This window comes from Paramisgurnus dabryanus, chromosome 24 (genome assembly GCF_030506205.2).
Source record: "Paramisgurnus dabryanus chromosome 24, PD_genome_1.1, whole genome shotgun sequence".
In the NCBI taxonomy this organism is placed as follows: domain Eukaryota; kingdom Metazoa; phylum Chordata; class Actinopteri; order Cypriniformes; family Cobitidae; genus Paramisgurnus; species Paramisgurnus dabryanus.
This window is the reverse complement of record NC_133360.1, coordinates 23,728,091-23,867,785: the sequence shown is the minus strand read 5'-3', so window position 1 is coordinate 23,867,785 and position 139,695 is coordinate 23,728,091. Positions and strand designations below refer to the sequence as shown.

The 139,695-nt window shown below is 37.1% G+C and overlaps 4 protein-coding genes across 11 annotated transcripts; 2 read left to right on the top strand and 2 right to left on the bottom strand.

Annotated features, from left to right (window-relative positions):
- Window positions 1–38,932: 38,932 nt before the first annotated feature.
- wdr47b (WD repeat domain 47b) lies at window positions 38,933–53,798 on the bottom strand. Of its 3 annotated transcripts, none has more exons than XM_065259549.1 (14): window positions 53,676–53,798; window positions 52,944–53,119; window positions 51,967–52,050; window positions 51,783–51,867; window positions 50,126–50,901; window positions 49,369–49,480; window positions 46,813–46,982; window positions 46,078–46,299; window positions 44,635–44,802; window positions 43,801–43,970; window positions 43,485–43,655; window positions 43,256–43,387; window positions 40,896–41,114; window positions 38,933–40,822 (listed from the first exon to the last, which is right to left on the bottom strand). In XM_065259549.1, the coding sequence occupies exons 2-14, from the start codon at window positions 53,099–53,101 to the stop codon at window positions 40,680–40,682; spliced, it is 2,610 nt and encodes an 869-aa protein (XP_065115621.1). In that variant the 5' UTR covers window positions 53,102–53,119; window positions 53,676–53,798; the 3' UTR covers window positions 38,933–40,679. The 3 variants fall into 3 exon arrangements, with proteins under 3 accessions (XP_065115621.1, XP_065115622.1, XP_065115623.1); XM_065259550.1 differs by having other exon boundaries at window positions 52,944–53,117; window positions 53,669–53,791; XM_065259551.1 differs by lacking the exons at window positions 52,944–53,119; window positions 53,676–53,798 and having other exon boundaries at window positions 51,958–52,050.
- Window positions 53,799–55,950: 2,152 nt separating this feature from the next.
- camsap2a (calmodulin regulated spectrin-associated protein family, member 2a) lies at window positions 55,951–101,940 on the bottom strand. 6 transcript variants are annotated; one of them, XM_065259543.1, is made up of 18 exons: window positions 101,335–101,940; window positions 91,709–91,968; window positions 81,775–81,936; window positions 79,358–79,441; window positions 74,074–74,106; window positions 72,621–72,762; window positions 72,039–72,178; window positions 68,405–68,495; window positions 68,221–68,317; window positions 67,978–68,015; window positions 67,814–67,883; window positions 65,759–67,721; window positions 63,201–63,337; window positions 62,900–63,120; window positions 62,240–62,336; window positions 59,825–59,943; window positions 59,426–59,544; window positions 55,951–59,308 (listed from the first exon to the last, which is right to left on the bottom strand). In XM_065259543.1, the coding sequence occupies exons 1-18, from the start codon at window positions 101,471–101,473 to the stop codon at window positions 59,003–59,005; spliced, it is 4,218 nt and encodes a 1,405-aa protein (XP_065115615.1). In that variant the 5' UTR covers window positions 101,474–101,940; the 3' UTR covers window positions 55,951–59,002. The 6 variants fall into 6 exon arrangements, with proteins under 6 accessions (XP_065115615.1, XP_065115616.1, XP_065115617.1 ...); XM_065259544.1 differs by having other exon boundaries at window positions 59,825–59,940; XM_065259545.1 differs by having other exon boundaries at window positions 62,240–62,312.
- A 620-nt stretch (window positions 101,941–102,560) lies between these two features.
- ddx59 (DEAD (Asp-Glu-Ala-Asp) box polypeptide 59) lies at window positions 102,561–108,770 on the top strand. The gene is made up of 7 exons (XM_065259542.2): window positions 102,561–103,648; window positions 106,488–106,670; window positions 106,764–106,853; window positions 106,946–107,197; window positions 107,803–107,955; window positions 108,209–108,337; window positions 108,431–108,770. Exons 1-7 carry the CDS (start codon window positions 102,734–102,736, stop codon window positions 108,692–108,694), a joined length of 1,986 nt encoding a protein of 661 aa, XP_065115614.1. The 5' UTR covers window positions 102,561–102,733; the 3' UTR covers window positions 108,695–108,770.
- Window positions 108,771–110,468: 1,698 nt separating this feature from the next.
- Window positions 110,469–139,416, top strand: kif14 (kinesin family member 14). Its single transcript, XM_065259541.1, has 29 exons — window positions 110,469–111,593; window positions 111,673–111,927; window positions 113,025–113,109; window positions 113,217–113,315; window positions 113,418–113,470; window positions 114,047–114,077; window positions 114,156–114,263; window positions 114,818–114,934; window positions 115,619–115,737; window positions 118,188–118,360; window positions 118,732–118,879; window positions 119,419–119,482; window positions 119,602–119,786; window positions 123,648–123,750; window positions 124,006–124,160; window positions 124,605–124,752; window positions 124,838–124,990; window positions 125,078–125,210; window positions 125,615–125,708; window positions 126,014–126,158; window positions 129,048–129,154; window positions 132,204–132,304; window positions 133,050–133,286; window positions 133,406–133,593; window positions 135,247–135,399; window positions 136,118–136,240; window positions 137,398–137,472; window positions 138,176–138,317; window positions 138,399–139,416. The coding sequence occupies exons 1-29, from the start codon at window positions 110,791–110,793 to the stop codon at window positions 138,761–138,763; spliced, it is 4,662 nt and encodes a 1,553-aa protein (XP_065115613.1). The 5' UTR covers window positions 110,469–110,790; the 3' UTR covers window positions 138,764–139,416.
- The last annotated feature ends 279 nt before the right edge of the window (window positions 139,417–139,695 follow it).

Here is a 139,695-nt window from a genome sequence, read left to right as displayed (position 1 = left end):
CTGGTGTGCGACCCCCTGGTCATAATCAGAATTATTTTCAAGCCTCCACCGACAGAATTTTGCCACCAACAAGAAGACGGGTTGCATGGTTTTTCGGTGCCCAGTGGATTAAAAAAATCACTAGGCCTATTCTACAAAAGGCATGGCAGGTGTGGTAAATTTTTTAGCAGTCAATGAGCTTCCATAAGTGAGGATCGGAAGCAAGTGACAATAGCTGCAAGGCTTTTCGGGTCAAAACTCCAAAATGAAAAATATATAAAATACATCAACAAAACTTAAAATGACATCAATTCATAATGTTAGCTTTATGGGTAGACATGTGAGATTCATACTTTTCAGTGTTTTTCAGAGAAGTAAATGAATATATAATAAAACAATATAAATAAATAAGACAAAATTAAACAAAATGTCAACATCATCAGTTGTCAAAGGCCAATGGAAAAAAGATAGGTTTAATGGGCAAAGGCAGATCATACCACAGTTTAGGAGCTACCACAGCAAAAGCACAGTCCCCTGTTGAACTACATTGCTTGGCCCACCTTACATCTCATAGCTGGAGCCGGTCCTGTAACCAGCATAAATGTTTCACATTTGTTTTACAATCATCAGACAGCCTCTGGTATATACATCGCCCCAAAACATTGACTATACATCATTTTTGAGGTATTGATGTCATTCACAGGGGTGCAAACTTATGTCATTCTTGTGATTCGTCTAGATTCGATGAAATAATGAAAATCATGTCCAGCTATTGTGGTAACGAAATCAAATCACTAGTTTGGTGGGTTATGTTTTACAATTTATAGTCTGCTTATTTGTTGCCGAAGTTTAAGCAATCTGTGGAGATCAAGGGGGCGCACACTCAACTCACCGCAGTTTTGAATTGAGTGATTTTAAGCCATTGAAACACAAACAACAGTGCTAAATGCGCGCACTGTTTCTGTGAGAGGAGCACACAAGTCGCAAATCTGCTGCCCATTCTTGTGAGCATTTTTGCCACTGCATTGGCCTAAATACACATATGTGTCAAAATTCCCATCTTTGCAAATATCCTCATAAATGCGACCATTCAGGGCTTAAGAGAAAGTAAACAGCAAGAAAAAAAACATGTGTTAGTATCCACCTTATTTTCAAATGCGGAAGTTAGTGATGTGACGTATTTCCCTTTTTTGTCAGAGACGTCGGTTTCAATAGCCAGCCGATAGAAAAGTGTAGTGGGATTATGCAAAACAAATGATTAAAAACAGTTATGGTAAATATTTACTACACCTGCCATGTATGAACCGCTGTGAGGAAGAAAGAAGTGGCCTGATATATCACATATTATTACACGGCTCTCTGGAATGCTTGATTCTGATTGGTCAGTTGAGACATTTGCAGGTTCGTTCTTTTCGAATAATAACCGCTCCAAAATAATAACGCATAGCCGGACTACTTGAACAAGTAAAATCGTTCCGCGCCAATAAAGATCAATAAAGATTACTGTCTGTTTGGCGCCATCTTGTGACAAACACTCGACAACCACGACAAGACACAGAGAGCTTACTGAGACTGAACTTGACAAAATAGAGCATGACAGCTACGAAGCCAACACACAAAAAATACAGAATGGGCATTAAAACTTCTCAAAGACTGGCTAAAAGAGAAAAAATGGAGACAAGTATGAAGCAGAGGATCTTAATAAGGTATTACGATCATTTTATGCATCTGTGCAAAGTTTCGCGGAAGGATAAAAATGTTAATTTAAAACAAATATGCCAATAAAATGTTTCAAATTCATATTCATGTCCAGTTTTTTTTCTTATGTGGCAAGTAGCCGTGTAATAAGCGGGATAATGTAGAGGCAGCCGGTAGTTATTGGGAAATAAGCCCCTTCAGTGTGATACAAGACCCTCCGCTTCGCGTCGGGTCCTGATCACACTGTCGGGGCTTATTTCCCAATAACTACCGGCTGCCTCTACATTATCCCTTACTTAAATAATTTCATGTTGTTGATCGGGGGTGACGGGCCTTAAATGCGCAAATATAAAAGCACAGAGACATACCATATACATTTACAATAGGAAAGTCAGTCGAGTGTTTGTACATGGAATAGATCAAGACTTCGTGTATTTAACCTTTTCAGGCGATTGTTTTTTTAAACGGCAATTTTTAATCGACTAATTTGGGTTTTTATGACGACACATCGAGCTTCACGCGATCCGACAGTCAGCAGTATCTTTCTCATTCAACACATTGTAAGCTATTTGAACAAACCATAATAAACATATTCAACTATTACATGTATTCAGTATTGTTTTCGTTTTATGAAAACATTTTTATGCAGTAGATAAGACATGAGCTTATTAAATGTTTTGCTTATTTAAAAAAATATTTTCTTTATTTAAAACATAACAAAAGTATGCGCAAACACATTAAGAACTATTATAAACATGAACTAATAAGCAGATTATATCGTATATATTCTGTACTGTAATCTCATTTTTGTAATAATATATATTAGCAGAATAAATAAACTAGCATATTTTTATCAGCATAATATTAGTTGTTTTTGAACAGTTATTGTATTTATTGTTCACTGGTAGATCCTATGAAAGGTTTTACTTGATGAATGTGTGGATACAGATACACATTCAGTTCTTGTGCATGTATTATGGTTAAAACAAATGTTTTGTAGAGATTACCTGTGTTTGTTTCATCTATTATGGCAACCCCTAACTGGCCACATTATGCTGGTCTTCCTGGATTTCATAATTAACATTAAAAAGCCAGTCAAAACGGCACACTCATGTCACTCGCAATATGACTACCATTTGTTATAGTGGTGCACCGGAAGTCTTACACAAAGGAGCTCAAAGATAGCGGCGCCCACATTTACGTCAAAAATAAGGTGGAGATTCAAACTTTGGTCTTAAAGGGGAAGTTACCTAATTTTGCTCTTGTGGCTGTCCCTGATGTTAATTTAACAGCATTTAGAAAAATCTATCACTACTCTTATCTAAATCACTTTTCTGCCGTTAATAAGATATATATAAAAAGTAGCTGTAATTATGCAGCTGGTTGCCAGTAACTTACTGTAGAAGATAAAGACTAAAGGTTTCGTTCATTTAACTTTGAACAAACTGTTGTCAGTAAATAACATAAATGTAAAATCTATAGTAAGTTACTAGCAACCAGCTGCCAGTAATACTGTAATTTCTACAGATTTTTTTACAGTGTACATTATAATTTATTCTCCTTATTTCATCACTGACTGTTAATCTTCAGTGAGCTTGAGTTTTGTATACACATCTGAGTGTTACATTTGTTTTAATTGCATAACATTGCACATAAAATAACACCTCAGCGCTGCCTCCATTGTAAAATAATACTTTGTTGATAAATGTATAGTCATTAAATTACGGCTGTCACAGGCATCCTGTGCGAATTGTACACGAGTTTAACAGTTGCTCATTCATATTTATATATATACTGTATTAGAGCTGTGACTGTAAGCTGTTGTGTGAACAGAACAGACCCTGGATTATTTATTTATGTGCACTGAATTATATGAAATACAAATTTAAGTAATACTTACAAAAAGGTGTATTTGTTCACATTAATAAATGCATTATGAACAAACACCTGTGTGTGCGTGCATGCATATATATATATATATATATATATATATATATATATATATATATATATATACAGCGCCTGTGTCTTTGGCCCTTTCTCACCCCTGATGAGTTTGCATCCTTTCATTATTTCATATCGCAAGGTCATATCGCAATGACATGTTATTTCATGTCATTGCGATATGACCTGCATTGTGAAAGATATGCTTGCATTGAAACTGCATTGTGAAATAACTCGTTCTCAAAAATAAAAGAAACATAAGCTGTCACAGGGAGGGTACTTTTTATTCAAAACGTACAACTTTGACAATGATTTTTTTTAAAATAGTTATTTACAATAACTTTGGCAACATGGCAGCAAGAGCTGACATTGACAAATGTAGTAAACAATGAGATTTGTGTATAAACTGAAAAAATTGAATGAGATTATTTATTTATTGCATAAATGAGAGACTGAGAGACTACTAGGCGATGATGTCATAAAGAGTTGTGACATCACTCCAACAGTTCAGCTGATCTACACACAGACCAGATGTGCACCACTTGAGTCTAACAATGACAAACACAAAGAGATGATGTTATAAAATCTGAGCATTAGTTTATTGTATTACAGAAGATTCTCTATATACAGAATTTCTCACCTTTTCATGTTTGTCATCAGTTCTGTTTTTAGATTTTAATTTGTTCATGCTGATGAAAAACCTGTAGGATCAGAATTCACAGTCTTCAAATCTGAATTCATATCAAAATATCTACAGTGTTGTGCAGTTTTGAATTTTACTTGATATTTTGGTAACGCTTTAGATTACAGCCCGGAAAGTACTGGGTAAGTACAGGGAATTTACAGCGTATGTTTCTATAATTATAATTTACTTATGAAGTACGTACGTGTAATTATAAGGGAACAATTTATAATATTTGGGGAATAAAAGGGTAACAACCAGGAAAAATACAAATAATATATGCAGTAAAGTACTGCGTAAGTACAGCGAATTTACAGCATACATTTCTGTAATTATAGTGTACTTATAAAGTACATACGTGTAATTTTAAGGGAACAATTTATAATATTTTCGGAACAAAGGGGTAACAAGTGCCACTTTAATTTACAGCCCGCAGATGTTGTATTTACTCTGTAACTACGTGAAACAAGGGGGTAACAAGTGCCACTTTAATTTACAGCCCGTAGATGTTGTATTTACTCTGTAACTATGTGAAACAAGGGGGTAACAAGTGCCACTTTAATTTACAGCCCGCAGATGTTGTATTTACTCTGTAACTACGTGAAACAAGGGGGTAACAAGTGCCACTTTAATTTACAGCCCGCAGATGTTGTATTTACTCTGTAACTACGTGAAACAAGGGGGTAACAAGTGCCACTTTAATTTACAGCCCGCAGATTCTGTACTTACTCCTACTACGTGAAACAAGGGGGTAAACATTTTTGACTTAGACTGTAACAACACAAAACTATTTACACAGTAACTACAGAAAATACACTCTTAGGAAGGATGTATTAATTTTTTACAAAATATCTACAGTGATTACCCAACAAATTCCTGTACTCTTTTTCTTTCTTAAGGTAAGTAACCTTTATTGAAAATTCTAAATAAATTGTATTGTATAGCATAAACACATTAACTGAATTTCAAGTTTTGTTGTTTAGTAATCTAAAATACTTACTGCATATATTATTTGTATTTTTCCTGGTTGTTACCCCTTTGTTCCCCAAATATTGTAAATTGTTCCCTTATAATTACACGTACGTACTTCATAAGTTTACTATAATTACAGAAACATACGCTGTAAATTCGCTGTACTAACGCAGTACTTTCCGGGCTGTAATCTAAAGCGTTACCGATATTTTTTCTTACCAAATCCACAGAGCTCCTAAAATGAGAAACTGAGGCAGAAACACCAGCAGATAGACTGTGTGGTCATTTGTTTCTTCTGAACAAAACAAAAAAACAAAATCAGCACATGAAATGTTATTGCTTTAAAATAAAATATTAATATTGCTGTCACAATTTTAATGATGACCTCTGAATGCATTTTGTACTAAAGTCAGATGTATGATGAGATGTTGTGTTACCTCTTACAGTACATGAATACTCTTGTATCTCCTCACTGTTGATTGAGTCCAGGTACAGCTTGTTTAATAATCTCAATCCATCTGTTACCTGTTTTCCATTCTTATACCAGATGTAAGTATGTTTGTTATCCAGAGTGCATTCAGTTGAACAGCTTAATATCACTTTTTCTCCTTTTATCACAGGGTTCGGGCTGCTTTTCACCTGTGTACCTGAGAAGTTCACATAAACGACTTTTCACAGTTTGGCCTGATGTTTCTGTTTTTCTCATGGTCATGCAATCAAACACAGAAGAACTGATAAAATAAAACTCTAAAAACACTTAATTAAAGGGTCTGTGAAGTGCATGAATGGTAATCAAAGACTTCTTAAGCTTGAAAACACAAATAAAGAGTCTTGTTTATCTCAACCGATTTGAGCAACTTTGTCACAAACCACCCACTTAGACAGGATTGACTGGCGCTGATCATGTTTTTGAATAAAATAAACAAGCAACATACAGCGTAGAGTTTATAGACAATTGGAAGCATTTCTGGGGGAGACCTGACCTGCTAAAAAGAGATGGCCTCCATCCGTCCCTGGAAGGAAGTGCTATACTCTCTAGAAATCTGACCAATAGTCTTACCTGTGATATTGTCTGACTATCCAGGGCCCAGGTCAGGAAACAAACAGATCGGCTTAACCGTCCGTCTGTTAGCTGCCTTGACATATCAAGAACACATATATCCCAGCACATAGAGCCTTTTTTACCAGAGTATCAACACATTTCGACTGTGTCTGTTCCTCGAACAAATAAATACAGAGCACCGTCTACCTCGTCTCGTATTAACATAAAATTAGAACACAATACATTAACAGATGAAACTCAAATGTTAAAATTCGGCCTTCTTAACATTAGATCACTTACCAATAAAGAACCTATTATCAATGAAATAATTACAGACCAAAACTTAGATGCACTCTGTTTAACAGAGACCTGGCTTAAAGCAGACGATTACATCAAACGAATCCACCCCAGAAGACTATTATTATAAACACGAACCTTGATTAAAGGGGAGAGGGGGTGGTGTAGTAACAATATACAAGAAGATATTTAAAGTAAAACATAAATCTACTAAAATTGTATTCATTTGAAATAATGCTGTTAAATATGGAAATAAATGATCGTAACAACAAACAGCTTTCTTTCGTTCTAGCTACCATCTACCAGTGGGGAACCTTCAGGGCCTTCTACGCCTTCAGAGAAGGCCTAAAAAAATTAATAAAAAGATTTTTTATTATAATAATACAAATAAATAATATTCAATAAAAATATGTTTTTACATTTTTAAATTTCTATTTAATTCAATTTAATACAATACATGTAATATATTTTCTCTCATCTATGTTCTAACGTTAAGCTTACTGTCAGGTTCATGTCATGAAAACATCTAATCCAATCAGAATCGTCTGTCTCTATTAAGGCCCGGTTATCTAGCTCATTCATTGGTTAGGACTTCATGAATCCCAGGGAAGGCCAAGCTATGTGTTTTGGTGTGGAGAGTGACGGGCAAATCGACCAATCACGTTTTGATTTCAAGTGGGCGGGCAAAAAACATTGTAAGCCTTCATGAAGTCCTAATCATGCAACAAACTGGATGCGAGCTGCCGTAAAACACCAAAGACGAAGATCATAGACCGTTAATATTAATACAGTCTAATGGCCTGAATCTCTGCGGTGAGAGTGGTTGAGGTAAATGGCGGAAAACGTGATTGACGTTGTGGCTAGCTTGATAGGGCTGAGGTAAAAACGAATTTACTTAAGCGCGTACTCGTGAAGGGCACAGATGGGAGAAGCGCGTGCAGAGGAGACTGTGCATATGACGCGAACACGAGAAAAATAATGGGTTTAATTATACTTTTACTTCCTGACAGTTTCACTTGTTACGTGAGGATAGTTATGACTGACAGACGACGCCGAATTACATACAATATAATTTCCTAACTAAATCTGAGAGAATGCGAAAACATTCAAATATTTTTTACCTCGCTATACCCGATGGGCATACATTTTGGTAGCCCGACAAGAATTCCCAATAGCCCCGGGACCTCGGGGCTCGGGCTAGAGATTTTGCGAGCCCTGGATATCTTATGACAACAGTTATAAGCCACAAGGAGGTGCACTGAGAACGCAGGGTGCTATGTTTACCCTTATGAAAAAGATTAACAAGGTATCCTACAGCTAAATATATATTTCCAAAAAATAAAAAATAAATTAAAGACATAATTTAAGCTTGTTAAATGCAAATTTACAGAGCCCCTGTCATTACAGAGCAGCAGAATCTCGATTTGTGTTTATCAGTTAGATTAAAGTAATTTTAAACTTTAAAACTGCATTTAAAGGCAGACAATGCCCATTCTGTAATTTAACTTTGCGTGCTCAGAATTTTTACACGTTCACTGTATGATTTAACAAAATACGAATAGCCTAGTATTATGGATGGAGAGGCATTTGCACTTCATTGCATATTTTGAAGGCCCAGCTGAAGTACCCACGGTTCGCCACTGCCATCTACAGACCTCCGGGCCACCCTGTGAGGGTTGAGGAACAGATGAACCCAAACGCAACGATGTCGGGGAAAAACAGAAAACACTTTATTTTAAATACACACAAAACAAAAACCCACGAGGGGGTACAAAACATGAAACACCAAACACTGACATAAAACACTAAACTCTGACTGGATAACTAGACTTCACTCGAACACGAACACGGGAAACAGAACAAAATGAACCTGCACAGAACTAAAGATACACTGACATTAAATAGAATGAACCAAACAAGATAACGAGCGGGGAACAGGTGATGGGAGAAAACCAATGATTACTAATAAGCAGGAGAACGAGGGGGCGGGGTCACAGGACAAGACACCGGAGGCACATGCCAAACACAAAAACAAGGCATGAACCTCCACACATGGCCAGGGACTGCCAGAACTCTGCCACCATGACAAAATACAAATATAACAAGACTTCAAGGCAGAGTCCTGACAGTAGCCCTCCCTCAAAGGACGCCACCTGGCATCCAAAAAGGGAACACACAAGACAAGGACATATGACCTAATTAACATGACAAGACTATGAACACATCAGACTATAAAATAACAAAAGGTGCCAAACAAAACTTATCAAACACACATAAGTCCACAAGATACTAAAACAGGACAGTCCACGGGGGTTTGGGGCGAGGACGCAGCTGGTACTGCGCAGACTGTAACTGCGCGGGCTGGGTGGACCGCGCGGGATGCGCGGGACGGGTGGGCAGCGCGGACTCTGTCGGCAGCGCGGGCTGCGCGGAATGCGCGGCCTCCGGCTCTGGCTCTGGCTGCGCGGACTGCGCGGGCTCCGGCTCTGGCTGCGCGGAATGCGCGGGCTCCGGCTCTGGCTGCGCGGAATGCGCGGGCTCCGGCTCCGGCTGCGCGGAATGCGCGGGCTCCGGCTCCGGCTGCGCGGAATGCGCGGGCTCCGGCTCCGGCTGCGCGGAATGCGCGGGCTCCGGCTCTGGCTGCGCGGAATGCGCGGGCTCCGGCTGCGCGGAATGCACGGGCTCCGGCTCTGGCTGCGTGGAATGCGCGGGCTCCGGCTCTGGCTGCGCGGAATGCGCGGGCTCCGGCTCTGGCTGCGCGGAATGCGCGGGCTCTGGCTGCGCGGGCTCCGGCTCTGGCTGCGCGGAATGCGCGGGCTCCGGCTCTGGCTGCGCGGACTCGGCCATCCCAACAGCAACCCGAACAGCGGCCAAGCCGAGGATCGGACCGACCAAGACCGCCCGCTCCTCCAGACAAGGATCAGAGTTAACGGCGGCCCTCCACAGTTCGGAAAATAGCAGGTCATGAAACTCACTGGAAAGCCAGTCCGGCACAGGGCGCACTGCAATGGGCAGTAGAATCGTGACTGGAGGCGATGCAACGGACCCCGACACCGTCGCTGGGTTCAATCTTGGCAGGTTCATTCTGTGAGGGTTGAGGAACAGATGAACCCAAACGCAACGATGTCGGGGAAAAACAGAAAACACTTTATTTTAAATACACACAAAACAAAAACCCACGAGGGGGTACAAAACATGAAACACCAAACTCTGACATAAAACACTAAACTCTGACTGGATAACTAGACTTCACTCGAACACGAACACGGGAAACAGAACAAAATGAACCTGCACAGAACTAAAGATACACTGACATTAAATAGAATGAACCAAACAAGATAACGAGCGGGGAACAGGTGATGGGAGAAAACCAATGATTACTAATAAGCAGGAGAACGAGGGGTCGGGGTCACAGGACAAGACACCGGAGGCACATGCCAAACACAAAAACAAGGCATGAACCTCCACACACGGCCAGGGACTGCCAGAACTCTGCCACCATGACAAAATACAAATATAACAGGACTTCAAGGCAGAGTCCTGACACACCCCAGAGATTTCCATAAAGAAATTGCAGATTTCCTGTCTGAGCTTACAGTCAGTGTAGATAAAGCTCTTATCGTTGGTGACTTTAATATCCACGTTGATAACCCAAAAGATGCATGAATGTTCTAAATTCTCTCTGTATTAGACCCGTAAGCACACATTAGACTTAATTCTGTCACTCTGGCTCAATATTAATGACATTGAAATATCACCTCAGAGTGATGCAGTTTCAGACCATTGCCTTGTGTCATACACGGTACATCTAGATAGGATTACTCGGTCTACGACATGCTACAGATTGGCCAGAACAATCATTTCCACCACTAAAGATAGCTTTATTAGCACTCTTATAGACATGTCCCAAATGAAACATGTAGCAGATAACTGTGAAGATCTGGATATTGTAATAGAAAACCTGAACAACGTTTGTTCTAGCACGTTGGATGTCTTTGCTCCCATTCAAAAAAAGAGAATCAAAGAAAAAATGCCAGCTCCGTGGTATGACTGTCATACTGCAGCCCTTAAAAAAGTAGCTAGAAAAATGGAAGGAAACTGCCGAAGCACAGTCCTACATCTAAGGCTGCTTTGAAACAGTTAACAATTGTGAAAGGCGTTATATAAATAAAATTGAATTGAATTGAAATTGAGCAGTTACCTGTAACAGTAAGAAAGACTCCAGGATAACCAGAACATTCATCTGATGTGTTACTGATGATCCTGAATAGATATTGACCAGAGTCACTCGTGTTGACGCCTTTGATACTCAGTGTGTTTCCCACAAACTCCACACGACCAGCAAACCGATGATCCTCAAGCAGGTCCTGAATGTTCCCTAAATACCAGGATGTTTTCACTACTGTATCTCCAGTGGGATGTGAGTATGAAGAGTGAATATCTACTGTTGATCCCACTAAAGCACAAACTCTTGTAGAGGTGTAAGTCACATCCCAACAGCCACTGTTAGAAAGACCTGAAAGAGTCACAAATCACTGCTGTTAAATTTACAATCGAATTTACAAATTTCCATTTGAATTTTTTGTACTGCAAATGCCAGACTCACACACAGAAGAGGACTGATTGTTATAAACATAGCAGGAATAGCTGCCAGTGTTTCCACTAGATGACACAAATAAAGATTTTGATTTCTTATTGCTTAAACATTCTCCATTCTTGTACCAGTAGTAATTTGTAGATGTCAGATTGCAGGAAGAATCACAGATCAGTTTTACTTGTCCACCTGTAGATTCAGGATTCATCTTTACCTGTAAAGCTAAATAATCAAAACCTTACATGACATGAGAAATGAAAAGAGTTTAAGGGGACTGATGAGAATGTAAATGTACCTGTGACTGTTAGATTGACTGTGACTGAGCTGAGATGTTTAACTCCATCCTTCATAATGATCATGAGCTGATATTCTCCACTGTCTCTCTCTCTCACATCATCTATTGTGAGTCCTGATATGTAGCTTTTGATCCACTGTTTCACTCGTCCTGAGTAATCTGAATCTAAAGTCAAATCTTCAGGTTCATCTTTGTTTCTCCAGTTTATTCTCTGTTTCTGACTGAACCAGAATCCAGTTTTGATGTTGATGTCTGAGTAAGAGCACCACAGTGTCACCTGTGTCCCTCTCACAGCACAAATATTCTGTTCATCACAGGTCACAGGGATGCTGTCCAATGTTAGCGACCCTGGAAAACATTTGAAATATGTAGCCTATTGTAAGTGTGAAACTACCATGGACACTGAGAAGAGATTAAGACAGTCCAATAGACCAGCCAGACAATGATCAAAAAATTCACATCACTCCAATTTATTTGACCAAAATCTGACATCTGACATAAAAAGTCCAAAAGTCCTGTCACAACTATGCATTGACAATCAGACATGCATGCAATTCTCTTTTTTAAGAATAACTAAAAAACAAAAGCAATAACAACTATAACTAGTGCACTCAATAGTGTTCATACCTTGAATGTGTAACAGCAGGATCAGAGATGAGAGTCTGGAGTTCATCATTTCACTTTCTAGAATCTCACGTCTACAATACAAGACAAGAAGGAAGAACTTTTCTGATTCCTGTTTTAGTGGCTGATCAAAAATCGCTGATCTCAGTTCCTTCCTTTTCATAGTGCTGGTCTTATAATTAGAATATCATCAAAAAGTTGATTTATTTCACTAATTCCATTCAAAAAGTGAAACTTGTATTATATTATAGTCATTCATTACACACAAGACTCATATATTTCAAATGTTTGTTCAAATTTTGATGATGGTTATGATTAGAAAATCCCAAATTCAAGGTTCAATATTGAAGACACATGTCTACACAATCATGGGGAAGACTGCTGACTTGACAGTTGTCCAAAAGATGTTTATGACACCTTGCACACGGAGGGCAAGACACAAAAGGTCATTGCAAAAGAGGCTAGCTGTTCACAGAGCTCTGTGTCCAAGCACATTAATATGGAGGCGAAGGGAAGAAAAAGATGTGGTAGAAAAAAGTATAGCAGTAGGGATAACCACACCCTGGAGAGGATTGTCAAACAAAACCCATTCAAAAATATTGTGGAGATTCAGAAAGAGTGGACTGCAGCTGGAGTCAGTGCTTCAAGAACCATTACGCACAGAAGTTTGCAAGACCTGGGTTTCAGTTATCGCATTCCTTGTGTCAAGCCACTCTTGAACAACAGACAGTGTCAGAAGCATCTCCCTTCTGGACTGCTGCTGAATGGTCCAAAGTTATGTTTCTGGTGAAAGTCAATTTTGCATTTCCTTTGGAAATCAGGGTCCCAAAATCTGCAGGAAGAGAGTAGATGCACACAATCCACGTTGTTTGAGGTCCAGTGTAAAGTTTCCACAGTCAGTGATTGTTTGGGGTGCCGTGTCATCTGCTGGTGTTGGTCCACTGTGTTTTCTGAGGTCCAAGGTCAACGCAGCCGTATACCAGGAAGTTTTAGAGCACTTCATGCTTCCTGCTACTGACCAACTTTATGGAGATGCAGATTTCATTTTCTAACAGGACTTGGCACCTGCACACAGTGCCAAAGCTACCAGTACCTGGTTTAAGGACCATGGTATCCCTGTTCTTAATTGGCCAGCAAACTTGCCTGACCTTAAACCCATAGAAAATCTATGGGGTATTGTGAAGCGGAAGATGGAATATGCCAGACCCAGCAATGCAGAAGAGCTGAACGCCACTATCAGAGCAACCTGGGCTTTCATAACACCTGAGCAGTGCCACAGACTGATCGACTCCATGCCACGCCGCATTGCTACAATATTCAGACAAAAGGAGCCCCAACTTGAGTGCTGTACTTTTCAGTTGGTCCAGATTTCTAAAAATCCTTTCTTTGTATTGGTCTTAAATAATATTCTAATTTTCTGAGATACTGAATTTTGGATTTTCCTTAGTTGTCAGTTATAATATAATATACAAGTTTCACTTTTTGAATGGAATTAGTGAAATAAATCAACTTTTTGATGATATAATAATTATATGACCAGCACCTGTGTGTGTGTGTGTGTGTGTGTGTGTGTGTGTGTGTGCGTGCGTGCGTGCGTGCGTGCGTGCGTGCGTGCGTGTGTGTGTGTGTGTGCAACCTTGTGTCTTTGGCCCTTTTTAACCCCTGATGAGTTTGCATCCCTCCATTAGTTATTTCACACCATTGCGATATAGCTTGTATTGTGAAAGATATGCTTCCATTGAAACTGCATTGTGAAATAACTCATACTCAAAAATAAAGAAACATAAGCTGCCCCAGGGACGTACTCTTTATTTAAAAATATACAACTTTGACAATGAAATTTGTGTAAAAACTGAAAGAAATAGAATGAGATTATTTATTTGTTGCATAAATTAGAAACTGAGAGACTACTAGGTGATGATGTCATAGAGTTGTGACATCACTCCAGCAGTTCAGCTGATCTACACACAGACATGTGCACCACTTGAGTCTAACAATGACAAACACATAGAAAGAGATGATGTTATCAAATCTAAGCATTAGTTTATTACAGAAGATTCTCTATATACAGAATTTCTCACCTCTTCATGTTCCACATCCACAGAGCTCCTAAAATGAGAAACTGAGGCAGAAACACCAGCAGACAGACTGTGAGATGACCAAACACTGAGATATGCTTTGCTACTTGTGAACAAAAAGACACAAAATCTTAATATATTAATATTGCTATGTCACAATTGTAATGATGAGCTCTGAGTGATTGTGTACTAAAGTGAGATGTATGATGAGATGTTGTGTTACCTCTTACAGTACATGAATACTCTTGTAGCTCCTCACTGTTGATTGAGTTCAGGTACAGCTTGTTTAATAATCTCAATCCATCTGTTACCTGTTGTCCATTCTTATACCAGATGTAAGTATGTTTGTTATCCAGAGTGCATTCAGTTGAACAACTCAATATCACTTTTTCTCAAAAGGTGCAATTTGTAAGATATTTGCAGTAAAATGTCCAAAAAACACTAGGCCAGTGTTATATATTTTCTCCAGCTGATTACTATCAATATCTGTAATGTTTTCAACTACTTGTAAATCATGAGAAAATTTCCATTCAAAACATTGACACGGGGCAGTGCAGTCTCTTGTCAATGGCGTTAATATCCATGTGACCCTTTGTCACCGCCTTTACTGACGTAAACGACATGACAACAGTGGTCGAGTTCGAAAAAATAAAATGGCGGCCAAGGAAGCGACTGGAGCACAAATTTAGTGTAAATAAACGTATATTTTCACTTTTTATACATTTTAATTGCATTTCTAGCAAGAAATTAGTATTGTAGTTTTCAAATATGTGATTAGTTATCACAAAGGCGCTCTCTGTTTATATTTCAAACACGCTGCCTTTGAAGTGCGTCAGAAAGCCTTTCTTTGAGCTGCCTTCAGGCCTCCGAGGCCGAGTCATGGCCTCATGAGGCAGCGAGGCAACAAGTCCTCACTGCTTTGAGTTTTCGGACGTAGCGAGCCAGTGTCGTGGACAAATGCGGAACTATGCGATAGCGCCTGTCGGACTACGCACTTGCTACTTATGGATAACTCTTTACCGTCTGCCGCTTGTTATGTCAGCTCCTGTAAGCGTACGGGCCAACCAAACGACCCAAGAAGAGTTTGGAACTAAACGAGAGAGGATCAATTTGTTGTTGCATTATCTGGATGGAGAGAGCTTCACGACATCATTTAACTAGACCGAGATTCTGATCCTGCTTGTGTTTTACGCGATGGGTGAGTTGTTTTGATTCGTAACCCTTCAAAAAACGTATGCTATTATATTGATCACAACATTAGTGTGTAGATTGTAATCAGCGCGTCTTCCCGCGGACGATATGCACATCAAAAGGTATTGTACAGCAATATAAATGGTCATTTTAAGACACTTCACAATAAGATTTGTAATGTCAATACATTATGTGAAAAATCATTGTAGATTGTAAGTTGAAAACTTAATTCTGTGCTGTGTTTACCATCGAATTTGGACTAATACTGTAATAATGACTAACAATTTCGTTTGGAACATCACATATAAACTTACATAATGAAATAAACGATGTCATCAAAGGCAACATTTATAAGTCTTGATTACCTCATCCATCAACGTGATTTCTCGTTCGCGTCTGATTGATGGCCATCAGCGGTTGAGTTAAAGACTACAAATCCCATAATTCCACGCTGCTTCAGAGCGTCAGTAAACAACATCGTTGTTATTGTTTGATCTGGCGCCAACTAGTGGCCGGATAATTACAAATTGTATCTTTAAGTATATAAGTTGAGTCATAATAAATAAAGTGAAATGACACAGGGAATAAGTATTGACCAGAAGTTCAACAGATTTTAAAGAACTTGTTTAAATGATTTTCAATATCTTTTAATTATTTATATAATTGCTCATATATAATTAATGTAATTGTGATTTTAATGATACAAACAATGATCATATAGTTTCATAAGTAATTGTCACCAGGTGACTATGGTAGGGCGGGAACCAAAAGTGGCAGAGAAGAGTTCCGCTTGGACATGGTTTCCGCCCGGACCCGATTTTTAATCATTTGTACTTCCTGATCTCCCTAGCAACACAATCGGGGTTTTATTGGAAACAGGTGCGCGGGATTAAGGGAGCGATCCATGATTGGAAGAGGACACGAGGACGGGCCAAATAAATAGGGCTGTAGCAACGCACAGAGGGAGTTCATTTTCGGGCACGAGCTGCTTTACTGCCTAGGGCAGATCCGAATACACGCTCCGTCCTTAGAGGAGCCGGAGGGCGCCGTTGATCCACGGAAGCGCTTATAGCGCATGGAAAGAGTGCGGCAGCCAAGCAAGGCGAAGAGGACGGAGCGGTGAGAATTAAAGGAACACTGCACCGGAGGTGTGCTTGTTGGTGTACTTTGTACACGCTGCGTTTGCTTCTGTGTGAGCTGCCGTATTGAACTACGTCGAACCCTTGGGGAGAAAAAGAGGCAAAAGGTGACTAGGTGAAGAGGTTTGGACACGGATGTAGTTGTGAATGTGATGATTCAGAAACCAACGAGTGCAGTTGAATCCCAGATTTTGAGTACAAACAACGAGTGAGTAACCGCTGGTGTATATGTATGCTGCACTGATATAAGGCTGCCACTGTGTATTCTGAGTTTGTTAAAGGTACTGGGCCCCACTGTGAAGGGAAGCGTGGGTGAGCCGCGTGACAACCGGAAGTACAAACAGGTTGCGAGATTCAACAACGAGTGAGTAACCGCTGGTGTATATGTATGCTGCACTGATATAAGGCTGTCATTGTGCATTCTGAGTGTGTTAAAGGTACCTGGCCCCACTGTGAAGGGAAGTGTGGGAGAGCCGGGAGACAACCGGAAGTGCGAACAGGAAGACGACGTAGGAGCTGTTGCTGTAGGTTATCTGGCCCTGCGGATACAAGAAGTGTGGGTGAGCCAAACGGGTACCAAATAACATACAGGGGTTGTACTGATTCTTTCATTATATCACCATACTGTTTCTCCTGTGGTGGGAGCGAAGCTCAACGGGCCTCCCTGACCGGTCGAGGCCAGGTGGTCCAGCCTAGAAATTCACGTGAGAGTGTGCCGAGTGCTGTGGGGTGAGTGAACTTATCTTTTGGTGTTTACACAAAGCTTGCTGTGTGTGTGCAGTGTCTGTAGTGACTAGAACCGCCCCCGCCTCGGACGGCTCGTGAGGAAGGAACAACACGTTGTGGCTCGCGCCCCGTGCGAAGAGGAGCCTAGACCTATCGGTCCCCCCTGTGTGTTAGTATTAACCATTCTATTTTTGGAGCAGACAGTGGCGAAGCCCAGCGCTACGTGCAAGTGAGTAGCAAATTAAGTGTATCGTACGGAGTTCAGGTCACGGCATTCTCTTTGGGATCTATTCCACAGAAACCTTTGGTGTGTGCGGAGCCTCATCGAGAGTTCGCCCCGATTCGTGGCCCCAAGTGTCCAAGCAAGGAGGGAGAGCCAGGGAAGCGTTCGGCTCCGCCACACTTGACCCCTTTAGTCCCCACGACACCCCGAAGGCATAAGCAGACGGGTGGAGGTATACGGTACACGAACGCTGCCGGGAGGGCCCACTGTCTGCAGTACACGAGACGTTCGTACCTTTTGGAGTAACCTATTTGGGTGATGTATTAACCTACCTGTACTTACAGCAACGCCACAGCCGGAAACCGAACAGCGAAGAGAGAAACACTTACCTTTGTCATAGTGCACCGCCTCGAAGCGAACAGGATAGTCCAGCCCCGTGAGTAACTTACCCGTGTGACGCAATAATTCTGTCTGTGCTTAAAGCCACATCCTGTGGAGGAAAAGGACGGAGAAGGAAGAGAGGAATACTTACCTTCGTCCTAGTGTACCGCCTCGAGGGGAACGAGACGGCCGAGCCCCGTGAGTAACTTGTCTGTGTGACGTGTCTAATCGTCTGTGTGTACAGCAACACCCGGGGGAAGAAACGAACTGTGGAGAAAGAGCGAAATACTTACCTTTGCCCTCGTACACCGTCCCGAGGAGAGCGAGGGGCCCCAACCGGAAGAACCTAAGGGCGTAGGAGATACGGGTGAAAAAGCCGGCAAGTTGAAGTCCCGTGTGGAATATTTAGTTCACTTACAGTGTTTTACTTGTTTGCCTCCAGGAAGAAGCGGAGGGCGCCACGGATTGTAGGACCAAGCCAGAAAGGAGCCCCTGTCCCCATCTCCTGGTCCAAACCGCCCCTGGAGACAAGAAGAGAGTCATTAGTTTTAACTGCCCTTTCCCCTTTCCCTTTCCTCTTTTTAACTATTTAAATAAAGTAATACTTTTAACCGTAGTATACTCGTCTGTCTGGTCATTGGAGTGGTCTTGGGAACCTCCTCGAGGTGGAAGTTAGAGAGGGGCGTGGCCTTTTAGTTACCTTTGGGTCCGCCCCCGGCCGTGACATAATTTTGACACAGGCCATTTCTCAATTGGAAGGTTTCAGCCTTACATCTTATTTCAGAATATTAACAAGTATAAAGTTGACTATTATTCTTAGTTAATCCTGAATTGTTGTTGTATGTTTATGACTTGCGATAGTAATGCTCAGTTAACTTAATATACCAGGCTTGATGACGTATGCGACCTCCAAAAGCTGCAGCCTTCAGATTGAGAAACGGCCCCTGTAGTCTGCCTGCTTGTCCCTCCGTTTTCTGTTCATCTCAACTTTTAACTGATTTACACGTTCCTAAATGTGGATTGGACTTAATAATCAGTGACTTCACTTAAAAAAGGGTTACTTTGAATTACTGTTCATGTGAAATCTGTCATTTATTATTCAAGGTTTCAAGTGAATTCCCTGTGTAATGTTGTGTTATTTTTGAAGGTTTGAATTAAGCTTACTGTGTATATAGTATTCAGTGAGATAAGAATTCATTCAGATCAAAGGGTTGCACAGATTTATATTTCAATCTGATTGGTCTTACACATACATTGAAACAAATCTGTTGATTTAAGTTTATTTATTTATTTTTATTTGTTATTTTACTTTGCTATTCCTTGAATGGGTGAAGTTTAATACTGATTCTTTGCTCCTGTGAAAGAAACAAAAGAGAACACTAAACAAACAAACAATACAATTCATTTAGTTTAAATAAAAGATTTGTTAGTTAAGTTTTAATATTGTTCTGTTCATTCTAATTTCTTATATTCCCTTATACTAAGGAGTGAGGGCGTCTTACCTGTTCTGTTGGATCCAGGAAGGGTGGAGTTTCTTTGTAGCCTACTATACTTACCAATAGTACTGCACATAAACACTTCAGGAAGCTGCCGTGTAAAATAAAGACCCTGAAGCCGCCTTACTGAATTCTAGAGCATTTTATATTGCAACACAACAGGCGCTACATACAATTTATGGTAAATTGTACAAAGACTAAAAAGTATTGGGTGGGGGTACTCAGATATCGTTGCTCACTCAGTCTTCCTTAGTTAAGTGGTTTAATTTCCCCCTCACAAGGCGGTGGCATATTCCCCCCCGCCACATAAATATGAAGTATCTTTGTCGATACCCTAGGAAATCACCCATAAGTTTTGAATTTACAAAATTAAATTTTTGTAAAATTCTAGTTAACAAATATTAGACCTTAATGACAGTATCTAGGCCATAGACTGTAAAAAAAGATGGAGGACGCGACGTCGCCTCCCACTATTGTAATGAATTGAAGCCAAAAATGTCTGGCCACGGTCGCCGCCATGTTACGTAAAAACGTCAGTTTGGAGCCAAGGCATGCGCAGAAGGAACTGTCCGTGGAGCCAGAGGCAGAGCCGCGGTATCAATCTTCCGCCCAAACGCTCACGCGACCAATTCAACAACGCCAATCATAAAGACACGCCCCCTTTCAATAGCATTAAATTACAAGTGTAACCATATGCTTCTGTGGTCTGCGTTGTGTTGAATATGCCGAAGAATGACAGGAGAATGCCAGATTTGGTCTGCATAGAAAATGTATTTTTATATAAACAGGTTGTCATAACAGCTTCAGCTCACACATCAGTAACACTCTTCCATTCAGGAGATAGAAGGAAAAGAAAGAGGGAAAAATTTGAAAAATAAATAAATAAAAAAATTTTGAAAAAAAGAGGCCAAAGTAAAACAAATAGCAAAAGCAGTAAATCCATACACACATTTATACAAAGGAGTATATGAATCTCAACAATATTGATTTCATAACAACTTAAACACACACATATGGTTTGTCAATGCATACCTGCATAGAGAATGTATTTTTATATAAACAGGTTGTCATAACAGCTTCAGCTCACACATCAGTAACACTGTCAACAAAAATAACATTCCAAAATGCATCAATTCACATCGATGAAACATTCATGTTAGTATATATATGATCTTACATCTGCAAACAACAATAAAATATTAAATAAAAACCATTTAAACCATGTATTTCTGTGTGGGAGTTATTTTCAACCAATTAATATGTAGCATGTAGCATAGCATACCTCTTCCATTCAGGAGATAGAAGGAAAAGACAGCTAAGGAAGTGAGCAGCTAATATGGCTGCCTGGACTGAACCACTTTGTTGTTTTAGGAAGGGGGGAAAGGGGAGAATCCATCACCTCCTTACAGACCATTTTTAATGTATTATAAACACTGGTTTCAACAATTATAGAACTACATTAAATGCATAAACAAGAAAATCTAGTGAAATAAACCTATTTTAACCTTGTTACACTCACCCCCACTAATTTCACTAGATTTTGCATAACATCATATAAAGTATACAAAAGAGTAATTTATAATCAAGGAAAGAGAATAAAATAAAAATTAATAAAATAAAGACAATTATACACAAAATACTCAACTCCACAGTTAAAGTACTTAGCAACCAGGTGTAACCCCCAACCATACAGACTGAAGAAAGTCTACCAACATTACTGCCGTCCACTGAAGGACTAGGAAGGGCAAAGGTTAGCTACTCCTTTACCCAACCACAGAAAGACATGCCATATACACATCTTATCGAAAGATCACATCCAAGATTGCATAATTGTCTATCTTAATAGATCACACAGCATTGTATATTATTCCTTTTTAAAGAAATTACAGCAACAAATAAATTGAGATAAAAAAAATTAAATTTATCTTCATTTTCTCCAAAGAGATTCATAACAAATGGGTTAGACACAGTCTGAATTAGCCTATTAAACAGCTTTCCCAGTCTTAACAGACTATACACAATTACATAATATTCCTCTATAAGAATACAAAAAAAAACATCAATAGATACAGTAACAACAGAACAATAAGTAGTACAAAAGTAACAATGTACCAAAAACTCATAGTATCATTTTGTTTTCCCCAAAAAGATTCTTAACAAATTGATTAGACATAGTTTGGATGAGCCTATTTAACGGCTTTACAAGTCTGCCATGTCTAGTACGGAAACCCTCACTCTGATCAGGTATTTTCACTGACAACTCAGTTTTCTCAATGGCAGACGGTTGTACAGTAGAAGAAGGTTCATCAACAGAGTTTTCTTTGTGCATTGCCACAACCTCCGTGTCCGTAATCAAAATGACACCTGATGCAGAATCATCCTGATTCCCACTCCTGTATTCAGGAGGGCCATAATCATGTTTATCACAGTCTACATGTGAGTCGACACCAGCAACAATAGCATCACACTCAGTGGTAACAGTTGTTTCCAAGTCAACATTATTCGCCTGAGTAGTTTCTTCACATAGCACATTCTGCTCATTCGACTCATCATCATTTGCTACGAGTCGGCCAGTGCTGTTAGAGAGGTCAGCAACCCATCGAGTAGTCCTGTCATCTGTAAGATGCTCAAAACTAGAGCTCTCAGGTTCATCATCACTTAAACTGGATAAGTGCTCCTCAACAGGGTCTGTATCAGGCAATGGCAGAAAGTCTACTGGCATAATCAGATTCCTATGAACAGTTTTAACAACACCAGAAGGGCTTCTGATTTTGAAAGTGTTTAACAAGGAATTTTTCCCGATCACTATGTAAACTGTACTCTCCCAACGATCCGCCAGCTTCTTTTTCCCCCTTTCACCTTTGTTGGCTAATAAAACTCTCTGACCAATATCAACTGGTTGTCCCTTACACCTTTTGTTATACATTTCTGCCTGTCTGTGTTGTTGTTTACCTGAATGTGACTGTGCAAGTTTCATAGCCTCACAGAGATCACGCTTGAGCGACTGCACATACTTGTCAATGTCAACTGTTTCACCATTCAAAAGTACACTTTCAAACATAAGGTCAACAGGTAGTCTCGGAGTACGGCCATACATGAGAAAGAAAGGTGAAAAACCTGTTGTCTCATGAACTGTACAATTATATGCAAAAGTCAAGGTGTTCAGCATTTGCGGCCATCTAACTTTTGATCTGGGGGGCAGAGCACGAATCATTTTACCAAGAGTGCGGTTCATTCTTTCCACCTGACCATTGCCCATTGGATGGTATGGTGTAGTGTGAGTTTTATCAATGCCAGCCAACTGACACAACTCCGCAATCAACAGGCTCTCAAAATTGGCGCCCTGGTCAGAGTGAATGCTAACAGGAAAACCATACACACAAAAGAAATTGTTCCAAAGAACCCGTGCCACTGTCTTTGCAGATTGGTTAGAGCAAGGATATGCACACGCCAACTTCGTGAAGTGGTCAGTGACTACTAAAACATCAATAGACTTATTGTTGTGGTCTTCAGCTGACCAAAAATCTATACAGACCAATTCAAGTGGAGACGAAGTGGTAATGGAAACTAATGGAGCTCTAGCCTCTGGTTCAGGAGCCTTGCTCACAATGCATCTCTTACAGTTGTGTACGTAGTCCTTGACATCTTTCTCCATTGTATCCCAATAAAACCTCTGTCTGGCCAACCCTAATGAACGCTGTTGACCCTGATGGCCCGCATCATCATGAATGCCTTTCAACACTGCCATACGAAGAGATTCAGGTACAACATATTGGTAAGTTTTCTGTTTAGTTACTGGGTGCTTGGACACACGATACACTATGCCCAGGCGCGTGTTCAATTTACCCCACTGTCTCAATATCCTTAACGTCCCACGTGATTCATGAACTTTTTCACGTCTTGAGGGACGACGACCGCGGTCAATAAAAAACTTGACCCGACCAACCACAGTATCATTGACTTGTTCTGCAAGAAGCAAATTATGGTCAAAAACAGGAACAGGGTTCTGCCCCACTGCAACGAGAGACTCTAGGTATTGCACATGCGAAATAGCTCTTACAGTTCCTGCATCTTCCCAATGTTGATGTGTTTGCATGACAGCAGAAATCTCATCACTGCTCACCTGTACACTTCCTGCATTATACACAGCTTCAAAGGTAGCATCTCGAGTCTCAAACTGAGCATTCACATCCCTCATCTCAGGTAGTACTGCGGACAGCCGAAACATATTCTGAACATCATCATTTTTGAAATTGGCTGCCTGTCTAAGAAGGGTGTTATATGGAGCCCTAGTCAATCTGTGTAAAATTTTAGACTGCACAAAAGGCTCTCTACTGAGGGCGTCAGCCACCACATTTTTAGTGCCTGGAATATACTGGATGTCAAAGTCAAATGGCGCCAGCTGCGCCACCCAGCGCTGCTCACATGCATCCAACCTGGGCTTGGTCAGTATGTACTTCAAGGGATTGTTGTCGGTCCACACAGTGAACCTGTGACCACGTAACCAATGGCTAAATTTATTACAAATTGCCCACTTCATTGCAAAAAATTCAAGGCGATGTGCAGGATATTTTGCCTGAGCATGATTTAGTGATTTGCTGGCAAAAGCTATTGGTTGTGCTTTGTCACTGTTGTGATGAATTTGAGACAACACTGCACCAAGTCCGGCGGTTGATGCGTCAACAGACAAAATGAACGGCTTGCTAAAGTCAGGGTGAGCCAAAAGCACTTCTTCAACGAGAGCTGCCTTCAGATCCCGAAAAGCCTGTTTACACTCCTGAGTCCAATCATCTGGGCCAAGCTTCCGGGACAATGAAGACCTTTTATTGCTTTTAGATTTCCGAGGCTTTTTCTGACCACCAGTCAAGGCAAACAAAGGTTTGGCCAATACAGAACAGTTTTCAATAAAATGCTGGTAGTAGACTACCATCCCTAAAAAGGAGCGTATTTTTGAAGGCGATGGAGTGACACCATCCGACTCCATCAAATCTGCCTCTGTCACCTTGACAATGGCTTCCACTTTATCTGGATCCCTTGAAATGCCATTCTGGGAAATCACATGCCCTAGGAATTTAACTGAACGCCTCAAAAACTGACATTTTGAAGGTGACAGTTTCAAGTTATGTTCTTTCAGACGTCGGAACACCATTTCCAATCGAGTCAAGCTCTCTTCTTCGGTCTTGGCAAACACCAACAAATCGTCGAGATAACACAGGAGACTTAAAAAGTTCTGGTCACCAAATATAGTAAGCATCATGCGCATAAATGTGGCTGGACTATTGCAAAGCCCTTGCGGAAGACGATTGTATTAGTGTAGTCCAAGCGGTGAAGAAAATGCTGTATACTTCTTGTCAAGCTCATGGAGGGGTATGTTGTAATAGCCAGCTGTCAAGTCCATGGTGCTAAAAAACATGTTACCCCCCAACGCAGCTAGGACGTCACTCTGGTGTGGAAGCGGATGAGCGTCTTTAACAGTTCTGGCATTCAGCCATCTGAAATCCGTGCAGATTCGCAGATCGCCGTTTTTCTTCCACACCAGAACCAAGGGGGAGGCAAATTCACTACAGGATTTGCGAATAATGTCTTTTGCCTCCATCTCATCCAAAGTCTCTTTCAGTTTGTGATAATGAGCAGGTGATATTCTGCGGTAAGGTAACCTGAATGGACGCTCATCTGTCAATCTTATACGATGGCAGAAATCCTGTACCTCACCACAATCCAGATGGTGTCTCGAGAAGACAGACTCGTATGTCTCAATCAAATCAACAAGTTTCTCTTTACACTGCAATGACACTTCGCAATTACCAATCGGAATGGAGCTAAGCCCTAGCTTTTCCAGCTTATCATTCACATCGATGGTGCTGCTGCATAAGCTTCTGGCAGTAAGACTACCGCAGGAACTATTACTGTGCATTTTTCCTACATTTTGATGAACAGTCAAAGTGTCTGAAAACTGATCAAAGTCCTCTAAAGCAATGCAGGGGAAAACATCTGCAATTTTTGAGTTCCTGCGTAGAGTGATTTCTGCTGAAGTGGGGTTAATAATCTTCATGGGTAGCCACCCATCTCCCCACAGTGGAGACACAATCCGGCCAATCATTATCTGTTTGTTCACACATGGGGATGCACATGGCTCAACGAGTACTGTGCTGCCAGCTGATAATACAGTACCCGTGGGCAATCGACCCCACACCAAATGTTCAGTCATAGGCTGAAGAGTTACTGAACTTTTCAACTTCAGAGTTCCAACCTTATCTGGGATCGACTCCCCTCGCCATCTCTCTAGATTAGACAGAAGACGAAGGAACTGGCTACTGTCATTCAGGTAAGGTGAATCAGGTTTACTCATAACACGCCAAAATCCTTCATTTGACTTGAAGTGTCTGATAAGTGGCTTAAGTACATTTGTGCCTAAAACAATGGGATCAATCTGTCCTTTTACAAACAAAACTGGGACTAAAAACTTGTACCCATAAACCTCAATTTTCAAATCACATAGCCCTAAAGGACTGGTTTGTTTCCCCCCACAACCCACTAAAACGATATCAGCAGGGGCCAGCATGTCCTCGGACATCACACCCGCTTGTTTTAACATGGGTATTATGTCCGCACTGATGGTAGTTGCCATCGACCCAGTATCCAACATGCCTTTTAACTCAACCTTATCCTGAACTAATACATTAGTGTAGAACAAACTTTCACTTTGAGATGTTCTTGTGGTATTTTGCAAGATCACTTTGCTAGATTTTGGGACATTTTCACATACAAAAGCATATACAGATTCAATATCATCACTATCAAAGGAGGTTGAACTCATGTGCCTACCATCGCCCTCCTCCAGATGGAGGCTCAAAAGTTTTCCTGAGAGGACCTGTGACTTTGACCGTCTACAGCAGCAGTCGAACTGTTTGGCATAACCTGTGACGTAGTCATCTCACAGATGTCATGGGTATGTCCAGGACGATAGCAAGTGAAACACAATTTGTGTAATCTACAGTGAGCAACTGTGTTGTGGTCAATACTCTGACAGACTTTACACACTTGTGATATCTTAACATTTGATTTGCGATGCACAACTGCCCTAGAGGACTGTGTGTTACATGTCAGTGCTTTCTCCAGCATATTTAGTATCCTATCCATTGTGTAACTTTCACATGTTGCACGATCAGGCTCAACTTCACTCCCAGGAGCCCTAACAACTTGAGTTTTACAAGGTGGTGTACCACACATATCATTACTGACAGCACTAGCTGTTTGTTGTGAGAACTGACACTCATACACTTTGCGGTTCCTCACAAATTCATCCAAACGATCCTGTACCTCTGCAGCGGTCCACTCACGCTGTGGTTTGCTTAAAAACATCATTGAGAGATCTTTATCAGGACAATTACGTATGAACATAACCGCAATCTCCATGTCCCGATTTTGCAATGTTCTGCCCTCACTTTTAAGATGCTGTTCAGCTAGGTCAGCAGCTTTGTTTAATCTAATCCAGTAATCAAAAGGGCCTTCATTTTGATATGGCTTGGTAGCGTAAAAGTCAGCCAGGGGAAGACCTGTGGATATAACACCCCCGAAGTGCTGTTTGAGGATACGGAATACCATATCTACATCAACAGTCCTAGAAACTGAGACACTGTTGCGCAACCATATCTGTATAACATCCCTTGCCCGCCCCATCAATTTATTTATGATCTCATCAATGCATTCTTGTTTGGAATAATTGCCTTTTTCTAGGTAGGTCCTCATCAAATCTTCCCACTCAAAGATTGAACACTTATCTGAACTGTCACCACGAAAGTATGGTGGTTCTTTACCACTTTTCAGCACAAGATTCATCTTTGAAGCGTCAATGATGGTGGTACCACATGGATCCACACGTGAGCACCTCTGACAGTCATAACACAATGTGGATGTAGGTAGCTGATTGTTAGGAAACAAGTTGGACTTAATTGACTGACTGATATCAGAGCTCAGTTGCTTTACCTGCTCATTAGATAATGCTACAGTAGGTTCTAAGCTCATTTCAAGTGGTGGTATGTCATAGGACACTGGAGTAGAAAACCGTACTCTATTAGCATCAGAATCAATGTCATTCAGCTTTCCAGGAGTACATGAACCACTAAATGGCAAAACCCCTCTGCCCCTCCCAAAATGGTAGCCACCAAAATCACTGGTATCTTTGTTAGAATGCATCATTAATTAACATACCAAAAAAAAATTGCACTTTGACTTTACAACTCTAAAAAAATAAAAAATAAAAAATAAAAATAAAACAATTGCTTATAACATTTGATGCACTCAAATCAAATCAATGTTAGCTTAGAATGTCTTAATCCTGAGGATGTAAGAGTACCGTAACCTTAGTCCAAGCCTCCCCTCCGTGAAGCGAAACAGCAGCGAAAAATGACGTCTCCTTAATGAAGCAAAAATACAGGGAAGTCTGACGTTTTCTAATCTGTGCAGCAACCTCGGGAGTTCGGCAGCCGCTGAACAATCGCACGGGTCACGGCGCCAGTGTAACCGTATGCTTCTGTGGTCTGCGTTGTGTTGAATATGCCGAAGAATGACAGGAGAATGCCAGATTTGGTCTGCATAGAAAATGTATTTTTATATAAACAGGTTGTCATAACAGCTTCAGCTCACACATCAGTAACACTCTTCCATTCAGGAGATAGAAGGAAAAGAAAGAGGGAAAAATTTGAAAAATAAATAAATAAAAAAATTTTGAAAAAAAGAGGCCAAAGTAAAACAAATAGCAAAAGCAGTAAATCCATACACACATTTATACAAAGGAGTATATGAATCTCAACAATATTGATTTCATAACAACTTAAACACACACATATGGTTTGTCAATGCATACCTGCATAGAGAATGTATTTTTATATAAACAGGTTGTCATAACAGCTTCAGCTCACACATCAGTAACACTGTCAACAAAAATAACATTCCAAAATGCATCAATTCACATCGATGAAACATTCATGTTAGTATATATATGATCTTACATCTGCAAACAACAATAAAATATTAAATAAAAACCATTTAAACCATGTATTTCTGTGTGGGAGTTATTTTCAACCAATTAATATGTAGCATGTAGCATAGCATACCTCTTCCATTCAGGAGATAGAAGGAAAAGACAGCTAAGGAAGTGAGCAGCTAATATGGCTGCCTGGACTGAACCACTTTGTTGTTTTAGGAAGGGGGGAAAGGGGAGAATCCATCACCTCCTTACAGACCATTTTTAATGTATTATAAACACTGGTTTCAACAATTATAGAACTACATTAAATGCATAAACAAGAAAATCTAGTGAAATAAACCTATTTTAACCTTGTTACACAAGCTAAAATGAAACTTACCGCAATAATGAACACTTGAACATATACAGTATCAGAGTGATAACAACTACTTGAAAGTACCAAAACCATCTTTCGGAAACTTTTATTGGAAGTGTAAATTATTTTTTACTTAGAGCAGAGTCCCATTCGTTTGAATGGAGAGGGCGGGGTTTATGACTTGTACTGCAGCCAGCCACCAGGGGGCGATCAAAGAGCCAGAGGCTTCACTTTTCAAGGCTTATGAGGCACACCCGATCTAGGCTCACATGAAAAGTGTCTTCAAATCGCCACTTCCAGGCTTCATAGGCATGGAGTTTGAAGTTGACCAGAATCTGACTGAGAGCTTCATCCATGGCTCCATTGGTCCAGTCATTGTCTTCTTGCAGAAGCTTCTGGAAGTCTGACACGGTTTGGTTGGAAAGTTTCACCTCAGCGTCATAGTGCACAACTATTTGTGTATAGGCTAAACAGGATAAAACAAGGGTTATGAAACCTGTGTAGTGCTGAACAACTTTATCTCAATCCCTCAGAGAAAATAAATGAACATACCAAAGCAAGTTCTGCAGTTTTTCTAAGGAGCTTGTGAATGAAACGCTTGAAAACTGGAACACATTTTGGCTGTTGAACATTGGTATTTGTATTCTTTTTGTGTTTATAAAAAGAAATATAAAAAAAACTGTAAATGTAAAATGTCAGAATTTCTTTTTACTGAAATGTGATATGAAAAAGACAAAATCAATAGCTTGCCACAAAACAATTACCATACTTAATTATTTACAAAATATACCCCTAGACATTTCAAAAATACTTGTAATACTGGTAATTCTGTGTACTATGTTTTTTTGGGGGGGCATTTTTAACCCATTGTTGGGTCAAATAAGGACACACCCAGCCATTGGGTTAAATTTAGCCCTTTTTTTATTTGAACCAACCCTATAGGATAAATTAGAACCCAGGGGATTGGGTTTGTTTCATTTTGACCATAAAAAGTGTTTCTGTGCCTTAGTAGATTTAACAAAAATAAATTGAGTAAACTGTATTAAAAAAAAAATTATTCTTGTTTTTTAAATCAAAATATGAGTTAAAATAACATTAAAATTTGAATAATTTGAGTAATTCTAAATGAACACATTATTGAGTAAATTCAACTTCATTTTATTATGTATAATCCATTAAAAATTGTGAGAAAGAAATGAACTTAATAATTTTGTGTTAAACTACATGAATTATTTTAGTAAACATAACTTACTAGGCAGTGGACTTGCAGTTCCCAGCATGCTTTGCATAAGACTGCATTTGGAGAGTAAAATTTTAATTCAATCTCTATTTTATGTGTTTTTAACTAAAAAGAAAGACTTGTTAGTGTTTAAAGGGGCCATGGCGTGAAAATGTTAGCATTGCCACTTTGTAGGTGTGAGCAAAAATAGGTCATTGAAATTTGACTTTCCTTATGATGTCATAAGGATATCTTATTAGAATAATACCGCCCCCTTAATGTACACTATCAAAACAACGGCACTGCCATTTAGTGCAGAGAGAAAGAAAGAGATAAAAAATAATTCACAGCACAATTGAGTTTGAATTGCATCAAACCACCATCATTGTGATCAGTGTTTGCACTTTATCAGCTCATTTGCATTTTAAAAGACACACCCAACGACACATTTTTGGTCAAACCTACAAAGTGGCAATGCTAACATTTTCATGCTATGACCCCTTTAAAGTTCTTTATCTTCGAGATTAGGAAGAGTTTTCTTCGAGTTTTGTAGTTACCATTGTTCAGAAGACTGGTGCTTGTGAATAGACTGCATACTCAAGTATGTTACGCTTTACAGTTGCCCAAAACGAAACTGAGTGGGTGTGTTGATTGAATAAACGTTTCGTGCCATCATCTCACGGAATAAAAAACAAACATAAATATGTTACATGTACCAAGAAAAGTAGGTTTATCTAAATGAGTAATAGGCTACTAGTACAATTAGTTGACTCAACTCGATTTTCTTGCATTCATATTAAGTAATGTTAGTGTTTTGTTTTTTTTTGGCTTATTAGCTGTACATCTTGTCACACAGCAGCTTTTATGCTTTATTCTGTTTTTTGTTATAAGCCAAAAATGACAAGGAGGCAGCCTCTCGCAATAAAAAGTAAATGGAGACGGATGGATTGTTCCCCCCCGGTGGGCGTGGTTTCCAGGTTATGACGCGCTGCGCTCTGTCTCTATATGGTATAGGTGAAAAATAAAAAAATAGAAATATAGGTGAAAACACAAACCCAATTCAGTAGTTTTTGAACCAGTTTAATTGAATAATTGCTTTTGCACTGAATTGGAAATTATATATTTGAAAAATACATTGAATTGCAAGGCTGTAGAGCAGTGGTTCTCAAACGTTCTCGGCATGCGGCCCCCCTTGTGTGCCGTGCATCCCTTCGTGGCCCCCTTAAAGAAAATGTATGACACAAAACATTCTAAAGCTTAAAATTAGAATTAAACAAAACATATTAAATGATACAATGTAGTACTGTTGGTTAGTAGCCTTTACAAAGAATTTATGATAAATTGATGTATTTTATAAAATGTCATAAAACTGTGGCCCCACTGGCACAATTTTACGGACCCCAGTTTGAGAATCACTGCTGTAGAGAACAGTGCACTATTGCAGACTTGGCTACTATTATTTTAATATAATCAATCGTGAACTAAAGTGGGCCGGTCTGAAACTCCAGGGCAGAAAATGAGTCCTACTCCGGCCCGGGCACTGGCATCTTCTGACCTAAAGTCCTGTTTACTGCATGATTAATCCTGTTGTCCTCTTAGTCTCCATTCTTTTCTAGATGGCAGGTGGTGGATCCCCATACGGAAATGTAATGTATGCCATATATGTCCCTATATCGAAACCGATCTTGGCATATATGCTACATATTTATGCAATATATATAAATATCACATATATAGATCCTCTCTAGATATATGAATATATAGGTTTAAAACATAGATGAAATAACCTTACTAAAATGTCTATAAATACATATATTAATATCACATATCCTCTGGATATATGAATGTATGAGCTCTATCATAACCCGGCGCAATGCAGCACAATGCACGACGCAAGTGTCTTTTGCTAGTTCCAACCCGGCGCAATGATCATTTTCACGTTTAGCGCCACGTTGTTTAAAGGTGACATAGAATGATTGAACGGGGTATTTATCCTTGTTCTGTGATGTGACATGTAGACAAACATTTTTTGTTTGGGTCTGTAATGCCTTAGAAGCTTCCTAAAAACCTCTCTCAGATAGCTCTATTAGGGTGGGGGATTTTAAACAAGTGGTTTTGCACCTATTTGGCTCCCCCTACTGGCTTAAATTGCAATCTCATTACTGATTGGCTGACTTTGCTGCCACTCAAAAAATGTAGCCAATTATTTTAAAGTGGAGGGGCTGTGAGATGCCTGTGATGTCATAAGCATCAGTTTTTCAGATTGGGCCGTTTTCTGGCTGACATTTCTAAAAGAGGAATTTCTATGAGACTGAGATGTTTAGCATGTCTAGCACTTTTTGTATCTTCGTGAATGCGTGTAGACTACCATTATTCAACAAAGACAAGGTAAAAATGGTTTTTCATTCTCTGTCTCCTTTAAATTTTTGCGCCCATGGGCGTTCTGATCTAGAATCGAGGGGTGTTCAAATGTAAAAGATTATTATTGAGTCTCTTGGACATAAATGAGGATCGATTATGAGACGTTAGAAGGCATAAAGAGCTGCTTCACCTGCAGCATGCTAAGTAAATAAATGCTTTGCTTTAAACAAATGCAAAAATTGCATTTATTTTTAAATGCTACCTCTTGGATTTATTGTATATGATGACTGTGGATATGGTGTTGTTCATATCGCGTCTTTTGCACGCTCAAGTTCGTCATATTTCAAATGTAAATGAACTGCGCGGAGTGGGCAGTCGTGCGCGTTGGGTGTGCCAGACCCCATTTCGCGTGGAGGTGTGCACTAGTTTTTTCCAGGCGCGTCCGCACCGCATCGAGGTTCAAACACTTGTGAACGAGACGTGTGAACAACCCCAATGGTATACACTTTTTAGGTGTACTTTTTTTAAAACCACCTCAGTGGCAATGTTTTGTGTCTGTTCTAATTATTATCACCTGGACATTCATTAATTAATTACCCGATTCATCCCACCTGTTTGTTATCACTTGTGTATTTATACCTCTGTTTGTGCAACACTCACTGCCGGATCATTGTTGTTACTACCACGTCTGTACCTGTTCCTTGTTTTACGTTTCTGTATCCTCACCTACATGTTATTTATGCTCCTCGGGTTTTATTTATTATTAAATGTTACCATGTCTTGTTAACTGCGCAATTGTGTCCTTACTCCTTTTACCAGTCATGATAACCTTCTGTTAAAATGAAATTAGATATATGTATGCAACATATATTACACATATATGTGTGTTTTATGCATACATACATATACAGTTGTACATATATGTTTTTACTTTATATTACCATATATTTGTAATATCGATACTTGATATATACACATATATTACATTTCCGTATGGGTCATGATGCCAACCAAGCAACAGCTTAGGTAATATATGTCTTATAACATACACAATAACCTGAGGAGAGACCAAGTACAACCTGAGTATGTTACTTACAAAAATGTGAGACATCTTAAACTAAGTTTGCTTTTTACAGCTCTTACTATGAAGACAATCGCAGACATAAAAAGCGCCGTTGTTTGCAGAATGATTGGCAGATCTTTTAACAAAGCTCTGAGGAACAGGTTGATGCCCTGACCAATCTGCTCCAGAGGCTCTGTAATCAAGCGAGTTAAGGTGAACATGAAAACCTGCGAAAACATGAAGAACCAATGTGTGCACTACATTACACTCCGAAATTCCAGATTGAAGATACATTGAGAAGTACAAACCTTCATTGGAGACACACGGAAAATGGGGTCCACACGCAGGATCTCATAGTATTTTTTGCAAGGATCATCTTGGAGAGTACATGATTTTCTAAACCGCTCTGTAATCGGGAATAAAATCATATTTAAGAGCCTGTGATCACTATGAAATATTGTGTGAAAAAGATCTAAGTGAAGATTTCTCAAAAGTCTCCTTTTGTTACAAAGGATAAAATAGCATCAAACTGGTTTGAAATTACATAATGCTGGGTTAATCATAACACAATTATTATTTGGGGGTAAATAACTCACCTGAAAAATCCATCCAGGTCATTTCTTTTACCCCAGTACATTTTGCATTGAAACTCTCCATCTGCATAATGTTTTTCTGGTGTTCGGCAACCTCAAGCTAGCCAAGAAGAAACATTTTGGATAAAGCATTTATGCTGATTTTTTAATTATATTGAATGCACCAAAGTACGTTTTACCCTTTCATTGTAATCTGGTGTACACATGTTTATTAATAATGCAATATATCAGTTTGATAGGACCTCTCTCAACCTCTAGTATAGAGAAAAATGATTACCGTGTATAGATAGTACCAGTTCCAGAAGAAGCTAATAAAAAAGCAAATATAAAACATCCTTTTGATCTGGATGAACCAGGCCACCACAGAGTACTTTTCAATGCAGACTGCAGTGATGACAATAAGAACACACATTAAAATCTGTAAAAAAAAAAAAATTCAGAGTGAAAGTGTGTCATGAAATCGTATTATTAAAAAGATCAATAACTGTGATGTGTTGTGTGTTTTTTTCACTCTCATGTTGTTACAAACCTGTGTGAATTTCTTTGTTCTGATGAACACAAAGGAAGACATTTTGAGAAATGAGCCCCATTCACTTCCATAGTATCCTTTTTCCTACCATAGAAGTAAATGGGGTCCACATACGGTTTGGTTACAAACATTTCTCAAAATATCATCCTTTGTGTTTATCACAACAAAGAAATTCATACAGGTTTGTAACAACATGAGAGTGAGTAAATGATGACAGAATTTTCATTTTTGGGGGAAATATCCCTTTATTAGTCTCGTACACAACATATTTCTGACCAACAATTAAACCTGACATCAACTGTATCATAACCTTTCCACTGTACCATAGTGTTTCTTAAAGGGATAGTTCGGCCAAAAACGATATTAAACCGATGATTTACTCACCCCCAAGCTGTCCGAGTTGCATATGTCCATCGTTTTTCAGACAAACACATTTTCGGATATTTTAGAAAATGTTTTAGATCTTTCAGTTGATTAAATGTAATGTTACGGGGTCCACGACCTTCAAGTCCAAAAAAAGTGCGTCCATCCTTCACAAATTAAATCCAAACGGCTCCAGGATGATAAACAAAGGTCTTCTGAAGGTAATCCGCGCGGTGTTGTTGTAGAAATATCCATATTTAAAATTTTATTAACGTAATTAACTACCTTCCGCAGCGCCGCCATCTTAGTCGCGTCCGCATTCAGGATGAGAGCTTACGCAGCGTACGGAGGTTTCTCTGCTGCTGCTCTGTGCCCCTGCCCTCCGAATTTGTCATACGTCACTAAGAAAAGTGCGTACACTACGCTAATACTCTCTCCTGAATACAGAGGAGTCTAAGATGGCGGCGCTACCGGAAGGAAGTTAATTACGTTAATAAAATTTTAAATATGGATATTTCTACAACAACACCGAGCGGATTACCCTCAGAAGACCTTTGTTTATCATCCTGGAGCCGTTTGGATTTAATTTGTGAAGGATGGACGCACTTTTTCGACTTGAAGGTCGTGGACCCCGTAACATTACATTTAATCAACTGAAAGATCTAAAACATTTTCTAAAATATATCCGAAAATGTGTTTGTCTGAAAAACGATGGACATATGCAACTTGGACAGCTTGGGGGTGAGTAACTCATGGGTTTAATATCGTTTTTGGCCGAACTATCCCTTTAAGCTCATATTGCGCTAAAAACACCTTTTATTGAGGTTGTTTCAGCTACTGCTCATGCGCACAGGTTGGTAAGCGCCTCACACTACTCTATGCAAAGCCACTCCCCAGAGAATCGACTGTCTTTATTGATTAATGATTGGTTCTTTTAACTAGAAGGCGGGACTTCAGTCACCAGAGCAGCCAAATTGAGCGTTACATTGTCCCCGTTACACTGTGCGCCCATATTTTTGCATATTTGCAACGCTTCCAGGTATTGTTAGGACAGGACCTGCCGATTCTGCACATGTGTATAGTCCCATCCCCAGAGAATTTTATTCTTTAATAGTTGACAATTGGCTATTTTTGCAGGATGGCGGGACTAAAGCAGCCATACTGACTGTTGCAATCTCCCCCATTTATATCAATACTAGTGACTTATCTTGTTAATATGAAGTATCTCTAAGAAATCACCTGTGGGTTTTGCATTGACAAAACTACATTTTTGTAAAAATCTAGTAAACACATATTAGACCTTAATGACAGCATCTAGCTCCACATGAAAAGTGTCTTTAAATCGCCACTTCCAGGGTTCGTGGTGAGAAGCTTCATCCATGGCTTCAGTGGTCCAGTCATTGTCTTCTTGCAGAAGCTTCTGGAAGTCTGACATGGTTTGTTTGAGTTTCACCTCATCATCCTGCTAAACAGGAAAAAAACAAGGGTTATGAAACCTGTGTAGTGCTGAACAACTTTACCTCAATTCCTCAGAAACCAAGTTCTGCAGTTTTTCTATGTAGCTTGTGAAGAAAACGCTTGAAAACTGGAAAACATGTTGGCTGTTGAACATTGACATTTGTCTTTTTTTTTGTGTTTATAAAGAGAGATAGAATAAAAATATACATAAAGATGTATATCAACCTGGGTTTGAGATATTCATCTTTGTTCAAAAGTAATAAATGCGTAAACTTAATGATTCGGTTCATGCATAAATGGTTCTGAAGCTGTATGATCAATCGAAATGAAAGTTGGTACCCCTCATGGAGACAATGAACTTGGGGCCCATGCCAAATTTGAAGACAGTGCCACATATGGGTCATGAGATGGCTCTTTTTGCCTATAACTACTAAAATGTTCGTCAAAAAAAAGATGATCTTTGTGTCTACGGATTCCTTAGCTCATGCCCAATCTGTCGACGTGTAATATGAAATTTGTCCTTAATTGCGTTATCTTTTTATCTATTCGACATATCTGCGCAAAAATCGGTAGAAATGATGTCCTGAAGGCACCTGAAGTCTGAAGACAGCGCCACTTAGGGGTTATAAACTATAACAGTTATTATTAAACCGCTTATACCTTCTAAATACTTTAATTGATATTCATTTTCTTTGTGAAATTGTATTCCCTGGTTAATGTTAATTGCAACGATGTCTCATTGGTCATTTTCCAACATTCTGATCATGTGTTATTTTAAAGCATATCACATCCTGTTTTCTCGCTACTCCTTTAAAATTTTTATTTTATTAATTCTCACTTAAGCTATCTGATGGTCATATCAATGTATTTTTGTTATTTCTACTCTGCGGTTTCACTTCTACACTTTCGGTGATCGGATATTTCAATGCTTGCAGCTCTGAATCTGCTTTCCGCAGACTGGTTTAACCATGTCAACTGAGTGGCGCATCTGATAGTTCATGTGCATTGATAATCTGAGGTTGTGTGTTCAAATCCAGGGTGGTTAACATTGCTTCTGTTCCAGATTGAATTTTCAGTGCTTCCTCTCATTTAATCAAAAGCGTGTATTTGGTCATTCTCATCTGAACTACTATTGAATTTTGAACTTCTCTAATTCTGAACCGATCTGTTTTCCTAATGTACAATGAATTTCTGCCAGATCAGCTCAGGGGTACAGTTCTTTCGGACTTGGCCCCGTAATTGCTGCTTGCAGCTATATTTGTTTTCGTATCTGTCCTTGTTTACCTGCCTACCTGTTTGTTTCATTCGTTTAGTGTTTTTATAACTAACATACGTCATTGTTAACTTGCGTCAGCATCCTCCTACATGTTTTACTTATTGTGACACCAGTGGGTTGGGTTTCTTCCTTTTTGACCCAACACTGGATTGAAAATAACCCAGCATTTTTTACATAAAAAAAAAAATGCTGGATTCTTTTAAACCTACATTTAAAAAGAGACAGACTCAACGATTTGGTTATAAATTATATACCTACTGTATTGTAACTCATGGTTGGGTCAAATATAGACATTATTTGGGTTAATTTAACAGTTAACAGTTGGGTTTGTCCCTTTTTTACCCCAAAAACAATCCAGCATTTGTAATTTGTCATTGTGTGCTTAAAACAAGCAAAAATATCTGCCAATAGGTTGAATTTTTTTATCTTAAAATAATTTTTTTTTTCTTAAACAATTAATTCAAGCAAAATTGTCTGACCCCATTGGCAGATAACTTTTTTTAAGCACAAATTCGCTTAAATTGTATATTTTTTTGTCTAAAAACTAGACTAATTTTCTACGGTAATTTTGCTCATTAAGAAAAAAACATTTTAATTTAAGAATTTTTAGATATTTCTACTGAAAACAAGACAAAAATACTAAGTAAGAAAGTCATTTTTAGAGGTCTATAATATTATGTTTGACCAAATTAGGACATATGACACCTAAGGGTGAATTTCTTTTCAAGGTAAAGTTTAAATAATGTTTGTCTGTATTCCTGAAAATATTAAGAATAATGAGAAAATTTAACAAATAATAATTCAATAGTTTCAAACATCATGAATAAACCTCTTACTTCTGTGGGTCTTCTCGTGCACTTTCCTGCCGAGTCATAGTTGATCATGTCATATGGATTTACCCTTTCATCATCGTTGTCTTCATTCATGTTTGCATAAGCAATCACAAAAAGTCCACAAAAAACAAACAGACTCCAAAATCTAAATGACAAACATCTCCGCACCTCCATGATAAATTAAAAACATATATATATATATATGTATATGATTTTTAGATCAACAAGTGCCCAAAGTTGAACCGACACCACCTCTTTAGAAAACTTTTGCATAATAGACACAGGTGAATTAACCTGTTAGTTTGGTTTAGCCAGAGCCCTTTAGAAAGAGATATTTTGACAATGTAAGTCCAAAAGCTAGTCCCTCACGTGATTCATGGAGACTTTAGTTCGTTCCTGGAAGCCATTGAAAAACATTGAGTTAGAAGAAAAGAGCTGTGATTTTTCTTTATTAATAGTAAAAAAAGCATTGATTTACAATATTTACATATCACACCAATAGGTGTAGGTCAGTGGCGAGGCTACATAAGGGCCAGGGTGGCACTTTGTAGAGTTAATTTGATTGGGCGGTGAATTATATCAGGCAGGCACATTTTCCAATAACTTATTTTATTATTTACAAATCAACCACCTATGACTTGACAATTTCATTTCCTCCAGCCAATCACGGGCCCCCCTAACCCCGTGGGCCCTGGGGCTTCAGTTAGGGCTGTAACGATTAATCGTGTGACCCATTAAAAATGTCTGAATTCGATTCTGAAACGCAAGGCTGCGATTCTGTGTTTCATGCACAGCTTGTGCGTGTATTACGGCATTTGGTCAGTAGGAAGTCCTTATCAATCTAAAATCATTATGAGTCGGAGTTATTTATAATGTGCATTTAAAATAGTAACACTCGTTAAACAAAATATTCTTTATTATCATGAAAATAACTGAAACAATTTGAAGAACCATGATATTAATATTCCTATAGACATTTCCTGGAATAGCATTTGTAATGCTACTTCTTCTGTGGCACAAAGGGAGTTTCTGCACGAGAGCGCCCCCTGGCTTTGGGATGTGCCGGGATTTCACCGTAATTCGTAAAAATTCATTCATTGAGAAAACGCGAATTTGCACGATTAATCGTTACAGTCCTACAATCAGTGCATATGTACAGGGGTGCCACTAGCAATTGTGGGCTCTATGAAAGTACATGAGGTTGGGTCCAATAGAAATGATCTTTAGGGGCCCCAATGGTGCGTGGGACCTTAGAATTAAATAATTCATAATATTGTGCATATAAAACAGATTAAAAGTCAAATAACAGATTAATGGACGCTTCTTAAATTTTGAGGTTGCATGCAAAATCCATTTGGGTTAAAAAAAAACAAGGGGCCCTTCAATTTGAATGGGCATGACGAATGATACCTCTGGTAGGATTCACAGACTTAAAGCAGTCATTGCATGCAGAGGATAGGCAACAATGCTTGACTACCTTAACTTGGAAATAATGACTGTCCAAAACATTACATGGTTGAAAGTGCCTTTGTCATGTTTACATCATTTACTTAAAATAAGACTTTATGCTTTTCACAATGTTTTATTAATTTTCTGTAAACTTTTAACATTAGTTTTTTAAGTATACTACCACATAGTTGTAAAGCTGTTCATTTTCATGTTTTAAATAAGGTAAACATGTGATTAAGCATGTATCATTACTTTCCTCTACGTCAATAGAAAGGTGCTGAATTTGCTGTGTGCAAAATCGATGCATTTAAATAAATGCATCACGGAAATGACAATCAAAAATAAGATATTTCTAAAAATGTACTACTGTTGGTATTTACAGCATGTTGGTTTATTTACATTTGTATCAATGAAGAGATGAAAGTTCATGCTGCTTAAAACAGTATTTTTGTAAGTGTGAAATGTCCATAGTGCAATGTGCTAAACAACTCTAACTATAATTTATGCATATACAAAAAGCCCATATTTACAAGACATTCAGTGTAACTACAGAGAACAATACCTCAAGGCACAATTTCGCTCACATATTCGGGACCGTTTCGTTTACCTAAAATAGCCTACACATACATACCTACGTGTGGCTTTTTTGTTTTTGTAAAAAAGTCACAACTTCGACATGCATTTCAATTGAATAGTCAGTCGATTTTTCACTATAGTTCAATATGTAATACAAACACATCAACATACTCGAACTCTCTTACTAAATGACTTCTGGTGAATGAATGTTTCTGTGCTATTTCTTGTGGCCTCATCCAGCACAATGGTGTATATTAAGGCTGATATGCCCATAATGTGACCGTCTTATCGGCTGAAGAGGACAAAAAAGAGAGATCTCTGGTGTGCCATCGACACTGGATCACTTTATCAGCATGTTCTGCAGCCACAGTTACTGGCAGGGTTTTGGTGAGATCCCCTAAAGAAAAGCATATACAATGAATTTCCGCTATCAGATGACATCAGTGATCCCATTCCCATGCACCACCTACCTTGAAGATCAGAGATCATGACTTTGTTATCATATGATCCTGTGAGTAGATAATGCGCACCAGGAGAAAATCGGACAGAACGGACATCGCTGGTGTGTGGACGGTATGACTGGACCGTTCGGCCGCCTCTGATGTCATAAAGCATGCAACGACTGTCCTCCAATCCGGTGGCCATGAGCCGACCGCTGGGATCTACTGCAACCGAGGCGACTGCACTTCCTGTCACCAAAGTCATAGCACACAAACATTTATAAGAGATCCATACCTATGTATATGCATAGATATATTTGATATCTAATTGAGATAAGAGGCAGCCTTTCACCTGTATATGTAAATCTTAACATTAGTTAAAGTGGACATATCTTGAAAATCTGACTTTTTTCACGTTTAAGCGCTATAATTGGGTCCCCAGTGCTTTTATCAACTTAGAAAATGTGAAAAAGATCAACCCAGTAACTTAGGTTACTCTACAAGCATGTGAAAAAATAGGTCATTGAAATTTGGCTCCCCTTGTGATGTCAGAAGGGGATAACACCGCCCCTTAATCTGCACTTTCCATGTCATTTAGTGCAGTGATCAGCCCATTTGCATTTTAAAGGACACACCCAAAAACGCCACATTATTGCTTACACCTACAAAGTGGCAATTTTAACATGTTATCATAAATTATCTATATGATATTTTGAGCTAAAACTTCACATATGTACACTGGGGACACCAAAGATTTATTTGACATCTTAAATGAGTCTTGTTAAATGTCCCCTTTAATGCACCATTAACTAACATGAACAATTGTATTGGCATTGACTAAAATCAAGCCTATTACTTATAGTATTTCTATTTTTTTTACATAAATATTCACGTAAGTATAGTTCAATTAAAATGTAAAAGGGTTCAAATTTTAAAATAAATGTGCATATTACTAGCATACATTCTCTTATTTGAGGACCAAGTCTAAAATTTCTGGTTTTATTTCATTTTGAAAGAATATTTGGGGGATAATAATTGCAAAAATGTCAATGTGGTGTAACCAGTCTGTGTCAATTGGTGTAACTAGTTTTTTTTTATGAAAATATAAATATATATAAAAAAATGTGGAATAAAATATAATCATCTAGTTTAGTTTAATATGATTTTTTTACAGATTTTTACAGATTAGTGATAACTAATAAAATGTATTTTTGTGTGATATTTTAAAATGATTTTTTTTATGATTATGCTTACATGCCATCAAGGTGGATAAAATATTTAATATTTCTCATTCACTAATAAAATGTATTTTTGTGTGATATTTTAAAATGATTTTTTTTTATGATTACGCTTACATGCCATCAAGGTGGATAAAATATTTAATATTTCTCATTCACTAATAAAATGTATTTTTGTGTGATATTTTAAAATGATTTTTTTTATGATTACGCTTACATGCCATCAAGGTGGATAAAATATTTAATATTTCTCATTCACTAATAAAATGTATTTTTGTGTGATATTTTAAAATGATTTTTTTTTTATGATTACGCTTACATGCCATCAAGGTGGATAAAATATTTAATATTTCTCATTCACTAATAAAATGTATTTTTGTGTGATATTTTAAAATGATTTTTTTTTTATGATTACGCTTACATGCCATCAAGGTGGATAAAATATTTAATATTTCTCATTCATTGGCACAATTGTCGGTTACACCATTTGACATTTTCAGGTCCATTCAGTTTTAACTTTCATAAAAATGGTGCAAATGTAATTTTTTATTGCATAAAATCTACATTAATACACTATGTGCATTGAAATATACCTGATGCATGCTTTTAAAACTATTTTTTTTTATTTCTCATTTTGCCAAACCATTTTTGTCACTGACCCGTAAACACACTGCTAAATTTCTCACTATTTTTGTCTTGTTTTCAGTAAAAATATATAAAAAAATCTTAAATTAAGATGCTTTTTCTTGATAAGCAAAAAAACGACCCAAGAAAATAAGTCTAGTTTTTTGACTAAAAATATCAAATTTAATAGATTTTTTGCATAAAACAATGCCAATGGGATAAGCATATTTTTCCTGAATTTAGTGTTTAAGAAAAATGTTCAAGATTTTTTTGCTTACCCCATTGGCAGATTTTTTTTGCTTGTTTTATTCACAAAAAAAATCACTTAAATTTGATATTTTTGGTCTAAAAACTAGACTTATTTTCTTGGGTTGTTTTGCACATCAAGAAAAAGCATCTTAGTTTTTAGATATTTTTACTGAAAACAAGACAAAAATACTAAGAATTTTTTTTCTTGAAAATAATTTATTGTAGAACATTTTTCTCTTTCTTTTCGATATGTTAATAAAATGCCATAAATGATCAGACCTGTTCCATGCAGAGCCGTCCCCACAACCTTCACACAGCTGGGTACACGCAAGTCCCAAAACCTCACCGTCTTATCCTGAGAGCCAGAGGCGATCATCCATCCACCCCATGTGTACAGGGACAATATGTGACCTGCAGACATTGCCACAGGAAAGCATGCAAGATGAGATATGATGTTGTAGAGGAACCCAATTCATGTTAACTATTCAAACAGCGTGGCTTTAGGGACCTGTGTGTCCACTAAGAGCGTGTAGTCCTTGTCCTCTCTGGCAGTCAGTGGTGTAGATGTTGCAGTCTCCAGCACCAGCACTAATAAGTATCGCCCCTCCACTTTCAGGGCCCTCCATGAACGCCAGGTCTCTGATGGTACCGTCATGCATGCTAAACTCTAGATCGGGCCCTGGAGTCCAAAAATATTTATCATTTTCTTTATCTACAAAAAATATTGATTACTCAGTCATGAATTTATCAATATATCTAGGTTATATTTTCCCAAAATGATCTTTATGTTATGTAGGATGGTTTTTTGATGTTTTTCACATTACCTGTGGCGTTGCAGGTGTCTGCGTTGAAAGGCAGAACTTTGACGTATTTGTCATTGGAGCCGGTGGCAAGCAGCTGCCCACAGGGACTCCAGGCGACGCAGTAGATGGAGCCTTTGTGGTGCTTAATACGTTTGAAACAGATGTCGGGCTGCTTTGCTGGACTTTGTGCGCTACATAAGACAATAGAGAGTGTAAAACGCACAATTGTAGTAAAACGCATTCCCGTATCTGCTAGCTACAATAGTAGTAGCTTGCAATGGCAAAGTAAGGAGTTCGAACCCAAGGAACATGTGGATTTAGGGCTGTCACGGTTATGAAAATAAAATTGTGTCTAATAAATTGTGACCGTTATGACGATTAATTGCCTGTTTTATTGTTTTGACATTTAATTCTCATAAATGTTTTGTTTGTTCATGAAATATTTTCACATATTATTGTGATTATTTAAATTAAATCTTCTGGCAGTAAATATTAATAGACATAACACATAAGTAATTATTTAATGAATATATCTTTAAAAAACTAAATGTCTGCGTTACACTGTCATTTAAGGAGCGCCATCTTATATGGTCTCATTTATACACGTGCTGCAGCTCCCCCTTGTGTTTTTTAAAGAGATGTGCAATCATTGCGGTGATCTGAAATCATTTCGATGAGGTCAAACAATCGCGATGAGATGATTATTTAATCATTGTGACAGCCCTATGTGAATTGATTAAATATACACTGAGACGTAACACTGAACGCTGCTTTGGAAAAAATCATCTGGTGACAAATATACAGGCTAACAGATTCAGTTTAGCTATAGCTTTTTTGGGATAGAGAAAAGTCTACCTAGTTTTAAGAGATCGTGGGTAGGTGCAGACACGCAGGGTTTTCGAGTTCGAGCCCACAGCATAGAGGGTCCCAGACGGGTGGAAAGCAACGGCCCGCACAGCTTGTGTATCCTCCAGCGTCTCAACCACAACAAATGGGGATTTGGGTTTCTCATCCTGAAACACACTGTGATCATATATTAGCATTAGAAAAGGTCACATAGACTTCAATTAATTATGTTTTGGTTTCATATATCATCTTGCATAAAAAAATCTTTGATAATTCCTAATTATTATGAAATTTCACAGACAGGGTCACATAGTAAAAATAATCTGTGCTCCCAGTTGTAAATGATTTTATGAACAATATGCTCCCTGGATCATTGAATCTGAACATATAGGGGCGCTTTCCCGGACAGGACTTAATTTAAAAAAATTAAAAACACCTTGTCTTGACATATCTTAACATGTATAAGTGCCAATGTTTTGTCTCAGGATACACCTCAATAGTTTTTGTAGGGTATGTTTGTAAAAAAGACTTCTTATAAAATATCCTAATATAACTAAGGCCTAGTTCTGGTTTAACTCATTCCCCACCAGCCTTTTTTTGAAAAGTTTTTTTTACAAAAGTTTCACAAAATGCCTTCCAGAAAAAAACTTAAACATATAAATATATTACATTAAAATAAATTTTTGAAACAAATAAACACAACAGGAAAAAAGTTTCATCCTATCTTTATATTTTTCTCTGTTCATAAACTCTTAAATATGGGTATTTTTCTTCAAAAATACAAAATCTTTAGCAAAAAGCTGAAATAATTGCCTTTGTGTGAAGGAATTTTGTGAGAGATCAGATTCAGAATGATTATCAAAACATACACTGAGTCTTTTATAAATTGGGTGGCCATCTAGTGGATAATCACGGTATTACAGATTACCATAAAATCATCAGGAACACGTTTTTTTATCATGCAAATGTTTTCTCTTAACTCTTTCGCCGCCAGCATTTTTCATGATTTTCACAAAAGTGTAATGCCTTCCAGAAAATGCTCCTTTTTAAATATATAAACATACAAATAAAAGAACAGACGCTCTGCTTTCAAACAAAAAAATCTGTTTCATCCTACCTTCATGTGTTCTGTTTTTAGCACCTCTTAAATATGTGTAGGTTTCATCAAAAACACCAAATTTTGAGATAATTCCATTTTTGTGAAGGACTTTTGATAGAGATCAGATGCAGAGCGATCTTTAAAACATACACAGACATACAGCTGTTTGCCCTAGGGCAATACTTCCGGTTTTTATAAGTTGCACCTGGTGGATAATAGCGGTATTGCAGATTGACGAGATAACTCGTCAATGGTGGGGAATGAGTTAAACTAAACCCTGTCCGGGAAAGCGTCTTATCAAGATCTAACAAACAAAACTCCAGTAGAAAGGAGCTTTAAAAAATATCTCTCACCTCTGGTTGACCAGGACAGGGGACTCATCCAGCGACGGCACCCCTCGACCTCCTCCCTTTTGAGGGGTGCTGCTGATCGCCGAAGCCTTAATCCCACCTGATCCAGTTTCAGGGGTCTGTTTACCAGCCGCCGTCACACCGTTACACTGCTGAGCCAAAGCCTGAACGTCTTCTCCCAGATCTTCCATGCCCACATTCAGTTCCTCCAGTTTTTGAATGGACCTACACAAATGACCATCAAAACTTAAATACTAAATTTACTAAATGGATAAATTCTCTTATTTAAAGGAACAGTATGTAGGATTGTGTCCAAAACTGGTACTGCAATCACACAACTGGTGGCCAATACACAAAATGACAACATAAACATCAGTTGAGGGCTGCAACTCCACTTTTTAAATGACAATATCCTGGCCAGACCACTGTTGTCAGTGATATAAGTATTTGAAATGAAAATGATTTCTTAACGTCTAGTGACATATCAGGGCCATTTTCTGATTCATTGATATACATTTCTTGCATACTGTTCCTTTAAGTTAATAACGTCAAAGAAAGTGTCAAAATAAATTGCTTTGATTTCACTTATTGTACATAATTCATACATAAAACCATGATTTCACAGAGAGATTCACAAATGTCTGGATGTTACAGCATAAGTACTGATATACATTAGCAACCAGCAACATTGCGGTTCACACATTTAAATAAGATGTATCAGAGGGACAAGGGTCTGACCTGTTCAGGAACGTCTGGGTAAGGTTGTGTCGGGCCGTGTCTGTGGGTTGATCCGGAGGGTGAACTCCACCCTCCAGCAGCATCTGATGGTACAGCTGCCTCTGCTGCTGCTTCTGTTCAAGATGCTGTTGAACTCGTAACCGCTGACGCTGAAACTCCTGAAGTTGCTCCTATGCAAATGACACCAGCGATGGCAGATTAATACATTACAGTATCTAATCTTACAGTTGTTGGTTTAAACCACAGAATAGGCAACTCGTGTGAGCAAGTACTAGGGTTCTTGCAGGTTTCAGCAAGTTAAATTTAAGACCTTTTAAACCCATAATGAGTAAAATTCAACACGACACATTACTAGAAGCATTCGAATTATCTCAGAAATTCTCAAAACGTTCTATTTTTATTGAATCAGTTATAGAAAAATATAAAATAAACACAGTATTAAAACAGATAACCAAAATACATGGAAATACAATATGCGTAACACTATTAGACCGCGAGTGTTGGCACTGACAAATGCTTCCCATAGCCCTTTAGAAAGAGACTTCTGACAATGGAAGCCCAAAAAGCTCGGCCGTTGACTAGTTCTAAGAGCTGTCTAAACGGAAAACAACTTGCACTGACCTATCTTAAAATACATCAAAATGCACACAAGTAATGTTTTAAGTCCTCTCTTAAACGAATCCCTGTCCGGTAAACCACCCCATAATGTTTAATTCATAATTATTATTCTTAGCCTGTTTGATGTTTATAATGTACAACTGACTGTGTTCTGATCTCGTGCCTGTTTGATTAATAAATATACAAAGAACAAAAGATCACTTTCAATTATTCTTAATCCTTAAAAGCATTAATATATGCATTTTATTGATGCAAGTTATTAATAAATTAATTTATCACATTTAACTGAATAAACCAGCAGAATCACAGAGCCAAAAACACCCACCCAAACGTTTTATGCATAAATATGCACTATTATACCGCCATCGCGTTTAATAGCCTTTATAATAACGGATGAAACTGCATTAAGAAAACTAAATTTACCATTTAAAGGCTGTTCGGGGTTTGTTATGTAAGGGATAATGTAGAGGCAGCCGGTAGTTATCGGGAAATAAGCCCCGACAGTGTGATCAGGACCCGACGCGAAGCGGAGGGTCTTGTATCACACTGAAGGGGCTTATTTCCCGATAACTACCGGCTGACTCTACATTATCCCGCTTATTACACGGCTACTTGTCACATAAGAAAAAAAACTGGACATGAATATGAATTTGAAACATTTTATTGGCATATTTGTTTTAAATTAACATTTTTATCCTTCCGCGAAACTTTGCACAGATGCATAAAATGATCGTAATACCTTATTAAGATCCTCTGCTTCATACTTGTCCGTCTCCATTTTTTCTCTTTAACCAGTCTTTGAGAAGTTTTAATGCCCATTCTATATTTTTTTGTGTGTTGGCTTCGTAGCTGTCATGCTCTATTTTGCCAAGTTCAGTCTCAGTAAGCTGTCTGTGTCTTGTCGTGGTTGTCCAGTGTTTGTCACAAGATGGCGCCAAACAAACAGTAATCTTTATTGGCGCGGAGCGATCTTACTCGTAAAAGTAGTACCGGCTATGCGTTATTATTTTGGAGCGGTTATTATTTGAAAAGAACAAACCTGCAAATGTCTCAACTGACCAATCAGAATCAAGCATTCCAGAGAGCCGTGTAATAAGTGTTGCTAACGTTATCCACCAACTGTTTCTCAATCCGAAGGCTGTACCCTCCAAATTGTCGCATTTCTAGGCTGCATACGTAAAAAAACCTGGCTTTTTCAGAATATTAACATTGAAATTAACTTTCAAATATTAATTATTATTCTTAGTTAATCGTAAATTGTTCTAATATGCTTATGACTTGCGAATGTAATGCTCAGTCAATTCACTTAAATAAACCAGGCTTGATGAAGTATGCAGCAGCCTGCCCATGCAAACTCCGGAGGCTAAAGGGCTCTGACTTTACCGCTAGTCATTTAACCGTAACTCCTGAATCAGGAGTCAAAAAAGTATGTAACTACAGAAGAATCAAGTTTTAAATAGGAAAGATATCAAAACTCTTTGGTTATTTTTAGCGCGATGCTAATGGTCTAATCAGATTCAATGAATTATGCTAAGCTATGCTAAAAGTGCTAGCGCCAGACCCGGAGATCGGCTGAATTAATTCCAAAACGGTAAAAATCAAATGTTTAACTCTAGGGGAGCTGAAAATTTTGCCTATTTTCAAAAGTGGACTGTTTATATTTTTAACATATTCTGTATGCAAATCTTGTACATACTGTCCAATCTATATCCATTTATGTATTCCTAATGTATGTGTGTAACACGCAGAAGAGTGCTTAAAATTTTGTTTTACAGCTATGCAGAATAAAAAACTATTATATTTTATTCTTTTGACAATTTTTTGTCATTATTGATACACTTTTAAGTAAAAAAAAAGGTGTTTTGTTGATAAAAGACTATTTTGTATATAGATCTACGTAAACCCTGTAAACAATATAACAAACAGAACTTACTGTACCTCAGACTTTTCACCTGATCCCACGGGGCCACCATCATTCCCAGGTGTCAGTGGAGGACCCTGTGAGTTTGTTCCTTCTGAGCCATTTATCTTCTCAGACTGAGCTTGTGTTCTGAAAGAACAACAAAACATTAGTCAACTCTGATATCAAATTAATTACTGTGAAAAACCTTATAACTTAAAAGGACACTTCACTTTTTTCCAGCTCCACTAGAGTTAAATATTAGATTTTTACCGTTTTGGAATCCATTCAGCTGATCTCCGGGTCTGGCGCTAGCACTTTTAGCATAGCTTAGCATAATCCATTGAATCTGATTAGACCATTAGCATCGCGCTAAAAAATGACCAAAGAGTTTTGATATTTTTTCCTATTTAAAACTTGACTCTTCTGTAGTTACATCGTGTACTACCGACATAAAATTAAAAGTTAAAACCTCCCAAAAAAGAAAATAACCAGATTATGCATTGATTATGTGTCATTTATTGCATAACTGGGACAACTATAAATAAACCATTCATTGGTTGACTTTCTCTATGGTTTTTTGGATGGTTCGACATGGCAACTTCTATCTCAACCAATGGTTTCACTTTAAGGTGGGAGTAACTGTTTGGCCAAACAATGGAAAAATGGGGAGCAGGTCAATAGGCAACCAACTAGCAACTACCCAGAACAACAACATATTGGTGATCGGGAGGCAAAAATACAACGTCTAAAAAAATTACAACCTCAAGCAGCATAAACACAAGAAGTCATTACCTGTCAGGGGAATCACCAAAGACGCTGGTTTCCAACGCACCCTTGCTTGATGGATACCCAAAATTAGCAAAAGACTGCGACATTGCTGCTCCCTTTCCATCCCCATCCATGCTTTTCTTTTCCCTCCCAGCCAAACCGTGCGATAGTCCATCCAGGACGGGATTGAGAGATCGGGACATGTAAGTATCCGCAGATTGGGGTCTGCGCAGGGGAGAGGCTGGGCAGGGCGATAGTTTGGTGAGGAGAGGTGTGAGAAGGTCCGCGTGACCCGTCCGGGCTGGTTTGACGAGGCGGTCCACGTGGATGTTCAAGGTCTTCTGCTCGAAAGAGCAGGCGAAGGCGGACGACGAAAGGTTTTGAAGCCACGAAAGCAAACTTAGGTCTAGTTCCTCGCAACCGTTACCACAAAGCACATCTACAGCTAGGAGAACTTCCTCTCCGCGGATCTCTTCTCCAGTCGCCTTGCTTTGGCAATACTCGACGCAGCATTCGTACAGTATTCCTTTAATGAGGAGCTGGAAAAGACGATCTCCGCTGGCTTTGAAACCAGCCTCGCTCAGTTTGCGGTCCGCCGGGATGAACTCGGCCACCATTAAGCAGGCTTCCTCGAAGCAATGGACGCGGGCGGTGCTGGGGTTCCAGTCTTTGAATTCGGCATGGTTGGTGAGGCGAGGGAGGGTGAGGAGAAGGCAAAGTTTACTGTAGTCTTCTTTGGTTGGGCAGAACTCTTCCAAGGCATGGAGAGACTTTACTGCATCCTGCATGGTAAGCTCCAGCTGAGGGAACAATAGAGCAAAGAATTATGGGATTGTTTCTTCAGTAATTTCAAGTTTTAGTAGCATAAATGCCAAAAGTACAACAATCCAGAAACAAGACTCAAGCAATGTTCACATGGAAACATGTATGCCATGAACAGTGTGATGCATTTGGGCGATTCTCGCGAAATTAGACTTATGAGGTGTCATGAAACATTTTGATAAAAAAGTAAATGCTATCAAAATAAGAAGCATACAGTTACAAACATCTCTTCATGTACTATTTTGCACATGATTTCAAATGACATCATACAAACCAATTTTGTTGTTTTTTCCACAGTTAAGAGAAAAATTTTCATTACCGCAACGTGTCCATGACTGGATTTGGGTTCTTTGACATGGAAATATTTATAATTAAAAAAATCAAAACAATAAAAAGCTTCAGTGATGTTATACTATAAACATTTACAGTAAAGACACATGTGGTATTTGGTGATCATTGGTAAATGTAGAGACAAAAATAAGGAATATAAATGTCTCCAAGACCAGTTTCTCATCCTCCGCAACAATTTTCAATCATTGTTTAAGCCCTCAAGGAACTAAAATTTTCAACAAAAAATAGTTGTAAGGGACATAATTGACTGTGACACTCAATATGGCTACCAGGTAAGCAGTTCTTATTTTTTCTCTCCAGATAAAAGTAAAAAAAAATTGTCAACTTTTTAGTTGTCATTACCGAAACATGAGTTTGTAAATGCATATATTTAATGTAATATCATGTTGCGGTAATGATAATTTTTGACAATGATAATCTAAAAAATGTAAATATATTCTATAAGAAATATTTAAATCTGGATTTCGTGAGAATCACCCATTTTCGTGTGCATACAAAAAACACTCACGTTCTCAGGATCATCTGCTGCTGATATGGCATTGTTTACACAAAGAGCTTCCAGAAACTTCTGTTTTAAGATGATATATCGAAATCTGAGAAAAATAGCAAAGAAAGACCATGAAACAACAAATTTGTGCCTTTAAATGATATGTTTATGATCCAGTTACAAAAGCAAAACTGACATCATTCACCTCTTTCGGTCAAATTTATCCAGGCACTCTAAAGGTTGTATGAACTGCAGAACTTCCTCCCATTGGCCATCTAATACAAGTTGCCTTGGAAAGCAAAGAAAATGATCAAAAACGAGTAAACTACTTCAAATCATAAAAAATAATAGCTCAATAGTGCATATTTACGAAGGCTTAGATGCATCCTTTAATTTTAATTTTACTTTTTTAGGGCTTATCTTAGTCCCAGACTAAAATTCATGTTTGAGCTGCCTTAAAGGTGCAGTGTGTAATTTTGAAAAGGATCTCTTGACAGAAATGCTAAATAATATACAAACCTATATTATCAGGGGTGTATAAAGACCTTTTTATAGTGAACCATTTTGTTTTTATTACCTTAGAATGAGACATTTTATCTACATACACAGAGGGTCCCCTTACGTGAAAGTCGCCATTTTGTGCTGCCATGTTTCTACAGAAGCCCTAAACAGACAAACTTTTTTTACAAAGTTGTCTCCATAAATTACATGTTTTTCCGGTGGCGGCTACCATAGCTTCTCTATGCATTTCAAAAGCGAGGGGTGAGCCGTGGACTGAGCCGTTGGTTGCAATTCGCAACCTCACCACTAGATGCCGCTAAAGTTTACACACTGCACCTTTAAAGGGATAGTTCACCCAAAAATAAAAATTCTGTCATCATTTACACACTCTTATGTTTTGATGACTACAAAGAAAGATATTTTGAAGAATATTTGTAACCAAACCAATCATAAGCCCCATTCACTTCCATACTATGGAAAAAAGAATATTATGGAAGTAAATGGGGCTCATGATTGGTTTCGATTACAAACATCCCTTAAAATATTTTCCTTTGTGGTCATCATAACAGAGAAATTTATACAGGTTTGTAACAAAATAAGAGTGGGTAAATTATAATTTACATGCATTGTTTTTGTAAGGTTTGTTTGTAAAAACTACTTAAACAAAGCCACTTTACCCACCTTAGAAACAGCATATCATCTGAATAAAGCCCATTGATGATCCCACTCTCCTTTTCTAAAGCCAGCATGCTTATGTGAAGCTTCCTGGAGTTGAGAAAGTCCAAGATGAGCTTTATGATCTCCGCTTCTTTGATGTTTATGATCTCCTCTGCAGTCATGATGTTGGTTGGTTGTCTGAAGGCAAAGAGAGGAAAGGTGAACCGTCAGCAAGTGTGTGTGTTACAAATCTGCCTACATGACACAATACGGTTTGAGTGCACTTGGCATGCTAGTTAGAAAGTATAAAGACTTTTTAATTGTATATTAAGCTTACTTGTACACATAAATTGTATATTAATATAATGCATATTGATCATATATTGTGAACCACCATCAATGACTGCCACCATCGCAATTAATTTCTAAACGCACTATTATGACAATAAAACCCTTTAAAGTCTTAATTAATTATGCATGCTCGTAGTTGCATGCAAGCTGCGCCAACAACTTGTACCTTGCAGTCCTGTCAGCAAGAGAGCATCACATGTGCATAGTGCAACACACGCACAGCATTGATGAGTATTAAGCTATATATTCCAACACGATCGTTTTATTTATAAATGCATTTACAGCATGCAAGCACAAACTGTCATTTTGGATGATCCACGTTTATAAACATTCCGCATGTCCGACGCAAACATGTTAGGTTGCATGTGTCCATGCGTGCAGCGTTTCCAAAACCTTACCTCAAATCAAATCAATATGTGGCCAAATGCGTCTTATTTATTCCTTGGAAATGCGGATTAATGTTCAGCAGAGCGTCCTGTCAACGTGCGTTGCGTTTATCCCGACAATGACCTGGATGTCCCCACCCACTTTCCGCCTGTCTCACCCAGCATCACCATCAGCAACAGCAGAGGGCGGAGAGGCGCTCTGGTCCGGTCACACCCACTATAAGCGCATCTTTGCATTGTATTGACGGTTTTGAATTCATGCAGCGCTGCGCAGACGTTATGACATCACAGCACCGCGAGAACTGACTGAGCGGATAGCTTTCGATTCGCTCTCGCGGTGCTTCGATGTCATGCTTGCGCAGCGCCACATTTATATATTTTTAACGGGACAAAACAGTTTGATGGTCTGCTCTGTGTACCTGGATTGCCATTTTACAACTTGTGTGAAATACACCACGACTGATGTGTTCATGTGGTTCAAAACACTGAAATAGTGACGGACTTCGAATTATGTTGTGTTATTTAAAAAGCTTTAGGAAGCACTGACCCTTTTAATTTTGTATTATTTGTTGGCAATTCAGAAAAATAAATTATAACATGATGAAAAGTAATACACTTGAATTATGCGTAAAGACAGATTTTTATGGTGTTAAGTAGGTGTTACTCGAAATGTTTATTTTATCAGAGATAGTGCGTGAAAACTTTAACCTCCATAAGTAATAATAGATGTGAAACGACCACCACCTAGCGGTTGTATCTGGCCAGGGCAGATTTAGGGTTGTGACGTAACGACAGATCGCGCATGAACACGTGCTTACATTTTAATGGGCATCTAAAAAAATAATGGCCATAGCCCACATCCATAATTAATTAAAGCTTTACAATGATAGTACAAAATGATAGTAATTACATTAGTACTATCTAAATTTCATAAATTTCGATAAAAAGTGCAAAGTAGATTTTCCTGCATTTAAGCAAATTAAAGGAACAAAAATGTTAGGAAAAAATAAAAGAAATGGCGTAAACTTTTAACATTAAAATAAGCACAATTATATATATATTATATATAATTATATTATATTATATTTTACATTATTATAGTTGCAATATTGTTTATTATATTATATTTTATATTATTATATTTGCAATATTGTTTATAATATTTTGTTAAATTGTTGTATTTTATAATATTTTATATTATTATATTTGCTATTTTGTTCATTATATTTTGTTAAATTGTTATATTTTATCATATGTTTATATTATTAAATCTGTTATATTGTTTATTATATTTCGTGTATTTAATTAAATTTTATATTATTATATTTGCAATATTGTTTATTATATTTTGTTAAATTGTTGTATTTTATTATATTTTATATTATTATATTTGCTATATTGTTTATTGTCACACTAATGCTTCACATAAGTGTGAACCAGGAGCAAATATATTTGTAATATAGTTATATTTTATAATAGTTTTATAACTGCTATATTGTTTATTTTATTTAATTGTTATATTTTGTAAAATTGTTTATTACATATGGGATGTACAATTTTTGTGCTAGTAAAAATATGTTTGTACAATTTTTGTGTAAGTAGTAATCTATTTTTATGCTAAAACAAGTTTGAGCATGAAAGAAAAATGTGTTAGCATTTCAAGAACAAAGGGCATCATTATAAGTTTTTTTTAAGTAAATATAAAAATAAATGTTTTTTATAATCCTTTTCTGACAGTGTGTTATTTTCTCAAAACTTTAAAGGAAAACACCACCATTTTTCAATATTGTACTATGTTCTTACCTCAACTTAGATGAAATAATACATACCTATTTTTATCAATGCGTGCACTTTTAATCTTTGTACAGCGCTTCGTGAATGTGTTAGCATTTAGCCTAGCCCCATTCATTCCTATGGCTCCAAACAAAAGTTTTATTTTGTGCCACCATACTTACTCGTGTACAACTACTTATGTAACAGTCTTTAAATAGGGAAAACATGGAAGTATTTGGTGGCTTCTAAATTCATCCCTGTTTGGATCCTAAGGAATGAATGGGGCTATGCTAAATGCTAACACATTCACGATGCGTTGTACAAAGATTAAGTGCACGCATTGAATAAAGATATGTATGTATTAATTCGTCTAAGTTGAGGTAAGAACATAGTAAAATATTGAAAAACTGTGGTGTTTTCCTTTAATGATAATAAATTTGCTGTTAAGTTTTATTGAAGAGACATCAATTACAGTCAATGATCTGACAATGCAGTACAATAAAACTCAAAAGACAAAAAAAAAGAGGCCATGCAAAACTTTATTGAATGCAATTAAAATCTGACATGTTATTTTAGCATTATGACAGCACAGAACCTGAAATGAAAGAGAGAGAGAGAGAGAGACGTGCTGAAGAGATCAGAGTTCACACACTGTACAATGGTCTATACCATGCTCATTTAAATAACCTGAAATGGCCAAATAACTCAACCAAGATAGTATGTTAACTGTTTTTAACTTTTTTTGATAGACTAAAACTTATGAGTCTGCTGTGCACATTTGTCCATTTCAAAACACTCATACATCCCTTCAGCTAATCAACAAATCTGATTTATTGGAAAACAGGTGTGTTAAGAGTTTGAACGGCAAGCACCAATAAACAGCATTTCAATACTGCAGTGGAAAACTACTGGGAAAATGGCTTTTAATAAGCAGGAAAGGAAGGCATCAAACGCCTCTACCCGTATAGCCACATTCTGCCCTAAAACAATTAAGGGGGAATGTTAACATATGTGACCCCGTCTGTGAAATCCAGGCGTAAGTCTCATAATCGAATTATGAGATTAGGAGCATAGTTTGATTTCAGTCATTGACATGACCTCACTCAGTCAATATTAAAGATATCAAGATTATATTTTCACTGGATGATCTTTACATATGTAGGATGATTTTCACAGGCAGGGTCAAATATTATGATTGATAACGTCACATAAACTCCAGCTAATCCGACATAACCAAGTCAAAATGTAAAATTTACCATTCAAAGTTTTTTAGCCCTCAGTTGCAACATTTTGCACACATTATTGAAATGGCTCCAACAATCATCTAAAATATATTTTGGCAAACTGCTTAACACTTTTGTGTTTTCGAGGATAATAGTGTAACATACTTCAGACCAGTCATATCGAGAATACACAGAAAATATTTTTTTTCTCTTGTTTACTCTATAATAGTAAACAAGACTTAAAAAGTTGGCATGTTCAGAATCTTATATGCAATGCTTTATCTCGACGAAAATTGATTTTATGAGGTTTAAAAAGGAATGTGTAAGCAGTAAAAATACTGCTAGCAAATAAAATAGATAATGTGACTTTTTTCGTTTTCCAACCACTGAGTTTTATGATACAATACCATATATAATAATCATAATCATTAGCTGTGATTGAAAAAAAAGATCAGGATCATTGTTGAAATAGTTAAACTTTGACCACAGTATTACAAAGTTATGTTGTTTTTGACACTGGTGATCAGTGTTGGGAGTAACGCATTACAAGTAACGTGCATTACGTAATAATGTTACTTTTATGGAGTAACGAGGAAAGTAACGCATTTCTTTATAAATGTACACATTAATATTTTAGTTACTTTTTTAAAAAAGTAATGCAAGTTACTTTTTACCAAGCCCCTAAGGTGACATTGGAGTAAAAAAATCAAAAGTTTAGTTTCATGTGCTCACGTGAAACTTTTATGCGCTCACGGAAACCTTCATGTGCAGAATTTTTTTTAAAAGTTAAGTTTCGCGTGCTCACGTGAAACTATCGCATGCTCACGTGAAACTATCATGTGCTCACGTGAAACTTTCGCGTGCGCATGTGAAAGTTTCACGTGCGCACACGATAGTTTCACGTGCGCACGCGAAACTAAACGTGATAGTTTCACGTGCGCACGCGAAAGTTTCACGTGCGCACGCGAAAGTTTCACGTGAGCACGCGAAAGTTTCACGTGAGCACGCGAAAGTTTCACGTGAGCACGCGATGGTTTCATGTGCGCATGCGAAACTAAACTTTATTTAATTTTTGCTCCATGTCCCCTTAGGGGCTCTGTAACTTTTTAGTTTAATTTAATCAAATAAAAATTAAAATAATGTACTGAATTAAACATTACAACACATTAATGTTGAATTACGCATGTGCGCCTGAGCGGGAACAGTTTGAGTCAGAAACGTTGATGGCAGGCCAGAGCTTGACATTTCTGCAATCATAAAAACACCTGCAACGCCTGAAAGAGATCAAGCCTCAGCCAAGTTAGAAAAAGTAACGCAAAAGTAACTTAGTAACGTAAGATTTACTTTCCATGAAAAGTAACTAAGTAACGCAATAAGTTACTTTTTTGGGCAGTAACTTAATATTGTAATGCATTACTTTTAAAAGTAACTTTCCCCAACACTGCTGGTGATGTAGCCAAGTCACATGATAAGACATTTATTTATCGTCATCCATGAAGCTAAAACGGAAATACTTTTTTCTGCAATTCAGGCCAGCACAATAAAATATTCATTAGTGTTATGTTTGCACGAACAATCATAAATGAATACAACAGAAAAGTTTGGCATCGTAATCCCCGGCCTTAAGGCCAAAAATAGATGATAAATACGATTTAAAAACACCATAATGCTGAATTTAGAACATTACCATCGGTCGGTTAAAAAAACAAACAAAAAATATACATAAAAAGCAAATACACCTACTGGAACGAAATTAAATAAATTCACAATCCTGCTGTGAATCAATGCCAATAGAGTTCAAACCCATCAAAAGTGGGTCATTTCTGCAAACAATATTACTTACGGCACATTACCACACTGATTTATGTGTATATTAAATATGACATAGCTCGCCAAGAAGGCTCCCTTACGGTTAGATATGAAATCAGTACAATCACAAGCTATGCACGCAAGAACCTTTCGATAAGCAGCCGTACAATCATATAACAAATACAAACACAAAAAAAAACAAGAAAATAAAATCAACGTAAGGCCACAAATGTGCGAGAATTCTGTACAAAAATGAAAATAACATTCAGTGCTTTAGTGTACCAACTTAAAATAACAGGACGTCCGTGACAATGTTTCATTGTTTTGTTTTTTGGCACATAGAATTCAAACGTGATGCGTAAAACGATGTCTCGGGTGCCACACACATGAATGCGATTCATTTGCCACCCTTCAGAGTTTTACATTCCAGTTGTGCATAAAACGTGCGTAGACTAACTAGTTCGGACGGAAGATTGTAAAAAGTTTCCAGTACGTACGAAGAAGTGCATCTAGAAAGCGTTCGAACAGACGTCAAGAAACACTACGACTTAACGGCCGCTACTTTTTTGGGAGTCCCTGGTTTTTTGGTCTGCCACAAGTGGCTTTGGATGGTGATGGCATCCACGCTCGCCGACATGGTCTTGGCTGGGATCTGGCTGAATTGCTTCCGGTCCGAGTTGTACTTGTAGAGGCCGTCGATCATCTTGCGTGAGATGGTTTTCGGGCCGATGCCGGTCAGCTTGTTGATCTCCTCCGAGTCCGGGCAGTACGTGTATACGGAGCGGAACTGGCAGCCGGAATCCCGGAAGAGGATCAGGAAATTGTTGGCCTCTGATTTATCCATTTCCTTTAAAGGACATAAACAAATAGCTAAGTTCATATGGGATACTTGTAAATAATTCTGTATTACATACATTACAAGTTTAAATTAATACTACATTTAAATTTCACAAATATGCATTACCTCTAAAATCTTGTTCTTCTGTCCCTCATTGACTTTGCCGGCCAAACAGCAGTGGGCCAGAGCGTTCTGAATGATATGTTTATTAGACTTTGCACTGGGTACCTTATATAATTTAGGACCTGCAGAGAAAAAATAAAGGTTGAGCACTGAATGTCTGGCAACGAAAAGAGCAAAAAATGCTTTCCTCTATGCTGCATGGTTGCTATTTGATCGCATCTTTAAAAACTTTATTGTTCAATAAAATTTATTTAGTCTTTTAAACATATTCGTCCAAACTTCAAAACTTTTTTGCTATTTTCAGCCTAATAGTTTCTGTTTTCGAACATATGTAACGTAATATAAATAAAAATAAGGATTTGGGTAAGGGCTCCCTCTGGTGGACTGGAGTTGCAGACTAACCTGTGTATTCAGTGTTGGACGTCAGCGAGGACGTGGTGGAGCCGTTTTCCCAGTCTTTGTCTCCGTTACGGCTACCGGAGCGAGTAGGGGACAGGCAGCCATCTGCTGAATCAGACCTACTGGGACAACATCGTAAACCTTAGTCCTGCTATACATTTAACAGCACCAATGCCATCATTAATCTCCTGATCACTTCTGATGTCATGCAGAAACAGGCAGTGATGTTTTTGTGTTTGAACTAAAGCTGCAAGCTAATGTATAAGCACACATTCTTAAAAAACGACAGGTGATAACAAACACATTCGGTATGAGAGCAAGAATATTGATCCTAAAGTAATATATCGAACGTATTCACATTACACAGACCCCGTTAAATTCGGTTGTCACTTCTATTTTTAGCACTTAATCCTGTTCTGTGCACACATACAGTTTGATAATATGCGGGAGTGACAACGCATTTACAGGAATTTAGCACAGTACAAATGTTAAAGGATAATTCCAGTATTTAACACTTTGAGTCTCATTTCTGGTTTGTTTTGGATGAACTACAGTGATGGACACTGAAATTTTGACAATGGGTCGTGTCTTGACTTTTTGACTCGTTTAGAAGCGTCTCTTGACGGCTTCAGAAACTTTGCAGTGTGTACGTGGCCTATATCACATCACATTACAATCACATTTATATTTTGTATTGACGTTTCTATAAAAGCGTCTCGCATTTCTATGGTTTTGAGGTTATAGTGAGATTGTGAAGGTTAGTGATGTGATAGTGTTTAGTCTTGGTTGTTGAATAATAACAAATCAAATCAAATCAAATAAGCTGTGACGGGTCATAGGGAGTGATAGGGTGATGGAGTCATCTTTAATGTTTAAAGATGGGGTACCTTGTATTACTGCCAACCCAACTTAGAAGTAAAAATTGATGCATAGAAGATGCGAGGCGTAACGTGTCTTATCCAACTACAACTGACCTTCTCTTTCCCACACGAGGAGAGCTCATAAAGAAGTAAAGACTGCCAGATGCTAAGCTATTGCTTCTAAGACGCAAGAACATTCAAGAATACACAACAAGAATTGCACTGGGTTAGCACTGTGAAATAAAACAAAGGCTTAAAGGAACATGCCAACCTTTGTAGATTTTAGCTTATTCACCATATCCCCCATACATTTTTCATCTCCATGTGGCCCGTAACTGTGTCTGACACACCCACCGCTAGCCTAGCTTAGCACAAAGACTGGAAGTAAATGGTTCCAGCTAGCATACTGCTTCAAAGTGACAAAATAACACCAACATTTTCCTATTTATATGTTGTGATTTGTATAGTCACAGCGTGTACAAATAACAATGTCATATTGTTACTGGGAACTATATTCTCAGAAGGCAAAGCACTGCTACTTGCGCGAAGCAGTATGCTAGCTGGAGCTCTTGGGCTAAGCTAGGCTAGCGGTGGGGACACAAGGAGATAAAAGGGTATATATGGACTTATCTAACTCTGGGGAATACGGTGAATAAGCTAAAATCCCAAAAAGTCGGCGTGTTCCTTAAATGCAGAAAGCAAGTATATTTCCATATTTCTGTGGACTGCTTATGACATTTACATATTGCAGATGCTTGTATATGGGTCAGTGACAAAAACGGTTTGGCAAGATGAGAAATTTAAAAATCTTTTTAAAAACTTGTTTTAAAAGCATGCATCAGGTATATTTAATGCACATCGTGTATTTATGTTGATTTTATGCAATAAAAAATTACATTTGCACCATTTTTATGAAAGATAAGACTGAATGGACCTGAAAATGTCAAATGGTGTAACCGGCAAAATATTTTATCCACCTTGATGGCATGTAAGCGTAATCAAAAAAAAAAAAAAACTAATAATAATTTTAAAATATCACACGAAAATACATTTTATTAGTTATTAAATGTAAATTTTAATGCATTTTTGTAATATTTGTTCTGATATATGCTAAAAACAGCTCTGTTTTCTAAATAATCTTGACAAATGATGTAAAAATGTATGTAAAAAAAAATTATATTACATTAAACTAGATGATTATATTTTATTCCACATTTTTATGAATATATTTAGTTTAGTATTTATTTACTAGTTACACCAATTGACACAGACCGGTTAAAACACTTTGACATTTTTGAAATTATCCCCCAAATATTCTTTCTAAATGAAATAAAACCAGAAATTTTAGACTTGATCCTCAAAAAAGACAATGTATGCAAGTAATCTGCCAATTTATTTTGAAATGTTAACCCTTTTACATTTAATTGAACCATACGGACACAAAATTATTAACGTCAAATCATTGACCCAAATACACTAAACTACATTTTCGGTGAATTCAAGGTATACATTTTACAAAATTCACGCTTTTCAGCAACAGGAACCAAGTGCTGCTTACCTGGGCGTTTTCCGCTCTGATCCGACGCTGTCATTGTCTCCGAGGTTAAGTGATGCCAGAGACAGGCTTGACACTGAAAAAACACGAGGGCGTGAACCTGGGCGCAAAAACAGAAAAACGACACAAGACTCACAGTTACAAAACAACAGCAAACCCACTGAACTTTGTGTTACTCTCATAATAGTACGGTTCACTGCGTGTATTTTATCTTGAATTTTTCTTGAATTTAATGTTTTAAAATGATTTAATGATTTTTTGCTTAGATTTTTATGCACAAAATCACAATTTGATATTTTTGGTCTTAAAACTAGACTTATTTGGGTCGTTTTGCTCATCCAAAAAAAAGCATCTTTATTTAAGAATTTTTAGATAATTTTACTGAAAACAAGACAAAAATACTAAGAATTTTTTTTTCTTAAAAAACATTTTTTTGCAGTGTAGTTGTTAATTCATTGGTTAGAATAGATATTTATTAGCAAGTGATGGTATAGATCGAAGACAGAGGTTGTAAAGCATTGCTCAGGAAAAGATTTAGCAGAATCTCATTAGTTTTGAGGTGTCATGGTGTTAAATTTGTTAGAAGCAAATACAGAAGGATGCAGTGAACTGCGTAAGTTAAAGTCTGAGAGTAGCACAAAGCATGCAGTTTTGGGCTTTTACCTGCCGTCCCCTTAACAGGAGTCCTGGGTGAGTCCAGCACATCTCTGTGGATGGATTTGGGCCTTGGTTTTCTCTGCTTGGCTCCCGCAGGCCTCTGTTTAACAAGCGTGTCCATGTCTTCCATAAGTTTCAGCTGTTTTCTCCTCAGGTACTCTTGCTTGATAAACTCTCGCCGGGCTTTATCTTCTTCCTTCTTCATGCGGTCCTCCTCTGCTTTCAACCTGTGGTAGGAGAGATATTGAAATGAGAGACTAGGGGGAGGGGCTTATGCACAGTGATTGACAGCCGGACTGGGTGTTACCTGGCCTCCTCTTTCTTTTGTTCAAGCTCCGCCTCCAGCTGCTGTTTCCTCTGCTGAGTTTCTCGTTCTCTTCTCAGCCGTTTCTCCAAAAGTGCCGCTCGCTTTATGGCCATGCTGTCCTCTTCCTTCTTATCATCCTGACGTCACATAAAGGCATCATAAAAATGGACATCACACGTATCTGTTAATTTGTATGCTAAAGTGTATTATAATTATTTATACCACGGGTCTGTTGAATGCTGTATTCTGATTGGCTGAGAAATGTTCCGTGGGTATGCATTCATTTCTGATAACCGCACACATAACTTGTCAAATGTCTTAAAAATAGGCACCTGGGCAATATTTTTGGTAACCGTGGTATAAGAGGAATAATTGACTCCGGTCCTTTGAATTATTTGAAAATAATGCACACCCACGGTGCATTGCAAATTGTGTGTCCATTATTTTCTTATAATTCAATGGCCCGTCGTCAATTATTCCTTACATATGTTATTACTATTAAATTTTTCGTAAATTACAGCTTGGAATTTGAATTTTATGTGAATATTTGACTTTATCAATATCCAAGGGCAAATTAATTTGAGGGCTGCACTGCACGAAATAAGGGGCTGCACGATATTAACTCTTTCTTTACCACTGACTAGTTATCTCATCAATTAAGAGAAAACATTTGCATAAAAAATGTTTTCCTGATGAATTTTTATGTTAATCTGCAATACTGCAATTATACACTGCAAATATATATATATATATATTTAACAAAAAAATTCTCCGTATTTTTGTCTTGTTTTCAGTAAAAATGTCTACAAATGTTTAAATTAAGATGCTTTTTCTTGATGAGGAAAACGACCCAAGAAAATAAGTCTAGTTTTTATACAAAAAATATCAAATTTAAGTGATTTTGTGCATAAAACAAAGCAAAAAAAATCTGCCAATGGGGTAAGTAGATTTTTCTTGAATTTTTCTTGAATTTAGTGTTTAGGAAAAATTTTCACGATTTTTTTGCTTGTTTAATGCACAAAATCACTTCAAACAAGCCTTATTTTCTTGGGTTGCTTTCCTCATCAAGAAAAACATCTTAATTTAAGAATTTTTAGATATTTTTATTGAAAACAAGACAAAAATACTAAGATTTTTTTTTCTTAAAAATCTTTTTTTGCAGTGTAGGCGCACTTACCCAATTTATGAAAAAAAATGAAGCAAAAATGTTATTTAATAATTTTAAACTCTGTGTATGTTTTGATAATCGTTCTGAATCTGATCTCACAAAAATGCAATTATTTCAGCTTTTTGCTAACAAATTTGTATTTTTAAAGAAAAATACCCAAATTTAAAAGTTTAAAAAAAATATAGATAGGATGAAACGTTTTTTTTCCCGTTTTGTTTGTTTATTGTTTGTTTGAAAGCAGAGGGTCTGTTCTTTCATATGATATATTTGTATGTTTATATATTTTTAATAGAAAATTTTCCTGGAAAGCATTTTGTGAAACTTTTGTGAAAATCACAAAAATTAATTATTTTCTTGGGTCGTTTTGCTCATAAAGAAAAAGCATCTTAATTTAAAATTTTTTAGATATTTTTACTGAAAACAAGACAAAAATACTAAGAATTTTTTTTCTTGAAAATCAGTTTTTGCAGTGTAGGCGCACTTACCCAATTTATGAAAAAAAATTACGCAAAAATGTTATTTAATAATTTTAAACTCTGTGTATGTTTTGATAATCGTTCTGAATCTGATCTCACAAAAATGCAATTATTTCAGCTTTTTGCTAACAAATTTGTATTTTTAAAGAAAAATACCCAAATTTAAGAGAAAAAAATACAGATAGGAAGAAACGTTTTTTCCCGTTTTGTTTGTTTATTGTTTGTTTGAAAGCAGAGGGTCTGTTCTTTCATTTGATAAATTTGTATGTTTATATATTTTTAATAGAAAATTTTCCTGGAAGGCATTTTGTGAAACTTTTGTGAAAATCACAAAAAATGAATTAATTTCTTGGGTCGTTTTGCTCATAAAGAAAAAGCATCTTAATTTAAGAATTTTTAGATATTTTTACTAAAACAAGACAAACATACTAAGAATTTTTTTTCTAGAAAATAATTTTTTGCAGTGCAGTAGACAGCGGACCCGCGCGTATGCCTAAAAACAGGACTATACTTCTAGCTTTAGACTGTACATTTTTTTATGTATTCAAAGCATCATATACCATTTGTGATATTAAAATGATTTCAATATTTATTGTTACCCTATTAACTAGAGCTTTTGATGGTGCTATACAAGTCTAAAGTGAACCAGACAAAAACATAAAGCTGCTACACTATTCAGGCAGCATAACGCTGACATTTAAAACTAAATTATTTATTTGCCCCAGTTTTCTGACCTAGATCAAACATCTGCATTATAAATATGCACTAAGTTCTGTCCCAAGCTAACCTCTTTCAGCAACTTTACTGCTGCTATAAGTATTAAAGATTGTGGTTATGGTCATATCACTACATTGTCCTGAGCCTTCTTTTAATCCTTAATTCCAGGGATGAGCAATAGTAATTGAGATGTTTACCTTGAAGAAGAATCCACAGCTCATTTTCTGATCATCATCCTGATTTTCTCCTGATATTTCCTTCTCGCCTTCCTCTTCCAGTGCTTGTCCATCTATGGGCTTGAGGATGGACAAAGGAACCTCAATCAGATTCTTGTTGCTCTGATGGGTGATGTCAATTGGCTTCTCGGTGGGAGTGACAATGACTGTTTCAGTTACAAACTGTGATAACACCTCTGATACATTCGATTCCATTGCAGGCTTGTTCTCATCCGATGGACCTATTTCTTCTACTTGTTCATTCTCCCCATTTGGCTCAACTTCTTCTAGCTGTTGGGTTTCTTTGGTTGGTGAGGTAATATCACCAGAAGAATGCTCAATAGACAGCGACTCCAGGCCAAGGTCTTGTTCAGCGTCTGTGGTTTCAGCTCCTGATGGTGGTTTCTTCTTATGTCCCAAATATGAAAAGGAGCAGGATTCGGGCTGAGATGGGGAGAACCTTCTGAGCCGTGGTATGCTGTCAACTGACTGAGGAACAGTAAGGACTCGGTTGAAGGGTGTGATCTTTAGCTCATTTGGTCTGGGTGTCCTTGGGGTCTTGGAATGGAAGGAAGCGGACTTTCTCTTAAGGTTTGTAGGGGAGAGTTGTGTAGCCCTAGGGGAATCTGCAGGTGAGGGTGACCCTGAAGAGCGTGTCCCGCTCCCTCGGAGATCTCGCACCTGTTTTTGTGGTGAAGGTTGAGGTGCAGACACCACCCAGGCCTGTTGCTCCCGCATCTGCATGATAAGCTCCTGTTGTTGAGCAAGACGTTGCATCTCGGCTTGTAGGAAACTCAGAGAAGCGTTAAGCTTCTCAATGGAGCGTGTGTACTCCACGAGGTCTGCTTCAGATGTGCCGTCCTCACCTGGAGACTTCTGCGGAGACTTGATGGGCTGGGGTGTCTCCGCAGGAATTTTGCTTTCCTCTGAGCTGGGATACGGTGACGTGGCATCACCTTTCCTCTTGACCACGGTGAGGAAAGCACTACGTCCCATCTTTTGACGATGTCGAGTAAAGGCAGCCTCCACTTTCTTCTTTTGGGCCTCGATGGCACGACGTTTCTCCTCAAGTCTCATACGCAGCTGCACCATTTCAGCAGCCATGGCCTGGGCAGGGTCTTTGGACGGCTGGCGTGCAGGGCTCACCTCGGGCGAAGGCGCCCAGGAGACAGAGTGAGGAATGTTGAGGTCTGAACTGTCTGGTGTTGTGCCTTGGGAGCTGGCACCTTTGGCCTCCAAATTTGGATTCAGTTTACGTAACTTTTGCTCTGCAAAACTGGTCATCTTAACCCCAGGTGTGAGGGCAGGGGTTGGGGTACTTCCAGCAGGGGACTTTCCACTGATGTTACTGGGACACGGGCTTGTTGAGCAGGTTCTGGCCTCATAGTCTTGATCTGTGTCAAGATCCATGCTTACAGTACAATCCCTAAGGGATGAGTCCTCATCTAGCGTCTCTTGAATGTCCTCTGTCCGCACATGAATGCCTGTATCAACTTCTGTGGTTGATGTGCTGTCAATCCCTTTGGACGACTCTGAAATTGAGTCCACATTTCCTTCTTTTGCTTTTGGGATCAGTTCATCTTGGTTGTGGAGATGAAGAAAGAAACCCTCATTGGACGCATGGGCCTTGGGGCTTTGTGACTTTTTCTCAGAGTTGTGGATAATCTCAAGAGCCTCTTCAATGCTGGGTGGCCCTGAGCCATTTAGACGACCGTTAAGATTTCCCGTCAGGCTATCAGGGCAGCCGTCCTCCTCCTCTATGCCTATGTTCTTTCCATTGACAGGCTGAAAAGAAAGGTTTCTCTTGATGCCCCTGGTCCCAAGGGCCATCTTAAAACCTTCTGTGCTGGCAGATCGGGTCATCCCTCGGCCAGTTGAAGTAGGCGTTTCACTAGTGCTGTCTCTATCAAATGGGATTTCAAAGGACACTCCCTGAGGAGCAGACCTATGAAGGCACAAATAAGACATGGGTAGGATCCAACGGCAAATAGTTTTTAACTTCATAAGCTTCATATCTTTTTCATAACTTTCACTTACTTCTTTTCTTTGGGCCAAGTGCCCATGAAGCTCTCCACAAATGACATTGAGGTTGATCTCTTAATCTGACCTGTATAGCACATATGATGGAGTTAGAGTATATGCCACCAAATGTATTTTAATATCGTACTTATAAAGTTGATTGTCATCTCAAATCTGTTTACCTGAGCCTGAAGTCTGTGGTTGAGGTCGGAGAGGGAGACTTAAACATAAAAAAGTCAATGTCATTTTTTTTACCATGTACAATGCACAGACAAGACAAAACAATGCAATGTAGAGAACTACTAAGCGCACAAGTACATATATAAAGAGATAGAAAGTATATAAAGCAACAATATATAAAATGACCATTTAGGCAGCTACAAACATTCAAAGTAAATAAGTAAGTAGGGGGAGATTTTCAATACCTTGGCCTGTCTGGACTAGGAGGTCTTTCTATGAAACTCCTCTTTGTGACTTTTGAGATGGGTACAGATGGCAGGTTTTTAAGTGTGGGGGCTGGTGCTAAAAATCAAATGTAATTTGTGCAATGAATGTAATAGACAAATGTAAAGGTCAACAAAAATAAGAAAAAAACAGCTAGTAGATTACCTTCAGTGTCTAACACCTGTGCCTGAACGAAAGCCGGCTTTACGACCTCGAGCCACCAGAAGAGCTCGGCCATAAACACAAGATAGTTATTCTGTGGAAAAAATACACATCTCTATTAAATACTAGCAAAGGAGAAGCATTTATACAGTATATCTCTACTTTTGAAAAATTTAAGTGGTTATATAAAATGTGCAATATTCTTCAACTCCCACAAGATGTCTCTACAAAATTACAATAAAGATCACGAATAATATCATCATAATATGAATAGTAATATGAAGCATACCTATTATTGGGGCTAAATGCCCACCCTAACCATTATAGAATGGCAATTTTCCATGTTTTGTTAAAGGTGCCAAAAAGTGCATATAATGTGTTAAATTGTTCTTTGATATTTACATAGAAGGTATGTAACTTAATTAAGTGCAAAAATGATCCAGAAATGTTTTTCCTTTGAATATAATGGTCTATTTTTGCCCTATTTGGAAGGTTCATGAATAATAATGTTGAGCTCTGCTCTGATTGCTCTGCTCTGAGGCTCATGTCAGTAGCTCACATTAGTAAACAGACCTTAAATGTTTGAGCCGGAGATTTTGAGGACCAACAAATTGTTTGGAAATTGTTAATGGACGTTTCTGAGTGGTAAGTTTGATCTTTTTATTTAGTATGGACATGCAAAACGTAACTGTAAAGTCAATAGTAAAACTTCAGCCTAAATGCTAGCATATAGCATTAATTAGCATATAACGCTTGGGACGTACATCTCGACGGTCACAGTCAGTGTTATGTTGAGATTGGCCTGTTTTCCAGCAGTCTTTGCATGCATAAGGTTTGCATAAAAATGAGGAAACAAATGCGTTTTTTATCCTATGGCTCCTTTAAATGGTTTAAATTTGTATAAATATTTTTTCTTAAAAAAAAAATACTGCTAAAATTAAATATTTATTGTATGTACTGCTTTAAAGTGAAAACATTTTATTAATAAAAGTACAATTTTATATTTTATTTAAGTAAAATAAACAGAAAATTTTATAACTTTTGCAGAAGTGGTTATCATGAACAAGTTTTAACAGATTTGCATCAATAGTGGGGTACTTATTAAAAGCATTTAAAATATTTAAAAAACAGGTCCAAAAGACAAAGACAAAACGTTTAGGGAGACAAAGATGGGGATGGGGACATCTGAGGATGTAAGAAGAAAAGCTGTGTTTGGAGCTGATGCGTGGTACATTAAGCTTTTTATCAAACATACCATGTATTATTTTGTGGTAATTATGAACCCATAAGACACGGGTCTGTTTAAAAAACTAGTGAATCTGAACTAGATTAGAGCTGAAGGAAACTGGGTCAAGGTTACGGCTCAGCGACCTGCTCTCAATTTCACGCACAGTTCTGAGATTCAACTTCGAAGCCTGCCACAAATGACATGAATTATTTCACAGCATTTTAGGTTACCCTCAGGTATTTTTTGTTGCACTTTCAGTCAATGTTTTTTTATTGTTGAAGCACTAGCATTTGAAACCTCCAAAAAAATAAAGCCAATAACCACATCGACACAGTCACCAGTGTGAAAAACGGCTTTAAATAGCATAATTTTACTTAGTAACATGCTGTGGACATTTTACCACACTATTCCTACATCTATAGTAGCTTCAGCTTGACATATAAATACTTTACTTTTACAACTGGGTTGCCGGTAATTTACCGTAGATTTAAATTTATGTTATTTACTGGCAAAATTTTGTTAAAAGTTAAATGAACATTAAACATTTACAAGTCTTTGTCTTTACAGAGTAAAACTAAAAAACAGCATAAAGCAAAACATTCTGGGAAACAAAATCTGAAGCAAAAATCAGAAAAAGGTTAATGATGATTTCTGGTTCCCAGAATGCTTTGCATGAGGCTGTTATTGTATATTTATTCTTTAAAGATAATGACTTGTTAATATTTAAAATGTATTTAACTTTGAACAAACTCTTGCCAGTAAATAATATAAATTTAAATCTACGGTAAATTACCGGCAACCCAGCTGTAATAACATTTTAATTTCTACGGATTTCTTTTACAGTAATTATACAAAATATAAAATATTTCTTGGAATTTGAAAAAATATTTTGTTTTAACCTTCATATATAAACATATATTTCAAAATGTATTTCAGGGGCAACAAATACATTTATAATTTTACAACCAATAGGGCAAAAACTATTTTTTTCCTGGCCAAAATATAAAAGTTTGTATTACATGTATAAAGTACAAGTATAGTATATTTTTGCAGTTGAAAATATATTTATTTTTAATCTTTTCAAACGATTATGTTTACAGGTTTGTAACATACAAAGTTTTTCTTTCAATGCGACGTGAATATAAATGCTTTAAAATATAGGCCTATTTATTTTTTTTAAATATATTTCAAATAATACTTCAAACTAAGGATGCTTAACGATTAATCGCGATTAATCGTTGGCAGAATAAAAGTTTTTGTTTACATCATATATGTGTGTGAACTGTGTATAATAGCTTTGTATAAATAAATGTACACATGTTTCTATGTTTTAGAAATGTTTACATGTGTATATACATTTGTATATTTATGTATAATTTATATTATATATAAATATAAATACTTAATATATAATTTTTTTTCTTAAAATTATACATGAATGTGTTCATATTTATATATATACATATTTATTATACACAGTTTACACACATATGTGATGTAAACAAAAACTTTTATTCTGCTAACGATTAATCGCGATTAATTGTTTAGCATCCCTACTTCAAACATATTTCATTTTTGTAAACATATTTCAAAATATATTTTAGCACATTTTTTGGCAATTTTTTTAAATATATTTCAAATTATATTTGAAAATATATTGTTTGCCGTATGCGAAGATATAAATTTGTTATGCATATAAAATGTGTTATGCATTAGCAATACCAACTGTTAAAACACATAAGAAACGGGATCCTTATACACATAGCTCTATCAAACAAAAACGTTTATTCAATTTCATAAGATAAGATATAATACTGTTTTTTTGTTGTAAAACTATTTTTGTGTAGGACTGTAACTGTACTGCACTATATGGATGGTTTTCCAAGTAAAAGTTATTGATGAAAAATACATTTCTCTTTTGTCATTAAGCCGTAAACCCCTTTTTAAAACCTCTCTAGTCAAAGACTGAAACTAGAACAAGCAGGCACGCATTGGATCTTAAAGGGGGCATATCATAAAAATCTGACTTTTTCCATGTTTAAGTGCTATAATTGGGTCCGCAGTGCTTCTATCATCCTAGAAAATATGAATAAGATCAACCCAGTAACTTCGTTTTGGTAAACCATTCTTTGCAAGCAAGTGAAAAAATAGGTCATTAAAATCTGGCTCCCCTTGTGATGTCAGAAGGGGATAATAATCTGCACTATCCAACCACGGTACTGTCATTTACATTTGCATTTAAAAAGACACCCAAAAACAGCACATTTTTGCTCACACCTACAAAGTGGCAATTTTGACATGTTATAATAAATTATCTATATGATATTTTGAGCTAAAACTTCACATACGTACTGTGGGGAGACCACATATCGATTTTACATTGTTATAAAGTCTTATGAAATGTCTTACTTTGATGGATGAATGGGCGTAGAGCATGTCCTCCAGACTGAAGTGACAACAACGGTTGAAGTTCTCCCTGCAAAAGTCCTGAATGAGCTGGAGGTTATACAAACTGTCCGCCAGCGACATGGTCTCCTTCAAGCAAATGTCTGTAAATCAGAAATGATTCAAAGTGCTTCACTAATCAAGCAAACTACTCACAGACACAGGTTATCCGGTCTTTAAGACAGTTCTGTAAGTGCTCGACCAATCACGGAGAAGACCGTTAATCACAAAGTCTAAATCACACATTAGCCTTTGGAGATAAATCTAACAGCATCCATCATTCATGACGTTCATCACTGCGATGAGATTAAGAGATGATTAAAGTCACATAGAAGTGTTTCAAACAATGCACAATAGTGGTCAACTGATAGGGGTTTACAAACGTAATATAACCAAAGTGCATGTATACATTTTATCAGTATGTGTGTTCCTTAAACCCAACAGGAATCTATTTAATTTTCCTTTAGACTGAATTTCAGCATTGTTTTTTTTTATTCTCACTCATCCACACACATACAAAGCAAAGTTTTTGGCCGGTGTACGTACCCTCCAGACTGATGGTGGCGGGACAGTAAAAGTGCAGCAGGGCGGCCAGGGCACAACCATCTGTGCTGTCCTTCAGCAGGTTGTCCACCGGGGGGATCCAGGGAACGGTTTTGGACAGAACTTGTTCCTTCCTGTAACGGGCCTGGGGCAAGCAGACATAAGCCTGTTATTTGACACATGCCTGATAACCCACATGCATTTTACATTGAGTGTTGTAGCTCATTTACTACAGAAAATGGTAAGCATGAGGAAAAACAACAACATTACAAACGTGTTCGGGGTGCATCCGAAACTTTACAGGGAGTAAAACTGTCATGTCAAATGATCTTAAACCATTTCAAGTAAGATTTGCAAATGCAAAGCATTGATCTTTCAGAAATCCAAAACATAAAACATTTTAGTAAAACTGTCAAAATCGCAGCTCTGCATACTCCCTATAAAGCATAAAAGCTTTTTTTAAGTTTCAGACACAGCCAAACTGTACAGTATGGAAAGTACCGTAATAAATAATGGAATAATGAAAATGATTTTTTTTAAAGGGCACCTATTATGCACATTTTTACAAGATGTAATTTAAGTCTCAGGTGTGCCCAGAATGTGTCTGTAAAGTTTTAGCTTAAAATACCCCACAAAGCATTTTTATAGCATGTCCAAAATGGTGCCCTTTAAAGGAAAACACCACAGTTTTTCAATATTTTACTATGTTCTTACCTCAACTTAGATGAATGAATACAAACCTTTTTTTTTTCAATGAGTACACTTAATCTTTGTACAGCGCGTCGTGAATGTGTTAGCATTTAGCCTAGCCCCATTCATTCCTTAGGATCCAATCAGGGATGAATTTAAAAGCCACCAAACAATTCCATGTTTTTCCTATTTAAAGACTCTTACATGAGTAGTTACACGAGAAAGTATGGTGGCACAAAATAAAACGTGATTTTTTTAAGCGGATAAAAAATGAGAACTATATTGTATGGCGGAAGAGGACTTAGTTTGCAATACAATTTAGTTCAACTTTTTTATCCGCTTAAAAAAATCACGTTTTGTTTTGTGCCACCATACTTACTCATGTAACAGTCTTTAAATAGAAAAAACATGGAAGTGTTTCGTGGCTTCTAAATTCATCCCTGTTTGGATCCTAAGGAATGAATGGGGCTAGGCTAAATGCTAACACTTTTACAAAGGCTGTGGAAAGATTAAGTGCACACATTGAAAAAAGATAGGTATGTATTAATTCGTCTGAGTTGAGGTAAGAACATAGTAAAATATTGAAAAATGGTGGTGTTTTCCTTTAATGGAATAAATACCAGAAAACGCCTATATATATAAATAGTTTCTTTTGTGGGTGTAATGAAGCACATGAATGAAAATGATAAATGGAGACGAAGAGATGTTTAAACTAAAAAATCAATAATAGGAATGGACGAGTCATAATACATATGATCACACTTACAGGAACCAGCTTCATATACCACTTGGTTGGAGACTTTAGCCGGTCAAAGAATGAATAAAAGAGAAAAGAGGATTATAAAGACAATTAGCTGTCTTAGTCGCATATCAGATCAGATTAACTGTGACCATCCTCCCTCCCATACTGTAGGAAAAGAGATCACCACTAAACACTTAATAACAGAGATTTTGTGAAACTGGAAGATAAGGATTGATATGAGCAATACTGATATTTGTATTGCTGCATAGGCACGACACAAAATAATGTGAGCTGTTTGTGTGACATTGTGGGCACTGCATGCCAAGCTGATGGTTTCAGGATGTTTATAGAGTTGTGTAACAGCCTGACATTCCTTTATCAGCACTGATTCTGTCACACACACACAATGCACAGACAACACACACACACACTTGTTCAATGCATCTCTGAGAACTGACTGCTCTCATTAACATCAGATGGCGAGTCCAGTGATCTTAGGATAGGGTGGAGCGAACACACCAACAAGTTTGTTTCACTTTATCAGTGAGGACATCTTATAAACTTTGTCTATGTTGTCTTTATACCAGACTAAAGGCTGAAGTATAGTCTATTATTTACATGTATGTGAGGGTCCGCGTACAGTGCGCATGTCGCAATTTTCATCATCAGAAGAGTTTGCGCATACTACGCATACGGGGCAACTTAAGATCCAAAAACCGAGCGGGTTTGGGTCTAAATGTTTCACGTGGGCTTCGGACCCAAGTCAGGTCTTGGGTAATTTAAAATAAATCTCTTTTTGCTAAGACGACCCGAACTATCTCGCGTGTGTGCATCGATGTCCTTTACAAAAACCTCCTCTGTTTGCCAAGAGCGACATCGTGTGGCAGGCGGTAGGTTAATTTTCGTTGACACAAACCTTTCAATTAATTTTCAACTTACATTTTAGCGTTTAGCTTGGTGTCGTAGACAAATAAAAAAGTAAAATAAATAGAACAGCGGGCCAAATTTGTTGCAAGGCCAGCTGATTGATGTGGGGGGGCTGCAGACTGCACACACATCCAGTGCAGTTTACATTTGGGTCCAGCCGGGTTAAAAAAATTGCAAATGGTTCGGGACGGACTAGGGTCTAATTTTCTCTATGGGTCGGGTTTTAATAAAAAAAATATTTATGCACGTCTGGTTCGGATAAAAAGTAATTCGGGTCATTCGGGTCGGGTACATTTCTTTGGAAGACCTCTATTGCGCACCACCATATTTTTGAAACCCTGCATACATTGTATGTGCAGGTCACGCAATAGCTTACAGGAGAGTATAGTATGTAGCCCAGGAGATGCATTGCATTTTGTCGCAATGTGCATGCATGTACACGTACGAGTCACGTAAACTATACTTTGCAAGGCTGTGAGTTGACCATGACCATGCACGTATGTTCGCGTAACCGTACAAAAACAAGGCTTTACAATTTGTAACACCGCCTGTGAAATCCAGGCTTAAGTCCAAAGGGCTTGTTATAGTCGTGCGTAGGTCCTACGGCGTAGCCGCGACGGCGTAGGTTCCACATCGGTTTTCATTTATACTTTTTGAAACCGCTGGTAGGCAGTATCCACGCATGTAACCACAGTAGCAGCGCGACCATCAGAGAAGAAGAAGCTTGGAAAGTTAACCCACAAACGAAGAAGAAACAGCAACTTGTTGTGTATGTTTTGAGAAGACCAGCAATGATGGAAGTAAATAAACAGCGACTTTTGTTGCAGTTTGAGTTAAATCACTCCTCAACTTGGCTCATATTTGTTTTCACCGTCACAAACGGAAATACCTATGACGCAGTTTTTTTACCTGGCGGGAGGGGTTCTGGTGGACCAATTACAGCGTTTGCGGTCCGTGTAGATCTGACGCGCTGTTAAAATTTTTGCGAGGTGCGCGTTAGGCTACGCAGAGCTACGCACAGGCTACGGATAGCCTACGCCCTACGCACGACTACAAATCGGGCTTAATGCTGCGTTCACACCAGCCGCGATAGTGATTTAAATGTTAAGTCAATGTAAAGACAAGTTTACGCAATCTGGAGGTTAGAAGCGAATCCGCAAGTTGAAAAATCGGAACTTTGGCGGAAAATCGCGCCACGTTAACCAATCAGGAGCTTGCTCTAGTAGTGACGTGATTACAGGAAGGGAGCGGAGTCACAGAAGACCCTCCCATGATGCGAATTTTCGCGTGAATGTCTCAAATTATTATAATTTCACGTGTGGTCTTCACGCGCGAATGAAGCAAGTAAACTCAAAATGTTCAATCGTCCAACTCCATGCGAATAGCACGCTTTTGCCGCCTCTACCGTGTTTGGTGTGAATCCAACAAAATAATGCAATTATTACAGTTTGATTTTTTAATCTTTGATGTAATCTTACTGCATTTATATACAATTTAGTAATTTTTTTACTATTAAGGACCACCTAAATTGTCTTTATGTAAATAGTTTTACTATTAACAAAGCTAAAAGAGGTTAGCCAATTAAAACAGAGAGGACATTTAAATACACATTTAAGTCTTAATAATTTTATCCTCATTTTAAACTCATCTTTAAGCATCATAATAGCATACGTAAAAGTTTTTCCTGTGAAAGTAATTTCTACATGCTTTAAAACTGCTTGAATGCAATTCCCTCATTTAGTATACGCGGATCTATGAATATGCAAATTAGTCTCCGCCTCTACTCAACCACACAGTTCGGTGTTAGTGCTGATGTTAGCAGGTTAGACTATTACACTCTGCACATTACTTCAGCATGTGTGAGTTGAAATGATGTGATGATGTGATTGGGTACGTGTATGACATAGCAAACCAAGGCGATTTGAAATCGAGGGAATAAGATATCTTTGGAAAACTCAAATATTGTTGATCAAATACTCAGCAATGGTGTTTAAAGATGAATTAGCATATATGTTGTCTTAAAGGATATTAAAGAAATATAAACAACAATAAAAACTTTTCACCACAGTGGGACTTTAAAGGTACAGTAGAAAAACAGTCAAAGTTAGGGTGGAAAGTAATCTTTAACTAGACTAGGGCTGCAAGCTGACCCAACATCACTCAGCAAGCATCATATGGTTCAGACAAGGACGCTGCGTACAGACGTGTATGACAGCGTACAGCACTTCTGTCTCACGGCTTAAAGTAAAAGGCAAAACTAGGTGGAAGTGACATCATCTGCCCATGTTTGCAAGATTTGCCGTATCACACTGGGACAGGAATTTCTGATGGCATGTGCTGCTATAAAACATGAATCAGCAAACGTCCAAGCCTTGCTACAGGTTTGTGATTCAGCAAGGTCGGAAAAACACTAACACAGTAACAAGTTACATAACAAATCAAGATGGCTGATAATACAGCAGGTGTCACCAAGAATCTATGCAACTTTCCTATGCAGATCCAATATTACCAATGTTAATTAGCATGGTTGGGCGACTGCAAAAGCAAAATGTTAGTAGGGCACACAGAGATTATGGAAAATACACGGAAAATGCATCCGGGATTTGTCCGGGATCGTTTGATTTTAGGTTCATTCACACTGTCAATGATTTTCCACATACCGTAAAGATCTCGTAAAGACGCGTAATGTATTTAAAGTCCTGCACTTGGTAGTTTGGTCGGTAACCAAAGCGTCGGAAGTTTGCTAATTATCTGTGATTTCTCTTGAGATACCACGCGTATGCATTTTTGTTTATGAAAGATCATAAGGAGCGCGTCATGTTCTGTTCTGTCATGCTGCTGAAGCATCTCTGCTAATTTTACAGAAATTTTCTGGGACCTAAGTGCTGTGTGAATGGGGTTCATGAGTCTTTGGCTTAAACCTTTGCTGAATTATTTCCACAAATCTGGAAGTCTGTTTAAGCAAATTGGATCAAAATATCTATATATTGACACACACCCACACTGCAAAAAAGGACTTTGTTTCTTAGTATTTTTGCCTTGTTTTTAGGTAAAATATTTATAAATTCTTTAATCAAGATGCATTTGCTTAATGACCAAAATGACCTAAGAAAATAAGTCTAGTTTTTAGACAAAACATATCACATTTAAGTGAATTTGTTCATAAAACAAGCAAAAAAAATCTGCCAATGGGGTTAGCAAATTTTTCTTTCTTTAAGTGTTTAACAAAATAAGTTTAAGATTTTTTTGCTTACCTCATTGGCAGATATTTTTTGCTTGTTTTATGCACAAATTCACTTAAATTTGATATTTTTTGTCTTAAAACTAGACTTTATTTTCTTAGGTAATTTTGCTTATCAGGACAATGCATCTTGAATGTTCAGATATTTGTAATTAAAACAAGACAAAAATACTAAGCAGTCCTTCCAGAAAAACACAGTTTTTTTGTGATTGTTGCGGGTAAAAATCCTTGATCTTGCGGCACATTTTCTTAAAAAATGCGATGGAATATGCGGGATATTTATGCAATTTTATGTTATGAAATTGCGAGAACTTGCAAAAATTGCGGGAACTTGCAAAAATTGCGGGAACTTGCAAAAATTGCGGGAACTTGCAAAAACTGCGGGAACTTGCAAAAACTGCGGGAACTTGCAAAAACTGCGGGAACTTGCAAAAACTGCGGGAACTTGCAAAAACTGCGGGAACTTGCAAAATTTGCGAGAACTTGCAAAAATTGCGAGAACTTGCAAAAACTGCGGGAACTTGCAAAAACTGCGGGAACTTGCAAAATTTGCGGGAACTTGCAAAATTTGCGGGAACTTGCAAAAACTGTTTTCAGCTTTCGCAGCTTTTCAATGATGTTCACGTCACATAATCACGTCACTTCATAACGTTCACATTGCAACAGGGGACATGGCTGTGCTTGTGTGAGGTAAATGCAACATTTTTCAACTTTCTGCTAAGATATATGTGATTTTTGCTATGAAAATGTGTGGATTATGAAATCATGCAAGCCCCGCATATTTTGCGCAAGGAAATCTGCAATTTATGCTGCAAAAGTGCGGTGTATTTGAAAAAATGCGGACTTTGGCTGATTATGCATTAAATCATGTGATCGCATAATCACGTTTTTCTGGAGGGACTGACTAAGTAAGAAGGTCATTTTTTGCAGTGCGCTAATGCACACACACACATAATTTAGATGATTGTCTACGCTGGATGGCAAAATATTGCTCCGAGCAGATTTTAGAGATGTATAAGCTCTCATTAAAACAAATCTGTCTTCATCTTCTCAGGTACTTGTTGTTCCCTTCATCCTGCAGATGAAAGACGGTCTTGAATCAGCACTTATTCAGAACAAGAACAGGAAGTGAATGCTTACCTTTGGATTCTCAACGGGCTCGGCACTTTGTGCTTCCCTCCTCCGCTGCTCCTGCATTATGATCTCCTTCAAGTATTCATTCACCTTAAATGAAAGAATCAAACACATAATGAAAATAAGAAAGAGCGTGTATTCGTTCCAAAATATTTTTTAACATTCATTTCAAAACGAAGCCATAAAACGAACCAATTTGCAACTTTTCTACAACATTGTAAACTTTGTTTTGAAACACAAAATGTTACATTTATTATTACTTATTAATTAATATTTATTTCTATTTTTAAATACATTCATGATACAGAATAAACTGACCTTGATAGCACTACTGTATAAAAAATCACAGTATAGACAATTTCAGCAGTAACAACATTAGCAAGCGGCTTTCGTGGTCAACACATAATTTCCGGTAAACTCTGCTAAGAATAAATAACAACAAAGTCCTTTTAAAGGGATAGTTCGGGCAAAAATGATATTAAACCCATGATTTACTCAACCCAAGCTGTCCATATGTCCATCGTTTTTCAGACAAACACATTTTCGGATATTTTAGAAAATGTTTTAGATCTTTCAGTTGATTAAATGTAATGTTACGGGGTCCACGACCTTCAAGTCCCAAAAAGTGCATCCATCCTTCACAAAATAAATCCAAACGGCTCCAGGATGATAAACAAAGGTCTTCTGAGGGTAATCCGCGCAGTGTTGTTGTAGAAATATCCATATTTTAATAACTACCTTCCGGTAGCGCCGCCATCTTAGACTCCTCTGTATTCAGGAGAGAGTATTAGCGTAGTGTACGCACTTTTCTTAGTGACGTATGACAAATTCGGAGGGCGGGGGCACCGAGCAGCAGCAGAGTAGCCTCCGTAGGCTGCGTAAGCTCTCATCCTGAATGCGGACGCGACTAAGATGGTGGCGCTACCGGAAGGTAGTTATTTACGTTAATTAAGTCTTAATTGTTGTTTGCTGTTTGGATTTATTTTGTGAAGGATGGACGCACTTTTTTTGGACTTGAAGGTCGTGGACCCCGTATCTGAAAAACGATGGACATATGCAACTCGGACAGCTTGGGGGTGAGTAAATCATGGGTTTAATTTCATTTTTGGCCGAACTATCCCTTTAAAGTAGGTTATTTATATAACAAGCAAAATAAACAACACGTAGATTACCTAGGAAACCAAAACATTTGTTATTTTCGGTGAGGTATTTGTTCAAGAGTTCAGTTTAGCAACTAGTCAGACCATTAAAAAAACAGAAACCGGAAGTAAAGTTCCGACCAGACGCGTAATCGCGTCACCGTACATGCGTCCGAAGAAACGGTGAACAATAAGGCTGCATTTGTTATGTACAATACTTCTAAAAAATTTATTAATTTAGTTAATAATGTTAATTTTAGCATTTACAGATATATTTTAAAATCAAAAGTTGTTTCTGTTAACATATTAACAACATAAATAATTATACTCGCTTATTGTTATATAATGGTAGCTAATGCATTTACTTACACTAACAAATAAAGTGATATAACACAAAGTCATTTCATTTACCCATTGGCTTTCTCTCACCCATATTGATTTTCTTTTAAAAGCTTGGTTGCCCAGTGCAATCTGTATCTGTGATATCAATGCTTTCAAAAGCCCATTTCATTTGGTTAGTGCAGATAAAATATGAGCCAGAGAGTTTTCCCTGCAGGCCTTTAACAGGTCTGTTTAGCATGTGTGAGTGTGTGTACATCTGTGGTCGTGTCTTGATTTAGGCTGGTTGTACAGCTGAACTACTAGGGAATGTAAACATTCCCAATCCCAGGCATGCAGGGATGTTCCCTACAGTAAGTAAAGATGCCTAGGGAGATAGTACAGTACAGGCTAGTAAGGGAATGTTTTAGATTTCCCTTTATTTTACTGTATATGTACTTTCATATAAAATACATAATACTGCTTTATATAAAATATATATTCATGTTTTTGTTTAATAAAACCATCTTTTAACTTGCGTTTGATACTTAATTTGATCCAATTATTTTTGCATTGTCCTTATTATATGTAATTTTAAAGGTTTTGGCTCACTTAGGTCTATTAAATATCAAATTATTTTTATTATCAATAACCAAAATAGTTACTGTAAGGACAGTCCTAGATTCGTTTTTTATTTATGTGAAATTATGTGATTTTAGTTTCCTATTCAAATATTTCTATTTCTTAGAAATTGTAAAAATCGTGTCTCATTCTCGTGAACACAATCATGTCTCGTCTTGTTGAGTAAGGGTCTTGTCACACTCTTGTGAACAGGGATCATGTTAACAACTTTGTCGTCTGTGTACAAAGTGAAGAAACTTTCTGTTTATAGTACATCGTTGTAATGTAAACGCACGCTTACAAACTGCATTGTAAAACCATTTTTTCTATGTAAACAATCGATACCTTATTCATCCAGCTGGTCACAGCATCTTCTGTGTCATATGGCACATCTCCATCTGGATCATCGGTGGAGTATTGCTTCATACACGTCATAACCTTCTCAACGCTCACCGTTTCCACCGTGTACGCCATCATCAGAGTGTCAATCATGGCTAGGTGGGCGGTCTGTAAACAGCAAACAGTGAAGAGACCCGTAAGGAAATTTCTTTAGGAAATCAATTTGCTTACATAAGCTCTGTTTGTTCTCGTGAATACATATAGTGATGACTGGTATTCTCTCAACGTTGTTGCCCTGGAAACGGCAGCATCCATCCCCTGTTCCTCGACCTAATTAGAGATAATCTTCCCTGAGATGGGACAATAGGATCCTGCTTTTGCTTGGGGCACTTTTTAGTTTCCACATTAAAATGTTTTGCTAGTTAGCGGGCTTGAGTTTAAACCTGACATGAGAAACACAACGCTTAAATATCAACCTTAAAGGAAAACACCACCGTTTTTAAATATTTTACTATGTTCTTACCTCAACTTAAACAAATTAATACATACCTATCTTTTTTCAATGTGTGCACTTAATCTTTGCACAGCGCGTCGTGAATGTTTTAGCATTTAGCCTAGCCCCATTCATTCCTTAGGATCCAAACAGGGATGAATTTTGATCTAACTGTGTAGTCAGGTAGATTAAGCCTTATTTTAACTCATTACTGACTTACTAAAAAGTAGACAAGGTCATACAAAACCATGACAAACCATAACAATGGTAACAATAACACCCTACAAACCACCCAATGCACCCTATAGCAACGACACATATAACCACTTACAGCATTAATGGATCATGGGGCAATTTATTTTCACATGGATAAAGTCATAAAATAAAGAAAAATAAGAAATAATTTGTATGATGTTTCTAGCTATATGGCCTTAACTCATTCCCCGCCAGCCATTTTTTGAAAAGTTGCCGACCAGCATTTTTGTGATTTTCACAAAATCTCTTTCAGGAAAATTTTCTTCTAAAAGTATATAAACATACAAATATATCAAATAAAAAGAGACCCTCTGCTTATAAACAAACAAACAAACAAACAAATAAAACGTTCTTCAGTTGTAATGGATATAGGTGAAAATTATTTGAAAATTATTTATCTTATGTCCCAATCATTGAAAAAAATTAATACATTTCCGTTAAACATCAAACAACACACATTAAATGTTTGTATGAGTTTTCCAAAACCAAATGGGTTTCTTAAGCACCCTAAACCACATGCTGTTTAATTAAATCAGGGATTTAACCTGGCAACCCTTCCATCCAGACACTCCCGTGGGAGGTGTGTTTAATACCATCCTCCTCATACGCTCTTGACATCGCTCTCAATTTATCAATTTACAATAAACAAGCAGCACGGCGTGTAACCTCCACCATGGCAGACAATACATCTGGGTACAAGCAAATGAAAAATGAACCCCCATCTCGGCACTCAAATTAAAAAATGCCTGTCTGATTAACAGCCTTGTTTGGCATGATGACTTAAGACAGTTTTAAGAGGATATTGATTTTTTTTAAAGGAACCCCAGGGGAAAATACACAGTGGGTAAACTTTGCTCTTTGAATGAATCATTACAGGAAAACAATGCAATAAAAGATGAGTGTATTGTTTAAGGGAGAGTGCAACAAAATGATTGAATTCTTCGAGGTGCCCTACCAGTTGCCTCCTGTTAAATGTTCTTTACAGCTGCAATCCGTAACTGTATTCGGGAAATAAACAAAAATCACATATACAAATTTTATAGATTTATAATTTATATTAATGATTTAAAAGCTGAACTTTCGGGTATGATTTTCACTTTAACGTAAAGTAAAAAAATTTTAAGTTTTATGTTTCAAACAGAGGTGGCGATATAGAGATAAAGTTCTGAATTGCGGCTTTAAAGGGACACTCTACTTTTCTTGAAAATACGCTCATTTTCCAGCCCCCTTAGAGTTAAACATTAGATTTTTACCGTTTTGGAATCCATTTAGCTGATGTCCGGGTCTGGCGCTAGCACTTTTAGCATAGCTTAGCATAATCCACTGAATCTGATTAGACCATTAGCATCACGCTAAAAACCAAAGAGTTTTGATATTTTTCATATATAAAACTTGACTCTTTTGTAGTTACATCGTGTACTAAGACCGACGGAAAATTAAAAGTTGTGATTTTCCAGGTTGATATTGCTAGAAACTATACTCTCTTTCTGGCATAATAATCAAGGACTTTGCTGCCGTAACATGGCTGCAGCAGGCGCAATGATTTTACGCAGTGCCTGAAAATAGTCCTCTGCTATTGAAAGTTACCATATATAATATAATATACATAACTATATTATCAGTGGTGTATAAAGAGCTTAAACAATGAACTGTATTGTTTTTATTACTTTAGAATGAGCCGTTTTATCTACATACACCGCAGGTCTACTTACATGGAAGTCGCCGTCATGTTTCTACAGTAGCCCTAAACGGACAAACTGATCTACAGAGCGTGTTTCATCCCTACGTTGTCTCAGATGAGGAGATGTTTGTCCTATGGCAGCTACCGTAGCTTCTCATTGTGTTTCGAAATTGAGGTTGGTTGCAATTGGCAATCTCACCACTAGATTCCGCTAAAAAACCCACATTACACTTTTAAGCAATAAAGGACCAGGTGTCATTCATCAATGCATAACAAACAACTAACCAACATCAGCTTATTGTATAAACTCAACAACGCAAGAACATCGTGTTTACATGAATCCTGGTCTGACATTGGTCAGTCAACAGATAATCCCTTCCCAAACTCACCCTATTGGTTTTAGCCAATGTTGCTGTTCTAGGATGCTTGATGCTAATATATATATATATATATATATATATATATATATATATATATATATATATATTTGTCTCTACATATTAAAAAATATCTTTTCAAAATTACATACTTCAGCTTTAAACACAATGCTATTCAGCATTTAAGGGATCAAAGACTTTCATCAACGGGGTACCAGACTTGCCTTTTAGCAGAACAGGTAGTTCAGAAAGCCAGAGCACAGCTTTCTGTCACATCACACATGTGATATAACATCTCCTCTGACAGACCCCAGTGATAGTTGGTCAGCGATTTCTCTTGCTTGAGTGAGTCTGATTTCTCCTCCACACGAGCTGTGATGAACCATCAACTTATCCAAAATAAAGCTGAACCCATTCTGTTACATAAGATGCTACAGTTCTAGCTTAAGCGGATAACATGCATAAATCCTTTTATTGATTAAACATTTTGCAGGCTAAATGCGAGTTAATGACCACAGTCTGCTCGATAATCTGATTTTCAGGCTCGGGATGAAAATATGTATCTATTTTTACCAGGAAAAACACCACCTCGGGACATGATGCGAGTCAGATTCGAACCCGAGTCTGCTACATGAGCATCACGGCACAACAAATTTGAAGCATTTGCATGAACTTTATTTAAAATAAGTGCAAAACACAAAAGTTATAACACATTTTCATTTCTATCCATCTTTGTACAAAGAACAAGGTGTTCTGTAATACATTACACTTAAATCAGCCCATGATGTTTTTACTCTCATAAATACACAGAAATAGTCTGGGTGGGACAATGACTTGCTCTACTGGCATCTTCTTTAGTACTCTACATTTACATTTAAAGATGTATTGTGTAACCTTTAGAAAGATCTCCTGACAGAAATGCAGTATAATATACATATACCTATATTATCAGTGGTGTATAAAGAGTTTACATAATGAACTGAATTGTTTTAGAATGAGCTGTTTTTATCTATACACCGCTGGTATCTATACACGCAAGTCGCCGTCATGTTTCTACAGTAGCCCTAAACGGACAAACTGCTCTATACACTGCAAAAAATGACTTTCTTAGTTAGTATTTTTGTCTTGTTTTCAGTAAAAATATATATAAATTCTTAAATTGAGAGGCTTTTTCTTGATGAGCAAAACAACCCAAGAAAATAAGTATAGTTTCTAGACAAAAAATATCACATTTAAGTGATTTTGTGCATAAAACAAGCAAAAAATCTGCCAATGGTGTAAGCAAATTTTTCTTGAATTTTTCTTGAATTTAGTGTTTAAGAAAACATTTTCAAGATTTTTTGCTTACCCCATTGGCAGATTTTTTTGCTTGTTTTATGTACAAAATCACTTAAATTTGATATTTTTGGTCTAAAAACTAGACTTATTTTCTTGGGTCGTTTTGCTCATCTTAATTTAAGAATTTTTTGATATTTTTACTGAAAACAAGACAAAAATGCTAAGAAAATGTGAAAAAGATTAACCCACACTGCAAAAAAAGCTTTCTTACCAAGTATTTTTCTCTTGTTTTCAGTAAAAATATCTAAAAATTCTTTAATCAAGAATTATTTTCTTGATGAGAAAAATTGCCTAAAAAATTAAGTTTTGGATAAAAAATATCACATTTAAGTGAATCTGTGCTTAAACAAGCTAAAAAAATCTACCAATGGGGTAATTAAATATTTCTTGAATTAAGTGTTTAAGAAAAAAGTAAACTTATTTCAAGATTTTTTTTCTCACCCAATTGGCAGATATTTTTGCTTGTTTTAAGCACAAATTTGCTTAAATTGTATATTTTTTTTTTATCTTAAAACTAGATTTATTTTCGTAGGTTATTTTGCTCATCAAGAAAATACATCTTAATTTAAAAATGTTTAGATATTTTTATTGAACACAAGACAAAAATACGAAGAAAGTTATTTTTTTTACAGTGTAGACCATTCTGAGCTTGGATTTTAGGAAGAAAAACAAGTACGAATTGGCCTAAGCTTTACATTCTCACATACGTCGATGAAACTTAACAGTCGAGACTGCTAAAGAATTTCACTGACACGTGAGAAACGATTCTTTTGTTTGCACCTCATCGAAGACATTCTCAAACGGGGCTCCCTTTTCCTCTTCAGGACAGCCGAAAAACTAAACCAACTGGAAACGATCTCAATCCTCATTTCCTTTGGGTTGGGTGAGACACATCAGAGCGAGTTAAAATGACTGCGTGCAAATGCAAAAAAAAAATGAGTGATTTTGCGCATTAAAAAATTTTGAATGCTAAACAATATGGAAGCGCAAGCCAGTCCAGTCTTTCATATCTGATCGAAATAAAAAGGCATTTCAAATATTTACGAGACATTTTTTACTTTTAATATAGAAAAATGACCTCTTTAATTTCCTGTCATGTGGAGATGTATTTCCTCTGCACAGACGAAAACTGGATAAAGCATTATAGCAGCTAGCCAAGAGAGATACAACCTTATTATTACACCTATTAATCCTGATACGTTTTTGTGAAGTGTTTATCCTCTTTATCCTCAATTTAAAAGATGACTTTTTGCTTGGCCAAAGATCTTGTGGATTTGCACTAATAGATCCACTTTCCAGCATAGTGCCCCTGCATCAGCGCCTCCCACCTTTACAGAGAGTGTCGCCATGGTGACGAAGATGATGTGAACAGCAGGGTGAGGAAGGTGTCGGGCCGGGGTGTCTTTATCACTTGCAGAGGCCACACGACAAAAGTTTCACTTTTGGCCTGATCGTACATGGATTTGGAACAAAGCTGCACAGATAGGAATTTGATTGATGGCTGTTGCATGATGCTTATTGGCAAAAAAAATTAGATGTGGGACATATGTGGATAGACAGCGGTGCTGGGGTGTTTCTAAAAGTTATTTAAGTAATAAAATCTTTAAAATACTGTAGTTTCTAGATATGGCTTGGGTTTATTGTGCATATTTCATCTATACTTAAAACAATTTCCTCTAAAGATGTTTCCATTTTAGGAACATCCTCTCAAACAGTGGAAGAACAGGAAATACCCAATCACCATTCGGACCCTGAGAGCCCGCATTAGTCATCCTAACAAATTCCTGCACATCATTTTACATGCACCTTAAATATGTGCAATGACTTAATAACATCTAAGTCTCCTTTTACGATCAAGCACCAATTCCAAGAAATAGGAAGTGGGTCAAGTGTGCATACTGCATACTTTGCCTATTTGTGAATTATGCAGACAACTGTCAATGTCTGCTGTTCCCTGGATTTGTGATTTCACATTCATATTTATGATAATCAAGCATTGCTGATGTCATCCGTATGTTGTGCACATTATCTGAGCTGTAGCCATGGTGACAATAGGAGGTCAGGAAAGACATCTGCTTTATAGATATAGAAACACACACACAGACACACACACAGGTAGCTAACGTGTATTTTGCGGCAATATTTTGAGGAATAAAAAAATCTTTATGTTTTTGCTCATACCAGTGAGAGAAAAAGTGGCAAGAAAAAGTATGTGAACCTTTTGGAATTTCATGGTTTTCTGAATAAATTTGTCATAAAATGTGATCTAATCTTCATCTAAGTCAAAGGTATTTACAGTTTGGTATGGTTGGGACCATTGGGACATTTGGTGCAAACCGATCTCTTTCTCTACTGTCATATACTGTCAATTCCCCAAAATCCATCCCTGAGGAGCCCAATAATAAAATACAACTTGTTTTTATTGTCTGTAAGAGCAAGTAAGAGAAATCTTAATGTCACAGTAAAACAAAATTAAATTAATTTAATTTAAATATTTAAGTACACTACAAAAAATTATTTTCAAGAAAAAAATGTCTTAGTATTTTTGTCTTGTTCACTGCAAAAAATTACTTTCTTACTTAGTATTTTTGTCTTGTTTTCAGTAAAATATCAAAAAATTCTTAAATCAAGATGTATTTTCTTAATGAGCAAAATGACCTAAGAAAATAATACTAGTTTTTAGACAAAAAATGTTCAATTTAAGTGAATTTTTGCTTAAAACAAGCAAAAATATCTGCCAATGGGGTGAGAAAATTTTACTTGAATTAAGTGTTTAAGAAAAAAGAAATCTTATTTTACAATTTTTTTTCTCACACCCCATTGGCAGATAATTTAGCTTGTTTTAAAGACAATTTCACTTAAATTGTATATTATTTGTTTTAAAACTAGACTTATTTACTTAGGTCATTTTGCTCGTCAAGAAAAAGCATCTTAATTTAAGATTTTTTTGATATTTCTACTGAAAACAAGACAAAAATACTAAGTAAGAAAGTCATTTTTTGCAATGTTATCAGTAAAAATATCTAAAAATTCTTAAATTAAGATTCTTTTTCTTGATAAGCAAAACGACCCAAGAAAATAAGTCTAGTTTTTAGACCAAACATATAAAATTTAAGTGATTTTGTACATAAAACAAGCAAAAAAAAATGTGCCAATGGGGTAAGCAAAAAAATCTTGAAAATTTTTCTTAAACACTAAATTCAAGAAAAATTTAAAATTGCTTACCCCATTGGCACAAAATCACTTAAATTTGATATGTTTGGTCTTTTTGCTCATCAAGAAAAAGCATCTTAATTTACTGAAAACAAGACAAAAATACTAAGGATTTTTTTTTTCTTGAAAATCTTTTTTTTTCAGTGCACACTGTAAAAAATATGCAGCATTTCTTTCATATCAAAAAAATTCCAAAAATTGTTTTTAAGTTAATTATACTTAAAAATGTAAGTGCAAAAAAGTTTTTTTTCAGTAAATGTCATTATTTAAATAAACATGTGACAAAATGTATATCTAAATCATGCAAGTATAGCTCTTAACTATTGTTTTTACACAGTGTCTGCAATGCTGGATTCTGATTGGTCAGTTGCAACATTCCGAGGTCTGCTATTCCCGGATAACAACTGCTTGAGACTAATAACACAGCCTTATCCGGGTATGCAGTGCGAGGTATAGGAACTAGAAAATGAGATAACATCATACAGTATCTTCTTTATTTCATGTAAAAAGTAGCAGTGTAATAAGTTGGATCACATACAGCCAGCCTGTTGATTTATTCAGGGAAATACAAGACCCCTTCATCCCGGGATCACCCTGTCGGGAATTATTATTTGATAACAACCGGCTGTGCGGTATTTTACCTACATAAAATGCTTTAATTTGTAGTAAATCACCAAGCATTCGTTGCATGTAAGCCTATTGTAATCTGGCCAAGTGGGGCATGTTTCTGTAACAACACTGCTGTCGTGCAATCAGATTTTAGGCTTAGCACTGGGGTTATGGGATTGAACGACTTCACTGAGCTATAATTTGCTCCCATTAGGAGTAGCTAATGGTTAAAGGGGACATATCATGAAAATCTGACTTTTTCCCCAAGTTCAACACAGTAACTTAGTTTTGGTAAACCATTCATGTGAAAAAACAGGTCATTGAAATTTGGCTCCCCTTGTGATGTCAGAAGGGGATCATATTATAAAAATCTCTTTATCTATTTATTATAAAAACAATTTATCCCTTACAAATGGGACGATATGTAAAACAGCATTATTTCAACCCTAACAGCTGATAAAACTTTAATCCTGGCTTACTGTCAAGGCTTACTGTCACTGTTAAGTTAGCCAGATCAAGAAAATCCCTTCATTTGGCTGATGACCCATTGTCAACACCTCCACAGTAAACAGATCTACTTCGCTTACTGCATGTTTTACTTACCACTTGCTGCACACATGAGAGGCTTTTCTGAATATCACACGTTCAAATCTCACTCTGCTGTACTTTCACAGGTTATATCACATGCACCCATCTGAATAACCGATGAACACCTTGAAAATAATGCGAAATCATTATCGTGATGGGAAATTATTTCTAGCTGTGGCGTGACTATGTGGGTGAGCGAGTGTTTATTTTTTGAGCGAGTCTATAATGCAAAATGAATGCGGGGTTGTGTGTGGGTGGTCGGCAGCTGCGGTGGCAAATATAATCCATTGGAGAAGATAATAAAGATATCAAGACAATTGTAATGCACGGTATGTACGTTCTCCAAGAAGTACCTGATGATATACTGGAGCCTGCAGATAAATCTTGTTTTTTTTCTGAGCACTTCACACTTTGGCAGGTTTTTCCTATCGTGCATCTAAAATTGAAGCCTTGCTGAATTATTGATGGTAAACCTGCGGCAAGTAATTCAGGTTTAGATGAATCTTTTTAACGTGCCAGGAAGATTCGGCGGAACAGCAGGTCTCTCTCATCGCAACCGGAAAGGTGTTTCGTCACATCTAGAGATGACTCAGATTTGGATGAGGGATGCAAAGGAAACTCTAATTGTAGCATTTTCAGCAGGAAAAAATTAAGTTACGGTAATAAAAATATTGGGCTATAAAAATATGGTAATAACATATATATAAAGTATATAGGGATGCACCGATACATCATTTCTGTGCCGATATGGATATCAGATTTTAAACAACCAACCTAAACCCCCTTGTCTTCAAGCTGTAACTGTAACTCACACCAACTTTAACAGCAAAGAGAGACACAATCATTTAATGCAATACAATACTTAATTATTCAATGGGGAGCAAAGAATAGAGCAATAATCATTATTGGCACCACTGAAAATTGTTATTCTCACAGCAAAGACATTATTTGCAATGAGATGTGCTTGGCTGAGGCAGTAAGAGACCCAGCAAACAGCACCACGGTAATTAAGAATCAACAGGAAACCATTCATACAACAACGGCACTCTTTAGATCTTAACAACTGATATTAAAGGGATAGTAGACTAGGTCTTAAACACTTCAACAAGATACAAGGAAGATAAAAGACAATACACTTATTGATTTAAAAACACTAGTAAATCTATCTGCCCAATCACTATCTTCATCTTGAACTTTCCCGTTCCAAGATTCAATAAATCCATATTGAAATATTTTGAATTTCACAATATGTCACCCAGTCCTAGGCAGGACCGATTTGATTGGATCAATAAAATTGGATATTGATATACGTTATTGGCCACCCTGTTAGCCTTAGTGATGTCATCAAAAACAATTTCATTTACATTTTTTTCAGACTTCACTCACCATCTGTATGGGTTTCTTCTGCAGGTCTCTCTCTGTAACCAGTCTCTCCTGGTCTGTGACGTACAGGCCTTTCTGAGCCAGAGCCTGTATGACGGCATCATGGCCCAGCAGAGGTTTGGCAGCGTCGCTCTTCAGGATCAGACTTCCTGCTCGGCAGTAGAGCTCGGCTGACAGCAGCAGGCCGGCCACGGGAGGCTTCAGATGCTCCTGTTCATACTGGTCTTTATAGAAGGGCTCTCTAAGCTCTTCAGGAACAATGTCTGCAAGAGCAACAAAAAATTGATCGGTTAACACGTACATTAATATGTGCATTGTGCAACATACTGAGACATTCTTGAAATAATATGAGTCATCTTTGGTGTGTATTCATCCTGTATGCATCACTCTTGCTTTGGCAAACAACCTTTTTTATCACTTAAAGACCCTGTGAACGGGAAGTCGCAATCGGCTTTATTTTCATGTTGTGACGTATTTCCGAGGAAAGTAGGGGGCGGAGTTAACAGATGCTCCACCCAAGCCGTCTAGCTAACGTCATTAGAGAATGATCGCCACCTGATTTTGATTAAAGTTACGTGGCACATTCATTTTCAAAGGGGACATTACACAAGACTTTTTTTGGGGTGTCAAATAAATCTTTGGTGTCCCCAGAGTACATATGTGAAGTTTTAGCTCAAAATACCATATAGCTAATTTATTATAACATGTTAAATTTGCCACTTTGTAGGTGTGGGCAAAAATGTGCCTTTTTGGGTCTGTCCTTTAAAATGCAAATGCAGAGATCTGATCCCTGTACTAAATTGTAGTGTCGTGATTGGATAGTGCAGATTAAGAGGTGGTATTATCCCCTTCTGACATCACAAGGGGAGCTAAATTTCAATGACCTATTTTTCACATGCTTAGAGAGAATGGTTTACTAAAACTAAGTTACTGGGTTGATCTTTTACACATTTTCAAGGTTGATACAAGCACTGGGGACCCAAATATAACACTTAAACATGGAAAAAGATTTTCATGATATGTACCCTTTAAAAAATAACAACACATATAAATTGTTAAAGGAACAGTATGTAGGATTGTGGCCAAAACTGGTATTGCAATCACAAAACATGTGGCTAAAACTGGTACTGCAATCACACAGCTGTGGCCAATACACAAAATGACAACATAAACATCAGTTGAGGGCTGCAACTCCACTTTTTAAATGACAATATCCTGGCCAGACCACTGTTGTCAGTGATATAAGTATTTGAAATTAAAATGATTTCTTAATGTCTAGTGACATATCAGGGCCATTTTATGATTAATTGATATACATTTCTTACATACTGTTCCTTTAATAAAACACTGCAATTTTACATTAAAAATAAGAAGAAAGTATTGATTTTATTGGGAATTTAAAGGTCTATTTGGACGAGCTTACGCTGCAAAAAATGATTTTCAAGATAAAATTTTCTTAGTATTTTTTTCTTGTTTTCAGTAAAAATATCTAAATATTCTAAAATTAAGATGCTTTTTCTTAATGAGCAAAACTACACAAGAAAATAATTCTAGTTTTTAGACCAAAAATATAAAATTTAAGTGATTTTGTGCAAAAAAATCTGCCAATGGGGTAAGCAAATTTTTCTTGAATTTAGTGTTTAAGAAAAATGTTCAAGATTTTTTTGCTTACCCCATTGGCAGATTTTGTGCTTATTTTTTAGGGTTGTTTTGCTCATGAAGAAAAAGCATCTTAATTTAAGAATTTTTAGATATTTTAAAAAATACGAAGAATTTTTTTTCTTGAAAATAATTTTTTGCAGTGTATATAAAAGTATAATTATTAAATATTGTTTTATGAAGAACATCTTTTCACTAAAAGGTTTATTTCGTTTTTATTTCAGAACTTATATAGGGGCTTAACAAAAAGACAAGCTACACATTCCTGTTTTTAAATCCTCCGCACCCCGTTGCTTTCTGCACATATTTGGACACCATCCCACTGTTATATCACAGCAGACAGCTGAGCAGCAATTTTTCAGAATTTTAAGGATCAAAGCCTTTTCTTTATCTTTGAAAGTGCTAAATATAAAACCCGGTGTTTTCCGATCCTCCATGCAGGCCTGATGTACTCTCTCACTGGAGAAGAAGGCAAGAGAAAAGCCCATAAAGCAAGTGACATCCGCAATATCAAAAACATTAACATGAGTGACTACCAAGTGAACACTCCGGGAACAAACGGGTTCACGGATATGCTGAATGAGGTCACAGTATCCATGGAGAACTGAGATGCTTAGCTATTTATGGAGATGGTGAGAACATATTATTACTCGCACATGAGTTTCAATTTTTCACATCAAACCTGACCGTGTTTCAGATTTGGACAACTTTGTATGAATTTTACATTCATTAACAAGAGAGATGACACACAAATGAAGAATGACCCTGAATGCCTGCTTTCTAACTTTGGTGGATGGGTTTAAAACTGGCCTGTATCTTGAGGCAATGGTGGTATACTACTGATGGGTTCACCACTGTCACTAGGCGTTGAAAATCTAAGTAAAAAATAAGTAAAAAAGCTGGACCATGGTTGCCGTGGCAACAATAAGAGGCTGATCGATTCCCCTACGTATCTACCAGCAGCTTCTCACAAGCCTCATCAAACATAGGAGAGAGAGAGAGAGAGAGAGAGAGAGAGAGAGAGAGAGAGAGAGAGAGGAGAGAGAGAGAGAGAGAGAGAGAGAGAGAGAGAGAGAGAGAGAGAGAGAGAGAGACTACTCAAGTATTTATTCTGAGCATCTCCTTGTTAAATGCAACGATCAATGATACATCAGTTACTACACTTATTAAAGGCATAGTAGCCGAAAGCAGCAAGCACAGTGCTTAACAAATTTACTTTACCACCGGCTATTTGTCTCAAAGACCATCCAACAATGCGAATTGCGAAGTGCTTTAATGTGTGGACTAGGGATGCTTAGCGATGAATCGCGATTAATCGTTAGCAGAATAAAAGTTTTTGTTTACATCATATATGTGTGTGAACTGTGTATAATAACTTTGTATAAATAAATGTACACACATGCATGTATGTTTTAGAAATGTTTACATGTGTACAAACATTTGCATATTTATGTATAATTTATATTATATATAAATATAAATACTTAATATATACTTTTTTTTTTCTTACAATTATACATGAATGTGTTCATATTTATATATATTAGAGGTCTTCTCGGGTCCAAAGAAATGTACCCGACCCGAAATGACCCGAATCACTTCATACCCGAACCCGACGTGCATAAATAAATTTTTTTTTTACAAAAGACCCGACCCGAGACAAACCCGAGAAAATAAGACCCGAGTCCGACCCGAGCTAGTGAAATTTTTTTTTTAACCCGACTGGAACCGAATGTAAACGGCACTGACGTGTGTGCATTCTGCAGACCCATGCGCAGCAGTCAGACAGAAATAAACTCCGGTGGCCTTGCAACCAATTTGGCGAGCTGCTCCATTCGTTTTACTTTGTTATCTGACTACGACACCAACGTAACCGCTAAAATGTACATTTATAATTGACTGACATGTTTGTCTCAACGAAAATGAACCTTCCGACAACCACACAATGTCGCAAGCGCTCTTGGCAAACAGATGAGAGGTTTGAAAAGGACATTGACGCACACAGGCGAGAGAGTTCGGGTCTTCTCGGGTCCGTTCAGAAAAAACACATTCATTTTTAAATTACCCGAGACCCAATGCCCCTATTATTGTACCCGACCCGTGTCCGAGGCACATGTGAAACTTTTAGACCCGAACCCGATCGGGTCTCGGGTCGGACCTCGGGTTTTCGGATCTAAGTGGACCCGTGAAGACCTCTAATATATATACATATTTATTATACACAGTTTACACACATATGTGATGTAAACAAAAACTTTTATCCTGCTAACTATTAATCGCGATAAATTGTTTAGCATTCCTAGTGTGGACCCCTTTTTTAAGAGAATCCTCAACATTTCACTATTTTGAACAGGAGTGAAGAATGTCAAATTGAATTCACGCTTGCCTTTTATACCCAAATTTGAGCCGGAACATTCAACTTCTCTCAGAAGTCAAGAGATTAATCAAGCGTAACATTCAACCATTAAAACATATTTTTTTCTATTAAAGGTACCATATGGGTTTTTAGCGGCATCTATTGGTGAGATTGCGCATTGCAACCATCCTCAATTTTGAAACGCAATGAGAAGCTACGGTAGCTGCCACAGGACACACATGTCGTCGTCTGAGACAACGGCCCTGCCCAAAAGGCACACTTCAGACTTGTGGACTTCCTCAGAGTCCACACTTTGATGACATCATGTAGTGCAGACTTAGGGACCCTTGACGCAAGTCCATCGGAGTCATATCTTGGGACTAGGGCTGGAACGACGCGTCGACGTAGTCGATTACGTCGATTACGTAATTACGTCGATTTGCCGGAAATGCGTCGATGCGTCGCATTGTTTACGTTTTCAAATGAAGGCGGCTTCAGCTCCGACCGGATAATACAAGTGTTATACCAAACAGCCAGAACGTGATCAAAAGTGTGGGAATACTTTAAGCAGAGACCAAATAAAACACATACTGTGTAAAACTGAAATGGCATACCACAGCAGCGCAACATCTGTGCATGATCATCTTAAAAGAAAACAACCTGGAGCTCTCCGACCTCAGAATGACGCGACGGCAGCGTAAGTATTTGAATTTTTACAGTAAGTTTTTATACAACAATAGAATCAATGCAGGCATATATGGTGCTTAATACAGCTGTGTTTACATCTTAGTTTAATACGAGTTGCGAGACGCCTGACAGACACGACATTGCATCGCGTCTGGGCAGTATGTTGAAACAGTAAATAAAGAGCGGGACAAGTTTAACTTTTTATATTAAGAAGTTATGAAATAATAAGTTACTGTGTTACACTGAGATAGGCATGTGCCCGCGTGCACTGAAAGCCAGCTGGCAGCGCGGAGTTCCCATAGCTTATTTTTTTGCTATGTGCGCAGATATTATAAAAGCTCGTCTGGTTAGGTATTCCTGACATGCGTTTATTTAAAGTAACAGCAGCGTAAACGCCGTTTATAAAATATTAGAAGATCATGCTAACTAAATTTGTATTTACCCGAGACTTAAGAAAAGTTAAATGTTAAAGTTGATGCTAAATGAGAATGCAGTAACGTTACTACTGATAGTAATAATATTAACAGTAATAATATAATGGTTACATTTTATAATAAGGGTTCATGAATCACAATGAACTTATTTTTACTTCAGTCTGAACTAATGCTGAGTAAATGCATGTACTAATCATAAACGAAGTGAAGAGTCATCATTAAGTACAACATGACATGTTTTTTAGTTAATGTATTAATAAACAATGATTTCATGTGAGTCATTTTGTAGTTAATGATGACTCTTCATTAGTTTATGATTAGCACTAGGGCTGGAACAATAAAGAGCAGGACATGTTTTTATATTAATAAGGAGTTATTATTCAGTTTGATTTATTTTTATTTTACTTCTTTAATATTAATATATTTTATTTGTTTAAGGTGAATAATGCCCCTTTTGCACTGTTTATGTTAGGCTGAATTAATGTTGGACTTGTTTTTATGTGATTTGTTATATTTTCCTTGGCACTGGCACTGTTTGTGTATTTGTTTAATTGAGAAAATGCTTCAATAAAATGTTGGCATTAATAGCAGATGTTACATTTATTATTTGTAAAAAAAAATCTTTATTTAGACTATTCGAATAATCGAAAAAATAATCGATAGACTAATCGGTTGAAAAAATAGTCGAAATTTGCAGCTCTACTTGGGACAGACTTGGGCGTCACGTCGGTAATAGGAAGATAAGTTGCCCATAAGTGTGAACTCCTCCCATACGTCATCTGATTGCTCTTTCGCAAGGACTTCTGGGTTGGTAAAGTGTGTGGAGCCTGCAGCAGTGGACCACATCAAGGGTGCAAAGGGGGCGCTGAAGAGCACACTTCGGAGCTTAAAAATGACAGATGGGACACCCTACGGACTCGTAGACTATGCGAGAATGCGCAGTTTAAGGCCAAAAGAACGAAAGTCCACATGAAGTGAGCCATTTGGGACATGGCCAAAGTAGGGAACAGTAGTAGAGGTCTTCGCGGGTCCAAAGAAATGTACCCGACCCAAAATGACCCGAATCACTTTATACCCGAACTTGACGTGCATAAATAATGTTTTTTTTTAAGAAAGACTTGACCTGAGACAAACCAGAGAAAATTAGACCCGAGTCTGACCCAAACTAGTGGCAATTTTGGACCCGTATGTAAACGGCCCTGATGCGTGTGTGCATTCTGCAGACCCACACGAACCTGTCAGACAGAAAGAAACTCCGGTGGCCTCGCAACCAATTTGGCGTGCTGCTCCATTTGTTTTACTTTGTTATCTAACGAAGACGTCAAGATAACCGCTAAATTGTACATTTAAAATAGACTGACTCAATAAAAATTTACCTACCGCCAGGCACACAATGTCGCAAGTGCTCTTGGCAAACAGATGAGAGGTTTGAAAAGGGCATTGACGCACACACGCGAGAGAGGTCAGGTCTTCTCGGGTCCGTTCATCAAAAACACATTCAGACCCTATGCCGCTATTATTGTACCCGACCTGTGTCCGAGGCGCATGAGAAACTTTTAGACCCGAACCGTATTGGGTCTCGGGTCGGACCTCGGGTTTTCGGATTTAAGTGGATATTAGAACAGTTTGTCTGTTTAGGGCGTATATTTCCATGTAAGGAGACCCGCGGTGTATGTAGATAAAAACCGAGGGGCAACCTTCAGATCTCTTTGAGCAAAGCTTAGCACAATCCATTGAATCTGATTAGACCATTAGCATCGCGCTCAGAAATAACCAAAGAGTTTTATATTTTTCCTATTTTAAACTTGACTCTTCTGTAGTTACATTGTGTACTAATGCTGTGTTCCATGCAGGTTTTTAAGCCTGTAAATTAGGGATGCACCGATAGGATTTTTTTTGGACCGATACCGATTTAAACAGACAACTTCTGGCCGATACCGATATTAAACACTTGTAAACAATACTATACAGTTGTTCGATTAGCTAGTTTATTTCTGCATCAAATTATTTTTACTGAAGATGGATTGGATCTAATTAACATTCAACTGACCAACATAATAAGAGAGGCACAAATTAAGCTAAAACAAATATAATAAGACAGCATGACAACCTTCAAAGGTGTTTTTTGCTATTCAGCATTTATCTTATTAACAACATTAACTCATTTTTCACATATAATGGATTTCTTTATGCAGTTAATTAATAAACAATCGGTATCTGCCTTTCTCGTGCTATTGCCGATATGCCAATGGTTTCAAATTCATCAAAAATCGGCCGATAAATATCGGCAGCCGATACATCAGTGCATCACTAAAAAAATATGAAACTCTGTGGTCATTTTTGAGCATGATGCTAATGGTCTAATCAGATTCAATGGATTATGCTAAGCTATGCTAAAAGTGGTACCACCAGACTCGGATATAGGCTGAATGGATTCCAAAACGGTAAAAATCAAATGTTTAACCCTACGGGAGCTGGAAAATTTGCCTATTTTAACAAAAGTGGAGTGTCCCTTTAATAAATGTGAAACATAATTGTTTTCTAATGAATGACATTTGGTAAGATATTGTGGATTTTTTAATGCAAATAATAATTGTAAAAAATATTCTAATGCAAAACATGGCTTAAGCGCCATAATACTAGTTTCGGGCTATTTCGATGTATTTTTCTATATATTGTGCATAACAAATCTATTAGACCACCTGTCTATTTGTCTTAAAGGCCATTCAGCATTGTTAATTAGTGATGCACCGATGTATCGGCCGCTGATATTTATCGGCCGATTTTTGATGAATTTGAAACCATCGGCATATCGGCAATAGCACGAGAAAGGCTGATACCGATTGTTTATTAATTAACTGCATAAAGAAATCCATTATATGTAAAAAATGAGTTAATGTTCTTAATAAAAGAAATGCTGAATAGCAAAAACCACCTTTGTACACAAGTATTTAATATCGGTATCGGCATCGGTATCGGCCAGAAGTTGTCCGTTTAAATCGGTATCGGCCCAAAAAAAATCCTATCGGTGCATCCCTAGTGCTAATAGTAACTATTACATTTGTTAAGCGGTATATACTATATTTTACAGTTTGCCTGAATCTGAGCTACTAATATTGGTTTAAATAAAGTAATGCTTTCAAGAGATGGTCTGGAAACACACACAGTGTAATCCTTTATATGCACTCAGCGTCTGTCCAATTCATTATGTTTTTCCCAACTGACTCAAATGGATCCATAGAGAAGCTTTCATGTACTTAACTAACCACACATTTCATTCACTCTGTCTGTATAGTTTATTTATACTGGTGTGATGTCACTAACAATCCTTTAAAAATACTATAATCTTAATCCTTTAAAAAATACCTTTGAAATCTCTATTTGATCATTTGTATATAGCCTGAAGTTACACCACAAAAAATGATAACAACAGATCAATAACATCTTATAAAGGCCTGTCACTCAACCTACTGATCATATTCTTACCCCAGGGTACCTGTAGAGGCCCAAGCTCAGTCAAAATCAAAGATTATACTAAAAAAAAAAACACGCTGAAGGAACAACCGAGCGTTTTCATATGCGTTGCATCTGGGCCTGAAGATCAACTCAGTGCATTTTAATGAGAGGGCCTAAAGGCGGCCAGATGGCCTGTGGTCACATCAGTTAACCAATCACAATGGCTCTTTACTATTAAACCACACCTCAAAAGAGACAACAGCCAAAACATATCCATCCTACCTATAAAAAAAACCTGATGCACATCTGTTTTATCATCATTAGTGTAAACAAGACAAACTGATTTGACCGTGTTTGTTTATTTAAAGGGGTTTTCAGGTTCGTTTCCAGTCCTAAACAATCATTACAGATCTGAAAGTGCTTATCTATTTAAAGGACATTTCAGTGTGAAAGATGTGTGGTTGTGCGTTATACTAGTTTCACACAATTCAAAGAGAGCTAGAGATACAGTATTGTGATCACAAGCATAGCAGATTGTAAATGACCCCTCTTATCAAGTGTCAAAATATCTAAGAATGCCGAGATTGTGGGTTTGGGTCAAAGGGAACATATTGATGAATGCATACATTGAATGCACTGTAAACAATGTGAATTTACAGTATTTAGGTTTCTGTGACTACATTGATGGCCATTGTAAGATCAAATACACCTCCAGTAGTGACTCTATAGTGTAGTATGCTATCTATGAGCTGTCTAGTCTAAAATTGAGACATGATTCATTTTGTTACAATATACACCAATGTGTTAATGAAAACTTTTGGGGCATGATACTCATATAGTTATTCTATTGAAGATTTAAATAAGTTCATTAATTATTTTATAATTAATGTCATAACAAGAATTACATTGACACGTGAATCTATTATATATACGAGCATATACATATTTTTTGTAATCTTTTTCATATATTTTAATGCAATACGTTTGTAAATCAAATCAAGAGACAAAGATGATGGTACGAGAAAGACGCCACCTACCTGTACCAAAGGCTTTTGCCACTAGCCATGTGAGACTGGCTCTCGTTTTAGCTTTGTTAAAATCATAATTATCAAAGGACTTGATGGCAGGAACAATGAAAGTCTTTTTTAAATCCCTGGAGTCGGTCAGATCTCCCATATTTACAGCTGAAGTATCACATCCAGTCCTTACGGCTCAACGATGACATCTCTCCGTAGGAATTCAATACATAAAATCTGAGTTTTTCCTTTAGAAATCTGTGTATTTCAGATTTTCTAACACATATATGTCGGATAAGTGATCAAAGGTTCGATTTTGATCAACAATGGCTTATTTTTACATTAATTTCGAGGCGATCCGATCATAAAGTGGGGTTCTGCCCATAGACATTCATTCTCTGGTACCCCATTTGATTTGTAGCGTTTTCTTCTTAATAATCCCACAGGTCCCGATTGAGAAAAAGGCCGGTAAGGTTTTCTTGTTTACAAAGTCTTTGTCTTCCTTACGATCTCGCCATGTTTTTCCCATATAGTCCCATTTGGTTATTTACGGTTATTCTCCCTCTTCTATTCTTCCAGCGCTCTGCGGTCTCCCTGCAGCGGTGTGTAAAAACTGATCGGTCTGCGCATGCGCGCTCCGCCCAACAAACGCTAACGGTCCAAAACTGGGCAAAATGGGAATGAAAGGTAGAAGGAAGACATGGAAATTTTCATTAGCTAATTTTTTTCTTTTAGATCCTGCACTGAATATGTATTATAGTATTTGTGTAATTTTTAAACTGTCCAAAATAAATAAATAAATATTTAAATATTTTCATATTACTGATAAAAAAAACCCCGCACACTGCTATTGAATATTCATTAACATTATAATAGATCAATGCTTATGTTACTGGTAAAAAGACTTAAAACTACAATACCCACACTTAGGAAATTTACCATGATTTTATTATAGTTAATGTTTAGCAACCATGATTTTTGGCGGATTTATTACAATTTGTTTTACTACAATTATCATGGCTAAACTGTGGATATTGTATTGAGACTACAGTAAAATTGTGGCTACTATGGTTTAACTACAAGTACTATATTTGCAAGTGTTATTAAATATTATTTTATATGATAATATGATTACAGAAATTAATATAAGTATTATTATTATTATTATTATTATTATTATATTAACATATCTATTGTGTGGTTACTGCTAAAGGAGTTCTTTAAAAAACTACAACGCCCAACACACATCATGTCCGCATGACGTCATATTTGTGCGACTGTTTGGAAGCGCCTTATCGGCTGATGCAGAAATCTTCGATCTGTTATTTAAAGCTTTAAATGGGTATATCATCAACTGTTACATTTTTAAATAACTTATATTGCTATCGGATTGCTATTGTGTGATGAAGCCGGGCAGAAGATGTTTATGCCACGATCTTTGAAGCTCAAAAGAGCAACTGAGACCCATCAGCAGAACCCCAAGAGAAGCAAAGTAACGTCTGAAGACGCTGTTTCCACATCTCCATCAGACACCACATCCGTGATCCCTGATGAGATATGTCCTACAGATGAGACTGTAAATAAACAAGAAGATTCGTTAACATTACAAACAGGCGATAATGTGAATAAACAAGAAGATTTGAACACAGATACTTTAACATTACAAACAGGCGAGACTGTGAATAAACAAGAAGATTTGGACGCAGATACTTTAACATCACAAATAAGCGAGAGGGAAACAGAAAAGGAACCCGAGCAGATTGAAGAATCCGATGAAGAGGAGGAACCTGTGAAGTCCTTTAAGAAGAACCAGAGATGGCCCGAACCCGGAGAACCTGTATGCGTTATGTGTGGTCGATATGGAGAATACATCTGCGATAAAACAGACAACGACGTATGTAGTCTGGAGTGTAAAGCCAGTCATTTGGCTAAAATGTGCCTGGACTTTGGGGAGAAGGTTTTTCATAAAGAATTACAGGAGGGCACAGATGGATCAGGCACCAATAATACTGGTGCTCACGATCTGGTTTACTCCTACAAGGAGGACCCATTCATTTCTGAACTAACAGAGGAACAGGTTGAGAGAGTTAAAACTGAGTTGGCGATTGCGACTCGAGGTCGTGAGGTCTTTAGACCGATTATAGAGTTTGATCACTGTCACTTTCCCACAGTACTCAGTGCGAACTTGAAGAAGGCTGGATATGAGGCGCCCACTCCCATCCAGATGCAAATGGTTCCTGTTGGTTTAAGTGGGAGAGATGTGATTGCTACTGCTGATACGGGCTCTGGAAAGACAATTGCCTTCCTTCTTCCTGTGGTGGTTCGTGCCCTCGAGGTAAATGTTATATTGATGTATATTTTAGGTAGTGATGGTAAGCGTGGCTGCCCCCTTCAGTTCCTAATTTTACTGACAGCCATTTAAAGGGACACTTCACCCATTTGCATTAAGCTTTGTATAGTTAGAACCCCAGTCATGTTTTTGAATGGTCATGCATCATTTCCACAGTTGCCTCTGAGACAGGAGAAATAAAAATTTTAGTGTTGCACTTCCTTCTTTCAATGATGTAAAAATCATCATTTTGCATCATTGAAAGAAGGAAGTGCAATGTCTTTGTTGAGGGGGTGAGACTACAAACACCCCTTTTCTCAGTCAAATAGGCACCAAATTCGAAATGTATGTTACATTTTGACTACAAATATGACGCACTTTCAATAAAGATTTATGTTTCTACGGGTGAAATGCTCCTTTAATTATTAGGGAATTTTGTGTTAAATTTGCTGTCATTAATTTGTCTTGTTGAACGAAATAAAATGATGAAAATATATGATTACACAAAGCATATATAGCCTAGATTATTTAATTATATAGCTATTTTATATATTACCTAAATGCATAAAATAATAAATATCATAGTTTTTTTTATTTCTTAGATAGTCATAGTCCGATTAATCGGCTAATATTTGGCTATCAATCGATTAATCAGCTGATATTTGGCTTATGCTGGTTTTAGGTGGATTTTTCAGTAGGGTTTAATTAAATTATCTTGTTGGATTCATTGAAATATTGAAAAATTATAATAAAATAATATATAATTATATAAAGCTAGGTTATATATTAGTTAATTGCATAAAATGAATAATATTGTGTAAAGTTGTGCTAGTCTGTGACACTGTAACAAATCAGCGCATAACCTCAAAGTAATTAAAAAGGGCTGCCTAAAGATTTGTCACAATTAATCGCATACAAAATAAAAGTTTGCATAATATATGTTTATGTAATTATTAGGTATATATAAATACGTATACATTTTATAAAACATTTATTTTTGACATTTATATATATATATATATATAATATCAAATGTATCAATATATGCATGTGTACACACACACACACACACACACACACACACACACACACACACACACACACACACATAAATGTTTCTTAAATACATTCATGAATGTGTATGTATTTATATATTAATAATGAATACACCCAGTGCACAAACATATATTACTTTTATTTTAATAATTATAAATTATAATTATTATAAGCTTTTATTTTCGATGCGATTAATCGCAATTAATCTTTTGACGTCCCAAAAAATATATGCAAAAGCCATCAGTTGGTTTGTTTCTTGCAATACTACATACTACAAACTACAAAAGGATTACATTTAGTTTTATAGTTTTGTACTTTTACAATGTTTAAAAACTGACAGACAGTACATTTTAGGGTGATTTGTGTACATTTCATTTGATTTAAATTGTCTTGTTGGATTAAATGAAATATTGAAAAACTATAATAAAATAATATATAATTATATAAAGCTAGGTTATATATTTCTTAATTGCATAAAATGAATAATATTGCATATAGTTATGCTAATCTGTGACATTGTAACAAATCAGCGCATAACCTCAAAGTAATAAAAAAAGGGCTGCCAAAAGATTACTTATGATTAATTGCATTCAAAATAAAAGTTTGCATGGTATATGTTTATGTAATTATTAAAGGGACAGTAAGTAGGGCTTTAAGTGTTTTAATAATCAAAATCAATCAGATCAGTGAGTACATAACGGCTACCATAGTTGCATTACGCATTTGGAAAAACGAGGCGCTAGAGGGGGTAAATCCTACTTACTTTCCTTTTAAGTATAAATAAATAATATTTAGATTCATATATAATATCAAATATATTAATACATACATACATACATACATGTTTCTTAAATACATAAATTAATGTGTGTCTATTTATATTTACAAATAATTAAACACAGTGCACACACACATATATTATGAAAACACAAACTTTTATTTTCTAGGCAATTAATCGCAATTAATCTTTTGACAGCCCAAAAAAAGAAATGCAAAAGCCATCAGTTGGGTTGTTTCTACCAATTCTACAAACTACAAAAGTGATTACATTTAGTTTTATAGTTGTCTATTTTTAGATACCAGAAGTCATCCAGGAACACCCACAACCCAGCGAGTTCACTAAATTTGTGTCACTACTTTTAATCACGTCAATTTAGTAAATGAGGCAAATCGTCAGTCAGTCATCCGGTCTATGCTTCATTTATGTCTCAGTATTAGGAGGTCATCCTGTTTACATTTACAGACTCTTTTAAGGTAACAGCTGTTAACAGCTAGATATTCAGTCCTCTCCTGTGGACTGCTAGTATGAGTAATTCAAATCTATGTTTGGCTCTTCTGTAATCTCAGTGCACTTCCTGTAAAAAGTTCACAACTTGAATGGTTAGTTCAGATAAGGCCAATGGTACATTTTTAATTTTTATAGAAAGGTGAAACAACTGAAGTCAATGTTAACCTTGCACTATTTTATGGAGACCTAACATGCAAAAGTAAATAATGTTATTTTAAAAAGTACAGAAATTTAATTTTTGTAATAATAGTTTTTTTTATTTAGATATTCTTTAGATCCATTTGTACATGAAACGGTAAATGTAAAAATAAATTTATTTATTGACATATGCAAATTATTAAATAAATCTTCCATAACAAATTAACAAAAAATTAAAAATATAATTCTAAAATATTTCAGGACTAGAAGTGAAGTTAAAAAGCAGAATATATTTTTTAATTTATACTTTAAAGTTTCTTAACATGCCTCACCCAAATTTGTTCGCATTTGATTTCCATCCAGAGCCAAACTTCCGTTCCAGCTAGTCCCATTTGTCTTATCCTGACCCCGACCAGAGAGCTGGCCATCCAGATAGAGAAACAGACAAAAGAGCTGATGATGGGTCTGCCAAACATGAGAACTGCTCTTCTAGTGGGTGGGATGCCATTACCTCCTCAACTCCATCGACTTAAGCAGAAGATTAAGGTACCTTTGACTTGGTGTAAATTAGATTAAATTTATCATTTGACCACAAAACCTTAGTTGTGAATGTGTGGTTAATTTTCATGCCAACTTTAGATTGCAATAGCCACTCCAGGGCGCCTTCTTGAGATCTTGAAACAGAAAGCTGTACAGCTGAAAGATGCCAGAGCCGTTGTGGTCGATGAGGTAAAATTTACTGCATTCCTGTGTCTAAAACTGTTCCAGTTTGTTTCTCATGACAATGAACTTTTATAATAGTGATTCAAAAAACCCATCAGGCGGATACCATGCTGAAGATGGGCTTTCAGCAACAGGTTCTTGAGGTTCTTGAGCACGTCCCTGAAGACCATCAGACGCTGCTGACGTCAGCCACCATTCCCACAGGAACTGAACAACTGGCAGCTCGCCTCACCCGCGACCCAGTGAACATCACTATCGGACAGAAGAACCAGCCGTGCGCCAACGTCCGTCAGATAGTCCTCTGGGTGGAGGAACCATCAAAGAAAAAGAAACTTTTTGAGATTTTAAATGTAAGTAGAGAAGCCAGAAAAAAATATATGAAAGTTTACTTTTGCAATTTGCTTCGCCTGTGATGCAGCTTTCATTTTGGCTGATGTCATCATCAAGCCCCGCCTTCAACCAGAATCATGCTTAAATATTTATATTTTATAAATTTATATGACCCATGCTGCTACACTCTTAAAAATTAAAGGTACTTTGTTGGGCTGTATGGTTACATAAAGATCCTTAACATCCAAAATGTCTTTGTTCTAGAAAAAGGTTCTTCATTCAATAAAAGGTATTTTTAGGAAACCAAAAATGGTTCTGCTATGGCAACACTATGAGTAAACCTTTTTATAGAAGTGACTATTTGCTGGCATGACTTTTCCACTTTTTTTAAAGGAAATGGGTGTGACGTCTGAAGTGGCTTTAGTCCAGGAACAGTACAGTAGCAACGGCTTTTACCAGGGATGGAGAACAGGAAATGGCACCCGTTTTTAAAAGCATTTTATAAATCACAGCCTGCGTCACAAAATAAACGTTCCCAAGCATCTTGTAACTGATAGGAAGTTCTGGAAATTTTAAGGAGAATGATATTGAAGTGATGAAGAGGTGATTTTTTGTGTACTTACAGGACAGAAAGCTCTACCAGCCACCGGTAGTCGTATTTGTGGACTGCAAACTGGGGGCAGATCTGCTTTGTGAAGCTGTGCAGAAGGTTATGGGATTAAACACAGTCGCCATACACTCGGACAAAACACAATGGGAACGCAATAAAATTGTAAAGGTAACGCAGCAATAGATGTTTTTATGTTGGAAGATACTTGTTGTGCCATACAGTTTCAGTCAGAAGTGCAGAAAAGTAAAAAAATACAATATATTAAGGTATATTTTACAAAACCTGTACCTCATTTTTTTGTCATTTTAATGTTTTGATGAATTGAGATGAGTAGCTGTGTTTAAATATTTGACAGGTTGTGTACATTATCTAATTTAAATACCTTATTCACAAACATGCCTTGTTCTGCATTATGCTTTAGGGTCTTCTGGATGGCCAGTTTGAAGTGGTGGTCAGCACTGGTATTTTAGGCAGAGGGCTCGACCTAGTCAATGTTAAGCTGGTGGTTAACTTTGACATGCCTGCGAACATGGATGAATACGTTCATCAGGTCTGGAGAGTTTTACAAATACGAGGTTGAACCCATTGATGATAACCGTTTTGCTTTTTTTTTTAAATAATCGAATGTGTTCGAACATTTCAGATCGGTCGGGCAGGCAGACTGGGACACAGAGGCACAGCCATCACCTTTATGAACAATAATAGCAAGCGTCTGTTTTTGGACATTGTGAACAGAGTTAAACCCACCGGCTCCATATTGCCACCGCAGCTTCTCAACTCCCCTCATCTGCACGAACAAATGAGGAGAGCCAAACAGAAAAGCAAACACGGAGAGGATACTGAAGTTACTAAAAGCAACATCATTGACATCATCAGAAAGCATGACAGACGCTCAGTGAAAAAATAAAAGAATGTTTTTGTAGTTTGTATTTGCAATAAATGTCACAACTGAATAAAGCCATTTTTCTTTGCTTTAATACTCATATCGATTTGAACTATACTTCTGTTAAAAAGTTTAGGGTCACTGCACTTCAAAAAATACTTTCTTAGTTTTTTTGTCTTGTTTTCTGTAAAAATATCTAAAAAAAATTCTTAAATTAAAAGGTATTTTCTTGATGAGCAAAATGACCTAGGAAAATAAGTCTAGTTAGACAGAAAATATCAAATTTAAGCAAATGTGTGCTTAAAACAAGCAAAAAAAAAAAAAAAAACTGCCAATGGAATAGAAAATTCTTCTTGAATTAAGGGTTTATGAAAAAAGTTAATTTATTTCAAGAAAAATGTTCTTATTCCATTGGCAGATTTTTTTGCTTGTTTTAAGGACTTATTTACTTAAATTTTATTTTTTTTTGTCTAAAAACTACACATCTAAATTTAACAATTTTTAGATATTTTTACTGAAAACAAGACAAAAATACTAAGAAAGTCATCTTGATCATACAAATCTTTTTTTAAAGGTGCATACTTGAATATCAGAAATTTGTTATGTAGACAAAAATATAATTTTGCAAACATGTCAGTTTCTTTTATTACAAAACAAAAAATTGTTTAATAAAAATGTTTTTGTACTCCAAGACCCAATCTCAGGAAACTTGTAATCCAGTAATACCGACCATCCTTTCTGTGCATAATGAAAAAATATAGACATTACAGATTAAATTACTGATAATAATGCTTTAATATTTTGTCAGTTTTATTGCATTACAGTAACAATAAAAATATTATTTAGCATTATAGTAAGGAGGATTTTGTTGGACAATGTGTCATTTGTCATTAATGATTAAATCAAAACAGTGTTATGAACATTAATGGCAACTATTTTGCAAATATAACATCTCAAATATGACACATATACACGAAAAACCATAGTATTACATTTTAATCAGACCTTTTATAAACTCAAGGCAACGAAGAGCTGGTTATTTTATTATTCTGTGAATAAATCTGAGTTAAGAAAATAAGACACCATGCAGATTTTATTCATTTTTCTTTATAATTGATAAACACTGCATTAGAAAAATGTATAATGAAGTATAATCAAGTTGGCAACATATCCAAAAACAAAACTTTTGTTTGGTTTTGGGGTGAGCAGAACAAATTCTAATGTGTGTTCGACTTCATGCGGCGCCGCATAAAAACTGTCAGGCGATGACGTCAAGATACCGCGAGAGCGAGTCGAAATTAGATTTGTCCTTATGTTTTCTCCGAATCGCTCTCGCGGTTCTTTGACGTCATTCGCCATTAAGTAGACATTTCTACTCTTGTCAAATTTCACATAGTGAAAGAGTAAGGGTACAAATAAATGCCTCAAATGAAAAACATGCAAGCCAGGACATTGCTTAAATGTGTGGAGATTAATCCAGGACAGTTTAATTTATTATGGATAACTTTAGGGCAAAACGTCTCTCATATCTTGGCTCTTACATTTATTTTTAAATTTGTCTGTTTAGTACAAAACTGATAATAGAGGTTTGCTTTCACAATATAAATCTGTACACTATATTATGTTATGTTGTGATATTTACATTAAATTCTTGCTCATCTAGCAAAAAAAAAACTCTTGTCAAATGTCGTAAGCGCACCCCCGTCCATCTGTTGGTTGATGCGCTTACGTCATGCTAAACTGGCCAATCACAACGCACTCACTGTTTTTGAATTAAAGCGGCAGTATGGCGGTGCGCGACTGCGCGTACAGGGAGTTGTTGTTTTGTTTCATTGACAGTTCATCGCGTTTACATTACGAGTCCGCGTGCAGCCTGTATTTTATAACTTGAAACGGAATTAAAATCATAAAAAGGACAAGATCGTTATCTTTAAATACAACGCAAGTGTTTACAAAATATCTTAATATGTGCAGGTCGGTTTTTATATACACGTTTAACGTTACATGTTTTTAAATCGGTATGTTTTCATCTGTGATATCATTTTAATACGATCGCGACATATGTGGATTAAACTTTCTATGGATTAATCTCAATTCTCGTTTTGGATTCATTTACAATCATGGATGGCTCAAAAGACGAAGAGACCGCATCATATTTTAACAAAACCAAAGACATAAACAGGACCTATGTGATCACATCGCTCACCAAATGTGGCGAAAATGTCCCCAAATCAATTTCACACAATGGGAGGCTCACTCTTCAACGAAAACCGAGCAGCAAAATCACTTCAAACCACCAGAAAGAAACTACACAGGAGAACCAGACCCCAGAGAAACGCCTGACACTCCAGAGAAGAACTAGGACTGGATCCATGACCAGAACCAAAGTCCTATCTGAACCCAATACAACCCCATCCACAGGGATTAGAAGTTCATCAAAAGAGATCCATAAAGCCATCAACACACCTGGAAAAACATTAAAAACTAGTTTGGAGAAGGCTGGTCCCACCCAAACAGTCTCAACACCTACACGAAGGACCCAGTTTGAGAAGTTGAGTATCAAGCGAGATGTTTTCGAGAATTTGGCTGGTAAGGAAACACCTAGACCCGTATATTTAAAGCATACAGGTGTGGGAAGCCATAAGGTGAGCACAGAACCTGGGAGATCGAGATGTGGCACAACCATTGGAAAGATTCAGATTGGTGTATTAAATAAGCACATGACACCCACATCACAGGTGAGGAGACCTACAACCCTAATGAGCTCCACACCTCATGGAGGAACAAGTGTTTTTAGACCCACTGGAGGAGAACCCAATGCTCCTGTTGAAGCTGCAAGAAGAACCTCAAGTGATCCACAAGACCTGAAGATGGAAGACAGCGCAGTCACCGTTGCTGTACGAGTAAGACCTTTTAGTTCAAGGTGAGTATTTGTATTTGTTGTAAAGTTCACAATTGATGTAGTTGTGTTTGTACTATTATAAGCATCTTTGTTCTTGTAGAGAGAAGAATGAGAAAGCCTGTCAGGTGATCTTCGTGGACAACCAAGAAATTCGAGTGCAGCATCCGGACACCAAACAAAACCACAAGTTTACGTTTGACTTCTCGTTTTGCTCTGTTGATGAATCAGACACAAATTTTGCCAGTCAGAAGATGGTTTATGAAAAATTGGCACGGCCTTTGCTTGAAAGAGCATTTGAAGGATTTAACACATGTCTTTTTGCCTACGGGCAAACGGGTTCTGGAAAGTCCTACACGTAAGTGATGCGAAATTAGATTTTATGTAAGAATTTGTTAACCATTTATGCTTTCGATTAAACGTGACATTCCTACACTGCATGAAATTACTTTCATACATAGTATTTTTGTCTTGTTTTCAGTACAAATATAAAATGTATGTATTTCTTGATGAGCAAAATTACCTAAGAAAATAACTCTAGTTTTTGGATAATAGCATAAAATGTAATTGAATTTGCATAAATTAAAAACAAAAATCTGCCCATGGGGAAGACTGCAAAAAATAATTTTCAAGAAAAAAATTCTTAGTATTTTTGTCTTGTTTTCAGTAAAAAAATCTCAAGATTCCTAAATTAAGATGCTTTTTCTTGATGCGCAAAATGACCCAAGAAAATAAGTCTAGTTTTAAGACCTAAAATATCAAATTTAAGTGATTTGTGCATAAAACAAGCAAAAAATCTGCCAATGGGGTAAGCAAATTTTTCTTGCATTTTTCTTGAATTTAGTGTCTAAGAAAAATTTTCAAGATATTTTTGCTTACCCCATTGGCAGATTTTTTTGCTTGTTTTATGCACAAAATATCAATTGATATTTTTAGTCTAAATACTAGACTTATTTTCTTGGGTTGTTTTGCTCATCAAGAAAAAGCATCTTAATTTAAGTATATTTAGATATTTTTACTGAAAACAAGACAAAAATACTAAGAATTGTTTTTTTAATCATTTTTTGCAATGTAAGAAATAAAATTGTAAACTTTTAATTCAAGAAAAATTTTTGTACCCCATTGGCAGATTTTGTTTTGCTTGTTTTAAGCACAAATTCATTTAAATAATTAGATTTTTTTTGTTTAAAAACTAGACTTATTTTCTTAGGTCATTTTGCTCATCAAGAAAATACATCTTGATTTAAGAATTTTTTGATATTAAGCACAAATTCATTTAAATAATTTGATTATTCTTGTCTAAAAACTAAGGTCATTTTGCTCATCAAGAAAATACATCTTGATTTAAGAATTTTTTGATATTTGTTCTTAAAACAAGACAAAAATACTAAGTATGAAAGTAATTTTTGCAGTCTAGATCAATAGTTTTACAGTGTTGTTCTGCATTTCTTCTAGTATGATGGGGTTTGGGGAAGCTGGAGTTATTCCCAGGTTTTGCGAAGAACTTTTCGCGAGATTGTCCGAGACCGACAGCAAAGAGGTTATTGACAAACATCATTTTCATTTTGTTTTTTAAGTTAAGTGATTAACAAATGAAGTAAAACAACCTTTACGAGTTTTCCAAATGCAACTTGAAATATGTTATAGGTCTCCTGCCACTTGGAGATGAGCTACTTTGAGGTGTACAATGAGAAGATCCACGATTTGCTGGTGCCAAAGGATGAACTAAATCAGAAGAAAATGCCCGTGAGTACATCAGGCACATTAAATCCAGATGTCATTTCATAAACGATAGTTTTTCTTTATTATGTTCAGACATTTACCCTTTCTGTGCCTTAATATCTTCAGCTTCGTGTCAGGGAGCATCCAGTTTATGGGCCTTATGTTGCAGACCTTTCCACGTAAGCAATCTTTTCATCCAACACACACATACAGTCACTGAAAAACTGAAATATCATGACATATAAAATGTGTTTTTTAAGGCCTTAAAATCATGAAAATGAATTTGTCTTAAAGGAACACGCCGACTTTTTGAGATTTTAGCTTATTCACCGTATCCCCCAGTGTTAGAAAAGTGCATACATACCCTTTTCATATCAGTGCGTGCCATAACTCTCTGTCTGAGGCACCCACCGCTAGCCTAGCTTAGCATAATGACTTGAAGTAAATGGCTCCAGCTAGCATACTGAAGATGAGTTGAAAAAGGAATGTATGGAAAATCCCCAAAAGTCAGCGTGTTCCTTTAAATATTTTGGAGATTTGTGTTACACATATATACATATATATGCATATACACATGCTCCGCTTTAATGCATTGTAATTTGCTTTAAATAAAAGCTAAATAAATGTAAAGTAATTCCAAGGGAAGGCATCTGAAATCGTATAATCCTGTTTGACATAATATGGGTGTGTTAGTCTATAAAAACTTTATTTTATTTGTGAATATTCACCATCTATCCCCCTATGATCTCCTGTAGGAATGTGGTCACCTCCTATGCTGATATTAAGGTAATGTGATCCCAAATCCATTCACTTCCTGTTTTATGCATTACTGTTTATGAAAAAGATGTTTTCCTGTTTTCACAGACTTGGCTTGAGCTTGGAAACAAACAGAGAGCCACAGCTGCCACCGGCATGAATGATAAAAGCTCCAGATCTCACTCGGTTTTCACACTGGTCATGACGCAGACTAAAGTAAGCCTGCGCCACATTTAATCACACTAACCCGACGGTACATTTACACGGGGCGTAAATATTAACGCTTCTCATTTACTTTGAATGAATGGGTGACGTCAACTGAATTGTGGATCGTCACAGCTGTTGCCCCAGCGGCAGTTGTTGTAAATTTCTCAACTTTTCAGTCGCCAATGCATGCGTTAGATCGCCTTATGCAAATAACCTAGTGTAGAGCCAGCCAATTACATTTATGCAAGACCGGAGAACAGAGGAGCATGTGTTGCGGCCACTTTGATTGGTTGTTGGCCGTGCTTCAGACACGCCCTCCATCAAGTGTTAACGCTGGCGCCCCTCGTGAGTGTTCCGAAACAACTCCAAGGTCATGGGTTTGAATTCAAGGGGTGCACAGCCGACCGATAAATGATGCACATTGTAACTTGCTTTGAGTAAAGCATCTGTATGTTATGTTAGTATTTAATTACTTTTGTGGGTTTGAAGGGTTAATGATTCTCATCGAGCTTAGATCTGATGCATCTGATGATATGATGTTGTGTTTCTGCACATGTGCACAGACCGAATTTGTGGAGGAGGAGGAACATGAGCACTGCATCACCAGCAGGATAAACTTGGTGGATTTAGCAGGAAGTGAGCGCTGTACTTCCGCCCAGACCAGCGGGGACCGGCTCAGGGTAATCCACCATCCAGTATTTGCCTTTTAGTTATATTGCATGATTACATGGGGGACACAGAGCTTGTTACTGTTTAAATCATATCAAAATAGAGTCATAGTTATGTAATTCGTTTTAAAAATATGATAGATTATTGGCATAATTATTGTTTAAAATTTTTATCTCAAAGGGACACTCCACTTTTTTTGAAAATATGCTTAATGATATTACGCAGCAGACGAAAATCGGTCCCTGCATAATATCATTGCATCTCCTGCAGCCATGTTACGGCAGCAAAGTCCTTGATTATTACGCCAGAATGAGAGTATAGTTCCTAACCATAATATTATCTGCCTAGAAAATCACAACTTTTAATTTTCTGTCGGTCTTAGTACACGATGTAACTACAGAAGAGTCAAGTTTTAAATAGGAAAAATATCAAAACTCTTTGTTAATTTTTAAGCACGATGCTAATGGTCTAATCAGATTCAATGGATTGTGCTAAGCTATGCTAAAATTGGTACCGCCAGACCCGGAGATCAGCTGAATGGATTCCAAAATGGTAAAAATTTAATTTTTAACTGTAGGGGAGCTGAAAAATGAGTATATTCAAAATAAAAAGTGGAGTGTCCCTTTAAGGTTGATGCATTGAAATGCATCAATGGATTGCAATTTATCAATGCAGTATAAAATGCTTTTTTGCAGGAGGGAGCAAGTATCAACAAGTCTCTGCTCACATTGGGAAAGGTGATCTCCTCACTTTCAGAACAGTCTCAGAGCAGAAAAAAGGTCTTCACTCCATACAGAGAGTCAGTGCTTACATGGTGAGAAGCTTTTGCTTATAAATATCCATTTTGCATTTTGATTTATGTAGTTTTGAAGACTACATATCATGTATTTTGCAACCTTGCATACACTGATGCATTTATGAATGAAGCAGAATATATAGAAGGGAATAATATTAGGCAGGTTGTTTCCTTATGGTCAAAAAGTCTGACTTGTAACCTGAACGTCGCCGATTCAAGTCATTACTTAATGAATGTTTATTACTCAACTGGGATGGGTTAATTGCAGAGGTCACATTTCGATTATGGGCTTGACAATCAAGTCACTTTCACTTTTATCATTTAATTTACGGTGGATTTTCCATCAGGATTTGCTTGAATTTGGCATCATGCATTATTTGCGATAATGATGTCAAATCCTTTACTTTTGAATGGTGTTATGCTAGTACTCTACTAAGTGATCATGGCAAACAATAAAGTAGTAATGCCCTGTTCTAGTGGTCTTGTTTGACTTGGACCAAAAAAAAAAAGGAGCTTTTTTAGCAATACCCTGGCAAGACGACTTGGGTTTTGCACCCAAGGAAAAATCACTTTTTTCTTAAAGTATAAAAATCACAAGCAAACATGTCTTTGATTACATCATCAGTCTTTCTAGAGAAAGCAGAGAAAGTTATTACATTTTGATGAACGATTATCATATTTTTCTTTAGAATAAAGATGATTCATGTATAATGAGACCAGAAAAATGTAGCTCTTATGCACAAATGTAAATATTGCATCAGTTATTATATGTTGTCTTTAAAGCGCCTACATTATGCCCATTTTACAAGATGTAATAAGTATCAGGTTTGCCTAGAATGTGTCTGTAAAGTTTTAGTTTAAAATACCCCACAGATCATTTGTTATATCATGTCCAAAGTGCCCCTATTATTTGCGTGGAAGTATAAACGCGCTGTTTTTATGTCTGTACCTTTAAAGGGACACTCCACTTATTTTGAAAATATATTTATTTTCCAGCTCCCCTAGAGTTAAACATTTGATTTTTACCGTTTTGGAATCCATTCAGCTGATCTAAGTTGAGGTGCATGTTGTAAATGAAAAAAATTTAATTGTTCAAATAGTACTTAATGACTTTTGTTGGTTCGAACTTCAAAGAGTTAATGATTGTCATTTAGCTTAGAACCCTAGAGTTAAACATTTGATTTTTACCGTTTTGGAATCCATTCAGCTGATCTCCGGGTCTGGCGGTACCACTTTTAGCATAGCTTAGCATAATCCATTGAATCTGATTAGACCATTAGCATCACGCTAAAAATAACCAAACAGTTTCGATATTTTTCCTATTTCAAACTTGACTCTTCTGTAGTTACATTGTGTATTAAGACCGATGAAAAATTAAAAGTTGTAATTTTCTAGGCAGATATGTATAGGAACTATACTCTCATTCTGGCGTAATAATAATCAAGGACTTTGCTGCCGTAACATGGCTGCACCAGGCAAATTGATATTAAGCAGCAGCCGAAAATAGTCCCCTTAATATCTTTTAATAGCATGGGACTATTTTCGGGCACTGTGTAATATCACTACGCCTCCTGCAGCCATGTTACAGCAGCAAAAGTGGAGTGTCCCTTTAAATGCAAATGAGCGACTGCTTTTGGTTAAAAATGGATCGGAATTATATAAATACAGTCTGGGACAATAATATATTTAGCTGCATTAGTGCTACAATGTGCTAACAAACACATCAAGGAAAGGTTTCGGGTAAAATTCACCAGTCAGTCAGTGACTGTAGGCGGAGCTTATCAGTGTGACGTCACATTAACAAGAATCAAAACGTTTAATAGGGAATAAAAAGTAGGAGTGCATGGATTTTAATTGTTTTTATTGTAGGGTGATTGTGTTTACACACTTCCAACACACATTTTTGTCAAAACATAAATTTTGCATAACATGAACCCTTTAAGTATAAATATGGGAGGGAAGTTCAATTTGCATAAACTAAAAACCCTCCTTTAAAGGAAAACACCACAGTTTTTCAATATTTTACTATGTTTTTACCTCAACTTAGATTAATTAATACATACCTATCTTTTTTCAATGTGTGCACTTAATCTTTGCACAGCGTGTCGTGAATGTGTTAGCATTTAGCCTAGCCCCATTCATTCCTTAGGATCCAAACAGGGATGAATTTAGAAGCCACCAAACACTTCCATGTTTTCCCTATTAAAAAGACTGTTACACGAGTAAGTATGGTGGCACAAAATAAAACGTGGCGATAAAAATGAGAACTATATTGTATGGCGGAAGAGCACTTAGTTTGCAGCACTTCGACCTCTGGCGCAGCTACATCATCGTTCCATCACTTGTGTGTAATGTTCAACAAAAATACAAAAATATAAAGTGTAAATATGGGATACCTTACAATATTCATTGCTTGTAAAAGGTCATGAAAGTCTTACTGATTTGTGTCGTGTGTATTATGTGTTCAGGTTATTAAAAGAAAGTCTGGGTGGGAACTCCAAGACTGCCATGATTGCCACACTGAGTCCTGCGGCCAGTAACATGGAGGAGAGTTTGAGCACGTTGCGCTACGCACAGCAGGCCCGTATGATCATTAACATAGCCAAAGTCAACGAAGACACCAACGCCAAGCTGATCCGAGGTCAGTCATGAGGTTTCATCATCTGTAACAAATTATAACGCTGTTTCCTTGTGTTTATAGCCTTTATGTACCGATTCATGTCAGTGTTGTAGCTCAGCAGATTTGATTCCCAGCGAACACACACACATACTGATAAAATGTATAGCTTGTATTGCTTTGTATCAATTTAATGCATATTAATGTAAATGGGATTTCGTTTTTGTTGTCAGGGTAGGTTATGAGAGATTGCATCACACTGTTTGTCCTCTAGAGGGCACTGCGTTTACAGAAATGATAGGCACCATTCACATCCTACTGATATGAGTTAAAATGTTAGGGTTAGTTTTATACTGCTTGTTTTTGACATACTGTTGTTGTTTTTTTGTGTTTAGAGCTGAAAGCCGAGGTTGATAAACTTCGTGCGGCTCAGATGAGCTCTCAGGGTGTCGAGCCAGAGAAAATGAGACTCTTTCAGCAAGAGATCACAGCTCTGAAGACTAAACTCTCTCAACAGGAGCGAGAAATGGCAGAGGCTCACAGGTCAGTTCGCTCAGATTATATCATATTATACATTATAATGCAAGTAAATTTAATGATTTTCTTTATTGAAAATATCTTTTATGTAATTTATAATATTTTACATGACTTCGGCATGAATCCAGTGCGGATTCGGCCCGGAGTCGTCTGCTGTCTAGAATGCTTTATATTCACAATTTTATGTTACCCTTTCTGTAAAATCCAGGATAAAGTCGTATAATATAAATATGAGATTAGAAGCATCAAAGTTTGATTTAAATCATTGATTTTACATTTATTTCAATATTTGACATGACCAATACTCAGTCAGTATTAAAGATTTCAAGGTCTTTATGTAAGATGATTTTATGTAGAAAACAGTACATCACAAATAAAATGACTTTTATATTATTTTGTTAAATTAGGGAGTGTATCGGAAATTTGTTTGCGAACAATCATTTGCAATTTGTTTTGTGTCGCAAAAAGTTTTTGAGTTTGCGGCACCTTTTTGCTTGCACAAAAATAAGTTTTTCTCAACTTTTCTTGTCCTTTAATGCACGTAGAACTTGGAAGGAAAAATTAGAGGAGGCTGAAAAAAGAAAACGTGAAGAAACCAAAGAGTTGCAGGTAAATGAATCTGTCAAATAACATTCAGACCTTAACGGAGCGATGAGCTTTTGCAAACGTCTCATGGTCATCATCTTTCTCTTTCTTCGCTTTAATTTGTTTCTCTTTACCTCGCTCAGCGGGCTGGCGTCACCTTTAAGGTGGATAACCGCCTACCTAACCTTGTGAACCTGAATGAGGATCCGCAGCTGTCAGAGATGTTGTTGTACATGATTAAAGAGGGTGAGACCAAGGTCGGCAAACTCAAGTCCGAGTTGAACCACGACATACAGCTGTCTGGGGCTCTTATCGCCGATGAGCACTGGTGAGATGGATTGTGTCCTACTTTTGTTCAGTTATTCACTTTTGATTAGATTCAAAGGGACAGAACAAATTGCATTTGCTTTAAAATAAGAGATTCCTACTCGGTCCATCTTTGACCATTTAAGGAAACAGGATTACTTCATTCTTCTGAATATGATCATGCTTATAAATTGAGAACTATATGAAGAAGATATGACTGCATACCTACTTGCAAATACTGAATTTTACACAATTACAGTATGTGCAAGCGTGTGGTCATATCTTCGTTTTAGAAATTTGTTACATTTGACCTGCACCTCGTATGGTGTGCGTTTGCTTAAATGCTATGTAAATTCAAAACTGCTATTGTGTAAAATCTGCATAATTGTTGTTGTACGTTATTCGATATTAATTCAGAGATTGAGGAATCAGCATTTTTTCCATTAATTGACATTTATCTCTCATGTGTGTTGTTTGTGTGATTTGTGCTCATTCTAAAAACAAAAACGTGCTTCTAGAGGTCATACTTAAGAGGTTATGACAATCTCATGGCAATTCGTATGTATTTTACAAGCTGGCTAATTTGTATTAATTTATACGGCCGCATTTGTACATTTTTGTACAATTTACTTTTGTTACATTGGGATTAGGGGCGGGGTTAGGTGTGGGGTTTCATTATAGTTTTTTAATGATAATCGAATGTTTTTGTACCATTTACTTCGTATGAATTAGCCAACTTGTAAAATACGTACGATTTATCGTGAGATCAGGCTGGTTAGGAGAGCAGTTTCCGTATTGTGTTTTTTTATGATAATCATATGATTTTGCACGATTCACTTCGTACGAATTAGCCAACTTGTAAAATACGTAAGTTTTATTGTGAGATCAGGCTGGTTAGGAGAGCAGTTTCCTTATATGATTATTATATAAAAAAAAAATTACGATTCACTTCGTACGAATTAGCCAACAACGAGTCATGGTAAGATCAGGCTGATTAGGAGAGCAGTTTCCTTATTGTTTTTTTTATGATAATCGTATAATTTTGCACGATTCACTTCGTACGAATTAGCCAACTTGTAAAAGACGTACAAATTCTCGTGAGATCAGGCTGGTTAGGAGAGCAGTTTCCTTATACGATTATCATTTAAAAAATAGTGTTTTTTTACGATTCACTTCGTACGAGTTAGGGGCGGGGTTAGGTGTGGGGTTTCGTTATAGTTTTTAATAATAATCGTATCTTTTTGTATGATTTACTTCGTATGAATTAGCCACCTTGTAAAATACGTACGATTTATTGTGAGATCAGGCTGGTTAGGAGAGCAGTTTCCTTATTGTTTTTTTTTATGATAATCGTATAATTTTGCACGATTCACTTTGTACGAATTAGCCAACTTGTAAAAGACGTACAAATTCTCGTGAGATCAGGCTGGTTAGGAGAGCAGTTTCCTTATACGATTATCATTTAAAAAATAGTGTTTTTTTACGATTCACTTCGTACGAGTTAGGGGCGGGGTTAGGTGTGGGGTTTCGTTATAGTTTTTAATAATAATCATATGATTTTGCACGATTCACTTTGTAAGAATTAGCCAACTTGTAAAATACGTAAGTTTTATTGTGAGATCAGGCTGGTTAGGAGAGCAGTTTCCTTATATGATTATTATATAAAAAAAAATTACGATTCACTTCGTACGAATTAGCCAACAACGAGTCATGGTAAGATCAGGCTGATTAGGAGAGCAGTTTCCTTATTGTTTTTTTTATGATAATCGTATAATTTTGCACGATTCACTTCGTACGAATTAGCCAACTTGTAAAAGACGTACAAATTCTCATGAGATCAGGCTGGTTAGGAGAGCAGTTTCCTTATACGATTATCATTTAAAAAATAGTGTTTTTTTACGATTCACTTCGTACGAGTTAGGGGCGGGGTTAGGTGTGGGGTTTCGTTATAGTTTTTAATAATAATCATATCTTTTTGTATGATTTACTTCGTATGAATTAGCCACCTTGTAAAATATGTACGATTTATCGTGAGATCAAGCTGGTTAGGAGAGCAGTTTCCTTATACGATTATTATATTTAAAAAAATTGTACGATTCACTTCGTACGAATTAGCCAACTTGTAAAATATGTACGAGTTATGGTAAGATCAGGCTTGTTAGGAGAGCAGTTTCCTTATACGATTATTATATTTAAAAAAATTGTACGATTCACTTCGTACGAATTAGCCAACTTGTAAAATATGTATGAGTTATGGTAAGATCAGGCTTGTTAGGAGAGCAGTTTCCTTATTGTTTTTTTATGATAATCGTATGATTTTGTACAATTCACTTGGTACGAATTAGCCAACTTGTAAAATACGTACGAATTCTCGTGAGATCAGGCTGGTAAGGAGAGCAGTTTTCTTATACTATTATATATATTTTTTTTAAATATATAGTTTTTTTACGATTCACTTCATACGAATTAGGGGCGGGGTTAGGTGTGGGGTTTCGTTATAGTTTTTTAATAATAATCGTATCTTTTTGTACGATTTACTCCGTATGAATTAGCCAACTTGTAAAATATGTACGATTTATCGTGAGATCAAGCTGGTTAGGAGAGCAGTTTCCTTATACTATTATTATATAAAAAAATTGTACGATTCACTTCGTACGAATTAGCCAGCTTGTAAAATACGTACGAATTCTCGTGAGATCAGGCTGGTTAGGAGAGCAGTTTCCGTATTGTGTTTTTAATGATAATCGTATGATTTTGCACGATTCACTTCGTACGAATTAGCCAACTTGTAAAATACGTACGATTTATCGTGAGATCAGGCTGGTTAGGAGAGCAGTTTCCGTATTGTGTTTTTTTATGATAATCGTATGATTTTGCACGATTCACTTCGTACGAATTAGCCAACTTGTAAAATATGTAAGATTTATCGTAAGATCAAGCTGGTTAGGAGAGCAGTTTCCTTATACCATTATTATATAAAAAATTGTACGATTCACTTTGTACGAATAAGCCAACTTGTAAAATATGTATGAGTTATGGTAAGATCAGGCTTGTTAGGAGAGCAGTTTCCTTATTGTTTTTTTATGATAATCGTATGATTTTGTACAATTCACTTTGTACGAATTAGCCAACTTGTAAAATACGTACGAATTCTCGTGAGATCAGGCTGGTAAGGAGAGCAGTTTCCTTATACTATTATTATATATATATTTTTTTTAAAATATATAGTTTTTTTACGATTCACTTCGTACAAATTAGGGGCGGGGTTAGGTGTGGGGTTTCGTTATAGTTTTTTTAATAATAATCGTATCTTTTTGTACGATTTACTTCGTATGAATTAGCCAACTTGTAAAATATGTACGATTTATCGTGAGATCAAGCTGGTTAGGAGAGCAGTTTCCTTATACTATTATTATATAAAAAAAATCGTACGATTCACTTCGTACCAATAAGCCAACTTGTAAAATATGTACGAGTTATGGTAAGATCAGGCTTGTTAACAGAACAGTTTCCTTATTGTTTTTTTATGATAATCGTATAATTTTGTACGATTCACTTCGTAGAAATTAGCCAACTTGTAAAATACGTACACATTCTTGAGATCAGGCTGGTTATGTATGTAGAAGTTCAAAGGTGCAGTAGAAAAAAAGTTCAAAGAGGGAAATGTTCATGGAAAAACTAAACTAGACTTTGAATACTGTGAAATATGGCCAAACCATTTATTTGATGACACATAAGCAATTTCTTATTTACAAAAACTGAAAATGCTTAGCAACATGGGAAATTGTACGTAATTGAAAAATATAAACAAGACAATTTTATAGACTCTGTTGACCTTTTATTCCATTATGTGACTTTCTTCTGTTTCCATATTCATTTTCAGTGTCATCTCCAATGTGAACGGTACTGTCAGCATTAAGCCGATGCCGAATGCCAAGACCTACTTGAATGGAAATATTGTGTCCGAGTGCACCGTGCTTCACCACGTAAGTGACAGCATGAACCGGATGACCCTTTGGAAGCGCCCAATATTCACACAGAGGGTTTCATTACAAATTCCACTGACAGAAAGTTGGTGGCATTACAAAATTAGGATTAGGATTCATAAACAAAGATCTAAGATTGTCTGGTTGAATAATCCTCATCATGGGGCAAAAGGGGTATTAATAACCAAAAAAATGAGTCTAAACCTCATGAAACAGGAATTATACATGTGTATGCATATTTTATTTTCGTTTTAGGGTGATCGCGTGATTCTCGGAGGTGATCACTACTTTCGTTTCAACCACCCAGCTGAAGTTCAAAGCGGCAAGCGGGCATCCTGTTGGAATGCTGGAGATGGGCAGAGGGACTTTGAATTTGCCAAAAATGAACTGCTGTCTGCCCAGAGGGCTCAGTGAGTTACTAAAAAACCAACTCATATTTTTCTCGCTTTCACACAGTTCACCTAGAATACACGTTAAGAAACAGAAGCAGCTCTGACTTGAGTTTTTTTTAGTAAAAACAGGACTCGTGAGACTAAATGTCCCACGGGTTTGACTTGAACGACCCTCATACTAGGGCCGTCACGATTATGAAATTTGGTTGACCCATAAACCCTTTAGACTCATCTGCAGCAGGCTCGTATTTTGACATCACACATAATGCACATACAGTACGTTTACATGACACGCCAAACACACATTTCGAAATGATGAGCCACACATATGACGGGCTAAATACGAGTTCGTATCGTGCACCCTCGAAAAAGAAGTCACCGTCCGCCACTGCTTAAAGGTACAGCAGCAAAAAAGTATTTGTCTTGACTGTTCTTTTGACTTTATGAAATGATTTTTCGTAGACTCGAGGCAGAAATTGAAGCGGCACGGTTGAAGGCCAAAGAGGAGATGATGCAGGGGATCCAGGTGGCTAAAGAGATGGCCCAACAGGAGCTGAGCGAGCAGAAGATCCAGTATGAGAACCGAATTAAAGCTTTGGAGAGAGAGCTGGTAAGTCACCGACCGTACACATGATTCCTGCCATCCTTTTCTTTTATGAGAAAGAAAGATGTTTTATTTGTCCGTTTTATTTCAGCAGGAGGAGAGTCTGAAGAAAAGAGAGCAAGAGCAGGATAAACAGCGAGCCGTCAGTCAGATCGAACAGCTTCAGACTGTTAAAAATTTGCTAGAACAGGAAGTAAACGGCCATAAGAATCGCCTGCGGATGGAGGCCCAGGCTACCAGACAGGTACAACAGTAAAATAGGGTCACACCTGTTCACATGTCCCTGGTTTTGTGCGCAGTTTGCCAGATAAACTACTTCTACTTCATGTAGGCCATGGCCGATCATGATATCCGGCATGCTAAAATTGTGGAGGCCCTTGAGGCAGAGAAGAGGAAGATAGCCGAAGATCTTGCTCAGATTGAGAAGAAACGTGCGCTCAAAGTGAACCATACCTCTAAATCAGGTAAAATAAATATTTTCCATTATGGACATTTTTACAATAGACTTTCATACTAGGAAAAAACAATACTACGGAAGTCAATGGTGCCCCAGATCTGTTTGGTTACAAACATTTTTAAAAAATATTTTTGTGTTCAGCAGAACAATGTTTGTAAACAAACAGATCTGGGGCACCATTGACTTCCATTGTAATGTTTTTCCTGGTATGGAAGTCAATGGGGCCTCAGATCTGTTTGGTTACAAACATTTTTCAAAATATCTTTGTTTAGAAATATTGTTCTCCTGAACACAATTAAACAGATCTGGGGCACCATTGACTTCCGTAGACTTCCGTAAATATTTTCCATTATGGAAATTTTTTCAATAGTATACATTAATTAACCATATTTTGCTGCATAATGTGTGCAGCTTTTCCGCAGTGGGACGCTATGAAGCTGTCTTTGATGATTGAAGAAGCAAACAAAATCAGCGGCAAGCTCAGGAAGCACACAGTTTTCAGCAGGTACAATTTATTGAGTGGAAGTAATTTACCCTTAAAGTACTCAATCATCAGATTTTAGAGTAAAAGAGCTGTATAATTTTATCCAAAGTGACTTACAGTGGATTCAAACTTTGTTTTTGTCAGTATGTGTATTCCCTGAGAATTAAACCTATGAGCTTTTGTCAGAAAATTGCTAACGCAGTGCTCTACCAGTAGACCAGGAACATCTGGCTTGATGTAGTGTTTGTAGATTGACAAAAAAGAATGACCCATTTCACTGAAGTTGAATGGTATTGGTATCAGATAAAATGTGCCTTTTTTGACAGACACGAGGCAAATGATAAAGAAAATGGTGGTGGTGGAGACGCCCTACTGCAGGTTCAAGTCCAGAACACTAAACTGGGGATTTCCACTTTCTGGAGTCTGGAGAAGTTTCAGAGTAATTTGGCCGGCATGAGGGAACTTGAGCAGGTGGAATAATAAAATATGTTGTAACCATGTTCTTTGAGATTGACAAAATCTGAGTATTTGATGCCAATGCTGTTAAAGGGATAGTTCACCCAAAATTACATTTCTGCCATCATTTACTCTTATTTTGTTACAATGTTGTCCTGTATAAATTAATGTGTTCTGCTGTACAAATTGTTTTTTTTTAAATATCTATATTTGTGTTACCAAACTTATCTGGGGCACCATTGACTTCCATAGTAGTGTTTTTTTCTAGAATGAAAGTCAATGGTGCCTCAGAACTGTTTCTCTTTGGTTACAAACATTTTTTTAAATATCTTCATTTGTGTTTAGTAGAACAATCTTTTTAACTTAACAGATCTGGGGCACCATTTACTTCCATAATAGTGTTTTTTCCTAGTATGGAAGTCAATTGTGCCTCAGATCTGTTTGGTTACAAACATTTTTCAAAATATTTTAATTTGTGTTCAGCAGAACAATGTTTGTAACCAACCAGATCTGGGGCACCATTGACTTCCATAAGTGTTTTTTCCTAGTATGGAAGTCAATGGTGCCTCAGATCTGTTTGGTTGCAAACATTTTTCAAAATATCTTCATTTGTGTTCAGCATAATAATTTTTGAAACCAATAGATCTAAGGCACCATTGACTTCCATAGTAGTGTTTTTCCTAGTATGGAAGTCAATGGTGCCTCAGATCTGTTTGGTTACAAACATTTTTCAAAATATTTTAATTTGTGTTCAGCAGAACAATGTTTGTAACCAACCAGATCTGGGGCACCATTGACTTCCATAAGTGTTTTTTCCTAGTATGGAAGTCAATGGTGCCTCAGATCTGTTTGGTTGCAAACATTTTTCAAAATATCTTCATTTGTGTTCAGCATAATAATTTTTGAAACCAATAGATCTAAGGCACCATTGACTTCCATAGTAGTGTTTTTCCTAGTATGGAAGTCAATGGTGCCTCAGATCTGTTTGGTTACAAACATTTTTCAAAATATTTTAATTTGTGTTCAGCAGAAGAATGTTTGTAACCAAACAGATCTGGGGCACCATTGACTTCCATAGTAGTGTTTTTAATATGGATGTCAATGGTGCCACAGATCTGTTTGGTTGCAAACATTTTTCAAAATATTGTAATTTGTGTTCAGCAGAAGAATGTTTGTAACCAAACAGATCTGGGGCACCATTGACTTCCATAATAGTGTTTTTTTTATATGGAAGTCAATGGTGCCTCAGATCTGTTTGGTTACAAACATTTTTAAAATATCTTCATTTGTGTTCAGCAGAACAAAGTTTGTAACCAATAGATCTGAGGCACCATTGACTTCCATAGTAGTGTTTTTTCCTAGAATGGAAGTCAATGGTGCCTCAGATCTGTTTGGTTACTAACATTTTTTAAATATCTTTATTTGTGTTCAGCAGAACGGTGTTTGTAAACAAACAGATCTGGGGCGACATTGACTTCCATACTAGGAAAAACACTATTATGGAAGTCAATGGTGCCTCAGATCTGTTTGGTTACAAACGTTTTTCAAATATCTTCATTTGTGTTCAACAGAACAATTTTGTAACCAGACCGATTGGGGCACCATTGACTTCCATAGTAGTACTGTTTTACTAGTATGGAAGTCAGTGGGGCCTCAGACCTGTTTGGTTACAAACATTTTACAAAATATTTTCATTTGTGTTCAGCAGAACAATGTTTGTAACCAAACAGATCTGGGGCACCATTGGCTTCCATAGTAGTGTTTTTTACTGGTATGTAAGTCAATGGGGCCTCAGATCTGTTTGGTTACAAACATTTTTCAAAATATCTGTGTTTACAAATATTGTTCTCCTGAACACAATTAAACAGATTTGGGGCACCATTGACTTCCGTAGTATTGTTTTTATCTGCGATCTGTTTGGTTACAAACATTGTTCTGCTGAACAGAAATAAATATATTTTGAATTTTTTGTAAGCAAACAGATCTGAGGCACCATTGACTTTCATACTAGGAAAAACAATACTACGGAAGTCAATGGTGCCCCCAGATCTGTTTGGTTACAAAAAATCAAAGTATCTTCATTTTTGTTCAGCAGAACAATGTTTGTAAACAAACAGATCTGGGGCACCATTGACTTCCATTCTAGGAAAAAACACTACTATGGAAGTCAATGGAGTCTCTGTTCTGCTGAACACAAATAAAGATGTTTTGAAAAATGATTGTAACCAAACAGATCTGATGCACCATTGAGTTCCATAGTAGTGCTTATTTCCTAGTATGGAAGTCAATGGTGCATCAGATCTGTTTGGTTACAAAAAATCAAAGTATCTTCATTTGTGTTCAGCAGAATAATGTTTGTAAACAAACAAATCTGAGGCACCATTGGCTTTCATTGTAGTGTTCTTTCCTAATATGGAGGTCAATGGTGCCTCAGATCTGTTTGGTTACAAACATGTTTCAAAATATCTTCATTTATGTTCAGCAAAACAGTGTTTGTAACCAAACATTTTTGGGGCACCATTGACTTCCATAGTAGTGCTTATTTCCTAGTATGGAAGCCAATGGTGCCTCAGATCTGTGAGACAGATATGTGCATTAATTAATATTAACAGTTACAACTTTTTATTTAAAAAATGTGTTAGCCAACATGAATTAACAATGCTAATGTTTAGCATTTACTAATGTATTAACTAATGTTAACAAATTCAACCTTATTGTAAAATGTTACCAAAATATTGGATGCTGAAAATGTGGTTAGGATATGATGGTAAATATTTAATTCATAACGTAATAATAGATGAGGACATTTAAAGCTTTTTATTTCCAGAAAAAGCAGAGTTGGCGCTCAGCTTGTTACCATAAAAAAATTGAAGCTAAATCATGTTTGATGTTTATTGGTTGTAGGGGGAGAGCAGCTCTAAAGATGATGACGTGTTTTACAACCCTAATGATGAGTGGGAACAGGACTTATCTGCCTCTTCTTCAGCCTCCTCCTCCTTCTCTCGTAGAAGGTATTTACATTTATTGGTCTTCTCTGACTTCACTAAAAGATAGCGCTGTGGGCTTTTTTGTTTAACATAAAGCACAGAGGATGCTTGGTGCCCGGGAATCATAACACTGGTTCTTGTTCTCCACCGTGATGGTTTTTCCCGTTGTAAACCAAACTGAATGGAAAACTAAAGAAAGCAGCACATTGCTTTTTTGGTTCTCCACCCTTTTTCCATTTGCTTTCCCATTTTTTTTTTTCTTCTTTGGCGCCAAATTCAATATTGGTGAATTGTCGGACCAAACTCGCACCAGCCCTGAAAACGCTCCCATCTGCAGCTCTGAGAAGTCTCTGTTCTCACAGCTGGTTTAGTTTTGTAGACCATCGCTTACTTTTTCCTCACGACTTTCTCTTCCCTTTACCCCGTTTACTTTGGTAAATTTTGGGTGAATTGAAAGCAAGTGGCCAGCGTTTTGTTATCTGATAACTCAAACCTCATATATAGATGTAGATGAAAATGCACATCTTTTGTAGTGTGAACGCTAATCCACCTTGTTGCATCTCAGACAGCAAGGATTAGATGAGGTTGTTTACCTGTCAATCATTAAATGTTCCCTTACGAAAATTAACCATGGTTTTACTAAAGTTAAAACGAAAAAAACATGGTTACTCTAGAAAAATCATGGTAACCACAAAATTACCATGGTTTTAAAAACCACAATAAAACCATGGTAAATTTTTGTAAGTATGACTGTATGTGCACAAAATGTTTATCTGATATTAATAGGCTATGCGATTATCCAGATTGGGGTGGACGATAAACCTTTAGATATGATAAACCAGTAAAAATGTGTGAACCGGTAGAGAATTTTGACTATCGTAGCTATCGAGGTTACGCACCCACGTCACGTTGTTGTGCGTGTGGTCATGAAAACTTAAGCAGAGTCGCAGAACCCCCTCCCCTGACGCGAATTTCCACGTGAATGTCTCGAATGACTAGAATTTCACGCGCGCCTTTCATGCGCGAATGAAGCGAGTAAACTCATGCTGCGTTTACACCAGCCACGGTAGAGGCGGCAAATGTGGGTGATTTACATGTTAAGTCAATGCAAAGACACGATTAGGCATCCTGCGGCGCGGTTCTGCGCGAATTGAGCGTTGCTGCGGGAAACGCGCGAGTTGAAAAATCTGAACTTCGACGGATTTCCCCGTCGCGTTATCCAATCAGGACCTTGCTGTAGTAGTGACTTGATTACAGAAAGCGAGCAGAGTTGCAGAAGTCCCTCCCATGATGCGAATTTCCGCGTAAATGTCTCGAATGACTAGAATTTCACGCGTGCCTTTCACATGCAAATGAAGCGAGTAAACTCATGCTGCGTTTACACCAGCCACGGTAGAGTCGGCAAGCGCGGGTGATTTACATGTTAAGTCAATGCAAAGACGCGATTAGGCATCTTGCTGCGCAGAATGCGCGAATTGAGCGTTGCCGCGGGAAACGAGCGAGTTGAAAAATCTGAACTTCTGCGGATTTCTGCAGCGCATTAACCAATCAGGACCTTGCTGTAGTAGTGACTTGATTACAGGAAGTGAGCGGAGTCTCAGCAGAGTCGCAGAAGCCCCTCCCATGACGTGAATTTCCGTGTGAATGACTAGAATTTCACATGCGGCTTTAACACGTGAATGAAGCGAGTAAACTCAAATGTTCAAGCGTCCAACTACGCGTGAATAGCGCGTTTTTGCCGCCTCTACCGCGGCTGGTGTAAACGCACAGTCAAATGTGCAAGCGTCCAACTACGCGCGAATAGCGTGTTTTTGCTGCCTCTACCGCGGGTGGTGTAAACGCACAGTCAAATGTTCAAGCGTCCAACTACGCGCGAATAGCGTGTTTTTGCTGCCTCTACCGCGGGTGGTGTAAACGCACAGTCAAATGTTCAAGCGTCCAACTACGCGCGAATAGCGCGTTTTTGCCGCCTCTACCGCGGCTGGTGTAAACGCACAGTCAAATGTTCCAGCGTCCGACTACGCGCTATTCGCGCGTTTTTGCCGCCTCTACCGCGGGTGGTGTAAACGCACAGTCAAATTTTCAAGCATCCAACTACTCGCGAATAGCGCGTTTTTGCCGCCTCTACCGCGGCTGGTGTAAACGCACAGTCAAATGTTCAAGCGTCCAACTACGCGCGAACAGCGCGTTTTTGCCGCCTCTACCCCGGCTGGTGTAAACGCACAGTCAAATGTTCAAGCGTCCAACTGCGCGCGAACAGCGCGTTTTTGCCGCCTCTACCGCGGCTGGTGTAAACGCAAAGTCAAATGTTCAAGCGTCCAACTGCGTGCGAACAGCGCGTTTTTGCCGCCTCTACCGCGGCTGGTGTAAACGCAAAGTCAAATGTTCAAGCGTCCAACTGCGTGCGAACAGCGCGTTTTTGCCGCCTCTACCGCGGCTGGTGTAAACGCAAAGTCAAATGTTCAAGCGTCCAACTGCGTGCGAACAGCGCGTTTTTGCCGCCTCTACCGCGGCTGGTGTAAACGCAAAGTCAAATGTTCAAGCGTCCAACTGCGTGCGAACAGCGCGTTTTTGCCGCCTCTACCGCGGCTGGTGTAAACGCAAAGTCAAATGTTCAAGCGTCCAACTGCGTGCGAACAGCGCGTTTTTGCCGCCTCTACCGCGGCTGGTGTAAACGCAAAGTCAAATGTTCAAGCGTCCAACTGCGTGCGAACAGCGCGTTTTTGACGCCTCTACCGCGGCTCGTGTGAAAATGCAGTCAAATGTTCAAGCCTCCAACTACGCGCGAATAGCGCGTTTTTGCTGCCTCTACCGCGGCTGGTGTAAACGCACAGTCAAATGTTCCAGCGTCCAACTACGCGCGAATAGCCGAGTGTGAGATGGGTTTTACTGCCAGCCAGGTGTAAGTGTTGCTTCTGTGCTTTTTTTAAAGGAGGTCTATAGGGACTTTAACTGTTCAAATGCACATGGCATAACTAACTATTGCAGAAGTAGCATTAAATGGTGATGTCTAAAAGTGGTGGTTAAAGATATGAGTAACATTCTGGGGTGTTTTTTTTTACTTCTGGTTTAGGAGTAGAAGTTTATTAAAGGGCAGGAGGATTTCGGGCCGTCTCTATGAGATCCGAGTGCACCCCATTCAAAGCTTACTTTGTGGTCCCTCACAGTCTTCTGGTAAAGTACCACTTATACCTTGTGTATACACAAACTGCAAATTCATTTTAATGCATGTAAGCATTGCTATTAATCATTTTTTGGTAGAATTGCTACCAATGCAATAAGGTAATGAACAGAAATCATGTAACACACCAATATTGGATTTTTATTTTGATGAATTTTATTCTATTTATTTTGACAGCTTTTAGTTTTATTATTTATTATTCTTTATATTAAGGTATTGCATAAGTTTAGTATTGCATCATCAACATGTCTGGATTAACCGTGAGCCTGTCTGTGAACCCCAGGCTGATGTCTCATCATGTAATGATGAGCATCAGAGTTTAAAGGCGGGGTGCACAATCTCTGAAAGCCAATGTTTATTTGAAAATCACATAAACAAACACGCCCCTACCCCAATAGAATCTGGACCTTCTTTTGATAGACCCGCCCCACACATATGTGACCAAGGCAACGGTGAAGTGTTCTTCAAAACATTGTGCACCCCGCCTTTAATTTTTATCTCTGATTTTACATTAATTTCTATCTTTGACATGAATTTACTCAGTCAATATTAAAAATATCAAGGTTATTTTTTCACAGAATGTTCTTTATGATAATTTTATGTAGAAAACCGTAAATCATAAAAAAATGACTTTGACTGGGTTTTCAGACTGGGCTCCTATGCATTTAGGGATGACCTTCTTGGTAAATGGTAATATAGCTTCACTATGAGTTACTATTATGATATTATTTGTCTCAGGACTGATGGGTATGAGCAAGCCCCCCTCCTTCCATTCCAGCACCTCTGACTCCGCCCTCCCAGCCATCTGCAAGGATCTGATTGGCGCGTCCGTCGCCCGTCTGCGCTCCTGCCAATCAACCGAGGAGGACGAAAGCTTGGCCGACAAACTGACCCTAGACCTGCTCGCCATACACGCTGCCGTCAGATCCATCGCGGACCTCTACGAGCACCTCAATGATGACTGTCAGGAGAACTGTAAGCGTGTTTAGCTTAAGAAAAAACAGCTATTCAATTACTCAAATATTAATATGAAAGTTGAGGTCTTCTAATTTATCCAGAGAGACTCATTTTGTTGTTTATGTACATGGTAACAGTGTTTGCCTGCAGTACCGAAGCCCAGACTCATCTAGTGAAGGCCACCTCAGCCGTCGAAAGGGCCGTGTTTGTTACTATGCACTGGGTCTCCAGCACTAAGCCCAGCTCAAACGCAGCCTCTCAGACAGCCGAAGAGCTCAAAATGGAGGTCAAAAAAATCGGAGGCTATCTTCAATTACTCATTCAGGTGCTTAATGCATTAAATGTGGAAATGTACGGTACAGGGCTTAGTCCCAGACTAAAATGCATGTATGAGCTGCCTTAGTTTATAAACATCTTGTACCCTGCAAAAAAAAAAATTCAAAAAAAGAAATTCTTAGTATTTTTGTCTTGTTTTCAGTAAAAATATCTAAAAATTCTTAAATGAAGATGCGTTTTCTTGATGAGCAAAATGACGTATGAAAATAAGTCTAGTTTTTAGACCACAAATATCAAATTGAAGTGATTTTGTGCATAAAACAAGCAAAAAAAATCTGCCAATGGGGAAAGCAAAAAAATCTTGAAAATTTTTCTTAAACACTAAATTCAAGAAAAATTCAAGAAAAAATTGCTTACCCCATTCCCATTGGCAGATTTGTTTTTCTTGTTTTATGCACAAAATCACTTAAATTTGATATTTTTGGTCTAAAAACTAGACTTATTTTCTTGGGTCGTTTTGCTTCTTACTGTAAGAATTTTTAGATATTTTTACTGAAAACATGAAAAAAATACTAAGAATTTTTTTCTTGAAAAAATAATTTTGCAGTGAACTGACATATCTTAACACTTATTTTTTTCTCAAGATGCTCACATGTTTTGTTTTTTGTAAGGTTTGTTTTATGTCCTAATACACTGCAAAAAATTATTTTCAAGAAAACATTTTCTTTTTGTCTTGTTTTCAGTAAAAATATCTAAAAATTCTTAAATTAAGATGCTTTTCCTTGATGAGTAAAACAACTCAAGAAAATAAGTCTAGTTTTTAGACCAAAAATATCAAATTTAAGTGATTTTGTGCATAAACAAGCAAGAAAATCTGCCAATGGGGTAAGCAAATTTTTCTTGAATTTAGTGTTTAAGAAAAATGTTCAAGATTTTTTTGCTTACCCCATTGGCAGATTTTTTTGCTTGTTTATGCACAAAATCACATACATTAGATATTTTTGGTCTAAAAACTAGACTTATTTTCTTGGGTCGTTTTGCTCATCAAGAAAAAGCATCTTAATATAAGAATTTTTAGATATGTTTTATTGAAAACAAGACCAAAATACTAAGAATATTTTTTCTTGAAAATCATTTTTTGCAGTGTTTTCCTGATGAAGTCATTTTTTGCAGTGCAGACAGGATTTAGATTACTTAGTATTTTTGGATTGTTTTCAGTAAAAATATCAAAACAATTCTTAAATTAAGATGAATTTTCTTGATGAGCAAAATGACTTAGGAAAATAAGTCTAGTTTTTAGACAAAAAAATATAAACTTTAAGTAAATTAGTGCTTAAAACAAGCAAAAAAATCTGCCTAATGAAAAGAAAAAAATTCTTGAAATAAGTTTACTTTTTTCATAAAGACTTAATTCAAGAAACTTTTTCTTGTTCCATTGGCAGAATTTTTTTTTGCTTGTTTTAAGCACTAATTTACCTAGATTTGATATTTTTTTCTCTAAAAACTAGACTGATTTTCCTAGGTCATTTTGCCTATCAAAAAAATACATCTGAAGAATTTTTTTGTTATTTTTACTGAAAACAAAGCAAAAATACTAATTAAGAAAGTCATTTTTTGCAATTAATAATTAATCCTTCGTATTAAACTTTGTATATATTACTTATTTCTGTAAGTAAAAGTTTGCTAAATAATCTTTACTTAGGGCTGTGACTCTGAGATCTCCTCAATGGTAACAGAGGCGCAGAGGAAGGTTTCCAAGTGTCTGAACACGTCTCTCAGCACCATCGGCTTGTTGGCGACAGTAAGCGGGACTGATCTTCATGTGACCGAACTCGGTTCAGAGATGATAGGCAGTGTGAGTATCTTTTTTTCTTGAAAGTTTGTGAATCTGGAGGGGAAAATTCAAGGCCCAGGGAAGTTTTTGAAAATATACATACATAGATACAGGTCATTGAAAGTGCTTGAATCTATTTTATGCAAGAAGTTTTCTGGAAAAAAAACCATATTATTCCCTGTGTAGTGTAGGATAATATCATAAAAATTCTAGACTTTTAAGCTTGAAAGGGAACTGTAACAATGTATCTTAAAAGGTTACACAATGTAACCTTGCTCTCACATGAAATGTTTCCCCACATTTAGTCCTTGACTTTGAGGGTATTGGACCTGGAAAGTCCTTGAATTTGAAGTTAACTAAGGTGTGGGAACCCTGATTGATATGAAAATGCTTATTTTAAGAGTATTTGGTAGAATAAAACAATAATAATATAACAGTTGAAACCTTTATGCATACCCAAGTTGTAAACTTCAAAAAGTGAATATGAATATGCAATTTTTACTCCCCGCCTCTGCTCAAACTCACAGGTCTAGAGATATGAATATGCAAATTAGTCCCTGCCTCCGCTCTTTCGCACCACCTCGGACCATATGTATATATGTAAATAGATGCTTTATTCTGCAGTTTCAGACATTTCTATTGCTGAGGTCATATAGTAATGTAGTGAACAAATGTAAACCTTATTTCACTTAAAAAATGATTGGAAAATCACCGTCATGTCTCCTTTTTATCTCTTTAGAGGTCGGTTGTGGATACTTTGCAGGATGGGATGCGTCGTGGTGTCTCTGCACTTCTCGACACTGGTCTGTCCATCACCAAACTGATGCTTCGGGATGCTCAGATTGCTCAGCCTAGAACACAGGTAAGTGCTCAACGTTTACTAAACAAATGCTATAGTACGTAATTGCAACATCATGTCCTAACCAGATGGGATGCAATAAGATTCCAGCGACAAGCATGCGACCGAATCAATGAATTATCACAACCAATCTCTTTGCAAGCGAGCTGCTGTCCTGCACACACATAGAAAATAAAAAAGTACTAAGTACTGTCAAACGATTAAACACGCCGACTTTTGTGATTTTTAGCTTTTTCGCCGTATCCCCCAGAGTTGGATAAGTCCATACAACCTTTTTAATCTCCGTGTGTCCGGCCGTAATTCTGTCTGACGCACCCACCGCTAGCCTAGCCTAGAACAAAGACTGGATGTTAATGGCTCCAGCTAGCATGCTGCTCCCAATAAGTGACAAAATAAGGTCAAATGATCTTGTTATTTGTACACGATGTGACCTATACAAATCACAACATATAAACAAGAAAATGTTGGTTTTATTTTGTCAGTTATTTGGAGCAGTATGCTAGCTGGAGCCATTTGCTTCCAGTCTTTGTGCTAAGCTATGCTAGCGGTGTGTGTGTCAAAGATGAAAAGGGTATGTATGGACTTATCTCACTCTGGGGGATTTGGTGAAAAACCTAAAGTCCCAAAAATTCAGCGTGTTCCTTTAAGACACAAACTCTGACGAGATAGGAAAGAGGCCTTCAACCGCGTCCCGCGGCGCAGGGTTGCGTTGCATCTGGTTAGGACATGGTGTAAGTTCAAATCTTTTATTTGGTATTTAAATGAGATTTTAACATGTTGTGAAAACATTAACAAACCATTATAAATAAACATTATTGAGAGTTTATCATGTAAATTAACGCCATAAAAGGTATGTTTGTTTTTTTAATTGGCTTTATGCCCAGCTGCACTACTTCCTGAACTTCAGCCAGCTCCTTGTTTCCTGTCTGCCATTATTGGACAAACTGATTAATCCAGGTGTGCCTGACCTCAGTAGTCACAACAACAATAATCAGACACACCTGGATTATCAGTTTGTCCAATAATGGCAGACAGGAAACAAGGAGCTGGCTGAAGTTCAGGAAGTAGTGCAGCTGGGCATGAAGCCTATTGTGTTTCAATTGTTGTAAATGTATACCTTATCATAACTTCATACTTTTTTTGCAATTTGTCATTTTTAGATTTTACAAAGTTTGAAAACCAGAATGGTGGAGGTCGCCCTCGCTCTACAACGCTACATCCACTGCAGTTTATCGGTACACCTAACAAGCAGCAATCATTGTTGTCATTCAGGATAAAATGTATTGGATTGATGACTATCCCCACAATGGTTAAGGCACACTTGCTTTCACAACGCTTGTAAAACGTGGTACCCAAACAGTCTTATCACACGTCTTGGGTTGCTTTGCCGCTTAGAAAATGAATGGATTGAGTGGTGTGTTATCTGTCACTTTAATGTGGCTGTAACGGTTATCTTTAATACACAAACTACAGGCTCGTCGCTATTGTTAAACAAGAGAATGGGATGCTAGGTCAAACAATAGATACCCACCCTCCCTACCTGAACTCTGTGACCCGAAACGAACGAGACTCATCAATTTTGAAGTTATTTGTTGTTTTGTTTTTGGGATATAAGATGTTGGACAGAAGCTATGCTGCTCTTCAATACAATGTAAGTGAATGGTGCCTGATGTTGTTAAAGGGACACTCCACTTTTTTTGAAAATAGGCTCATTTTCCAGCTCCCCTAGAGTTAAACATTTGATTTTTATATGTAATATCATTGCGACTAATCCTTTAAGCTCCAAAAGCACTATTTATATTAGTCAAGACACTTTCCATTTCATGAAAGAAGTTAAACGAAAGGTTGGTCGTATCGGTTTGGGGTAAACTTCTACTTTTAAAACATAATAGCGAAGATAACGTCTCTGAAAATGTACATCTATCTCTTTGTTCACAGGAGAGCTCAGACTCCATTGAAAATAGTGCAGAGCACGATAAAGACACAGACATGTATGGACTTCAAAACACTGCATCTAAACTCCTTAAGCTAAACCAGGCTCTCACGGATCTGCACTCATCATTGTCTGGCTCCCTGAAGGGTATCTCATTCTTTCCACAATAACGTGTCTAATTCTCGGTTATGACAAATATGTGACTTCATTTTGTGATTTCTGATGCAGGGAGAGGTAGCGACGCTGGCCTCAGTTCTTTTAGGCAAGCGGTCCAGTCTTCGTCCAAGACTATTGATGATATCATCAATGGTCTCCCGCGCCAAATAAGAGGTGGGCGTGCCGACATTCTCCAGCTTCCATGCGTGAAGAGCACCGTTGCCGCCCGCGATGACGTGCACTCGTCGCTCTGCGCTTTAATGGGGGCGTGGGATAAAAGCACGGATGACATTCGTTTGGTGGATGCGGATGATTGTTTAACTAAAGCGGAGCTGCAAGATCCTGGTTATGGCAACAAAAAACGAACTGTGCCTAAAGTTGTGTATTCTCTATCCTCAGGCATTAGCACGTGTTCCAGAGATGGCCGCTGGGTGTGATTTGGACCCTTACTAAGTGAATGGGTACTAGTCATGTAAATAACCTAATTGGGTGTAATGTTTAAAAGCTAAAATAAGCTTTTGTATTCAGAACAGAGCATATAAGAGCAAAAGTATGTATGAATTTTGTATGTAATGTGCTGTCTGAAAAATGTACAACCTGTTGATTTAATTTGAGTTTGTCATGAGGTTTCATTGAAGGTATTATTTGTATAATGTACGAGGATGGTGTCTATATACTTTGCAAACGACCAAGCACAATTCCTTTGATGGTTTGTAGTGAAAATCTTCGTTTATGTCCAGATTGGTTATAAATCACTCAGAAAACACTTTACTGTAGACTATATATTTGCACTTGAAATCTTTGCACAGGCTTGGTGGTATTAAGTAGGCTTGGAAATGTGTTTCTTGGCAGCTGTAGCCACATTTTTTCTGAATCATGTAACTGTTTGATGATAATTTATACTTTGGTAATAAACGCCCACTGGGACTCAGTCTTGTGTCCTTTTAAATGACTCGAAACTCTTTCCAGGAGTTGTGCCTAAGGTTATACAAATTATGTAATTTCAATACTTCCCTAACGGAAAGTAATTGTTTCGCTCCATGATTTGTTTTATTTGAAAGTGGATTTTTTTGCACATAAATTGATGGAAAATTGCTTACAAAATATGTATCATGTATTTCTATAAAGATGTATGAATGTTTAACATACTTATGCATTTTGTTTTTCTAATTCACTGCAAAAAATGACTTTTCAAGAATACATTTTCTTAGTATTTTTGTCTTGTTTTTAGTAAAAATATCTAAAAATTCTTAAATTAATATGCCTTTTCTTGATGAGTAAAATGACCCAAGAAAATAAGTCGTTTTTAGACCAAAAAGATGAAATTTAAGTGAATTTGTGCATAAAACAAAGAAAAAAATAGGGTAAG

Excerpts from the sequence above, each read along its gene's own strand:
- wdr47b (XM_065259549.1), bottom strand. The coding sequence starts at position 53,101 with ATGACTGCAGAGGAGATCATAAACATCAAAGAAGCGGAGATCATAAAG. Across the intron at positions 51,868-51,966 it reads GATAAATTTGACCGAAAGAG|ATTTCGATATATCATCTTAA; the intron begins GTGAATGATGTC and ends TATTTTTCTCAG. Across the intron at positions 43,656-43,800 it reads AGACACCTGCAACGCCACAG|GGCCCGATCTAGAGTTTAGC; the intron begins GTAATGTGAAAA and ends TTTGGACTCCAG.
- camsap2a (XM_065259543.1), bottom strand. The coding sequence starts at position 101,473 with ATGGGAGATCTGACCGACTCCAGGGATTTAAAAAAGACTTTCATTGTT. Across the intron at positions 91,969-101,334 it reads GGCAAAAGCCTTTGGTACAG|ACATTGTTCCTGAAGAGCTT; the intron begins GTAGGTGGCGTC and ends TTGCTCTTGCAG. Across the intron at positions 59,545-59,824 it reads GTCCAACACTGAATACACAG|GTCCTAAATTATATAAGGTA; the intron begins GTTAGTCTGCAA and ends TTTTCTCTGCAG.
- ddx59 (XM_065259542.2), top strand. The coding sequence starts at position 102,734 with ATGTTTATGCCACGATCTTTGAAGCTCAAAAGAGCAACTGAGACCCAT. Across the intron at positions 106,854-106,945 it reads GAGCCGTTGTGGTCGATGAG|GCGGATACCATGCTGAAGAT; the intron begins GTAAAATTTACT and ends AAAACCCATCAG. Across the intron at positions 107,956-108,208 it reads AACGCAATAAAATTGTAAAG|GGTCTTCTGGATGGCCAGTT; the intron begins GTAACGCAGCAA and ends ATTATGCTTTAG.
- kif14 (XM_065259541.1), top strand. The coding sequence starts at position 110,791 with ATGGATGGCTCAAAAGACGAAGAGACCGCATCATATTTTAACAAAACC. Across the intron at positions 113,471-114,046 it reads TATGTTGCAGACCTTTCCAC|GAATGTGGTCACCTCCTATG; the intron begins GTAAGCAATCTT and ends GATCTCCTGTAG. Across the intron at positions 114,935-115,618 it reads CCAGCGGGGACCGGCTCAGG|GAGGGAGCAAGTATCAACAA; the intron begins GTAATCCACCAT and ends GCTTTTTTGCAG.